Source organism: Drosophila pseudoobscura, chromosome X (assembly GCF_009870125.1).
Source record: "Drosophila pseudoobscura strain MV-25-SWS-2005 chromosome X, UCI_Dpse_MV25, whole genome shotgun sequence".
In the NCBI taxonomy this organism is placed as follows: Eukaryota; Metazoa; Arthropoda; class Insecta; order Diptera; family Drosophilidae; genus Drosophila; species Drosophila pseudoobscura.
Window position 1 is genome coordinate 1,334,846 of NC_046683.1, and position 122,939 is coordinate 1,457,784.

General features: G+C 47.0%; 16 protein-coding genes, 1 long non-coding RNA gene and 2 other non-coding genes across 42 annotated transcripts; 8 read left to right on the top strand and 11 right to left on the bottom strand.

Annotated features, from left to right (window-relative positions):
- The first annotated feature begins 810 nt into the window (after nucleotides 1-810).
- Cht6 (Chitinase 6) lies at nucleotides 811-34,856 on the top strand. Of its 7 annotated transcripts, none has more exons than XM_033384491.1 (14): nucleotides 811-910; nucleotides 1,498-1,675; nucleotides 14,913-14,976; nucleotides 15,065-15,250; nucleotides 15,334-15,848; nucleotides 15,916-16,101; nucleotides 16,167-16,432; nucleotides 16,501-16,980; nucleotides 17,041-18,030; nucleotides 18,087-19,284; nucleotides 24,975-27,980; nucleotides 32,683-33,199; nucleotides 33,467-33,778; nucleotides 33,853-34,856. In XM_033384491.1, exons 2-14 carry the CDS (start codon nucleotides 1,667-1,669, stop codon nucleotides 34,374-34,376), a joined length of 8,253 nt encoding a protein of 2,750 aa, XP_033240382.1. In that variant the 5' UTR covers nucleotides 811-910; nucleotides 1,498-1,666; the 3' UTR covers nucleotides 34,377-34,856. The 7 variants fall into 7 exon arrangements, with proteins under 7 accessions (XP_033240382.1, XP_033240383.1, XP_033240386.1 ...); XM_033384492.1 differs by having other exon boundaries at nucleotides 33,488-33,778; XM_033384495.1 differs by lacking the exon at nucleotides 24,975-27,980.
- On the bottom strand, nucleotides 32,292-32,683 carry LOC117185031 (uncharacterized). The gene is made up of 2 exons (XR_004470523.1): nucleotides 32,557-32,683; nucleotides 32,292-32,445 (listed from the first exon to the last, which is right to left on the bottom strand). It is a non-coding gene; the product is annotated as an uncharacterized lncRNA (long non-coding RNA).
- Nucleotides 34,857-35,191: 335 nt separating the features above from the next.
- Yp2 (Yolk protein 2) lies at nucleotides 35,192-36,819 on the bottom strand. The gene is made up of 2 exons (XM_002134517.3): nucleotides 36,518-36,819; nucleotides 35,192-36,441 (listed from the first exon to the last, which is right to left on the bottom strand). Exons 1-2 carry the CDS (start codon nucleotides 36,813-36,815, stop codon nucleotides 35,348-35,350), a joined length of 1,392 nt encoding a protein of 463 aa, XP_002134553.2. The 5' UTR covers nucleotides 36,816-36,819; the 3' UTR covers nucleotides 35,192-35,347.
- A 1,510-nt stretch (nucleotides 36,820-38,329) lies between these two features.
- Nucleotides 38,330-40,040, top strand: Yp1 (Yolk protein 1). The gene is made up of 3 exons (XM_001354380.4): nucleotides 38,330-38,652; nucleotides 38,724-39,106; nucleotides 39,175-40,040. The coding sequence occupies exons 1-3, from the start codon at nucleotides 38,430-38,432 to the stop codon at nucleotides 39,871-39,873; spliced, it is 1,305 nt and encodes a 434-aa protein (XP_001354416.3). The 5' UTR covers nucleotides 38,330-38,429; the 3' UTR covers nucleotides 39,874-40,040.
- A 795-nt stretch (nucleotides 40,041-40,835) lies between these two features.
- On the bottom strand, nucleotides 40,836-55,893 carry LOC4814245 (uncharacterized). 3 transcript variants are annotated; one of them, XM_015186769.2, is made up of 6 exons: nucleotides 54,627-55,893; nucleotides 47,101-47,237; nucleotides 46,522-47,040; nucleotides 46,329-46,458; nucleotides 45,624-45,773; nucleotides 40,836-43,004 (listed from the first exon to the last, which is right to left on the bottom strand). In XM_015186769.2, exons 1-6 carry the CDS (start codon nucleotides 54,688-54,690, stop codon nucleotides 42,640-42,642), a joined length of 1,365 nt encoding a protein of 454 aa, XP_015042255.2. In that variant the 5' UTR covers nucleotides 54,691-55,893; the 3' UTR covers nucleotides 40,836-42,639. The 3 variants fall into 3 exon arrangements, with proteins under 3 accessions (XP_015042255.2, XP_001354417.3, XP_015042254.2); XM_001354381.4 differs by lacking the exon at nucleotides 45,624-45,773; XM_015186768.2 differs by lacking the exon at nucleotides 45,624-45,773 and having other exon boundaries at nucleotides 40,836-42,940; nucleotides 54,627-55,892.
- Gr9a (Gustatory receptor 9a) lies at nucleotides 47,469-48,658 on the top strand. Its single transcript, XM_001354382.4, has 3 exons — nucleotides 47,469-48,299; nucleotides 48,362-48,514; nucleotides 48,596-48,658. The coding sequence occupies exons 1-3, from the start codon at nucleotides 47,490-47,492 to the stop codon at nucleotides 48,656-48,658; spliced, it is 1,026 nt and encodes a 341-aa protein (XP_001354418.3). The 5' UTR covers nucleotides 47,469-47,489.
- A 170-nt stretch (nucleotides 55,894-56,063) lies between the features above and the next one.
- Nucleotides 56,064-69,008, bottom strand: ZAP3. Of its 5 annotated transcripts, XM_033384499.1 has the most exons (13): nucleotides 68,862-69,008; nucleotides 68,360-68,766; nucleotides 67,621-68,285; nucleotides 64,309-64,911; nucleotides 60,018-60,657; nucleotides 59,854-59,927; nucleotides 59,245-59,776; nucleotides 58,957-59,145; nucleotides 58,711-58,899; nucleotides 57,839-58,030; nucleotides 57,631-57,682; nucleotides 57,442-57,557; nucleotides 56,064-56,727 (listed from the first exon to the last, which is right to left on the bottom strand). In XM_033384499.1, the coding sequence occupies exons 2-13, from the start codon at nucleotides 68,741-68,743 to the stop codon at nucleotides 56,566-56,568; spliced, it is 3,798 nt and encodes a 1,265-aa protein (XP_033240390.1). In that variant the 5' UTR covers nucleotides 68,744-68,766; nucleotides 68,862-69,008; the 3' UTR covers nucleotides 56,064-56,565. The 5 variants fall into 5 exon arrangements, with proteins under 5 accessions (XP_033240390.1, XP_001354419.3, XP_033240389.1 ...); XM_001354383.4 differs by having other exon boundaries at nucleotides 56,069-56,727; nucleotides 64,309-68,285; nucleotides 68,862-69,007; XM_033384498.1 differs by having other exon boundaries at nucleotides 56,069-56,727; nucleotides 64,309-68,285; nucleotides 68,360-69,000.
- Nucleotides 69,009-69,238: 230 nt separating this feature from the next.
- On the top strand, nucleotides 69,239-70,897 carry LOC4814394 (RNA-binding protein NOB1). The gene is made up of 2 exons (XM_001354384.4): nucleotides 69,239-69,403; nucleotides 69,467-70,897. The coding sequence occupies exons 1-2, from the start codon at nucleotides 69,329-69,331 to the stop codon at nucleotides 70,790-70,792; spliced, it is 1,401 nt and encodes a 466-aa protein (XP_001354420.3). The 5' UTR covers nucleotides 69,239-69,328; the 3' UTR covers nucleotides 70,793-70,897.
- On the bottom strand, nucleotides 70,845-71,884 carry Naxe (NAD(P)HX epimerase). Its single transcript, XM_001354385.4, has 2 exons — nucleotides 71,184-71,884; nucleotides 70,845-71,124 (listed from the first exon to the last, which is right to left on the bottom strand). The coding sequence occupies exons 1-2, from the start codon at nucleotides 71,828-71,830 to the stop codon at nucleotides 70,905-70,907; spliced, it is 867 nt and encodes a 288-aa protein (XP_001354421.4). The 5' UTR covers nucleotides 71,831-71,884; the 3' UTR covers nucleotides 70,845-70,904.
- Nucleotides 71,885-71,986: 102 nt separating this feature from the next.
- LOC6901075 (zinc finger protein 134) lies at nucleotides 71,987-73,640 on the bottom strand. Its single transcript, XM_002134518.3, has 2 exons — nucleotides 73,103-73,640; nucleotides 71,987-73,035 (listed from the first exon to the last, which is right to left on the bottom strand). The coding sequence occupies exons 1-2, from the start codon at nucleotides 73,442-73,444 to the stop codon at nucleotides 72,061-72,063; spliced, it is 1,317 nt and encodes a 438-aa protein (XP_002134554.1). The 5' UTR covers nucleotides 73,445-73,640; the 3' UTR covers nucleotides 71,987-72,060.
- Nucleotides 73,641-74,524: 884 nt separating this feature from the next.
- Nucleotides 74,525-78,029, top strand: Ntf-2 (nuclear transport factor-2). Of its 3 annotated transcripts, XR_001452996.2 has the most exons (5): nucleotides 74,525-74,769; nucleotides 75,212-75,283; nucleotides 75,357-75,455; nucleotides 75,723-75,906; nucleotides 76,662-78,029. XR_001452996.2 is itself a non-coding variant. In XM_001354386.4 (4 exons), the coding sequence occupies exons 1-4, from the start codon at nucleotides 74,662-74,664 to the stop codon at nucleotides 76,773-76,775; spliced, it is 393 nt and encodes a 130-aa protein (XP_001354422.3). In that variant the 5' UTR covers nucleotides 74,535-74,661; the 3' UTR covers nucleotides 76,776-77,787. The 3 variants fall into 3 exon arrangements, 2 of the variants coding, with proteins under 2 accessions (XP_015042260.1, XP_001354422.3); XM_001354386.4 differs by lacking the exon at nucleotides 75,723-75,906 and having other exon boundaries at nucleotides 74,535-74,769; nucleotides 76,662-77,787; XM_015186774.2 differs by lacking the exons at nucleotides 75,212-75,283; nucleotides 75,357-75,455; nucleotides 75,723-75,906 and having other exon boundaries at nucleotides 76,662-77,787.
- On the bottom strand, nucleotides 77,375-80,383 carry LOC4814357 (uncharacterized). Its single transcript, XM_001354387.4, has 3 exons — nucleotides 78,949-80,383; nucleotides 78,412-78,535; nucleotides 77,375-78,343 (listed from the first exon to the last, which is right to left on the bottom strand). The coding sequence occupies exons 1-3, from the start codon at nucleotides 79,000-79,002 to the stop codon at nucleotides 78,126-78,128; spliced, it is 396 nt and encodes a 131-aa protein (XP_001354423.1). The 5' UTR covers nucleotides 79,003-80,383; the 3' UTR covers nucleotides 77,375-78,125.
- Nucleotides 80,384-80,500: 117 nt separating this feature from the next.
- Mgstl (Microsomal glutathione S-transferase-like) lies at nucleotides 80,501-81,740 on the top strand. Of its 2 annotated transcripts, none has more exons than XM_015186775.2 (2): nucleotides 80,501-80,663; nucleotides 81,338-81,740. In XM_015186775.2, the coding sequence occupies exons 1-2, from the start codon at nucleotides 80,535-80,537 to the stop codon at nucleotides 81,662-81,664; spliced, it is 456 nt and encodes a 151-aa protein (XP_015042261.1). In that variant the 5' UTR covers nucleotides 80,501-80,534; the 3' UTR covers nucleotides 81,665-81,740. The 2 variants fall into 2 exon arrangements, with proteins under 2 accessions (XP_015042261.1, XP_001354424.3); XM_001354388.4 differs by lacking the exon at nucleotides 80,501-80,663 and adding an exon at nucleotides 80,995-81,238.
- Nucleotides 81,741-82,989: 1,249 nt separating this feature from the next.
- Nucleotides 82,990-86,566, top strand: Cbs (Cystathionine beta-synthase). 2 transcript variants are annotated; one of them, XM_001354389.4, is made up of 4 exons: nucleotides 82,990-83,289; nucleotides 84,664-84,890; nucleotides 84,980-86,021; nucleotides 86,089-86,566. In XM_001354389.4, exons 2-4 carry the CDS (start codon nucleotides 84,668-84,670, stop codon nucleotides 86,396-86,398), a joined length of 1,575 nt encoding a protein of 524 aa, XP_001354425.2. In that variant the 5' UTR covers nucleotides 82,990-83,289; nucleotides 84,664-84,667; the 3' UTR covers nucleotides 86,399-86,566. The 2 variants fall into 2 exon arrangements, with proteins under 2 accessions (XP_001354425.2, XP_033240391.1); XM_033384500.1 differs by lacking the exon at nucleotides 82,990-83,289 and adding an exon at nucleotides 83,903-83,974.
- Nucleotides 86,567-87,382: 816 nt separating this feature from the next.
- On the bottom strand, nucleotides 87,383-91,203 carry Stt3A (catalytic subunit 3A of the oligosaccharyltransferase complex). Its single transcript, XM_015186776.2, has 7 exons — nucleotides 91,087-91,203; nucleotides 90,826-91,013; nucleotides 90,302-90,630; nucleotides 89,844-90,233; nucleotides 89,341-89,628; nucleotides 88,653-89,129; nucleotides 87,383-88,431 (listed from the first exon to the last, which is right to left on the bottom strand). The coding sequence occupies exons 2-7, from the start codon at nucleotides 90,947-90,949 to the stop codon at nucleotides 87,877-87,879; spliced, it is 2,163 nt and encodes a 720-aa protein (XP_015042262.1). The 5' UTR covers nucleotides 90,950-91,013; nucleotides 91,087-91,203; the 3' UTR covers nucleotides 87,383-87,876.
- On the bottom strand, nucleotides 88,527-88,607 carry LOC6901077 (small nucleolar RNA Me28S-U3344). The gene has a single exon (XR_053202.2). It is a non-coding gene; the product is annotated as a small nucleolar RNA Me28S-U3344 (small nucleolar RNA).
- Nucleotides 89,710-89,792, bottom strand: LOC6901079 (small nucleolar RNA Me28S-U3344). The gene has a single exon (XR_053204.2). It is a non-coding gene; the product is annotated as a small nucleolar RNA Me28S-U3344 (small nucleolar RNA).
- A 491-nt stretch (nucleotides 91,204-91,694) lies between the features above and the next one.
- On the top strand, nucleotides 91,695-118,419 carry bves (popeye domain cAMP effector bves). Of its 8 annotated transcripts, XM_015186781.2 has the most exons (8): nucleotides 91,942-92,207; nucleotides 97,418-98,369; nucleotides 111,562-111,719; nucleotides 111,792-111,894; nucleotides 111,971-112,120; nucleotides 112,189-112,330; nucleotides 116,005-116,037; nucleotides 116,475-118,419. In XM_015186781.2, the coding sequence occupies exons 2-8, from the start codon at nucleotides 97,809-97,811 to the stop codon at nucleotides 116,537-116,539; spliced, it is 1,212 nt and encodes a 403-aa protein (XP_015042267.1). In that variant the 5' UTR covers nucleotides 91,942-92,207; nucleotides 97,418-97,808; the 3' UTR covers nucleotides 116,540-118,419. The 8 variants fall into 8 exon arrangements, with proteins under 8 accessions (XP_033240396.1, XP_033240398.1, XP_033240393.1 ...); XM_033384505.1 differs by lacking the exons at nucleotides 91,942-92,207; nucleotides 116,005-116,037; nucleotides 116,475-118,419 and adding exons at nucleotides 91,695-91,844; nucleotides 112,733-115,677; XM_033384507.1 differs by lacking the exons at nucleotides 91,942-92,207; nucleotides 116,005-116,037; nucleotides 116,475-118,419 and adding exons at nucleotides 91,695-91,844; nucleotides 112,733-115,677 and having other exon boundaries at nucleotides 97,421-98,369.
- On the bottom strand, nucleotides 99,749-104,399 carry LOC6901082 (uncharacterized). The gene is made up of 3 exons (XM_033384501.1): nucleotides 103,363-104,399; nucleotides 101,064-101,311; nucleotides 99,749-100,914 (listed from the first exon to the last, which is right to left on the bottom strand). Exons 1-3 carry the CDS (start codon nucleotides 104,112-104,114, stop codon nucleotides 100,466-100,468), a joined length of 1,449 nt encoding a protein of 482 aa, XP_033240392.1. The 5' UTR covers nucleotides 104,115-104,399; the 3' UTR covers nucleotides 99,749-100,465.
- Nucleotides 118,420-122,939: the final 4,520 nt, after the last annotated feature.

Below are 122,939 nucleotides of genomic sequence, written 5' to 3' on the forward strand. Positions count from 1 at the left end.
AACGCTGGCCATTAATCGCTCAAGCCGCAAAAGTGTGGCCATAATTGATCAGTTTTGGCTGCCGCGAAACTTCATTATAGCCATCATCTCTCTGAAGAACATGCCCCCCGAGGACCCTCAAAAGCAGCAGCAGCAGCAGCAGCAGCAGAAACAGCAGCAACAGCACCACAGACTTTCCCCGCATTCAAGCTCTCTGTTAACGGTTAACAGACGCTGTTGGGGATACGCGCTTCGCGGCTGCGCACTGCTCCGGTAGCAGCTCCAACAAGTTATGGCTACGGTGCGTGGTACCCCTTCTGGCAGAAGGTATTATGAACTTGGCCAGGAGTTTGGGCTGCAACGTCGAGAGGAGAGGAAAAAAATGAAAGATGTTGACAAATGAACTAAGATATCACATTAATTCCACTTTCGGACATGTACTATTTCTGGCAAGTGAAAGATGTTTGGCCTTTTACTTGTTTCAGGAACTGATTGAAATCGGAGGAATACCATATACGGAAAACTGTAATATCAAGAATTATAACTTAAGCCCTGAATATTATTGCTGCTTGCCTTGGCCACACAAATAGTGGATGGCTATATCATGTTGCGGCCACAGTAGCTGACAACCCGCTGTTGTGTCTAGTTATAAATAGTTTTATCATCAGAAAATGTACGTACTTATGTATTCAGGGCAATCCTCCCATCATGAGTTGTAGGGTGTCCATCGCTTCGTCGCTCCATGAGCAACTGTTTTTTCTGGTTACTGGTTTCTGGTTTCTGTCTGGTAACCGTTGTCTGCTGCTGCTGGGTGGCTGTCTGCCTGGTGTTTGGTGGCTTCTGTTAAGGCCTGGCCTGTTGGTGGTGGCCTGGCTGTTGGCCACGCTTTTTGGCCACAAAACGAATTCAGTGCAACGGCGACTCTTGAACGGTATTGTTGGCCATAGCGGTAACTCGCCTCTGGCATACCGTGCATACTAAAATATACAATTTCCTTCTATGTGCGAGAGACATAACATACAACTAAAAGTTTATTCGATTTACTTTTTTTTTTGGTTTATTTTTTGCGTGCTTCGTGCATCGTGCCATCGAGTGAATGTGGAAAAATGTGCAGATAGACGGATAGATTTCTATGGATATTAGTCAAATATATACATACAAATATACTATATGAGGGGATATATGTGGATATATGTGCTGGAAAAGAGACGCCGCCGCGCCTGGCCGAAAGTGAAAAACTGAATGCGCAGACGTGTGTAACAGTTTTTACTTTCGGCCTCGTTTCTGGCTTCATCTCTTGTTAGTGGCCAATGCTGCTGCTGTAGTTGTTGTTGTTGGCTTTGGTGGTCAGTGGAGCATATAGCCATCCGAGATCTGTGCATATTGCATAAAAAACATGCACTCAGCCTCCAGCCCCAGCAGCCCCAGCAGCCACTGCAGCGCCAGCATTTAGCCCACTTTTCGAGCAAATATTTTTGCAAATCTAACGACAACAAAAATCTCACACATAAATCCTAGCGTAATTTTTTTCCGTCGCCGCCGCCGCGTTGCGTTTTACTTGGACAACAACTAGAGCAGCGACTAAGTACAACAACAACAGCAACAGTCACTGAAATAATAGCAACAACCAGTGCAAAAGGAGCGCCACTGCAGCCTGCCACCTCGACCAGCAGCAAAAGCCGCCAAAATGCTTCCGGTAAGTTGTTGGGCTGCCCGAAACGGAGCCAAAAAAAAAAACAAACTGGAAAATATCTGTGCAAAAACCTGAGAAAACTGAGAAATCATTTTTGTAACGCTTATATATTGTTGTTGTTGCTGGCATTGCGACGACCGTATTTTGTACGCAATTAGCGCAAATCTGGCCAAGAGTCGCAAGCATTTAGTCCAGGGCAAGTAGCAGCAATTTCCTGACTCGACGGGGACCCATGCAGGAGGGTTTAACGAAAGGGATCGAAAAGGAAGTGCGACCACGACAGGCAGACAACCTTGAAGAGGATCACAGCCGAAAGTTGTTTCCCCGATCCAGGAAGAACAGCCACCAGGCACCAGGCGCCTCCTCATAGATATGTACATCTCATCGGAGATGCCACCTTTTTATGGCCCATAAAGATCGCTGCTTGATCTTGCGAGAAACGGGTTCTAGGTCTCATCTTCATTCTTGAATAATTGAATTATTCATTCGCGACGGAGACGGAGACCCGGACTCAAGTTGATTTCGTTTTCGTTTTGCCCGGTTTAGCTTGTGTGTCTATCCGTTGTTATTGAAATGACTCTTGGATGATTGCATAATTAATGCCAGGCCAGCACAAAGGCTGACAAAACTTCCGACTGTGGTCAGACTCAACCAGTAGAATAGGCATCCATAGAAAGTAAAAGTTACAAGTCTTTAGAGGACATGGTATCTGGGATATCTGGGATATCTGGCCAGAGGAATCGGTTCACTATAGCTTACGGTTTTATTGTTTTCTATGGAAAAAGGTTTGATTAGTTATCACCCAAGTGCGGAACACATAGAGGGATAAAAACCTTCGGTTTCTGGTTGTTTTTGGGGCTTATGTAATGCTGAAAACTTTTACCCGATTAACACCTCGGCCGAAGACGACTGTCGATTGCAATTCCCATGCTAATCGAACGCAAAGGAGTGCAAAACTTTCAAACACGATTCGAGAAATCGAATCGGAATGGCAGACGTCCATTGGCAGATACTCGTACATTGCATGCATACTAAAGATAATGCTGCAGATACAAGATATAATGCTCTCTCGTGGATCCTAAACCAAGAGGCATGCAATGCATAAGCAGATCAATCAAAGATACTTTTGATACTTTTACTCCCCGACAAATAGGGGCCCCGAGGAGACAAATGAAATTCAAATCGACATCGACATCGAATGAAATTTAATTTCGTTCCACTTTGGGCATTTGTTTTACATCCGCCTGGGTATTGGGCATTTGGGTATTACGAGTATGGGAGTATAGGGGTATGTATACTCTCAAGTATACATATATGCATGCCCCGAATCGGGGCAGAGCTACTTCGGAGGCTAAGGCTGATATTTGATGCCTGTGGCCTGGAGCTTGGGGCCTGGGGTCTCATGCAAATTTCGATGTGGCTGTGGGGCTGCGCATGCGCAGAAAACTTGTTTAGGAACTGTTTTGTATTTTTGACAGTTTTCGGCTTGAACTTATTTTTGGCTTTTCGGCTTTTGACGGGCGCGCGGGGGCGAAACACGTTTGGCAACAAGTGCTGCGCCGCTACGGTACTGCAAACTAGCCAACGGATTCCTCATCATCGTCATCGTGATCATCATTGTTGTGATGATCAGAGTGATCATCTTCGGGTGCCCATCATCATTCCGAGCGAGTGCTTGACGTCAGGCCACAAAAATGCGTGTGAAGAGGAAATCAGCTTGGGGCTTTTGTCTCTCTCCGCCAAGCGGAAATCGGAGCCCAGCCCGAAAATAAGGCAGACAAAATTTGCACATTCATGCAAGCAAGCCACCATCCCAGGGACAGGGGAGGCGGTGGAGTGCAACACTCCAGCAGTGCAGCAGTGCAGCAGTGCAACGCCAACGCTTTGTCGACTCTCCGCACCCAAAGACAAAGACAATGACAATGAACTGAACCCATCCCATGCCATGCCATGCCATGCCATATCCATGCAATGCGATGCCATCCAATCATCCATCCTTCCATCCATCCATCCATCTATCCATCTGCAGCTGCCGTGCCTCTTTCCGATAATTCAGAACAAGTTGCCTCTCAAATACCCTTACGATGGGGTGTAAAGTGATTATTGCCTTTCCTTGAAGATCTGTACCTTCGAACGGAAATGCTTAAATGGTATCCTCCCTCTATGACTAAAGCTGACACCAAAGACAGATCTCCAAGCATGCCACTCGTACTGGAACACGTAATAAATAACTGATTGCAATCACATCAACTTTGACCCCCCCCCCCACCACCGGTCATCGGCTCAGCGAAGGTTACCGCTCTCACCTTCTCCTCCGCATGGGACCCATATCCCATATCCGAGTGTATGGGCGACTATAGAAAGGTTTTCAGATTGGCAAATCGGAATTCGCATTCGCATTCGCGATTCGCATTCAACGGCGGAAAGTGAAACCAGTCGACACTCCACAAAAGAGGGACAGCAGCAGGCAGCAGGGAGCAGGGAGGGAAAAGTGAATGGCAGGCTGGAATGGGGGAATTGATGCGTTTGGTATCTGCTTTTTTTTTTTGTTATTTAAAAGATTATAGAAGAGTCTGCTGGCGGGGATCACATTAAGTTACCGGTTTTTTGTGCTATTAAACCGCATTTGCCTGAAATTCCAGCATTCCCAGTCGCATCCACTGCAATCGCTTTTGGTAATTGTATCTGACAGATACACAGATACACCGCCACAAATACACACGTGCAGTGCCTTCAACCTCATTGCAAAATTTGCTACATTTTTTTTTGTATTTTGTCTTCCTCTGCTGCTGCTGCCTGCTGCTGCTTTTGTTACGTTACTTACGAGCACACATCAGAGGAGGGAGCGCAGAGGGTACCCAGCTGTAGAGGTAGAGGCTGCATGGCATGGCTCACTTAGAGACAGAGACCGAGACCATGCTCCAGAGACCGCCGGGATGATTCAATTCCATGACAACGACAACGACAACGACAACGACAGCCCGGAGATGGCCAGGGGGGCTTCAGCTTTGATTTTGATTTGGGGACATGCAAATCATTAACACTCCTACGACAGATGGGGATGGATGGATTCATTCCCAATGGAAAGCGAGACTTCGCTTTGATATTCGAGTCCAGTTTGACAGACTGTGATTTAAGCTTTAACTGCTGGTATGTCCCCAGAGAAAGCCTTGGCTATGGTCAGTTTGTGTTCTGTACAGAAATGCCTAGCTAAGGATTCCGAGACTAGATAGAAAGCTTCATTGCCAAGCTTTCACATGGACAGAATTCGGACACACACACACCACCAAAACGTTCCCTTGCTTAGCTATTCCTGAAGCGAAAGCTCACCCATACATGCACGGGCATCAACTTTCAGTTTGGATTTTGAATTGGATTATGAGTACGACTACGAGTACTCGTACTTTCGCCCCCGAAAATACTCGTATCAGATTCCCACCCTTGAAACCAGCCTCTGGACATTGTCACTCCACACGTAACTGTAAATCCGCCATGGATATATGCATGAATAAAACAACATATATATGTGTATATTGATATATGTATATATATATTCATGTATCGGTTATGCGGCCGTGAAGGTCAACTTGTTTTGCAGGTCTCTCCGTGTTTGAGTGAAAAAAAGCAAAAGTTATAAATTAATTTATTAAGCCAGATCGGACGGAGCCCAGAGACAAGCCGCACAGCACACAGCGCCACAGCACCATAGCACAGTCAGTCACAGTCTCAAAGTCAGGCCAACCAAGTTCCACTCTCGATGTTTAAACTCGTTTGGGGGACAACAAAAGCACTTGCTGAAAATTCCAGAGTCTTGACCAGCAGACTAGCTGACTGACCCCCAATTGGTATTTAAAAGAATGTGACTGCACAAAGACCACAACGAAACAACGTAACGAACAAGAAATAAATCAGTATGATGTATGCCGACTGGTGACTGCTGAATGCTGAATGCTGCATTGGGGGTGAATGGGGGACAATTCACAAGGCACTTTAATTGCCACAAGGATGACGGTACCTCACACTCGAAAAGTAGACCACAGGCAGGGGAGAGCTTCTGGGAAATACCCATACATTTGATTCCTTCTTTTAAAAATCTATTTTAGTGTTTAACCTTATTTGCATATCACATATAAGATATAGTTTCTGTGCACAGTCGAAGATATTTCCATTTTGATGATACAAAAAAAACCCCAAATCATGCTTCGATCTAATTAAGTTTTGGGCCAACTCGAGAGCCATCTAATCGGCTTAAACAATGGGCATTATCTTTATGGCCATAACCCATAACCACTCTCGACCCCTGGCTGGAGCCACAGTTCAGCTTCAGCTGCTGCTTCATGGCCGCCGCATCCACAGCATCAAAATTAGCCATCGTCCATTTCCATCTCCATCTCCATCTCCATCTCCATTGCCCATCTCCCTGTTCCATCTTCGACTCAACTTGAACCTGAATGTGCATCACGATTAATTTTTCTTTCTGGCGTGTTTTTTTTTCTCTGTATCTTTTGTTTGTGCTTTGGGCTGGATTGTTGCCGGATGCGCAAGCAGCACAGCTTAATAATTTCCACCGAAAACTGAAAACCGAACAAAATTGAAAGTGAGCAAAACCACACAGCGGCAGCCAACGGACAACAAAAATTTACGAGTATCTATAAATAAATTGTATACTAAAGTTGTGCTTAAAAGGGCATAAAAGTTACATAAGAAATGCTCTGTCTGCGAGATGGAGAGCGGCTTCTTCCGTTGGTTGGTTGTGTGGTTGATGGTTGGTGGATGGTGGATTAGTGGATGGGGCATTTCTTTTATTGGTGCTTTATTGTGCGCATATGACATAATTGGCTGCCAATGAGCGAGCAACTATCTAATTTTTGGCAAGAAAGAAACGGAGGGGTAGCCATACGTTTAACACCAACCGTTAGCCGCTGCAGCCAGTGCCTTTGCAGCGTTTACTTTGCCAATTATCGCCTGGGACGTACGGCACGGGTGCCGGTGCCAGTGCCGGTGGCGGTGACGGTGACGGGGCAGGTGCCGCCGTTAATGTTAATTGCAGTGTAAACGCGTTGCGACTCTTTGGTGGATGCGTCGCCGCCACCGCCACCGCCACCGTCACCTCCCTAAGGGTGCCCTGGTGGGCCGTGGAATGTAGTGGAGTGGAGTTGAGTGGGTAGGGTGTCAATCAGCCTCGACTTTCGATTTCACTTTGAAGTATGCCACACGCACGAGCACTCACGCATTTTGACAGCAATGTTCACCTCACCTTTTCCAAATATACCTTTGGGAGGCAGCAGTAGCAGCAGCAGCAGAAGCTCTTCATAGCTCTGAGATATCCTCTGATATATCCCTGATCTTTTGTATTCTCCGCATTGACTCCATCTCCTGAGTCGCTTCATTAACTTTCTGCGTTGAAAGCTTTCACCTCGCTGTCTATTGACTAATTATTTGTATGCTTTTGACGTAACTGTACATTTTGACAACGCAAATGATAAATGTCAGCAGTAGAAGCCGTTAAAGGGGGAAGGATCGGATCGGAGATGACTATCCGGTTTCGCGACATGCAAATCCGCTCGTGAGTCCTCCGCTCGGACTCCTCATTTCACCTGGCTCGACAGCCTGCCAGCCTTGTCGTGTCAATTGCGATCAGACCATCCATTAAGGCGTTTAGCCATTAATTATGGCATTAACTCGACGGCCAGGGTGGTCACACTGGACATGTGTGGGGCACAGGGAAAGTTTTGCAACTTTTACGAATGAATGAATGGATTTCTCTCCTGATGATGAGTTACCCGGCAAGATTCTCTTCTGGAAACAAAGGCTTAAAGTGGCATCTGAAAACTTAAGTTTTAGTTTATTTCGTATCCTCCCAGTGCCCAGCACCACGTTTCTGCCATAGCAAGTGTCCACTGTATGGGTATTTTTCTGTGGTTTTGTTGATTTTTGGCTTGGACTTTCGCCAAACACCTGGCCACTGCCAGGCATCTCTCCTTGGGGGCGCCTCTAGCGATGACGATGGCCATTCGCGTTAATGGGGAAAATTGCACCATTAACAGCGACAAATGCAAATCGATAAGGTGAAAAAATAATGTTTTATTCATTAGCCATATATCAGTTATACGGCTTGTTTGTTTTGACCAGCTTGAGATGGAGCGCTTTTGGCCAGCACCAGAGATCTCTCACTTCAAAGCTGATGTCTGAGAGCGACAATTGAGATTTGAAACCCGAATTTGAATTTAAATGGAAATTAACTATGACTTTGACTTTGAATTGAAATTGAAACCCAGAAGAGAACGTCTTCTGACTTCACCTAACATTTCACGTTTTATCGACTCTGTGTCTGGATCTGTGTTTATGTCTGAGTCATGTCATCGGTTATGTGCGTCAATTGAATCTAAACGGATTAGTTATGCTAGCTATTGTATCTTCTATCTATATACATTGTATGAAAGCATATCACAATGGCTTCGCGGTGAGTCAGCAGCAGTGCGGAGCAGTGTGGAGCAGTGGGATTGACTGAAATCGATTCGATTGGCATGGCATTCGCATCCTGCTGCTGCTGCTGCTTAGATCATTCAGGCCTTAAATTGAATTTTTACGCTGCAGTGCTCGCAAAAAAGGAGAACATATTTTCAGCTTAAGCCCCGAAAAATTCAGCGGAACCGAAGGGTGCCTACACCCTATACCCTAACCCTTCCCATGCCAGCAATAGAAAACTATTCAATCAAAACAGGAATATGTTGCAAAATACAGCCATTGGATGGGGTATAGAGGCCACTCTTCTCGTGTGCTTAAGCTTCCATCAAATTCAGCGAAATTCTCATTAAAAGGCAGCCGACAAACCTTTTTGGCGTATAATTGGATTTAATGAACTGCCCGTCCGTCCGTCCGTCTGTCCGCCTGGCTGTCTGCCTGCCCATTGTTGTACCCCGCCGCATCGTGACGACGCGTCGATGGGGATTATGCTGATGATGGCCCCATGGCTCGTTTATGGCAACATCAAGGTAATGCAGACAATGGGGATTACGACTCGTACTCGTAACTGAATGAACTTGAATTCTTCAGTCAGACAAATGCGAAATGCATAATGCTGGATGCAAATTTTGACATCGATGCATTCCCTATGAATACGCGAATGAATGGTAGTGAATGATGGAGTGAATGAGCATTGACATTGATCGGGCTGAAGATGATCTTCTCGGGGGCTGCCTTGGCAATAGCCTGGCGGCATTTTGATGGAAATGAAATCAAATGAAATGAAAGAGGAGATTTCTATTTTGCCCGGCCTTGACAGGCACTGGTCGTCGGCTCAGCTTTCAGTGGGCTTCAGCTTTACAGCTTTACAGGTTTACAACCGGAGTGAAGATGTAAAAAATCATTCAATTTCACAATCTATTGATAGGCTTTTTATGGCTCAATTGTGTGCGTGCGTTTCGTCGATGGTCGATCGTCGGTCGTCGGTCGTCGATGCGTTTGAGAGAGCTGGAAAACCGCTTCGGAGACTGAAGTTGGCTTTTCTTTTTTTGGGTGCGTCGTCGTCACCGCCGCCGTTTGCTGACCCATAATACATTGATCCATTGAACAGACAGAAAGAGAAAAATACTCGAACACGAAATAAAGATGGACATAATCTCACCCCAACACCCCAGCAGCAGCAGCAGCAGCATCCGGCGACATCAACTTTCGCTTTTCCTTTCGGTTTCAGTATCGGTTTCGGTTTTTGGTTTTGGTTTTGGTTTCGGCTTTTTTGGGTGCACTCGCATCTCTCGTCGCCTGTCACGCCAAATGGCGATTAAGAAAGCCAGGCCAAGACCAGCAGCCAAGTCAAGGAGTCAAAGGAAAGCCAATCCAAGCCGAGACTCGAGTCCGGGCCAACTGGTTTCCCCCGTAGCCACTCCGGAGTCAATGACTGGATGACTTCTGCTCCATAATTGGCTACTTTACGTATTTTAATTTTTGCGTGTGTGTGTGTTTTGGCCTGGTCAATCCGCTTTTCACTCATGCGAACGGTCCGGTCAACCATTCATACGAGTCGTGACATCGCTGGACATGCACTGCCAGAAATAATTAGTCGTAGGAGAACTACATATCCTTTTGAAAGGCTATTGGTCTCGAAAAGTGGCGAGAGAACTTTGGGAATTCCTTTCCTTAAGAATTGATGAGTTTTTCCTTACCTGTCCTTACTACTGTCTTTATTCTGGGGATCATCAACTTGTCTGAAGAAATATTTTGCAAGAATTCCTGACACTATCTTCTCATTCTCTCTTAAGGTATTTCCCATCCGATCCTCACTTTGAAGGGGGCTTCTTGCTTGGATCCTTGCATCGCATTCAAAGCCTTCCGCATTTCATTCACAGTTTGATCGAGCACCGCTTTTCGCCCTGTGCATGGTGCATGGGTCTTTGTTTGCTTGTTTGGTTGTTTGTTCTTTTGGGCCAACTAAGCCGCTGGCCATGATTCAGATTTTGGGTCGAGTCGTGGCTTTCGATTGCTTAATTGAAAATGCCTTGGCGCTTGGCGCTTGGCGCTTGGCGCTGACAAAAAACCCTAGCAAATGGGGTAAAAGCGGGGGACAAGATTGAAAGACCGCAAAGCAAAATCTTTCGCACGGTAATCTTGATGTTGGCCAACAATGCTCAGAGCTTGGCTTTCGCACGGCATAAATCCCGGCTAAATGCAAAAGTTAAATGCATCAAGTTATCGCCCGATCTGTGGCTGGGCCATTGTTGGAGGCACACAGGCACAGCCACAGCCACACAGGGGCACACCCTCGGGATTGGAGATGGAGTGCCGGACAGATGCATGGTGCTCCAGATCCCGCGAAATTGTTTCAAATGCCAAAAGTTTTCGTTTGCAAGACTCTTCAGCCTTTGGGGCCGCACCCTCTCCTTCTCCCTCTCCCTCACCCCCCCAATGGCACACCCACTCCCTATTCCACACAGGGCGTATACGCAACTCTTGGCAGACATTGATCTTTTGCCACTCTTTTTTGTGTACGTTTTGTTTGTTTTTTGTTTTTTTTTTGTGGGGCGTTGACATTGTGACGCGCGGCGGTACGTGAAACGTGACATGACGTGAGGCACATTCTACGTGCCGCAGCGGAAATTTCCAGTCAATGCCAGCCCGGCGGTACAGGAGCCAGGGAGGAGCCGAAGAGCAGGGAGAACGAGAGATGGAGCGGAACCGTCTTTGAATTTTAAGTTGCAGCTAAAGCCAACTGAACTTTACAGAATACATACTATACTCGTATATAGCCGGTCATGGAATGTGAATGAGTGCGAGTGTGAGTGCGTACTATGAGTGCACGTGAGATGCAGCTGCAGGCTGCACTGAGGTAGGGATTTCTGAATAGCCCGTGCCTTGTCTGTGGAATGTTTGGACCAAGATTGATTGAACCAAAATTTCACATTTCATTCATGATTCATTCACATACTGACGCAGATTCATGGCTATTCATTGGAGTACAGTGCCTACAGTAATTTACGAGTACTTGGAATGAGTGCAATTGGCATTCATATGTATTCAAAGCACTCAAGCGATGCAAATCCATCCCTCCCTGAATGAGCATTCATGAGTGCATTAAGGGCGCATATTATCGGAGGGAGGCAGCATCTACTATATATGTATGCATGTATATATCTATCTACCATTGATATCGGGTTTCGCTATTCATGGACCCCGGCTCTCTCGAGGCCATTGTCTGGCGCGACCTGTTCCCAATTCGAGAGCAACTACTCGGACCGAATGGTTTTTCTGAAGCGGTTTCTCTTCTCTCGTGATTCAAGGTTACCAATAGATCCAGATTTTATGCAAAGCAAACAGCCAGCCAGCCAGCCAGCCAGTCCAGCCTCTGGGAAATTGCAAATATGTACGCAATATTTGTGGTGCTTTTGTTTTTGTATTTTTAGCAGCGTAATGCTGCGATGCCTTACGTAAGCAACGGGCTATCCAGCTGCAGTTGCAGTTGCAGGCGAGTACTCGTATATGTGCCACAGTTGATCTGTCTCTGCCTTTGTATCGTTTCATGTGTTGCAACTTGTCGTCGTCTGCGTCGTCGTCTGCGTCGTCGTCGTCGTCGCCGTCGTCGTCGGCAGCAACAACTTGTCCATAAATTGTGCCGCAGTCTTTTACAGCCGCTGGCTGTAAATCCGGCCAAAAACGATTCTCAATTTTGGCCCGCTGCCTCTGTTGCAGTTGCAGTTGTAGTTGCAGTGGTGTGCTGTGTGTGTTTTGGGGCGCCCTGCAGCAACACACATCACATCAAATCACACAACCTGCCTGGCTGCCTGGCTGCCGCCTGTCCATCCAGATCCAGATTTAATTGCCAGCCATTCGCAGCCATTAAAAGATGCAGAAACTAAGCCAAAAACCAGGCGGTAAATAGTGCTAGCAAAGCCGAAGATTCCGATACTCTAACGCTGGTCACTCGGCTTAGAAGATTCTAGTTGTTTTCCCCCTAAGAACTTTTTGGATTTAGTACTGGGTTTTTTCTATAATATCCATGGCTTGTGAAGTCTAGCAAGTCTGATTGTAGGATGCACTGATTCCTTACTTTTGTAATGCTCAATACGATACATATGTACATACTCGTATATGGTAAGTATGCTCCATGAAGAGTTATACCTTCTATGGACTAAAGTGGCCCCATTCAAAGACCAAAACTCGAGCAAAACTCTATCAAATGTGGCATTTGCCTTTAGGTACATGTGTTGCAGACGCCTGGTGGTTGTTGTTGTTGTTGTGGTTGGTGGTGGCACTTTTGTGTTCACTTTGCGTAAAATCGACAAATTTGTCAAGCCAACTCGCGGCGGCCAATCAATGCGAGTGCTCATGCGCATTGTACAATCCAAATTGTTGTCATTTCATTTTCATTCAAGTTGTTGTTGTTTTCTTGTGGATACTCGATCTTTTTTTGTGTGTGTTTTTTTTTTGGCATGCAATTTTATGTAAGCAGCTGCTGCAGTCGCTGCCATAAAGAAATGTTAAGCAATGCGTAAGAGGCAACAGCAAAAGCAACAGCAACAGCAAACAGCCCCAGCAACAGAGCACTGAAAGCCATGTAAATGATGGCTATATATAAATGTAAATGGCCAAAGAGTTCCATAAACATTTCTTGTTTAGCTTTATGCTGGGTTTTGGTCCAATGACCCAATCAATGTCTGAACGCTCAGTAGGTAAATGTGCCATTACCCTCTACAGACATACTCGCTCCACGTATCCCCCATATCCCCCATAACCATAGAATGCCTTGAGTACAGGCCAAGTAGCCACTTGCCGGATATGGATACGGCTGCGATTTACGGCATACGGCATACGGCATTCGGCATTCGGCTTAAGGGGGAAAGCTTCAAGTCCTCGCTAGAGAGTGTGTTGATGGGTTTTCTATACCGCATACGCATACGAGTATTGTATTGCAAAAATCATTGCTTTTTAGCTCCAATTGTGGTCCCAAAGAGTGCACAAAGAGTGATTCTGGTTCTCCTTCTTAATGGTTTTTTAGTCGACATTTAAGTATTGCCGTCCGTGTTTGAGTTCTTTTGGTCTCCCACATGAAGGTCTTTCAAGAGTTTTTTTTGTTTTGTACTATGCTTGGAGAATTTGTATGCCTTTTGTTTCCAGTATTTTGTTGATATTTATCAGATCCGAATGAATATCCTTCTTGGAATAAACTCTTACGCCCAACAAAATCGTATCTTGATAGGTCAGGTACATTTTATTTAATATAGATGAAACATGATGTACGAGTATTATATGATTTAGGTTTGTTTTTAAATCGATAATTGCTTCCAGCTGATTGAGCAGAGACCTTTGACAAATAGAAAGTTTCGCCCTCGGGCCCGACAGACTTTTTTATTAGCAAAAATTCACTTTTTATTCATCGGTAGAGTCCCCCCCCCCCATGTACACAAATATCACAATATAAGTACGAGTGTGTATGTATTCATCTGCGACTGTGCATTGGGGGCTTTGCTAATTAGTTATGAGAGCCCACACGGCAAGCGATGCCGTGGATGATGGTTCAACCTGTTCGGCGATGTCTTCATGGCAGATGTTTTCGCTGCCCGATGATGTTTTACATGGGGACTTGATCAATTTTGTTTCATGTACAATTCACTTCGATGAATGAACGCACACACACATACACCACACACACACACGCACGCACGCACGCACGCACTCACGCACGCACGTGTGTGTTTTGGGGCAAAAAAAAACCGGCATGGCTAACACGCACACACACTCGCTATCGAAGTCGTCTAGGGGCAACAAGTTTTTGTTTTTGTTGGCTGCTTATGTAATTCAAGCTGTTTCTCTTTCTGCTGTGTGTTGCTGACCAAAATCCCAAAACAGATTTTGGGCCCATTGTGGCTGTTGTAACACTTTGGCATTTTAATATGAAAATCCGTTTAAAATATCCGTATATTTACGAGCCATGAGTCACAGAGTCTGGAGACTGGAGGCTGGAGACTGCAGATACTGGAGACTGTAACCCTATGGATGATCTAATTTCTGTGTTATGCCGAAGCAGAAAACATAAGGAAGTTTTCTTCCACACACACTCGTAACACAAACTGGGCGTGTCCGTCCCAATGGCATTTGCATTTGCATTTGCATTTCCATTTGAATTTGCATTTCATCAATTCCGTCCAATTTGCATATGGAATTCATCTCCTCAGATCATCTCTTCTCTTGTACGAGCATGGGGTTATGTAAGCCGCATGCTGTTGATAGACGCCGACCTTCATGGGAACCTTTTCGAGCTTCGAGCTTCGAGCTCGAGTCTTTCGAGTGATGATCTTTTGTCTTTTGTGTATCGCCCAGATTTATGCGGATCTGTCCATCGATGTCACTGTGTCAATGCTGCTGCCGCCTGCCAACCTGCCTGCCAGTATGATAATTGCTTCCGCCTTGAGATCCAAATTAAAGCGAAAATAACTACGTACACCCAGATTACACTTATATTTTGACATTTCCATGCAGTTTTGTCCCGATATTTTAAGTTTATTGAAACTTAACTAATTTCCCCATTTAAATAAGCACAAGTTCACTTTCTCTGCTTGTTTTTGGTGTTTTATAGACATATTTTCCTTTACTGTTTTCTCCCATATAAAAGATGATTCTTGATAAAAGTTTCTGCCACATATTTTCGGACTTTGTGGGGGCGGGGCGGAGTTTTAACATTGATGGGTTGGTTTCCTTCTACTGCCTTTCTGCCTCTGATTTTTCTCTCTTTTGATTTTCATTGCAGTTCCGGCGTGGAGCGGCCTGGCAAACGCTCTTCCTGCTCTGCGCACTCGCATATTGCATAAATGGTAAGTGCTCCACTACGAAAGGGTTTCCGAATGATACTCGTACACGATATGTAATTTCAATCCGACCTGATTCGATATCCGAAAACAGAGGCCAGCAGCGAGGGTCGTGTCGTTTGCTATTACACGAACTGGAGCGTCTACCGTCCGGGTACGGCCAAATTCAACCCGCAGAACATTAATCCATATTTGTGTACACATTTGGTCTACGCATTCGGTGGATTCACCAAGGACAATCAGATGAAGCCCTTCGACAAGTACCAGGACATTGAGCAGGGTAAGCCCCATCCAGCATCCAATGTTAATTCAACTCGATTTTAATTTCCTGTCTGTCTACATCCATCCCCTGACCCCTGCCAGGTGGATATGCAAAGTTCACCGGCCTCAAGACCTACAACAAGCAGCTGAAAACGATGATTGCCATCGGTGGGTGGAACGAGGCCAGCTCCCGGTTCTCTCCACTGGTGGCCAGCGGCGAGCGTCGCCAGCAGTTCATCAAGAATATCCTCAAGTTTCTGCGACAGAATCACTTTGATGGCATCGACCTGGACTGGGAGTATCCGGCCCATCGGGAGGGCGGCAAGTCCCGTGACCGCGACAATTACGCCCAGTTTGTCCAGGAGCTGCGGGCGGAGTTCGAGCGCGAGGCCCAGAAGACGGGACGCACTCGATTGCTCTTGACCATGGCCGTGCCAGCGGGCATTGAGTACATCGACAAGGGCTACGATGTGCCCAAGCTGAACAAGTATCTGGATTGGTTCAATGTCCTCACCTACGACTTCCACTCGTCGCACGAGCCCTCTGTGAACCACCACGCCCCGCTCTACTCTCTGGAGGAGGACTCCGAGTACAACTACGATGCAGAGCTGAATATTGTACGAGCACCAGACAGTGCCGCTTAACTTGAGAGGCACTATTTTAATGATGATCTGCTCTTTCCAGGATTACTCCATCAAGTACTACCTAAAGGCGGGCGCCGATCGGGATAAGCTCGTGCTGGGCATTCCCACCTATGGCCGGTCCTACACGCTGATCAACGAGGAGAGTACGGAGCTGGGAGCCCCCTCGGAGGGTCCCGGTGAACAGGGCGATGCCACCCGGGAGAAGGGCTACCTGGCGTACTACGAGGTGGGTTGGCTATTAAACCCTCCCAAACAAGTGAATCATTTTCATCTTCCTCCACCCACTTACAGATCTGTCAGACGCTCAAGGACGACCCCGAGTGGACGGTGGTGCAGCCGAATGCCAATGTAATGGGTCCATATGCCTACAGACGCAACCAGTGGGTTGGCTACGACGACGAGGCCATGGTACGGAAGAAGGCCGAGTATGTGGTTGCTCACGGCCTGGGCGGCATCATGTTCTGGGCCATAGACAACGACGACTTCCGCGGCACGTGCAACGGCAAGCCATATCCCCTGATCGAGGCTGCCAAAGAGGCCATGGTGGATGCTCTTGGGTATGTGTGGGTTGTCGGTTGCCTCTGGGCACTAAGCGAACTCTCTTACCAATCCTCCCTCCTTGCAGTTTGGGCATCAACGAGGTGGCCAAGTCGAACGGACCACAGAAACCGTCGCGTTCCCGCAGTCGCGACAATGCCGTACAGAATCGGAACCGCCTGAATGCCAAGACAGAGGCCCCAACGCCGGCCAGCTCGAGGAGAGGTCCCAGCGGTGGACGTCGCACCAGCAGCACAGCAGCACCACCGCCTCCCAGCACCACCTTTAGGCTGACGGAGGCCGATGGCTCCTCGCTGTACATTGGAGGCCGGGGCTCGACAACACCAGCGCCGCCAACCACCCCCGATCCGGGCTCGGACTTCAAGTGCGAGGAGGAGGGCTTCTTCCAGCATCCGCGGGACTGCAAAAAGTACTACTGGTGCCTGGACAGCGGCCCCTCGGGCCTGGGCATCGTGGCCCACCAGTTCACATGCCCCTCGGGACTGTACTTCAATCCGGCTGCGGATTCCTGTGACTTTGCCCGCAATGTGCCATGCAAGACCAAGAAGTGAGTGTCTGGGCAGTCTCTTTCATGAACACGCTCTTACCCCCTCAATCTACCTCGTAGATCCACCACAGCGTCTCCACCAGTGACCTCCACGACAACGACGACTACAGTGCGACCCAATCGGTTGACAGCGGCCCCGCCAGCAAGACCCATCTATGCACCGCGCACCACCAGCAGCACCAGCACCACCTCGACCACAACCACTGCAGCGCCACCCGCTGAAGATGAGCTGGAGTATGAGGAGGAGGGCAGCGTCAGCGACGATGAGCCGTCGCCAGGGGAAGAGGATCCGCAGGTGATCAAAGAGCTGATCGATCTCATCCGGAAGGTGGGCGGCGTGGAGCAGCTGGAGAAGCATCTGCTGCGAAACAAGGACGGCTCCATTACGCTCAAGGAGAACTCCGCCAGCGGTGCCCCGACCACACCCTCGACCATTAGCAAATCTCTTTACGATCGCGTGCTCAGTAGGCCCGGTACTCTCAATTCCTTCACGCGCAATCGACTGAAGATCAACGAATCTCCAGCTTCAGCTTCAGCCCCAGAGACCAGGACCGAGAGCAACAGCTCCTCCAACTCCAACGCCAACTACTCCAAGTACTCCTCGGTGTTGAGGGGCAACAGTCGTCAAGGACCGCAGAACGAGGGCATCGAGAAGCTCACGGAGTTCGATGGCTTCCTGAAGGAGCGAAAGCAGTATGTGACCATCAATCGTCATCGTTCGTCGAGCCAGGGTGAGTCCGAGGCCCAGTCAGAGTCCGAGGAAGCAGTCGAGGAGCAGTCCGAGCCGGAAACCACCACCCGACGACCCATCAGTGCCGCCACGCCATCGTATACCAGCTTGCGACGATCCCGACCCTCAACCACAGCGGCATCAGCCGCAGAATCCTCCCAGGAGGAGGAGGAGGAGGAGCAGGTGGTGCAGTCGCTCAGCCAAGTGAAGTCCTATGCCACCTTGAGCCGGACGCGTGGACGCGGCACCACCGAGAGGCCGGAGGCTACCACCAGCAGCAGCACGGAAACGGAGTCCATCTTGAGTTCGACAACCAATCGGTAAGAATCTTCCTTTAAAACATTCGAAATGTCCGACTCTCACGTTTTACTTTCAGCTACAAATACTTTGAACGCACAAGGCCCACGAAGAGCGGCAATGTAGAGGATGCTGCAGCAGATCCCGAGGAGGATGAGGAGGAGTACGAGGAGGATGAACCGCAGCAAAATGTCACGGTACAGAGCAAACAAAGTCTCACAAGCCACAACCAAAACACACGTAAATATGCGAGCATTGGTCGCAGTAGAACAACAACCACTACAGAAACACCACCAGAAACCACAACAGCAACCAACAACGGCACAGAGACTGCCAAGGCCAGCACCACCACCACCACCAACAACAACAACAGCAGCTACAATGTGAAACAGAATAACAACAAGAACCCAACAATACCAACAACAGCAGAAAGCACCACAACACCTCAACCTCAACCACCGAGCACCACCCAACCAGAAACCACAACTAACGAAACCCCTGAACCAATTGAAAGCACCACTTCAACCACTAACACCCAGCATACCTCACCCACAACCCCAGCCACACCCACACCCACAACCACAACCACACCTATTTTAGGATCCACCAGCATTGACTCAGACTCATTGGCAACCGATGAACCACTGGGCGATGCCTCCCCCACTATCCCACTAGTCCTAGACGTAGCCACCAGTACTACAACAACGACAACAGAGACGGAACTGGGAACAACAACACCCACAACAACAACTACAATCACTGGAAACACCGAACGAAATGACGTGGACGTGGACGACAGTGACGACAGCGAGGTAACAAAAACCAAGACACAATACACAAAGTATGCAACCACCAATCGCAGGCGTGTGACAACAACAACCACAGCTAAAACGCCGACAACAACAACCACAAACAACAACAACAATCCAGAAGCTGCGATCGATGCTAGTCGAAACGGTTTGAATAGCATTAGCAATCCTAACGTAAATAGCATTAGAACCACCTACTCTGGTAGAAGGCAACCACAAAGAACCACACAGACACAGACAACAACAACCACAGAACCACCCACCACCACTAACCCGAATACGCTGGGTAGCGTATCTAGTCCAAGACCCTTTGGTTATCCCAGACGGCGCACACGACCCACAGTCCAAAGCACAACCACTAGCACCACTACGATAAACGATAACGATAACGCAGACGATAAACAGATAACAGATGCAGTTGTGAATGTAGTGAAGAAAACACGACTATCCCAAGTGGATAGGCCCAAGGTGAGTGCCAGTCTTACCGCCGAAACAACCACCACCAATACAATCAATACAACCACCGCAACCAGTGCACCAGAGCACCACCAAAATGTAGAAGTAGACGTAGATGGTAATGGTGGCAATAGCTTAAGGCATGACGTAGTTAGAACTATTATAAGTAAACCCCATAATGACGCAGATGCCGACGAGATCTACACCAAGACCAAGTACACTTGGCGCTCGGTGCGACTACCCACGGGAGCACGACGTCCGGCTGGTGCTGGGGCTGGGACGGGGCCCAATGCCCTGGCCGGCGAGGACAAGGACACACGTAGGTACGCCGGCAAGCAGCTGTCCGCTGATAACGATGACGAGGAGCAGCAGCTGCCCTCCAAATACCGCAGCCGCCGACTGAATTCTGCGGAAGAAGAGTCCGAAGCAGCCTTTGAGTCATCAGCTTCCGTTTCCTCTTCGGGCTCGCGCAACTATAAAAACATTCAACGCACTGCCAGCCGAGAAGGAGGAGCTTCATCAAATGACCAGCAGATCCGGTACCAGGCCATTAGCCGCGACACCGAAGGGACCGCACACCTCACCGCCGGGCGCAGCTCGAGCTTCGTGAGGGATTTGGAGGGGGCCACGAGGCCACCACGCAACTACCAGCCCATTTCCCGAGGCGGACAGATTGTGGTGGAGACCACCACCGAGGACGAGAATGTGGCCGCCGAAGTGATCGACGATGAGCTGCCAGCGGCGGCACGTGGCAGGACCAAGGCACCCGCCGCCAGCTCCATCAATGCGGATGACAGCAACACGGCGACCGAGCAAGAGTCACCGGAGATTGTCACGGCAGCTGCTCCTGAGCCACAGATTCTGGACCTGGCTGAGGTAACCACTCTCCCAACGATGGAAGACAGCGACAGCAGCCCCAGCAGCACCACTGAAGCATCCTCCAACAGCACCACTACTGATGCATCCGCCAGCAGCACCACAACTGAAGCATCCTTCAGCAGCACCAGCACTGAAGCCATCTCCAGCAGCACCACAACTGAACCACTTGCTGTCAGCTCCACAGACGATACTATTGTGGAAGAAACCACCTTGTTCTTTTTTGAAGAAACTGCAACCGATATCATCGAAAGCACTAGCAGCACTGAACTACCAACTACTAGCACAAGCAACACTGAACCAACTCCAAGTAGCACAAGCACCACTGAACCACCAGCTAGTAGCACAAGCAGCACAGAGTCTCAGCTGCACGAGACAACAGTGAAACCTGGTCGTCGTTCTTTCAGTCACGGCAGCACCACCACAACCACAACGGAAAACAGTGAAACAACTACCACCGAACCCGCAAAACGTCGATCTTTCCTTCGAGGAGGTAAAACAACTACTGAGGCGCCCTCGGACAGCAGCACCACCAGAGCACAGAAAAAGGATTTGAATACACCAGAAGAAGAGCCCACAACACGACGCTCATTCTTCCGTGCCAGCAGAACAAGCACCACAGAAGCAACATCGACACCAACCACCACTGAAGTGGACAACAACAGCAGCAGCTCCTCAAGCGAAGAAACGCAGGGGGAAACAATCACGGAGGCCACCACAAAACGCTCTTTCTTCCGCAACAAGACGCCCAGTACCACAGAAGCCACAACGCCAACAACAACCACCGCAGAGGAGCAGATCCAACCAGAGACAACCACAGGCTTGCCAAGACGTCGCGTCATAGTGCGGGGCAGCTTCAGGCCCCAGGGTAAGGAAGGGGATCTTTCGTCCCTGCTAGCTGCCGATGCCAACAAGAGATCGAAGTACAACCACCAAGAGTCCCGAAGAGTGGAACCCACAGCAACAGCAGCACCACCACCACCACCAAAAGCAGCAGCATCACCACCAGCATCAGAGGAGGAGCAGCAGGAAGCTAAGGCAGACCAGGAGGAAGCAGAGGTAGAGGTAGAAGCCAAAGAAGCTGGCAAACTCCATAGTCGCGCACCACTGAATGGTGGCACGGTCCGCAATCGCACCTCGACGAAGACCGAGTCCCTGGGCAATGGCATTACGCGCACACGCACCACCTATGTACGCACCCTGGACGCCGGCCAGAAGGTGGTCAAGCGCATTCACACCAAGACTGTGGAGGAGAAGCCAGCGGAGTACGAGTACATATACGACGAGGTGAGCCATGCACCACCTCCGAGCACCACACAGAGGGCGATTACCCGCAATCGCGGAACAGTACGATTCCAGAGCAACGATCTGTCATCACTGCTGGCCCTTGACTTTTCATCACGTGGACAGCGCAAGAAGACCCCACCACCAGAGGCAACGGTGACAAAAACGCGACGCCGTCTGTTGAAGAAACCCAAGGAGACCATCGAGCATGAGGAGGTCGAGGAGTTTGAGTACGAGGCTGGCAACGAGATAGAGGCAGAGGCAGGGGTAGAGAAGCAACCACAACCCAGCGCCACCACAGCTAGGGCCATTCAACGCAGAACAAGACCCACGAGAACCACCACAGTAAGACCAGCAACAACCACAGCAGGCACACGAGCAACAACCCCTCGCAGCGAAGATTCGCCTGTAGTTGAGGCCAGTACTCGTCGCAGCGGCTTTGCTGGTTTCAAGCGTCCCACAACAACCACCACAGAGGCACCATCGCCCGCGACATCGTCCACAGAGGCGCCACCAACAGCGGCAACTGCCACCACTAGACGTGTGCTCACCCGGAGACCAATAGGAACGACAACCACCGAAGCAACCATTGATGCATCTTCCACGGAAGACCAACTTTCAGCAGCCAAGCAGCGGTTTGTGAATCGACTGAGAAACAGCAGCACCACCAGCACCACAACTACTAGTACCACTACAGAAGACCCACCGGCAGCCACCACAGAGGATCTGAGTCTTCTGAAGCAGCAATTGAATAGCGCCCTGAACCGCCTGCAGTCGGGAAACGAAGTGGGTGCCACAGGAGGAGAAAATGCAGTCACGGGGGGGGACAAGGACACCAGCGAGGAGGAGCAGGAGCTATCGCTGCCCATCTACCACCGCCGGAAGTACTATCAGTACGTGAAGGATTCCCCTATAACGTATATAGACAAGTCCCCGGCACCACCGGACATTGAGAGTGGGACTGTGAACATCCGTCAGCAGATCCATGATGTCTTCAATGTTAGCGCCAGGGATACGCTAAATAATTCCGTAGAAGTGGAGGATGAGGATGTAGAAAAAGAGGAGAAGGAGAAGGCTGAAAAGGAGCCACTGGAGCACCGACTAGCCATGGAGCAGGCCAAGGAGATCAATGCCGAACTCGGTCATTTTTTATTGAAAACCCCCGGGTCACAGTAGGACACCCGGGGGCAAAACTAGTCGGATCAGGTGAGGAGACATTGGATGACAACGATGACGAAGAGCTAACCGCACAAATCGATGACGACGATGAGGATGATGATGAGAATGGGGTTGGAAAGTCGCAACGCAGGGGCAAGACCTTTAAGACCATACCACTGACGACGGCCTCGTCGAACGAGACCTCAAAGATCGTCAGCATCTCGCTGCTGGACGATGTCACCAGCGATGCCGCTGCGGATTCTCAGCGAAGCGAGGAGGATGCTCGGGGCCTGCGCACCTACACGAAGCTGAATCGAACGCGCCTCACGCTGTCCACCAGGCTTCAGGTATCCGAAGAGCAGCCAGCAGAAGCAACCACTAGGAGAGCCTACAGCGTTCCCCAACGCTTCCGCAGTCGGTCAACAACAATCAGACCAACCACCAAAGCAGAAGCGGAAGCGGAAACGGGGCAAGAAGAGGCGGAAGTGGAGGTTGGAGTGGACGAGGAAGCGGATACAACCACAAGACGCAGCTTTGCAGCATTAAACAGACTGAGGAATCGCGGTACAACCACGACAACCACAACTACAGAGCCAACAACAGCAACAACAACAACAACAACTAGTAGAAGCACACGACAACCCTACAAGGCTCTCAATCGCAGGGTGACAACAACAACCACAGAGATACCATCTGGCAATGAAATCGAACCGACAACAAAGGGGGAAAACAACGAAATGGCAACCATCACTGAAGACTCCACAGAAAAATCTAACCCACAGCTGGATACCACCACTGAGGAGAAGGAGGCGGAGGAGGAGGATGAGGATGAGGAGCTGGTGGCCGAACAACCCGATGACAATGAGATCTCCGATGAAGAAGTCAGTTCAACAATAACAACAACGACAACCACTGAAGCCAATAGCGAGCGGCCAACACCAATACCACGTCGCCAGCTGGTTATAAGACGTCGCTTTAATGGAACAACAACCACCGCAGCAACCACCACCGATGACAGTCTTGACAACGAAATAGAGCCAAGCAGCACAAAAACACCAGCTGGACCCACGGCACGTCGACCACTTTTGATACGCCGTCGCTTTAATGGAACAACAACCACAGTGGAACCGCCATTAAGCAGCCAAAGCGATGACAATGAAGTTGATCAAGGCGACAGTGGATCAACAACAACAACCGCCGCCAGTGTGTCGGCTTCTCCACGGCGACAACTTCTGATACGCCGGCGCTTCAATGGGACGACAACAACACAAGCAACCACCGCCAGAACTGTTCAACGAGGGGGTTCAACGAACGATGCCGATGATAAAGAGATAACCACACGTCGACCGTATGCAGCCTTGAACCGCTCACGTACTCGCTATAGTACAACAAGCAGAACAACAACCACCGCCGGCGCTGATGGCGATGAAGATAACGCGAACGATTACGAGGAGAGCGATGAGCGTGTGGAGAGCTCCACAGCACGTGCTGGCTTCCTTCAAACGAATCGCCACAGGGCCTTAAAGCCGGTCAGCTTTGCGACCCGTCGCAGCAGTACAGCTGCACCGCCGAGGATTAGCTCCAGTACGCGGCGCAATCTGGTTGCCCTCAATAGGAATCTCTACCATCGAGCGGAGGAAGAGCCAGAGCCTGAAGAGGAGGAGCAGGAGGAAGAGGAATACGATGAGGAGGAGCAGCTCGAGCCCGAACATACACCTAGAACATCAACGAGATTGAGTCAATTGCTTGCCAGCAGACAGAAAACCCCCCAACCACCCCAACCGGCAACTGACAGGACAAAGACACAAATCCGAACCCAAACTCAGACTAGAACAGAAATAGAAACAGAAACAGAACCAGAACAAGACGAGGACGACAATGAAGAGGACGAGATTGAAGCGGATGTGGATGAAGAGGAGGATGAAGATGATAGTTCCGTAGAGGTATCCACAACTAACAGCAACAGCAAAAGGGTAAATGGTAGCACCACTAACACTAACCAAAGCACAAGCACCACCACAGCAACAACACCAGCACCAGCACTGAATGTCGTGGCTAGTCGTAGTCGTAGCAACAGCACCGTAGCCAATTATTTGTTTAATCGTTTCAAGCTTAACCAAAACCAAAACCAAAACAAAAACCAGTCAAACATTTATGCCAACAACAACCACACGAAACAACAAGAGCAACAGGTCACTGTTAAGGTTAATCCTAAGGATAGAGATAGTGATGATGATGTGAATGAGAATGAGAATGAAAACGATGCTAGTCCAGGTCCAGGGGATGAAAATGATAATGATAATGAGAATAATATTGGGAATAATGTGAATGCAAATTCGAGTGTTGTACTAGGTAATGAAGTTAATTCTAAACGACGTTTTCAGAATCGTTATCAATTGAGCCGCAGCAGAGCTACCAGCGGCAGCAGCACCACCACCACAGCCAGCAGTATCAGCCTCAGCACCAATCCAGTAGTGCCACCAACAACGACATCACGTCGCTTGGCCTTTGGCGTGCGCCAGCGATCGCAGCAGGTAACTAAATTAACCCAAGTCGATGAAGAGCACACTGAGGAGAATGCACAGACTAAGGATAGCCAAGAGTCCAACGAAGAGGCAGAAGACACAGACACCACAACGGCAGCAACAACAACCACCAGCAGCAGGCCGACGCCAAAGCGCATACGCGTACTGAAATTCCGACGACCCATCAACACCACAGACAGCACAGCCACTAATAGCGCCACTGAAACAGAAAACCACACAACAAACACAGTAAACACCACCAGCACAACAGCAACAACACCCACCGACACCACAGTGCACACCAACAACACAAATACCAATACCAAGCGTTTCCGTAAGATTGTGCGTAAACTAAGACCCGTAGAAACCTCCAGCTCCCCCAGTGTTGCAGCTGGTGCTGAAGAGGGCTCCGAAGATGGGGCCACCCGTAAACCCTTTGTGCCCAGCCACACGCGATTTACAGGAACCACCGATAACCAGGACCAGAACCAAAACCAAAACGATCTTCTCAATCTGCGACAACGCCTCAAGGAGCAGCAGGCCAAGGGCGAACCCCTCGATGGGGTATTGAGCACACGCCTGCGAGCGGGACTCGCACAGAAGACAGGAGGATCAGAGGATCAAGACATCTCGGAGCTGCAGCGATTGAGGGACAAGGTGAAAGCAGAACAGGCTCGGGGCAATGGCGACCAAGGAGTAATCAACGATCGCCTGAAGAAGCTGCTGGCCGAGAAGTCAGACAAGTCACAGAAATCGGAGAAATCCGATTCCAATCAGGGCAATGAGGCGCCAACCACTGAGGTCTCGGCACGGCCATTCTTTAAGCGGAAGCTGGTGGCCAGAAGACCCTATACACCTGCCGCAGCAGGAGCAGGAGCAGGTGGCACCACCAAGGCGCCACTCAGCTTCAATAGCTCCCGACCCACACCGAAGTTTGTGCGGCGCAAGAACGGACGTTTCGATCCCTTCAATTCGAGTGTCCGCAATAGGGGAGAGGGATTCGTGCGCAGCGATCCTCGAGGATCCCGTCTGCCCGGAGCCGACCGCTTCAAGACCCAGAAGGCAGGAGGGGACAACGAGGAGGACGAGGGGGATGATGATGATGAGGAGGAGGAGGAGGAGGAACAGAGCGAGGAGGCTGTGGAGGCGCAGCAGGAGCAGCCGCTGAATAATCGCCCGCTGGGTGCCGCCGGTGGAGCCCTGAGGAGGCCTTTTGTGCCCAAAGCCAGGACCCAGCTACAACCACAGAAGCCACAGAAGAGCCAGGACGAGGAGAGCGAGGAGGAGGACGAAGAGGAGGAGGAAGACGACGAAGAGGATGAGGACGAAGAGGAGGAGGCAAAGCCACAAACGATCGAAGAAGGCACGCCCAAGCCAAAGTTCAATAATCCCTACCGCCCCAAGGACAATCGCGCACTGCCCGGCAGTCGTCCGAGCTTTGCCCCCACCGCAGGTGCTGCCACTGGTCCCGGCGGCAATGTGCCCTTCAATCCCCGCGTTCGTCAGCCCAACTTCAGTGCGGGAGGATCCACGACGGCTACTGGCTCTGGCAATCGTTTTGGCGGTGCCACCAAACGACCCCGCGTGGTCAATCGGCCACCGGGCGTGGCCACGCCCAACCTGACCCTGCGACCAGTGGCCAGCGATTATGAGCGTACCACACCGCTGACACCACTGAAGCCGGCACCGTTCATTTCCAATAACACGAGGAGCTACGAGAGAAAGTACACCGGGCCCTCCACAGAGGCCACGGAAACGGCCAGCGAGAACTCCCTGATCGAGGACCTGAACATCGATGCATTGAATGCCAGGAACAAGAAGATCTTCGATATCAACAGCAAGAAGCACACGACACTCAAGCCGAAGGTGGTAAAGGTGGAGACGGAAACGGGAGCAGTGACGGAGGTGGAGACTGGTACTGAGATGGAGACGACAGAGCAGGTGGCACAGGAACAGGATCAGGATCAGGGCTATGTGACAACCACACCAAGCACACCACCACCCACCACACAGCCAGACACCACCAGCAACACCAACACCACAGACACTGCAACAACCGAAACATCCATAGAAATAGATACCGCACCACCACCTCCACCACAGATACCACCCACCATCACCAACGAGACCCAAAATGCTAATGAAGCCCCCTCTTCACCCCCACAGGAAGCACAGCTCTCCACCAGCACCACCCAATCGCCGCCGCCGGCCACCACCCTCCTGCATGTCTTCACCCTGCTCGAGGGCGAGGGCGACGTTGAGGAACAGACGGCCTCCACCTCCACAATTAGGCCGCCAAAGGCCCCGTTGCACAGAAGCACCGTTGCCGAGCCCAAGCACAAGCTGATCGAGATCAATCGCATTGTGGAGATCAACTCAAAGCAGGCCAAGGCCGCCCAGCGGAAGTCCAAGGCCAATCAGCAGGACTTCGGCATGCTGCGGGTGGAGTCGCTGCCCCACGTGGAGCAGCTGGGCGAGATCAGTGTGGTGAAATATGTACATCTGGTCGATGGCAGCGCCATTCAGATCAACGATGGTCACAGCACCGTAGCCGACTACACGCCCACCGAGCCCACAGCCTACCGCAGCCCCTCGGCACCCGTGAGGAACACCCTGCCCCTTAACGAAGCGGACACAGAGACAGAGGCGGAGCGCAGTGGCAAGTCCCTGCTGCCGGAGGTCATCAGTGGTGCATTGGAGACATCCACCATATCGCTGGAGGGACTCTTCGATTCGCCCCGCAAGGGCAAGCAGTTGAGCAGCAACAGCATACTTCAGGATGATACAGGGGAGACAACGACCATCGAAAGCGAAAGCGAAACCACGGTGGTGCCACCCACCTTTGCTGCCGTCCAGGCCACATACGTAAGACCCATTGTACCCCTACTGCGTCCCGAATCCAACGAATCCTCTCCCCTAGTCATCTCGATAGCCAATCTTGATAAAGTCATACTGAGCAAGGTGCAGAAATCGCTGGCCGAGTCGAAAGGCGCTGGTGCCATAACGAGCACCACCGATGCCACTGATGCCGCTGATGCCACCGATGCCACCGATACCACCAGCAACGATTCGAACTCAGCATTCTCTGTGCGTCATGCCTCAGTGCTGCAGGCACCAATACCCGACACCAACACTCACAAAACACAACAAAAACAACAAGAACAAGAACAGAAACTAGAAACCACAACCCCAATTGACAACAATCAACAGCTGCCGCCGAGCAGTGGCGCTATTAGTGGACAAGACACAAGAACAGCAATTAACACTCAACAACAGCTGTCGAACAACAACAGTGATGGCAGCAGCAACGGCAACAGCAACACCACACAAACAACAGCAACAACAACCACCAACAACAACATTGGCAGAAGCGTGAGCGAGATAGTCAGCTATAGCACAGAGACCCATGTGGTGCACCGCAAGAAGAAGGCGGGTCGCAAGGGGCGTGGCCGAAGACTGCGCAAAAAAACAACAACAGCCCCGGCCACAGGCTCAACCACATCGATAGACGACACCACAGTGGTGCCGCCTCAGTAGGGCCACCAAAACACCCCCTCCCCCAACACGTAGTTAGTTATTTCTAGTCTTATCCCCTGAGAACGCACCCGCCCCCTCCACGAAGAGAGCTTTTTTCGGGCGTTTAACCCATTGCAAGCTTAACCCCTTGCTGCCTGCCACTGTCCCTTGTAAATAATTGGCTGCGTTGCTTTGTCTTTGAATTAACAGCAAAAACAAAAACAAACACAATTTTTAGGCGCTGATTTTTCCAAATTTCTTCAGAAAACATAAACCAAAATTGCCCATTTTCAAGTGCTGCCTGCTTTTCGGAATATTCTACTTCTACTTTCATTTCTATACTCGTAAATATATTTTTTTAATATATTATTTAAACAATTCGTATTCTTCAAGCTGCCATACCTAAACAAAAACAAACACACACAAACATACATACACATATACTTACAAACACACACACACACACAAACGCACATATTTACATTCCACGATGCAGATACGAAAAGTCTTTCCTTGGTTCAATCAATCAGTCAATCAATCAATTCGACCCCCAGTGGATGATATACATATGTACCTTAAAGTACCTTAACGATCTTTAAAATTTTGCTTTTGTTTGCGCAGTTCTTCCTCTTATTTTTTCCTCTCCACTATCTTTCCACACTCTTCTTTTCCCCTATCCGAAAAAATATCTTAAGTATAGCTCTAGTTGTAAAATATTTATGCACAACAAATAAAATAATGAACAAAAAGAAACCAATTATACCACATATCTTTTTTGAACAACAACAGCCACAACAGAACACAAAGACCTGACCCCCAATACCAATAATCCCTATATACATACATAATGGTAAAAAATCTCCCAAATTTTGTATATTTGTATATATTTTATTACATTTTAATACATTTTTTTTATTGAACACATTATTTTAACACATAATATTTTCTACATTTACAGATAGCTTTTTAGGGACTTCTAAGAGTTTTATTTAGATCATTAAAGTTGAAAGAGAAATCTTTAGATGCCGTGAGGCAATCCCCCAGCGTCGACTGCCAGCAAATGTCACCTGTAGAATCACATTATCTTAGTCTCTTCTGTGGATTCCAGTGCATGCTATGAAATGTCATCGTTTCATGAAGTGGCCTCATGCCTCATGATTATGCAAAAAAAACACTCATTAAAAGCCAGTGCACAGGGAGAAATCAGGATAGTATTACATATTATTGTCGTATAGTCAAAAAGACTAGTTGAAATATTCTTCGTTTTGCTTTATCACACTCAACCTTTTGAATCGAAAACGCCATAAATATTTTGGTATTTTGTATACCTTTTTGTTGCATCTTCGAAGTCACTCGAAATGCTGAACATTTTTCGCTGTGTGCATATGGGTACATACATATGTACATATGTATACCCCTGGCCTGTCCGGATGATCGGTTTCAACTTTCGTTGGATCCACCGCACAAGATGTGCAAAGTCAGCAAAGAGTCAGTCAGGCGCAAAAGAGCAAACAAAACATAAAATAAAACGAGTTCACATTAAAACAATTTGCAAAAGACTTGAGCAGACAGGGTAGACATGTTTCATAATCGTAATTGTCGTCGGTTTGGTTGGAACTACTCCACGTAGTCCCCTCCACCGTGCTCCCCCCTCAAATGATAATTGCCAAAAGTCAAATCACGCGCCGCATAACAACACCAAAAAACGGAAAACTGACAAAAATACAAAAAAGTCTCAGAAATCAGGTTGACAAAAAGAGTCGTTAACGTGAGAAACATTAAAACGGTTCAACGGTTTGTCAAGTGTCTTGAAGAGACGGTGCCGGCGGCTTCGTGAGATTTTGTCTTTGAAATCGTCGCGTGGATGTCAAGAGTGCATGAAAATCCAATTTGAAAGACACAGTAAAATAATAAATAATAAAAAGAAGCCCAAACAATGCCCTTAACCAGTCTTCTCATTGTCTTGTCCGCGAGTTTAATGCCAATGCGTTCCTTCCCAGTGGGAGATTCCAGGAAAGATTACCGCATCTTTCGACTATTTTCCTTATTCCCGTCAGTGTTTTGAATGTCAAGCAGGAGAAGTACAGATCAAAGTGTAGCGACTCCATCTAAGAATCCAAAGATATGCAAACCTTCTTTCGAATCTATTCCAAAGCTTTCCAAAGAAAAGCTTATTCAAAGAGAAGCTTCCAACCACTCTCCAACTACTCTCGTTTGTACATTCTTGTTTCTCTTCGCTCTCCCCCGATCAGACAAATGAAAAGCCGTGCTCTTTGCTTCCCTCTCCATCTCTCTCTCTCTCGTTGCAGCTGCATCTTAACCTTGAGGAAGCTCTCACTCCCATTCCACAGAGAGCCCTTCCCATTCCAGGGGCCGCTTTCACTCTTGTTTCTTGAGTCTTTTGATTTGCACATGTCCGCCCCAGAGGCAACTTTCACAAAAAAAAAAAAACAAGATACGCAGATGACGACGCCCATCATGATGGGGGGGGGCTTGCACAATATTTAATTAAGGTTCCCAACCAGTTTGACAGCGCGCATCTGCCTGCAAAGCAGCTGCTACAGCAGTAGCAGCAGCAGCAGCAGCTTTGGCGCTCCGGGATTATGCAATCACATTGGAATGCAGTCGACAGCAGAGTTGCCAAATACCAGATCTGCCCGCAGGCTGCTGCTGCGTTCCAATCTTCCAATCCGATGATTGGGATTGGAAGCGATGAGCACTGTTATGCAAGCTCTCTGCACCTCCCCTCCCCACCAATCCTCCACAACGATGAAAGTGTGTCATCCATCTGCCCAGCCCTAAAAGCCCCAAAAGCCCCGGCACCCACTCAAAAGATAATCATATGCGTGTGCCACACTTTGGAGATAAACTTGCGTCGTCTGTTTCCGTTATGCAAGCCTTTGTCTCGAGGCGTGTCTGTCTATTGCTATGTCTTTCCATCATCGCCCTTCGAGCGACATTGACACTAGCGTCGAGGGCCATTGATCAAAGCTCTTGAAGAGAAACTCTCTCTCTCACTCGTTTTCTATTTCTTTTTGTGTCTCCTTCTTGGAGCTGTTTTCAATGTCAACAACATTGTCGGACAAAAAAACAACAACAGAAGGCTAAAGAAAAAAACTAGCACAAATTACTCGCAGCGCAACTGGCATTTTGCTTGGGTATTTTTCCACATCTATTATCGAATGGTATTTATTTTGCACTCCAACGTCCTTCAATTAAAATGTCTGACTGCATTTTTTGCTATTGCTGTTGCTCCCAATAATCAAGTGCTCTCGTTTGTGGTTGACATTCGCATTCAATCAAATCGACTGGAAGAGGGGGGGCGGGCGTTATAGCACTTGACTGGCATTGGAATGGAAAATATAGCGTTTAGTACAGGGGTACTTTAAAGGTTTTCTTTTCATCTGGCTCTACTGAAACACTGAAAGGCTAAAACGTTTAAGATCTGAACAGGAATAGGAATGGAAAGTACAGCTTTGGGGGTACTTTGAAGGGGTTCTCTGAGGGCTGCTGATATGTACTTCCAAAGATATCTTTCTCTCTACGTCTTTCGCTTATGGATCTCCTGAAAAACTCTCTCTAAACAAAACAAAACACAACAAACACAAAGCCAAACCAAACGCCAAAGTGCCTAACAATTTATTGTACAAACAAATGTTAGTAATTGCTTAGATTTTCTTTTCTTTTTAGTTGAAACATTTACTAATACTAATGCTAAAAGTATACTTTGATTAAAATTAATTAATTATTTTATTGTTTTACTATTATTTATCAGCATGTAGCGCGCTTTTGAATTGTTGTTGAGCTGTGAAAACTGCACCGCCAGGAAAAATGCACAATCAAACAGAAAAAGAATTTCACAAAAAATATCACAAATATTACACAAAAAGTATCACAAAAAAGTCTGAAAAAGTAGAATACACACGCGATAAAAAGTGAATACCCTGTAAATACCCTTTCCAATAGAAAACTAACTGGAACTCTGCTTGCTGTCATCTCCCTCTCTTTCCATGTACCGCTAATCACCGCTAATCGCACCTCCGACCGGCAGCTGCGCCAGCCGACAACTGCCAACGTCTCGAGGCGCCCCGTGCTGAGTGTGCGCCGGCGCATTATCAATACGCCAACGTCGGCGGCAGCGGCAGCGGCAGCAACGACCACGCAAATTGCAGAATTAACAACGACCTCTAAATACAATCGACTGCGCAGCAGGCCAACAGTGGCAGCAGCAACCACAATTCCAGCAGCAGCAACAGCAACAGCCGCCACAATTCCGCCAGCAGCTGCTGTTGGGGCAACGTCTGCAGCAATCGCAGCCGCGGCCAGTGCCAACAGAGGCAGCAGCAATAGCAACGGTTATCTGAGTAAGCTTAAAGCCAAAAGCTCATCATCTGCAGAGACAACAGCAGCGATCGTCAGCGGCAGCAGCAGCAGCAGCAGCGCTAGCAGCAATGACATCACACAAAAGCAACACAAATTCCAGCCAGCGAGCTTTGCGCTGCGACGCCAGTTCCAGACGCGTCGACTGACGACCTTTGCGCCCGGTGCGAGCAGCGGAGATGAGAGTGGTGAGTAGAGCAGCGATGCCAGCAGCAGCAGCAGTAGCAGCTACAGTAACAGTGGCAGCGGCAGCCTCAGCCTGAAGGTATATTAAAGAGAAGGTACGGCGGTGAGCATCGCTCCTACCTTCCATTTAATATACGGATAGGCTCTGGTGTGGCCACCCGATAACAGAGTGGCAGAGGTGAAATGTGTACAACCAATGTCTCTCTCTCTCTCTCTCTCTTTTACTCCCACGACGATCTCACTCTCACGCTCTGTCTTGGAAATGATAGATGTTTTTTTGTATACCGCAGCCACTGAGGTGCCGCGCACCCAGAACCCCCTCTTCAAGCGCCGCCTCACCCTGATATCCACCACACCACCCTCGGCCACGCGCACCACCATTGTGCCAGCGCTGACGGAGACCACCACGAATCTGTATGCCAACGAGGACGACGAGGATCAGGTGGCCAAATCCAGCATCCACACGAGCCGCTTCAATCAGATACCCTTTGAGAGTGTCGCCAGCAGTGGCAGCACCACTACCAGCAGCAGCACCACTAGCACCACCGCTGCCACACCACTGGCCCTCGGCCCGGGGATACGTGAGTCCCCAACACCTCCCCCGTACTTGAAAAGGCCTCTCCTCTCTGACGATCCAATTTCCGTTTTATTACAGGTCGCCAGCTAGTGCCACGCCCACGTCGGCCACAGTCCACCACAGTGGCCACGCCCTACTACTCAACTGGAAACCCTGGGGCCGGACACTCAGCTCCGCCCCTGTCGCGCCGCCAGCAGAGTCGTCGCCGGCCTCACAAGTACATCGAAGTGTACAGCCGACCACCCAGTAAGCCCGCCCTGGTGACGGCTACCGCCAGCAGTCGGCGAAACGACTACCCAGCGGCCCTGGACTACGAGGAGGGTGGCCAGAGGCGTCGCAGCAGCAAGTCCCAGTCCGCATTGCAATCCCAATCCCAGTCAGAGCCGAAGGTAATCGTACATGGCAGGGGCATCATCGAGTGCCGAGCCCAAGGTAATTTTCCGCATCCTCTCAACTGCCGGAAGTTCATTTCCTGCGCCCGGTTCGAGGAGACCGGTGGCATCGTCGGATGGGAATACACATGCCCCAAGGGTCTCACCTACGATAGCAACGATGGCATGTGCACCTGGTCACCCTCGGATCACGTTGCCTGCCGGGATTAGGTGGCAATGACTAAAAATATAGAGACACACCCGTACATGCACCACCATTTACCATTCACCATTCTCCCATCTCTAATCGAATTTCACACCACTCCCATCTCTAATCCAAGACCTACATCGGAACTTCCGGTTCCTGCACCCGTCCCAAATTGATTTCCTTTCCATTCCCATGCCACATGCCCCATGTTGTAAATGTTTTTATTCTAATTTGTGATTAGTTCTGCTGAAGATGATGAAATCGATGATGAAGAAGTCTACGACGATGATGAGGATGAAATTTTATGTTAATTATTTAAGCTTAGTGATATCTCGAGAACCTATTTTTTGCGCCCTGCCAACTCAGTGAGTAAGCAAAAAATGTTGTCCATAGCTCCATCGATCGCCCAATTCTATGCATACCGATGTCTGCTATATTCTATATATTATAAAGGATAATATGCTTTCTGTATCAAATAAACATAAACATATCTTGTAATCCAACATCAATGGTGTTTTCTCAGTTTTGGAATAGATCTAATAGACTAGACTAGGTTACCTCTACGACCTTCATATTTCAAAATGATAAAGATAATTATATAAAGGAGAGTGAGACAATAATCAAGATGTGATTCGACTTGCTTTGGTACGCGTGGGCTCATTTCTTGCAGACAGCGAAAGGGATACAGTCCCATAGACTCCGAAATGTGTTAGTTATTATCCGAAATTATATTTAGTTCCGTTTTCAAAATTGATTTCTTCCTATGTATATTTACATACGAATTGTAATCCAATATTTCAAGGCTTGATCCAAGGAATTCCATTTTAAACAGATCTCATATAATAGTGCAATGATTTTTTATTGTGAATTAAAAAAACGAAGCGTAATCTTAAGATTCGATGAGGAAGGAAATTGCATGCTCTGATGGATGGTGTGGGGGTTCATTCGCATGAGGGTTGTGCGATCCGGATTGGATGTATTGGAAGTAGATGGTCTATTGGCGGAGTCCCTGGCGCTGACCCTGGGCGGATGGCCTCCAGGCCTCATGGACGGCGTGGTAGCCGGTCTGGGTCTGGGCGGGAGTGCTGCGGCCGAAGGGGCTCTTGGAGTTCACCTGGAGCATGTAGTCGCCCTGGACATCGTAATCGGTGGCGATGCCCATGTAGGTGCGCTTGCCATAGCCGTTATTCTGCTTGTACTCCTTGTACGAGCAGGCGGCGACGGCGGGGAAGTTGCGCTCGTTTCCAGGGCGGACGGACTCGGCGAAGTAGCGGGTGGCGCGCATGGAGGCCTCAACAACGTTGTCGGCGCCGGGAACTCCAGTCGATGGTCCGTTGGGGTAGAAGTCGACATTGGCCAGGCGCTCAGGGGTTCCCATGCCGTAGGCGGAGGTGTGGATGGCGTCGACAAAGTCGGCATCGCCGCGGGCCAGGCCGCTCAGCTTCTCCTCGGGCTTGCCGTAGATCTTGGAGGGATCCAGGCCGGTGATGCGGCGCAGCTTGTGTCCGGTCTGGCGGGTGAACTGGCGTCCGGCAACTCCAGCAACATGGGCGGCGGGTCCCTGTCCAATCAGATGGATAATCTCCTGGGGCACGTTCACGGCGTTGGTCAGCTCCACGAGGCAGTTGCCGATCTGCTGGCCGAGGCGCTCCACATTGAGAGTGGCGTACTGCTCAAAGTCTTCGATGGCATCGCCGAGATTGATCACGATCAGGTCTCCGGTCTTGGTGTCATCCTGCTCCTGGTTCTGCTTGCGGCCCTGCTGCTGCTGCTCCTCGCTGCTGGACTTCTGCTGCTCCTCGCTGGTCGACTGCTGGCTGGGATAGGGCTGGAGGTTGTACCGCTGCTGGTAGGCCCTCACCAGCTTGCTGGTGGCCTTGCGCACCTGCGACGAGCTCTGGGGCAGGCCCTGGATGAAGATGGTCACCTCATCGTCGCCAAAGTTGGGCTGACGCTTCACCGTCTGGACCAGGTTGTTCAGGTTGAACTCGACCTTCTGGCCGCGCTCGCCCACAATGAAGCCCTTGATCTGGCTGGGCGTAGGGGTGTACTCGGGCTTGAACACGTTATTGAACTGGGACAGATGATCTACAGAAAACAGGGATAATGTATTATGTTACATTGGGAAAGAGTTGAACAGTACTAGAGTAAGGGGACTACTTACAGAGCTTGTCCAAGAGAGTGGCACCCTCCTCGAGGCTCATCTCCTGCAGCTGGCGCAGATTCACCTGCTTCAGGGAGGGCAGCTCCTCAATCTCACGAGGATTCACCCAGTTGCTGGGCTGATCGATGTTGCTCAGAGAGTTGGAGCGGTGGCGGCTCGAGGATCCCGTGTTGGAGTTGGCCATCGATGCTGCCACCAGGCAGGCCATCAGGCAGAGAGTGCGCAGAGGATTCATCGTAATCGGTGATCGGTGATCGGTAGAGACTCGGACTGGATGATGTGCCAAGCTGTACTGCATAATTCTGACACGGTTTCTGTGCCTTTTATAGCTCCGTCTAAAAAGAAGCAGCTTACCGATCCCGCACGTGCCATAGATCGACAGAACGGAAGCAACGATCGATCGATCGATTGGCTGATCAGCAGAAATTCTAGAACCGAATTGCACTTTTCTTTTTTTCGAGTATTTCTCGTTTCATTTCGTACATATTTTCCGCTTTATCAGTTTGTGCCGATTGTGGCGTCAGCAGTCAGCAGTCGATTCTTGATGATGATGCGGCTTCTGTCTCTCTACCACATTTTCTCTACTGGAAATTGGGCAACTTCATGGGAAACTTACGTAACAGCCAGATCCGAGGCAGCGATCGATATCGATCGGGTTTCATTTCGGAAAAGTGCATGAGATAATCTCATGATCGATCGATCGGGTTGAAAGACCTCTCAGATTGATAGATTCTAATATATTTTATTCGAACGATATTATAGACAGATTTTATACTTTTGGGACATAATTTCAAGACCTGTTTTATAGTTTTTTTTCACACAAACTATTGATGGACTTTGTGGTTCCCAAATGAATTCTTATAGGGCATAAAAACACACCTCCTGAATTCTTTCAGCATTTCAGTGCTTCCTATGAAGATCTCCCATGAAACTCTTCTAAAATAGTTACCCTAAGATACCAAATGACCGAAGCCATTAGGAAACGAAGTTCTCCATTTGATATGAAGTTCTGGCCCATATCATCGTTTGCCTGTCAGCAAAAATCTTGAAAGCGCGGAAATTGACACACATTTCCATTTAGAGACTTTGGAATTAAAGGGTGTACGATACTAGGAGGAAGGCAGTTCAAAGTTGGAACAGTTTTACTTAGCTTAACCTTGAGCATCTCTCTTGTAAGAGAAAGAGAGAGAGAGGGACTTTTCTCTCATTTTAACCTTTGAAGTCCATCTATCTATTCCATTTCTATCTGCCATAGAAACGCAAGCCCCTTAGTGATTCGATTGGATGGGTCATCAGTGAACCTGCATTTTATTTGCTCTTTGAAATTCGAAGTTCGAATGGAGATGGAAATTCAAAGGCAGAGGGAGAATTACTCCACTAAAAGAGATATACATATGTATGTAAATGCATATGGATTATACTCCCAAATAATGGACTTGAAAGTGGAAAATATAAATGCCCTTAGATTCATAATCAGTTGAGGGTTTTACAATGTAATTACAAATTAATATTTGGATTATCATTATCATCATCATCTGCTATAGCGACTGCATTATACATATGTACATATAATCGTACTCGCACTCGAACTAATCATCAGTTTGTTCCCATGAGTGACAATCCCTTACGCTGCAGAAACCCCAATCGGAGGAGAGCTCAACTGCACTGCACTGCACTGCACTCCCAAAATGCCTGACGAGGCAGAAAAGGCTGCAAAGTGGAAAATTGCAATATGAATATATGGAAAATATCAATTGGATTGATAAGCAAAACAGATCGATCGCTATATAAACAGATGACCGGCCAACGGTAAGACAGTTCCACTCATCGACTTGCAGCTTAAGTGTTGAAGTCGTAGTCGAAGTCGAAAAGCCGCCCTATACCCCGGACCACCCCCCCAAAGGACACCATCATGAATCCCATGAGAGTGCTCAGCATGCTGGCCCTCCTGGCCGTCGCCGTTATGGCCAAGCCAGGCAGCAGCCATATGGACAACTCCGTCAGCCAGGCCCTCAAGCCATCCCAGTGGCTCTCAGCCTCTGCGCTGGAGGCCATTCCCGCCGCCGATGAGCTGACCGTGGAGCGTCTGGAGAACATGTCCCTGGAGAAGGGAGCCGAGCTCCTGCAGCAGATCTGTGAGTATTAAAGCACACACCCCACATTTCACCCGTGCCAGACATACTTATAGAAAATGTCTTTCTCTCAGACCATCTCTCGCAGATCAACCACAATGTGGAGCCGAACTTTGTGCCCAGCGGCATCCAGGTGTACGTGCCCAAGCGCAACGGCGAGAAGATCGTGGCGCCCCTGAACGAGATGATCCAGCGTCTGAAGCAGAAGGAGAACTTTGGCGACGATGAGGTGACCATCATCGTTACTGGCCTGCCCTCCACCACGGAGACGGTGAAGAAGGCCAACCGCAAGCTGGTCCAGGCCTACATGCAACGCTACAACCTGCAGCAGCAGCGCCAGCACGGTAACGGACGCGACTACGACGACAGCAACGAGAAGAAGGGACAGCGCACTTCCAGCGAGGAGAACTCCAGCGAGGAGTCCAAGAATGCCAAGACCCAGAGCGGCGACATCATTGTACGTTCCCCCTAGGGATCTCTAGATGTCCAATCCACTAATCTCTTCAATCTCACTCATCCCTCTAGGTGATTGACTTGGGTGCCACTCTGACCAACTACAAGCGCTATGCCATGCTCGACATTGAGAAGACCGGCGCCAAGATCGGCAAGTGGATCGTCCAGATGGTCAGCGAATTGGACATGCCCTTCGACACCATCCATCTGATCGGCCAGGGTGTGGGAGCCCACGTTGCTGGTGCCAGTGCCCAGGAATTCACCCGCCTCACCGGACACAAGCTGCGCCGCGTCACCGGTCTGGACCCCTCCAAGATTGTGGCCAAGACCCGCCACACCCTCACCGGCCTGGCCCGCGGCGATGCCGAGTTCGTCGATGCCATCCACACCTCGGTCTACGGCATGGGCACACCCGTGCGCAGCGCCGATGCCGACTTCTATCCCAATGGACCCGCCGCCGGAGTGCCCGGAGCCGAGAACGTCATCGAGGCCACCATGCGTGCCACCCGCTACTTCGCCGAGTCCGTCCGCCCAGGAAATGAGCGCAGCTTCCCCGCTGTCCCTGCCAACTCCCTGCAGCAGTACAAGCAGAACGATGGATTCGGCAAGCGCGCCTACATGGGCATCGATGCTGCCCACGACATCGAGGGCGACTACATCCTCCAGGTGAATGCCAAGAGCCCCTTCGGCCGCAATGCCCCTGCCCAGAAGCAGAGCAGCTACCATGGCGTCCACCAGGCGTGGAAGAACGACAACAAGGACTACGACTAGACAGTGCCCCCCACCACCCAATGAATGGACAGCACAACTGATGGATTTCCCATTTAGCATTCTCTAGACTCTAAGCTAAACCCATAAATTGGCATTTTCTCTACCCATTTAACGAGCCACTCGCAAAAATTCAAATCGCAAATAAACGCTAAAGACTCTTTTGAAAAGGTGTCAAAACGTATCCCGGAATTTTGTGCTGAGATACACCCTTAACATTATCTTTGGAATAGCTTTCGACCAGATCTTGATGCGGGGTCCCACTCTAAAAGGATTGCTTTTCCGCAGCATTAATAGCCGAGAAAACTAAAACCGCAAGATCATACAAAGTTACCATATAATCGCTAAAAAGCCGAATCTGGATCAGATCGGATTACTATTAAAGTCGGAAGATACGCTCTTGCCATGCACCGTTGGCTGCTGTGGGACTGCCCCGACAATCCGATGGCAATGGCACTCCAGAGCCTGACCGTCGTGCGAAACACTCTCCCCACCGGCCGAAGTCGCCACGGCTTCCAAAACACCTTGGACAACTCTGGGCGACTGGCCGACTGGCCGAGCGGGACCAAGTTTCCCCTTATCAGGGCTTCTCAGGGTCCAGAGTGTATCAATCGCGACGATAGCCATGGAGCTAGGCCATCAACTGGTAGAAAAATATTATGTGCAATTGAAATTAAAAGTTGTGCACTTTCAGTTTCGCGGTCGAGGACAACTTTTGTAGGAGCACTAGGACTAGGACTGGTAAAGGACTCCGACAACTGGAGGACTGCTACCCTCAAACACGAGGTCTACAAACCCCAGAGTAGAGCTTTTCAATAGACAACTACCAAAGAAAGACTCGCATGAAAAAATTAGCTAGAGCTTGAAAATAATGTTCCGAAAATTTGATTCAAAGCAAAAACACTGATGTAGTATTATATTCACAGACCTGCTTTTTCCTAAAGACTATAAAATAAACTCAGAAATGTATCCCCCCATCGATTGGGTTTTTGTAAACTTAGATTTATTTCATTGTTGTCTGTGTGTCTGCGTGTCGGGTATTTGGGTATTTGGGGCTCCTTGGAGTGGTTTATGGATACTGTGGATTAAGGATTCTGTGGGGTAACAATATGCTGGGGTAATATGATGCTCAACCGTGAAGCAATAATAACAACTAGAAATACAGCCAAGAGTAAGGATCAGGGCCTAGCCATGAACTTAAACTATTTTTATTTCTTTTTTTTGGTTTAGCTTTGGTTTTAGTTAGTTCTTTAGTTAAGTGCACATTCCGAATTGTTAGAAATAGTATATTTCTAACAATAGTTTTTTATTTGTTTTTTTTTTAGTTTTTTGTTTTGTTTTTTTTTTGGTAGCTCTAGCAGATCAATGCAAAACGAAAATATGTTCGGGCCAAGACAGCGGCCCGCCTAGAAACATTGGTAAAAGCGCAGGCCAAAGTGTCTTAAAAGTTAGCTACAGTCTTTCTTAAGATTTACCCACCCCAAAAACCTCTCTATGTGTATATATGTATATGCTTATGTACATGTCCCCCATTATATGTGTATATATTTTCTATATATGTATGCAGTATATTTTCATATCGGTATATACACTATTTAATCGCTCGTTTAACAATTAATTTTGATTTTATTTGGTAGGTATTTTATAACAATTTCATTGTTTTTCTCCATTTTTTTGGTTAGAGTTTACGTGAGTGGAAGCAGCTTTTCTTTTTATGGGTTTTCCCCTGGGAAAACGAATATATTTTATGTATTTTCCCAGCTACTATAGCATATTAAATATATCTATATATTTTGTTTCGCTTATTTTCATTGGATTTATCATACTAGTTTTATTCAATTGTGAGGCCGATAACTAAAGCACGTGGCATTCTGCCATTTATTTAAAATGTTTATCAAACGTGTATATCGATATACATATCATTTATCGATTATCGATTATATATATATAGATCATTTGGTGCGCTCTACAGTGCAAAATATTTGCTCAATTATAAAATTGTTTCACAGTTTGTTGAATTCGAACAAAAAAAAAACAAACAACAAACCAAAAAAAAAACAATAAGGAGTCTGAGTGGAAAAGCTATATAGTCGAGTACTTAAGTCTGGTACGACTATGCGAGAACCGTTCCTCGATTCGGAATCTGTTTGCAATATCTAATGATATCGTGGATTTTTAGAACAACGGACAAACGTCTAGAACGTAAGATCGGAGTAGGAACGGATCTCAGAAGGGGATTCGTCAGAGTCAGGAGCTTAAAGCAAACATTGGCTTGTTTTTCTCTATATATAAATTGATTGGATCCATCCGAAAGATACTCGTACGATGGCATGGGCATTAACTAGGCAAAAATTGAAAACTGTTTTGTTGTTGTAGCTTCAGCAAATTCATGAATAATTATACGTTCGTTATTGGTAAATCCTTACAATTTCCGTTCAATTGAATTTGTATCACAGCAATATATTTGTTTTTAGTTTTTAGTTTAGTTATTATTTATAAGTTAGTGTATATATATATTCCAGATATTTGTGGTGTGGTATTGTGGTGTTGTGGCGTGGTGTGGCGTGTCGAGTGGTGATTCGGAAAAGCAAACCAAATCAGATCTTGGAAAGCGCCTAACTCTTCTCTGAAGCACAAAGGAAACCGAAATCAAATCAAACTCGTTTCTATTATTACTCTGTAGTACTCGTATCTGTAACTAGTGTAAGCTCTAATAACAATCCGAGATCAAACCGCAATCAACAACCTATGTGGTAAGTGTTTGTACTCTCAAATACGTTTGATGGTGGGACCTGTAAAAAATACCGAAACTTTGCGCTTAAATCTCTCCATCGTGGGCTCGTGCTCCTCCTCATAGTCCTCGTCATCATCATCAAACACCACCACAGGTGGCGGCGGGCGATATTGTGGATGTCCAGGTGGATGCAGGCGACTGGGCCGCGGCTTCTGGCCAAAGATAATGGTGCGTGTAAATCGCACTCGTGCCTCCTCCTCCGCTTCGGCAGCCGCTTCCGCTTCTGCATCGTTCTCAGCATCGCCACCAGCAGCACCACCGCCTCCATCCGATTCGCTGAAACCGGGATTAAGTATTATATTCGGTATAAGCTCAATGCTGTCCCAACCATCTTGCAGTTCTTCAAGCCACCATAGAAGAAGGATATATACATATATAATATATATATAGAAAGAGATAGAGAGGTATATAGAAAGAGAGAGAGAGAGAGAAAGACAAATACATTTATTAGACAAATTTATGATAATTGTTCAGTACTTTACCTCTTCTTTGGTATATTGGTTTTTAGAGGGGGAATAGTTTTGTTTTATCGTGTATATGTTCAGGGTTTTATTTTTATGTGTGGATGTGTTTATATAAGTCTATGTGTGTGTGTGGGTGTGTGTGCAACAGTTAAACAACATTTAAAGCACGACCATAGAGACACTCAAGGGCAAAACTTTGAGCTCAAGTTACACCATCGGCAAACAGTGGTAGAGCCCGTGGGAATGGTTAAAATATAGACATTCGCGTGTACACGTACACGAGCCAAAGAATATTCAATGTGAATGGCAATTTCCATGTGCATGCCCATCGTGTAACAGCTAGTACTGCCCTCGTTATGTAGTATATTTTTTGTGTCTGCATAGTGTATGAGTGTGTGTGTTGTGTGTGCACATTCTATAGCGTGTGTCTTCTGTGGGAGTGTGTGTGTGTGTGTGTGTGTGTGTGTGTGGGTAACGAACATAAATCAAACACTCAACAAAACATTTATACATTCTTTCGGGTTTGTTTTTGTTTTCCATTAAAACGTTTAATGTTCTCGTGCTTGGTTTTTAAATGCAAATAACATAATAATATTCGGTAAATTACATAAACGGTTACAACATTGATAAAGCAGTTTTTGTTTTTCTTTTGGTTTTTTCTAGGCATTTTACAATATTAATTATGCAATATTTTTCTAGTTTATTTCTGCCGAGTATATCTTTGGTTTTCCCTTTCTAGCCGTTTTTGATTGCTTCAAAATTGTTTAAAACTTCAAAAGGGTTTAGAGTTTTTTCGGTATTTTTGTTTTGTTTATTTTTTTTAATTGCTTGCTACAAGTGCGCTGGCTATCACAGTTAAAGTGCTTAAAGCTTTGATTTCTTTGGTCTACGATTGCAATTCTTAGATTTTTTTGGTTAATTTTTTTGTATTTAAGGGAAAAAGCGCACTTTCGTTGGCTTAAGGCTACAGCAGGGTAAGATTCTAGGCTTCTAGTTTCTACATATATAAAGATTTGTTCAATGGCATAATTGTGGATGAATAGGTATGAAATATTGAGCTACTTGTATCCTTGTACTGCCTGGAATATTTGCAGAAATAAATCACAGTAAATTTTCCTAGTTATGAGCTCAACGGAAGAATGGTGTTAATGTACTACCGAATATTTTAAATGAAACAATTTTTTTTTTAAATAGAAACATTTAATGGTATAAGAAAAAGGCTATTCGGAAATTAATTTCAACTATCTTGAATGGAAGACCTAAGCGTACAATCTTCACAAATAAATTCCCCTCAAAAGGGAACAACATTCCAATTAGAGCCACAACAGCATGAATGAGTCACGAAGCCGAATCAGGCAGGATTCACTTCTCTTTACCCCACTAATTTATTCGAGTGTTGGCATCTGGACGAAGTAAGTATACTCCAAGGCATACCTCTAACCCATGATAAAATCATTTCGTAGGTGGTGTCTTCACCACATCTGCTCTCTTTCGAGGACCATCCGTTTATCGAAAGACGTACAGCCTATTTATTAGCGAAAATATTTTCTGTTCTCTCAGCTGAAACAACAACCAACGAAAAGAGGAGAATGTGAAACGTTTGCTATCACTTTCTAGCGCCTGTCTCTCTGAGAACTGAGAGAGCGAGTCGGAAAAGTGGATGGTCCTCACCACAGCGGACGAGACGACCTTTAAGTAATTTCATCATGCTTTAACCGAAATGAATGGAGTTTAACTGATGAAAAAATCTTTATATACGAACATATGCGAACTATATATGTGGACTGCATATGGTATATGGTATTTGTATTTACAAATTATATATAGGGCCATTGGTACTAAAGCTATATACATACATATCATGACTTATAATTATAAACAACATTGACAATAAAGCAAACAATTGTTTCGGGGGCCGTTGCCAGACATGAATATAGATATAGATAGCCACTCATACAACACGCAAATTATAACTGAATGGAACATTGAACAACAATTGCAACAATATTAACAATAACAATAGCAACAACAATAACAGCAAATAGCAATAGCCATAGCAATGAGAACAACAATGCGTGAGAGTAAACAAAAAGGAGAAACATAACTCAAAAGTCAGCTAAGAAACCAAAGATTATAGAACACTTAGATTACGCATCGGTACCAGTTGTAGAACCCTCTCAACCTCTTTTCGTTGCAAAGATTTCGTTGCCGTTGCGTCATCTATGTGGTTCTAAAATCTTTGTTAAAACTCATCCAAATGAAACACAACAAAAAATGGTTCTAGTCCATTGCATTGCCCAACACTGGCACACACAAAACACAGGAACAGTAACAGGCATTTGCTGCACAGCACTGGCAAGCCACACACAAAACGTGAAATCTTTTGATTTTGATTAATTGATTGTTGGTTTGGTTGGAGTTTGGAGTTCTTTGGATTTGGTTTTTCTTTTCTTTTTTTTTTGAGTTTTTGTGAGTTAATGCGACTTAGTCTGTACCCATTTGCGATGCTTGGTAGCACTCCTTGGAGAGCACAATGCAGAGTCCAATGGCTAATATCACAAGTGTTCCGAGCACTATACTGACGGCCACTATCCAAATGCGTGGATCGAAATTGTCTAAGTCGGGTTTAATAAGGCGTATGAGATCTGAACGCGCAACAAGAGAGATATATATAGGAGAGAAACAGAGATTTATATAGAGATATAGAGAGAGAGAGAGAGAGAGAGAGATACATCACACACATCGAAAGCACTCCCGAAAGGGAGACAGAGAGTAGGAAAGTGATTGGGGGGAGAGAGAGAGAAAAAAGAGATATAGATGGACAACAAAAATAATTACAAAATATACTAATAACAATGATCTATACGATAACGATTTACGATTACGATTACAATTTAAGGTTACGTCAATCGATAATACACGATAACACTAGAGTTGCGGGGCGATGGCAACCAGAGCTGCAACTAGTTTGGTGGCAGCCCTGGCCGCATCCAACTACCGACAACAACAAAAAGAAAAATACAGTTTACACATTGAAAATAGTAAATACGGATAAGTACGGTTATCCACAGAAAACAAAAAAAGAATACAGTCAGACCCTAGAACCTAACCTATGATAAATGATAAATGCCTATCCTAAGATACAGATCGCCCTACTATCGTATGAGTTGTGTGTGTGGATCTCCACTGAAAGTACTCACCCTCTTCTTTGGTCTCCGGCAAGGTGGTGACATTGGTGGTGACCACCACGCCGCTGCCCAGCTCATTGTTGGCCCATATCCGGAACTCATAGGTGGTGTTGGGCGCCAAACGATACACCTCCATTTGACGCTGAATCATTGCAATTTGTTGGTATTATTTGGGGCTTAAAAATACATAGCTGCAAATACTGACCACATTGGGTGCTATATTGATGGGATCCATGCGGGTCCAGGCGTGCTCGAAGCTGGCATTTGCCGGCGGCTGGCTGTACGAGACATTCCGGAATTCGGCCGTGAAGCTGCGCACCGGATAGCCGCCCGACTGGGTCTTGTTGAAGCGCCAAATGAGAAAACCCAGTATGGTTGATGCCTTGAAGTACAGCTGCGTCACGGGGCCGGGTACAGTGCGCACCGTGAGCTTTGTGCGCTGGTATGCCTGATACGCCAGCTCCTCCTCCCCCTCCTCCTCCTGGCCCTGATCTTGATCTTGATCTGGCTTCTGCCCCAGCTCTTGCCTTTTGGGTTGGGCTGTGGTTGTTGCGGTGTCCTCCTCTGGCAGCAGCTGCTGCTCCTCCTCCTTCTCCCGTCGCGGTGAGGTAGTTGTCGCTGGGCTAGCGGTTGTTGTTGCTCGTGTAGTTGTCGTTGTGGCGAAGCACACATAAATGCCAGCATCCGATATGCTCACATTACGCAGCACTAAGACACGACCCGTCTGGGGAAAAGAAGAAGAAGTACATTCTGCAAGTAGATCCTCCATTTGGGCACCACTCACCTGAACTATCGTGCTGTTGCTGCCGTGCTCTTTCACCCACATTATGTTGCCCTGGGCGATGCAGGGTATGCTGACATTTCCGCCCTTATCCGTTGCGTATTCGTTGTACTTAATCGTGGAGCTGAGCACCGTGAGCACTGCAAAAGAAACCAGAAAGCATAAAAGGATGAAGGACAGTTAGCAGTGAACCATTTCCCCAGCTCGTCATGCAGCAGTGCATCTCGGTCGATTCAAATGAGCGGAAACCAGCTTCGAGCAGCCATATCTTCGATCTGCCCCACACAATGTGCGCCTGCCACTTGGATTAATTGATTTTGATAGACAGAGGCGACCCCTCAGCTCCACCGAACAGAGAAGGCTTCCCTTCAGTGCCTCCAGTGCCTGTTGCGATGTCCGCCGACTGGCTAGACCGCTGTCTGGGCGGATACTTTCAGTTGCTGGCCCTGCGTTGCAGCTACTCCAAGCGTCGCGCGGGTCGCCTGCTGAGCAACCTCTACCTGATGCTGGTGATCCTTGACTTGGTGGTACAGATGAGAAGCTATGCCCATGGTGAAGAGCCCATGGTCGATCGAATGCTCTTCTTTCCCAAGGCCATTCAGGCCGTGAATGTGTTCTACAAGCTCGTCCATGCCCTGATTGCCCTCTTTGCGTTGGTCGGATGCCAGCGGGAGCGTCGTCTGTTGCAACAGCTGCCACCCACGCATGCCACACCGGGGATCTATCGACAAGTGGCCCTGGAGTTCCTGATGGTTGTGTACGCACTGTGGATTTCCTTTTTCGACTCCCTGAACGCCGGCCAGATCCTTGAGAACCTGCGCTATGTCTTCAGCTCTCAAGCGGTGCGCGCCCGCTACCTGCAGATGCTCCTCCTGGTCGGACGCCTCCAGGCACAGCTGGAGCAACTGCAGCGCCAGTTGATCGATTGCTCTCTGGACGACTACCAGCAGCTGCGCTCCTCGTATGCCCACCTGGCCCGGCTGTGCCGCTCTCTGTCACAGCTCTATGGCCCGTCGCTGCTCCTGCTAAATGTCCTCGTTCTGGGCGACTGCCTCATCGTCTGCAACGTGTACTTCATGGTGGAGCATCTGGAGGCAGTGCCTGCCACATGGCTAGTCCTCTGGCAGGCCGTCTACATTGTGGTGCCCACCCTCGTGAAGATCTGGACGGTGTGCGCCGCCTGTGATCGCTTTGTGATGGGGGTAAGTGTCCTCCCGCCGTTGAATGAATCGTTCGAGGTAATTCGAGGGAATCTTGTTTGCAGTCGAAAATTCTGCGACAACAATTAAGCGACAGACGCGGCAGGACGTCCGAGGAACGCAGCCAAATCGAGGAGTTCGTCCTGCAAATCATGCAGGATACCCTGCAGTTCAATGTCTGTGGCATCTACCATCTGAATCTGCAAACTCTGGCTTCGGTAAGACACGCCCCGGACATAGACAAACAGAACTCAAAAAGCCTAAAAAAGCTCCTCTGCTCTGCTCTCCTTTTCTTGCAGATGTTCTTCTTCATATTGGAAGTTCTGGTCATATTTCTGCAATTTGTGTCGGTCATTCGTTGAGTGAATAAATCATGAAATGTAGCAGGAAAGGCCAAAGCACGAACATGATTTTCTTACGGGTGGGCTGGGGGAGGCATCAATTTCTGGCTGTTGCAGAAAATGTTGCCACGACATGCGATGCGCGAAGGTCAGGAGGCGGCATACAAAAACACGCATACAACACAGGACGAAGCAGCGAGGCACCGAAGCCCACTTTCCATGCCCCACATCCTGGCAGAAGGGGGCTGTAGCTTTACTTTTCATCAAAAGCAACCAACTGTTAAAGTATTTTCCATAGGCTTTGAACAGTTTTTGTTCTTTTTTAGGGCTCTCTTAAGCGATGGTTTTTTCTGGCAGTGAAATAACGATTCATTCAATGCCATTCATTTTTGCAGCAAATGAAAGCATTTACATAGTTCACTTTAAAAGTCAGTCCGATTACGATACTCGGACCACATCCGATTACGATATTCGTGCTGTGACTACAGCAATCGACCACAAGAGGCGATGAGCTGCAGAGCAAGCGCCGCTGATCCCTGTCTATCGATATCTATCGAATAATACTCGATATCATAGGATGAACTCTTTTCTTGGGAATCTCTCGAGTCAATCGTTTACTCGTATCGCTACTTATCGATAAATGCTCGATTTTGCGAGCAATACATGTAAGTGGTATTCTTCAATCAATACTCCAATCCCAATATTTATTTTCTTGAGCTTCCCTACAGTCCATTGAGTTATATCGATATTTATCGGTAATTTATCGATTTACGCCTTGCGCTGGAATATTGATACTCTTTAAGTATACAATAATACAAGATTTTATTTGTTTTTCATTGACATTCGCTCAATTTCTATTATATGAACCTTATATCATATATCCTCCATATAGAAATGTCCCTCCAATTTGGCAAAATCAATGCGTCAGCAGAAAGGAATATGGCCAAAAATGCGTCACCAGCAGACAATGACGACCCAATTGATGGACAGCCAGGCATCGAATGAGCCAAGTGATTGAACAACCCATGTGATTGAATGAGCGAGTGGCTGACTCACTGAATGAACGAGTGAGTGACCCTTCCATCCACGGACTTCATTCGATTGTGGGTGGGTTCCGTGTTTCAAATCAATTAAGTGACGTCAGCACATGGACATGGATGGACGAGCGGATGGGTGGAGGGGCTCAGAGGCACATCAACCACGTCCCGCCCCCAAAAAGTGGTGTGCCCTGGCCCCCACTTCCGGGCCCAGCAGCACAAACTTTTTGCCAATGGCTTATCAAAGTTATGGATGAATGAATGGACAGCAGGTACTCTACTCACATACAGGTTGAAAGTTACTCACATATGTGTTTTCATTCCAAAATGATTAAATCATTTCGTGCTGATGTTTATTTGAAAGTGCAGAAGCAAATATTTTGCAGCGAAACCGGCAGAAACTTCCATCGGAAAAGCAGCTTCAAGCAAAACAGACTTCCATTTAATTTCAATGCCCCAAAAGATGGAAACCACAGCCATAGACCAGCTCCTTCTCTATACATTTCCTTCATGGGGCTTCATGGGGCGCTGCGTTTTTCTTCACAAGTTGAATAATTAATGCCCTGCGAGCCTGGCATCCTCCAGAGGAGCATAAGGAGCATCATTTGCGCGTAGATGTATCCACCTTTCAGGGAAGCAAGCAACAAGCAACTCAACATAGAGGCATCCTGAAACAGGACCCTGCTGAGAGATCGAATCCAAGAGGTTTTCAAGGCAAAAACTTTGCCCCCTGCCGAGCAAACGTTTCGAGGGCTTTCTCGCATAGTCTCCCAGCATAGTGGCCCGTATGTGGGTATCCTTCTCGAAAACTGTACATACAACTTTCGAGTGGGGAAAGGACTGAGTTTTCACTGTTGTTTACAGCACACATGCATGCGAGTCAAACTCAATTCAGTCAGAACTTTAATCAGTTTTTGCGGCTTAATCAATGTTCATTCAAAATAAAATTTTAAAATCAACTCACGCTCCGATTCAATCTGGTCAACTCAAGTCCTTTTGAAGGCCACGAATGCAATTTAAAGGAGTATCGCACAGATATAGCAGCGAAATAAAGTTGTAATTTGAAAGGCCAGCATTGCCAGGTTCAAACACTAATCTTTCGAGCAGTGTTGCCGTCATATGGACCCCGCCAAGGTATCGCTGCCAGAAAAATGCACTCATCACTCTATTCGGCATGTACTCGTATACCCGGAGTGCTACCCCATGACATGGTTCTGTCATTTTTGGGTTGAAACTGTTTGCAATATTTATGAGTCCCCCTAGAGCGTCCCTCGTTGGTTCGTTGTCGCATTCGTCGTGTGTCAGCGACCGAGGCAACCGAAAAAACCCTCCCGCCGAGGCGCCACACTTGTTTTTGCGATATGTATATCAAATATACTATAAACAGAGAGGGCCCTGACATTTCCATGGCGTTTAATAATGCATTTGTCTTAGAACCATTGAATCCATTAAAATCGTCGTCCAACGGATCATTGCATTAATGGATGTGGTGGCGGCGGCTGCGGCGACTGCGGCGGATGTGGAACAACAAATGGCATTTGGGAAATGCAATTTTCATCCATTCCAATTCCAATTCCAATTCATAAAGCATTCAGCCCCAAAGATGGCAGGGGAAGACCATGAAAAACAATCAAATAAATGCACCAAGAATGTGCAAGAAATGCAATGCAAATTGAAATACCAATGAAAATGTGCAATGCATACAGCATCAAACACTTCCCCTTTGGATGGACAAAAGAGCTCAAGCTCTTTCTAAAAACTCCTTCAATCAGCCATCAAGGAATGCATTTAACATTGGGATTTTTGGGGAAAAGGAAACATTCCATAGAGGAAACATTCCTTCGATGCTTCTCCAAGGTTGCGCTTCACCATTTCCCCCACATTGGGAAGCAGAAGAGCACTCGAGTGGAAGGAAGCGAAACTCAAGCGACAACAAAAGAGTCACTCAATTTTAATACTTTTCCTCACTTTTGTTAATGTTTTTGTCTTTCTTATTGTTTTTATTCTGTTTCGCGTCCAGTGAAAGAAGTGGCTCCACTGTCAAGTCTCACAGGCAACAAAAGAGAAAAGCTGTCTGAAGAATTTTCGCGTGCAATTTCCCAGAACTCACTTTATTATTATTGCCCCAATGGGCTCTTGGGGCAACAAAATAAAATGCCAGAATTAATTAAAATTCATAATTAGTTGCATTTTTGCCCCACGACTCGACTGCGGTGCGGTGCGGTGCGAGGGGAGGACAATGAGGTCACGAAAAGAGCTAATCCTTACAGCCTCCGGGCGGTGGATCATAGTGCGCGCACAGTGGGAACAAAAGCATCGAAAGAGCGTGTCCTTTCGCTTATGGGAAACTTTGAACAGCGATTGCTTTCGCCACTCGCATCATTCGACGATCGACATCGATGTACTGCTCTGGCATCACACGTGGCACCCTTTCACCTATGGGAAATTGGTGGGGTGACAGCAACGTCAGTCCGAAAGTGCTCCGTGGAAAAGGATATTTCATTTAAGCAAATCCCGCAGCCATTTCTGCATCAAGCAGTTCCATTCCATGCCATTGGGAGAAATTCTTTGGATTTTCATTGCATTTCTCTCGTCTCAGGCCACTGTGCTCTTTTCACGTCAATTCTCATTTCGCAGTTTATTTGTTTTGCAAAAACTTGCTTCCTGGGCTGCGTTCTGGTGGGTCCTGGTGGCAAGTACTAAGCCTGCTAGGCCTGTAATGAGTTGGCTCCATCGTGTCGCCATTTTACCGCAGCTGCTCCTTCTCCCCCCGTCTGCGGGCACACACTTGTTGAACTTTGTGCTGTCTGAGCTCCGAGGATGGGGGATAGGGGATGGGGGATGGCAGCCACTCTCGATCCTTATCCTTATCCCCAGCATCCAAGTGGAAAATCAATCCAAAACTCACTTGATACGTGGACACGTGGGTGCTTCCTCGGTGGATGCTTGGGTATCGAGGGTTTTCGGTGCTAGGAGCGTGGAATGACACTTAACCTTTCTCTTTTCGGCATTGACATTGAGAGTTTCCGTCGCCGATGCCGACGCCTTCTCTTTGTCAACAGTGCTCGACATCTGGCCCCAGCAGGCGTCCGCACATGCTTCTGCATACACCGGGCAGCATTCGATGTGTGCTTTCCGAGTATACACTGCCCCAAATGGGGAAGGAACAGGGCCATATTTTTTTTTTATCTCAAGATCTCTCCTGATCGTTAGGTCACGCTTGTAAATTTCCCATAAGCGATAGGAAACATTCGATTTAACTCTTTCGATTTGTCAATCTTGAGTTTAGGGAACTTACTTCCTAAAATATCTTTACGGTAAAGTTCCTCAAGTTTGAATCCATTCGATTGCAATCGAAATTGTCGCCATTCTTAGCCAAAAATGCTCTCTACTCCAGTAGTTATTCCAGCTCCAAGGAAATCTATGCACAAGAGTGTTCCAGGCCTCGACCTTGCCCTTGCTTTCTGGCCTTCTGCCACACCCACACACACATTCTGTTGGTGCCACGCTGCCACACTCTGGCGCTCTGAGGTGTGTCTGTGTGGGGCAGAGTGTGGCAGAATGACTAAAAATAGTTGCATTTGTTATCCTTTGTTTGGGGACTTGGGCTTTCAGAGTGCAGAGTGCAGAGTGCAGGGCGTCGAAACCGCAGATTGGGTCAACAAAAAGGTGCAACGAAATTTGATTAGTCCCTGCGGCCTTGGTGGGGGGGAGGGGTTTGTCTTGGGCTTGTCTCCAATTAAAAAACCCCACGCCTGAAGTCACTGATTGTTGATTCCAGCCAAGACTTGGCCAAGAAAATCAATTTCCCGAATTTCCCGCTTCTTTTCTTTTAATTAAAGGCAAACATTTTGTCGCAAGGGAACGAGAAAGAGAGAGCCACAAGATAATACGAGTGTGGCCAAAATAACTAACCAAAAAGCCTTCTCTTCCACGTCTACTACTCCTCCACGCCGTGGCCCCTCCGTACCCCTTGCAACAATACCAAGAAACGGCGGAACGTGGCTTGAACAATTCAAGGATTTATACGCAATTTGCATGCAAATCAAGTTGGTTACGACCCCAAAGTGGGGGCCAGGATTAAGGCACTTTGACTGGGATTTATTGTCCAGCAAGAACGGAGGCTACACACACGGGGCGTAGACTCCAGTTGTAGTCGGACTCTTGGTAAATCAACGGCAAATTAAAGGACAAATGCAGCAGACCAATCCGAATGGGAAACACCCTCAAACGGCAAGCAGAATTATTTGGTTAAGAAGCGCCCATTAGCAGGAACCGGAGGTCCTTACGCGCGGATCTCAGGGAAAAACGAAGCACCGACGGATGGGTGCTGCCGCATAACGCTCATAAATACTAAAAATAATAATGGAGCTCCAATAAACATTAATTCGATTTGAATAATATAGTCTTAATTTTCTAAAATTTACAAATGTTTTTATTATTAAAATTATTGGGAAATATGCCATCTATAATATGCTGTTATATTATAAGTTCTCTCAGAGTTCTCTCGGCTATCGTTGGGACTTGAAACCAAACTTATGGTTTAAGGCGGTGCTGTCTTTATTTTTCACATTTTTAATAACATTTTTCGTTAGTCTCTGGCAAACTCTTGCCCCATTAATACCAACAAATCTTCATCAATTTATTATCATTCCCCGGGAGGATACCCGGATGCCCCCCAGGCACTCAGGCCACCCACCCGACTGAAGGATGGAAACGAAAGGCGACTCAAGCCGGAACGGAACCCAGACCCAAAATATGGCAGCCAAATGGACATTAATTATGAGCAAGGAAATGAAAAGATAAATGAATGACCAACCGAGCCCAGGAGCACAGTCGCTCTTGGTCCTCCGCAACGCTCGGCTACCCAATTCATTCAGTAATCAGCTGGTACATGGGCCGTCCCGGGGGATTATGTAAAAATATACATGCATATGCGAACATGTCCTTACCTTGGGTGAAAAATAATATATTGAACGATGACAACGTTAGCACGGAGCTGGACGTGGACGACATGCTTCCATATTACGCTTTACATAAGCGTTGGTGTTCCCGTTACCGTGCCGTTCCCTTTGCTGTTGCCGTTGCCGTTGCCGTTGCCGTTACCGTTGTTACGTTGTCCGCTCTTCGTTTGCCTTTACTTTACCGTTGCACGCACCAGTCTGCCGTCTGCCTTCTGCCGTCTGATGCCGCCGCTCCCCCACTCTGCAGGACTCTCCACTCCTCCGCTCTCTCCGACAAAGCCGGCTTACCAACAACAACAGTAATAAACAAAAAAAAGAGAGAAACGACAAAACAGAGCTCAACAAAAACAAAAGAACGTAACGGAAAAGACAACAACTGAAAATGAACGGCGACGCCGCCGCCAAAGGCAGTTTGTGCTCTCCTTCTCCTCCAACACCTCCTTCGCTCCTTGGTCTTCTTCTTTTACAGTTGCTCGTCCTGGGTACCCAGGCGGTCGGTTTGTTGTTGCCGCTTCGACTCCTTTTGACGTAACTCCTCCGCAATGCTGCTCCTCACCAACTCTCCTTCTCTCTCTCTCCGACACTCTTTTGGATGATTTCTGCACTGAAACTATTGTTCTCCGTCTCTCTTTTTATAGCAAAAAAAAACACGCACACGTTTGATTATTACTCTGCTAAACTACATTTTATTTGTTGCAAATTGAAGTGGTAGTGCGGTTCGGGCTGCGGGGGAGTGACACTCGCTGCGCGACGGGCGGCTCGGCTCTATTTGTTGCAGTTTAAAGGTCACAAATTAGTGACAAAAAAATAATAAACTTGACCACAGATACGAAAATACAGTAACTGCTTCTGTCTATTGGTGAATAAGTACGGTTAACACGCTAGAACACGACCGTCAGCGCCGAAGTTTGTTTGGATTTTGAGTGAACTATTGAAGGAATGACTGCTTGACTGCTCGCAGATGGAACGCAAAACTGAGCATCGCGCTCGCGTTTGCCTGCAAGAGGATGGAGCTTGGGTCTCTCCGCGCTCTCCTATCGATGCTCCATGCCTGAATTTCGGCTTCCTCTTGTTTTTTTTTCGGCGAACTGAAGGCTTCCTGGTGGGTGGTTGGGTGGTTGGTTGGTGGGTGGGTTGGTAGAGCATAGAGCCTGCTCGTACCACCTCCCACACTCCCATGCGAATTCTGCTGGTTGTGCAACTCTGCGGCCACCACTGGAACTGTGCTGTGTCCAACAGCAAATTCACCTTGGCAGGCGTATGAGAGGAGATGCACTCCACTCTCCTTAATCCCATGCACACACACACACACACACACACACCCATTGAACAGCTGTCTGCCGCAACCCACGTGTGCGGAACAGACGACAGACGACAGACGCCAGAAAACGAAAAGTTCACTGAACCCGCGGCAAATAACGGGAATAGGATTATGTGGCCATTGATGTGTTTATGCATGGCATTTATTATACATATTGTTGGTTTTTCTTTCCAAATGCATTTGCTTTAACTTAATATTAGATTATAATTTACAATTAAAATACATGCTGTGTACACTGTTGGAGTGCGGTAGGAGGGGCCACCTAATCGAATGGGGGTTATCCATTCGAACACGGAAACGCATCGCAAAGAAAGATCATTTCTACGTTTTGCTAAAAACTGAAACAAATTATATACCGAATGGGTAGTGGAAGATACTCGTCATTTAAGTAAATTTACAATAGAATTATACTAGAACTTTGGGGTTTTCACTTTTAAATGATTCCATTCGGAAATGCAATCGTGTTTGGCAGTCGCGTGCCAGGTAAGGTAATGAAAACTTTCGACAAAAAAAAAAAAATTAAAAAAAGAGTGACCCCCCCTCATGCCACTCATCATCATCATTTTCGTCTCTCTCTTTCTCCCTCTCTCTCGCTGTCTCGCTGTGCTAGCGTCGCTTTTTGACGCGTTCAATGTATTTCGTTTTGTTAAGGGCACGATTGCCGGCATTGGGATCCATCATGCGCTTCCAATCGGTCTGCCCCACCACAAAGCCAATGGCACGCATCTTGTCCTGGGCGCGCTTCTCCTCGATGTCCGCCCAGCGCACCTGGAAGGGAGACGAAAGTGAGTAAAGTGTCCTTGTAACAGATGGTTTGGTGTGCATTTAGGGAAACGTTTCAGAATTTCCAGCTAATACTCTATAGGATATATTCCCATTCTACATTCCTTTAAGCGACGATTTCGTAGACATATTTAATATCGAACTTTCTATAACTTTTCCAATATAATCGTATAATATTTAAAGTCAAATATCTCTCTGCTTTAGGATCGAATTTTCTTTTCATCTTTTAAGTTTCAGTGCAATCGTATGACAAATGCCATATTTTAAAAGTCTTCTTGTCTAGTAATTTCCATTAAAATCGGATAATACATACAGCTCGAAGAGTCCCATATAATGGAATGTACAGCGTGTCACAGACATCAAGGAATCACTTCTTATAAACAACAACAACTTCATATAACAAAGCCACAGCTAGATAAGAGTTACCTCAAAATGGAATATCTCCACCTACTGCTGTCCTCGAATATCAAATATCTTTGTTCCTACAAAACCAAGTGATATTAAACTTTAGGCACGACTTCCTATAACCATTATCTAACTATCCTTTAGGTTTGATAGTAATCGCTTAAGTAAAACATGGCAAGAAGAGACAACAGTACTGTGCATCTACTATTTCTATCTCTTTTCTTCTAATGCTTTTTTTCTTCTTCTTCTAGAGATCTACGTGTATCCTTCGTTTATCCTTTATCCAAAACTCACTCGCTTCTTGCCATCGACTGATGTTTTTGGTGGCTCCCAATCGTCCAGCTGCAGATATTCGGCCATGCTGGCTGTCTTGCTTTTCTTCAGGATTCGCATGGTGCCGTCCAGACGGGCTACAAGGATAATCAGGATAATTCAGTGAGGAGAACCTATGAGGGGCCAGGGGTGCAGGCAGGCAAGACTTACCTAGATTATCCTCGGTGTTGTCGCTTTCCCACTTGCTTTTCAAATTGCCAAACTGCACGGAACCACACGGAACAGAACCACCGATTGAATAGAGGGAGTAGAGGAAGGGGAGAACGTGGAAAAGTTGTTGTTGTTGGTTTGGAAAAGGATCCCCCCCACACTGTATGTTTTTGGTTTTTGGTTTTTTTTATTATTGTTTAAGACTTACATCGTAGCAGATATCATCGCCGTTGCTGTCATCTGTCGTTCCGTCGACAGCGGCAGTGGCGGCGACGGCGACGGCAACGGCACTGGCAGCGTTTGCGGCGGCGGTGGGCACAAGATCCCCAACAAGCCCAGTGGCTGATGCCTGGGCATTGGTGGCATTCGAAGCAGTGTCCTCGCTATAGGCATTATCATCCTGAAATAAATGAAGCCGCCATAAATCAACAAAACGTTCGCTTCGTTCGTGTTTCAGCCTTTTTGCAGCACATTTGCAGCCTTTACTAAAGAGCTTAATAATAGGATCGATCATTCATTAATAAGTTTTCGATTCACAGATCTAAAGTGAATTATAGATGGTGTCATGTCATGTCGCTTTCGCATTCGCTTAAGAACTTATGTGCTAGAATCTTGGCGATACAGAGCGCATATCCATATCGCAATATCGGTATATTCATAAGAATCAAACAATCAATTATATTCATTGCATTCCACATATGCCACAGAACAAAACTTACGTCTAAGAGCTTCTATCTCTAAATTATAATCCCTTCTGTTCTACCGTTCTACGACAGAGGGGCAGAGTAAAGGTTAAAAATGTGTTTGTTTTTTTTTTCGAGTATTCATAAGTGACTAGATTGAGCGTCGACGGTGGCGGTGGCGAGAGCATCGGGGGCACTGGCCTGCAGCGCCTGTAGCCTGCCGCCACGTGTGGGAAATCCTTAACAGATTGTGGTTACAGGCTACAGCCGGCACAGGCCAGGGACCCACGGTCCTCCCGCCCCGTCTCAGTTTGCAGGACGAGGATCATTCTCATTCCCGCTCAACGCGAGAGAACACGATGAGCACGAGCCTCGGATGATTCTAGGGCATAGTTACCGTTGCCATATTCTCAACATCTTCCATCTCGACCACATTCTCCAGCAGCGTGGCCACGTCCAGCTTGATGTACTGCAGCGGCGTCTCGTTCCAATTATCCAGCGCCAACTGGATCTCCTCTGTGGTGCGCTTGTGCGCATTGCGTCCCAGACAAGTCTCCACATCGCACAGAAGGTCCACAATGTACGGCTACAAAAAGGGGATATATACAGATATACAGATAGATGGCTATTTCCCAGGACTCACCACAAAATTCGAGTCCTTTGCATGGCAGTAGAACTCGTTGAGTGTGCGCAGCGAATTGTTATTGCAATCCACAATTATAAAGTCGTACAGATTATCGCTAAGCGTCTTCTTGAACGATTTGATCAGGTATTGCATGTAGGTCTCCTCCATGGTATCATCGTACTCGTACAGCAGCTCCTTTTTGGGTATCTGTGGCGGCGGCACAAGGGAAGGAAATTAATAAAAAATTCCAGGCACCAGCCACCAGGCACCTTTAAATTCAATATCTCGAGCTCGATTCCCACTCACCTTCTTCCCCGTTTTGGGGCACTTCTCCTCGTAGTCATTCTCAATGATGAAGTAATCATCGATGCTGAGTATACGCGGTGTGGCCCCGCCCATTTCCAGCTCCTTTTCCTTGATAAGGCGTGCCACATAGGACTTGCCGCTGCCCGGTGGTCCGCGTAGGATAACACAAATGCGCTTGGGACGCGTCAATCGGCCGGGCGACAACAGAATCTCATCGATCGATATGGTATTGTGATTCTCGTTCGTGGGCACACTCATCTCCAAATGTGGGGCAGGGACATGGCCGGCGGGTACATCCTCATTGGCCTTTGCCTCCGACGGAAACAGAGATTGCGGCGCAGAAGGAGCATCCACCGATGACGACGGCATGGGTTCTGTTTTCGGTATCAGTGGGGCCTCGCCCAGCATGCGACGCTGCGGATTGGCGGGGAAGGCCTTCTTGAAGGATTCTCCGCCGTAAGAGATGCTATTATTAATGTGCATCGATGGCGGCGATGGCAGGGACTCATCATCGCGCATTTCCACGAGATTACTGTAAAGATTTCAAGCACGGATTCACGTTAGATAGTGGCTCCCGTGGCTCCTGTGGGTCTGTGAAACGGGACTTACTCTTCCCCATCGGAGATATCCTCGAGATCATCGGACTGCTTCAAACTGTTCTGTCCCTGCGGTGGGACAGGTGTCTAGGAGGAAGGGGGAAGAATAAACGGCGGATTAGGTATCAAATCAATAGATCAGAGATGTGGGAGGGGGGCTTACCCCCTTGGGTTTACCTGCTGATCGCTCTCTTCGGACGGAATCGTTTGAAGCTGACGACTCTGATGCATTTGCAGGCGCTCCTGCTGGCGCAACTGTTTCTTTCTTTTTTTGTTACGCTTGTTTAAGGCTTTTTCATTAGGTCCAGGTCCGGGTCCGGGTCCGAGTCCGGTTCCAGCTGAGGGTCCGGCTGCTCCGACTCCTATTCCTAATCCTGGTCCCATCCCCATTCCTTGCGGTGCTCCGCCGCGTCCACCTCCGCGTCCGCCTCCGCGTCCAGATCCCATCATTCTTGGTGCTAGTCCTGGCATCATTCTGCCGCCCACTGGGCCATAGCCATTGCTCGAGGCGTGTCCATAGTCAAAGGTCTTCAGGGGCCGAAATTCGGGCAGCCCATCGCCAGATGATATCGAGGAGGCAGCGCCTCCCCCGCCCATTGTGGCCGACTTGTGGCCATAGTCGATGACCTTGGGGGCGGGCGTCTTGTTCTGGTAGTCGAACACCTTCATGGGACGGTACACGGGTTCGTCATCGTCCTGGTCCTGGTCCTGATCCTCGTTTGGCTCCACCCGTGAATGTGAATGAGAATGAGAGCGGAATGGCGGCGGCCCCTGTGGCCCCAGTGCTAGTGGATGCTGCGGCGGCGGCTGCTCCGGTCTGCAACGTGGGGGCAACGTGGTGTGTTGGAAGAGGTGGGGCGTGGGGCGTGGTGGGTGAGTGGAAGGGACGCAGTGGCGTGGTCGTGGTATTGTCGGTATCAAATATCGGTATTTTTTGTTGGTATTTGTTGCAGTATTTTTAACGGTATTTTACGGTGTTTCGGTTGGCATTTATTGTTGTTGTTGTTGATATTTCGATTTTTTCATGGATTTCGATTATCGATTATTATCGTTTTTTTTAAATTCGATTTTTTGTTCGTTTTTGAGGTTTTTTGTTTTCAATGTTTCAAAAACCAAAAGAAAAACACTTGAACTTTTACTTTTCTTTGAAATTTACCAAAACAAAAAAAAACGTATTGAAGATGTGCGGGGCTGGGTCATGGGGTGGCCGGGTCATAGGTCAGAGGTCCTAAGCTTTGCAGAGAGAATTTCACACAGAAAAAAGCACGGACAAAGAGGAGAGACCAATGCCTCTCTCTATAAAAGATATTCGAATTTGGACCCTCAGTGGATGTTTCCCTCCCCGCCCCTCCACACCAAGGACCCCTTACAGAGAATATGTGTATCGATAATTAATCGGAAAACTTTAAGACTCTTGGATAACCCTATGAGAGGAGGAAGGAGGCAATACACCTCATATTCCATCAATCAGCGGACAGGACAAGGAATACATATTGTACATATCGGCATACTCTTTATTTATTTCCTTATTTATTGATTTCCTTAAAACTTTCGAATTTCGAGGCATACAGTGCGTTTCAATGGTGTATGTATATACGGGAGGGACATCATATGGCTTATACATTATAGAGTTTTACAGTAGTTTACAGCTTATCGACGTTTTTGTTGGTCGGTCAGTCATCGAATATTGAGCTAACTATCGATAGCTACCGATAAAACAATTTTTGCATTTTAGATATAGAGAGACAGATAGACTGAGATTGGGAGAGACGAGTTATCGACAATAAAATCCATATCAATTATCGAATTTATTAAATTTATCGAACGGTTACCGAAACGTTCTGTGTGTGTTCTGTTTTGTATCGCATCCAATAAAAAACGCATAAATACCGTATATATTGTGAATATTGTAAATCTTTAAGCTATCGATCGAACACATTGTTCGAATATCTTAATTATTAATCATCCATCTATCGTTCATCGTTCATATATCGTCTATCGTTAATCAAAAAAAATTAATATCGGTCTGGCAATAATAGTATATGGCGTGGGGTTCTAGGGCTATCTATATTTATGGTTTCTTATTTGCAGTTCATCTGATCTTTCATTTAGAAGAGTTCTATTTTGCCCTAGCGACTATCAAACGCACTGTACACCCCACTGTACACCTCTCTGTTTTGTAATTTTAATTTGTAAACAGCAGACCGACCCCAGACGACACTGGACACTGGTACTTTTGCTATTGATGTAAACGATACCAAAGAATAGAAAAGACTGGGGTTTCAGCATTATATGATATATACATTGAAAGATAGATAGATAGATAGATAGATAGATAGATAGAATAAACGGACTGACAGACTGAATCGACATCGGACAGTTTTCTCTGGTGTTATTCTGGGTTTAATTCCAACCTTAATCTCCAACATTGATTTAGTTTGATGTTCTTTTATTGGTATATATATTAAATATATCATTTTCGACTTGCACAACTTTTAACTTTCAAAAACTTCGAGTCAGATACAGAGATAGAGTGAAGAGAGAGTGAGAGAGAGTCAGAGTTTGAAGAGAAGGCAAAACGTTTCGAGGAAACGAAACAAAAATACGAAAAAAGGTAGGTTAGGTATTTAACAAGGCGGAATTGTTACAAAGAAAATACAATTGTTTTATAAACCAATTCATTTTGGATGTTAATTGTTTTTGTTGTTTTTTTTTCAAACTCTTTTTGGGACCAATTAAGGATATGCTAGAGGTCTAGATCTCTGTTTCTGTTCTGTTGTGTTTTTGTTTTCTTGGAGGATGTTTACTTGGTGTGTGTGTGTGCTTAATTGCTGAATTAATCTACTATATAGCTCTATATAGTGCTATGTGTGTGGTTTCGATTTTTCGATCTTCATAAGGTCTGCAGAAGTAGAAGAGGAAGCTCTGAGGCTGAGGCTGGGACTGAGAGGCTGGGGGTTCAGAGGGCCTGATCCTCCATCCCCACTGCCGCTTCTTCACTGCTTCCTTCTCTAATACTCTCTCTCCTACTCCTAGATCCTGCGCTGCTTCTGCTGCTGCTGGACGTTTCTATTGGTCCTGTTTTTGAATTTTGCTTGGACTTGACCGCTGCTCAGACCACGCGGACACCACAAGACACCATTCATTCATCGTTTGGGACCGCATGGGATCGTATGGAATCGCATGGATGTCAGGATGCATCGATCGATTCACCCACCAACCCAACAATCAATACCATATTTCATTATTTTTTCGTTTTTTTTTGTTTGTTTTTTTTTTTTTGGTATTTTTAACAAAAGTTTTGTGTGGTATATTTTTTTTTGTTTCGTTTCGTATTTCGGATTTTTTTTCAGTTGCATAGAAGTAGAAGAGAAGAAGAGAAAACGGGTATGGAATATAAATTCCAGCATTAACGATAACTAGAAAAAAACATATCGCCTGCACATAATCTACATTAAAGGATTTTTGGGGGGACAGAGAGAGAGAGCACAAACAGACAGAGAGAGAGAAAGACAGATAAAGAGAGCGACAGGGAGGGGAGTGGTGGTGTTGGAAGGGGAGGATTGAGGAAGGTCAAACGACGACAAAACGACGGGGACTCGATGGGAAGAAAGATCTTAAAAACGCCTGGTAACGCCCCGGTATTTATTCGGAAATAAAATGGTATTTAAGAGTGGTATTTATCTGGTGTTTTTCCGGAATAAGCTAGTATTTAAGTTTGTTATTTTTGTAATATTACTTCGTAAATAGTAGTCTGAGTGGTATTTAAGTGTGGTATTTATCTGGTATTTTTCAGGAATAAACTAATATTTAAGTCTAAAATTTTTCGAAATAAGCTAATAGTTATGTGTGGTATTGTCTGGTATTTTTTCGGAATAAACTAGTCTTTTATGATCGGACAAATTTGAGATTAGATCTTGTCTAAATTTCAGTATTAAGCTTAAAGAAAAAAAGACATTTCCGCAAAAAGGAGAATGCAGCAGCGCCCTTCGTTCGAGATTCGCGTCATAAGTAGCTTTTGCTGAAGTCAATCGTATCTTTATAAAGATTAAGTACATGAGAAAATCTCACTCTGTCTTTCATTTCACGTAATACCATAATTATTCCCAGCTATTCAATATTCCCAGCTATTTTATCCCTCAAGAGTCAAGTCCAAAAGTGGAAGAAAGTATTCCCAACACCTAATTGTAATTCAAAGGATTTCTTATAGATTAAAATGGCAGGTGGATGCAACAAGAGATCCCTTTAACGATTCATCAGAGAAAGACTCAGCGAACAGACAAGACGCTCGGTCTGTCGGGGAAGCAGAGGGATATGATAGCCCTTCTTGAAGGGTATTTTTTAGCATTAGCATTTTGATTTTTTACGCACAAGAGATCAAAGTATTCTGATGTTTGATTTTGCGTTAAGAGAAGAGTTATTCATAAAATGTTAAGAGTTCTAGAGTGTTCTATTTTTGGACACATACCCGTCATCCCATGGTTTCCGGTTTCCAAAGTTCATCATGTTTCCGCCTAGGCCTCCACTGCCTGGTCCTGGTCCTGGTCCAAAGTTTCGACGATTGCGCGGAGGACCTCCGCCCAGGTCCTCGTCAAAATTGGGCATCGGTGGACCGGAGTTGCGCCGGAATGGATTATCACTATTGTTGGGATTATTCGGGGGTCCTCCAGGTCCTCCACCGAAGTTGGGTCCTCCTCCAAAGTTGGGTCCAGGACCTCCAGGACCACCAGGGCCTCCACCAAAGCCAAATGGATTAAACGGTCCCGAGTCATGGCCGAGTCCAGGGCCAGGTCCACGGAACTTCGGACCAAAATTGGGTCCAGGTCCGGGTCCGGGTCCAGGCCCACCGCCACCGCCTCCGCGATTGTGGGGCCCGAAATTGGGTCCGAAATTAGGACCAAAGTTCGGACCATTTGGTCCATTATTGGGGCCAAAATTCGGTCTAAAGTTGGGGCCATTGGGACCAAAGTTGGGTCCTCCAGGACCAAAGGGCGGATGTGGGCCACCGTTTGGACCGAAATTGCGGCCGCCATTAGGGCCAAAGTTGGGTCCAAGTCCAGGTCCAGGTCCAGGTCCAGGTCCTGGTCCAGGTCCAGGTCCATGTCCAGTTCCGTGTCCAGGTCCGAAATTCCTGCCATTCGGCCCGAAGCCGGGGGGACCATTTCCATCGAAGTTCTTGCTAAAGTCCGTGAAATTATCGCCCGGAACCTGCCCGGGTCCCATTTGATTCATTTGATTGGGACCAAAGGGCCCGGGGCCATCTCGAAAGCCAGTACCAGGACCGGAATGAGGACCGGTACCATCGCCACCAAATCCACGATGCAGCCGAGAATGCTGATCATCCATGTCCAAGGGTCCACGGCTACGGCTGCGTGCGTCCCCGGCATCGCCACCGCTATCGCGACTCATCATCGACTCCCTGGAGTCCTGCGAGAGCTTGTCCACATTCCCCGGCGATTGAGACTGCGAATGGGAATGGACTTTCTTCTTGCGCTGCCATTCGGCAAAGGACAAGGGCCGTCCCTTATTGCCGGCGCTTCCTGCCTCCGATGAATCGTTGGCTCCTGCTCCTGCTCCTGCACCGCCCTTCTCGCTCATCCGCTCCTGGGCCTTGGCCACTGCCTGTGTGAGATTGTTGATGAAATTGGGATCCTTGAGGGCAATGGACACATTCGCCGGCAGAGATTCGTCCGCCGTCTGCTTGGCGTCGGCCTCAGCAGCGGAGGGGACTCCTTCGTTCACGGCTGCCGAAGCAGCGCCGACGACGGCTGCTGCCTGATCACCAGGGTTCTTGATGACCACATCGAACAGCGACGGGATCTTCTTGTTGTCATCTGCGGCACCTCCGCCGACGCCCGGCTTGGCGCCGTCCTCGACCAGATCGAGCCCGGGGATGCCATCGCTCTTCTTGAATATGCTTGTCATGGGCGTGTCCACCAGCTCCGAGTCTGGCTCTGGCTCATCATCGTCGTCGTCATCGTCCAGTGAAATGGTGAGAATATTCTCCTCCTCTTTGGTTTGCTTCGCCGGTGTGGAGGTGGCAGCGGCACCCTCGAACCGCCGCTTGCCAAGATTAGACATTGGTACAGGTCCAGGAGTAGGCGCAGACGAAGGCTTGCTCTTCTGCTGATGCTGATGCTGCTGCTGTTGCTGCTGCTGCTGCTGATGCTCTAGGGGCTTCTTGGGCGACAACTGCTTCTGTGGAGATCCAATCTTCAGCGCCATGGGAGGCTCCACGACATGTTCCCGGCGCATGGGCGGCGGCTGCTGCTGGGTCTCCTGCTCACGACGCTGCTCGTGATTCCCGCCTGGGAATGGACCAGGTCTGCCGCCGAAGCCAGGTCTACCGCCAGCTCCAGGTCCAGGACCACCGCGATTGGGACCATCAAAGGCAGGTCCAGGTCCTCGAGCTCCAAAGGGTTCTCTCTCAAAAGCAGGACCTGGTCCGTGTCCCTGTCCGTCCATTCCAGGATCACCTCTGTTTGGACCCTCAAAGGATCCACCACGGAAGCGTCCGCCACCGTCTTCCATGTCTTCGATGGGATCTTTGCTGCCCATTGGTCCGACTGGTGGACCATCTGGGCCACCTCCTCCTCCTCCTGGACCTCCACTCTCTTGAGCCTGACGGCGACGACGCATCTGCTCGCGTCGCTCGGCAATGCGACGGCGCTGCTTCTCAAACTCCTCCTCGTAGCGACGGTACTCGTCGCGATCCGGATGATTGGCATTGGCCCGTTTCCAGTCCTCGAACTGCTGCTCCCACTGATCGAACAAACGATCGAAGCTCGCCTCATCCAGATCTGGCCCAGCAGGAGCTCCTCCTCCTGGTCCGCCTCCGCCTCCTCCACCTCCACGTGGATGCTGCTGCTGCTGTGGATTGTTGTTGTTGTTGCTGTTCCTTTGACCAAAGTTTCCACGATTCTGGCCACCGCCATCGCTGTTGGCACCTCTCTCTTCGATGTATCCCTGATTCTCCCAGCGTCCCGCATTGTTGTTGTTGTTGGGCGGAGGACCACGGCGGTTGTTTGCCCCATAATTGTTGCCAAAGCTCCCAGAATTATCGGGAACTCCTCCGCCAGCGCCACCGCCATAGCTGTTGTTGTTATTAAAGTTCGATCCTCCTCCTCCTCCGGGGCTATTGCCAAAGTTTCCCGAGTTTCCGCCAACGCCGCCGGAATTTCCAGCAATCGATCGTCCAGGTCCAGGTCCAGGTGGGCCTCCGCCGCGACCACCGCTAAATCCTTCTTGATTTGAGAGAAACTCCTGTCCAGAATTCTGTGTAAAAGGATTCTGGCCGCGCTGCGCGGCAGGGCCATCTCCTCCTCCTCCCGCCTGCTGCCCAGGTCCATCGCTCCAGCCCTTGCGCTGGAAATTCGGGTTCGATTTATTTCCATGACGCTGCTCCATATCGGGATTACTCGTAGACCAACGATTCATCCGCTGATTGTTGCTGCTGCCCCCCGGCGGCTGTTGCTGCTGCTGCTCCTGCTGTTTGTCCTGCATAGATGGGGGTGGTCCATCCCAGCGTCCCCGATTAGCCTCAGCCGAGGACGACGGCGGCGGTCCGCTCCAGCGATTGTTGCCATCCCCACCCTGCGGAGGCGGGGGTCCGTCCCAGCGTCTGTTTGTATCGGCGGCAGGTGGAGGCGCTCCGGAATTCCAGCGATTGTTTGCATTCCCTCCAGATGGGGGAGGTCCCTCCCATCTGGCGGGTCCTACGGGACCGGGACCTGGACCTGGACCGAGACCTGGACCTTGACCTGGGCCTGGTCCAGGTCCATCTGTGGGCCCCTCCCACCGTGGTGCATTACGTTGCGGAGGCTGATGCTGCTGCTGGTTCCATTGGTTCTCCATGGCATTGGGCGGCGGCTGGCGCATCTTGGGATCAGCGCCCATAAATGCAGGCGGCGGCTGCTGCAGATTGGGAAAGGGATTCATGTTGCCCTGCATCTCGTTGGGTGGCTGACTGTAGCCTCTTATCTGTGGCTGTGGCTGTGCCATTTGGTTGTAATGAGACGCCGGCGGTGGTTGCTGGAGATGCTGCTGCTGCTGTGCCGCCGGTGGGACGTTGGGCCACATATTGGGATTTGCCTGATGCTGCTGCTGGTGCTGCGGCTGCTGCATGTAGCCTCCGGGATGGGCATTCTTCTGCGGTGGCGGCGGCGGTGGTTGGCTGTACATCTGCGGCTGGGCCATAATCTTGCCCGGCATTCCAGCTACCGCTGGATTGGGGGGCACTTGAACGGGCACTGGAGCCACCGCCGGCGGAGCCTGGTAGTATGTCTGTTGTGCCGGGGGATAGCCCTGCACTCCCGGCTGTACTGCCACAGCGGTGGGCATCACGACAGCTGCTGCTGCTGCTACGGGCGCTGGTGCGACAGCGACGGCAGTTACGGCCGTGGGATTTGCACCACCAGCTGCTGCGGCAGCCATCTCCCGTTTGTACTGGAAGAACACAAGCAAACGAAACGAATTAAAAGGGGAATCCTCCACAAGGGGGGCAGTAGTAGGTCACACACCTGCTCGCCGTATTGGGCATGCCACTTGGCATACTCCTGCTGGTAGGTCTGCCACTGATGCCAGTGGTGCTGCAGCGCATACTGCTGCTCGGGGGTCATGGCCGCGTACTGTGCAGCCGTGTACTGTTCATAGGGGTTGGTGGCCGTTTGGCCAGCTGTGCTGTAGGGGTTGCCTCCAAGTGCCGCAGGCATGGTGACTGGTTCAGCGGCGGCGGCAACAGCGACGCCGCCGGGCACCACCGAGGTGACTGTGGATGGCTGCTCGGCGGGCGGCGGCGGTGGCGGTGCGTCGGGCAGAGGTGGCGGTACCGAGGGCTGGGGTGGTGCAGCCATTGGCACGGCGCCTGGCACCAAAGCCGCTACTGCAGGCCATTGGTTCCACATTCTCACTCCTCTTTTTTTTCACTCTTTAGGTCGCAAGGAAATGGGTTTTTTCGCATTATGTTATTGTCTACTGATTGTACATGTGCTCCAAATACATTTTAGTCATCACTTAACTTACCCCAATGTTTTTTTTATGTAATTTGCAACAAAACTAATTTCCGAACTGAAGAAAAAGTAAAAATTCCACACACTTCGCCATTTTTGGCTTGAAAATTAGAGATGTGGTTCGGAAAGTTCGATTACCGCAATACGCATACGATATCAATAAGAGATATCGATAATGATATTGGCTATCGGGTTAGAACATAAAAAAATATTTATTGTCTTATATCGATAGCAGCTCGACCATCCGACTAGCCGCTAAACCATCGAGTCCTATACGTGTTGATATAATTAAATACTTAACATTTAATATGTTATTACTTTCCATATTATCGTTAAATTGTATAATTTGTAATATTCAATGCACAAAGAAATCTATCGCATGGCAGCGATACTTATGGCCATCACTATCGATAGCAGAGCGCGACACGTGCTGTTTTCTTTTTATTTATATTTCATATGTGAAGACAAATCGCAATTAAAATGAGCGAAACAAATGGAAAGATCAAATATATGGTAGCGGATACCACAGCATTCATCAATGCAGTTCCCCTGAATGTAAGTCGACTGCGAGATCAAACAATAACGCTGTAACCAATCATTAAATCCGTTCGTTACCAGGAATACGCCGAGTGTGTTCTCACTGTGCCCGATGTGGTGGCCGAGGTGCGCAATAAACGCCAGATACGGCGCCTCTGTGTGCTGCCCTTTGGCCTGGAGGTGCGTGAACCGCGACCCGAAAGCGTCAAGCACTGTGTGGAGTTCGCCAAGAAGACGGGCGACTATGCCAGCCTCTCTGGCATCGATCTGAAGGTGATCGCCCTCTCGTACGAGCTGGAGAGCGACAATGTGGGCACAGAGCATCTGCGCAAAGAGCCAGTGATGGCCCAGACCATTGCCTCCAAGGAGGAGCCCAAAGAAATGCAGGAGGCCAACAATAAGCGTCTTGTGGGTTGGTACATGCCCGAAGGCGAAGAAGGGGAAGGCGATGAGGACGACGATGATGAAGATGTTGAGGATGTGGATGAGGATGAGGATAATGAGGATGTAGATAAGGAAAAGTCTGTAGATAACGTAAAAGCTGCCATTGAGGCTCAGATCAACGGATTGGCGCTGCCCACCGAAAATCCCCCCGAGACAAAGGAGGATGACATCTCCGAGGAGGAGCTGAAGAAGCTGCTGGAGCAATTGAGCTGTGATTCCGACGCCCCGGAGTACGATCTCCTTGTGGCCCAGGCCCAGACAGAAGAGGATGAATCGGAGCAAGAACCGGAACAGCAATCCTCCAACAGCAATCAGGACGATGACGTCGGCGACGACGGCTGGATCACCCACTCGAACATCAGGAGCGCCAAGAAGGCACTCGAGGGCAAGGTGGAGTCCGATGCGGTGCCCCTGGTGGCCTGCATGACAACAGATTATGCCATTCAGAATGTGCTCAAGCAAATGAATCTGAACTTGGCCGCCCTCAATGGGCGCATCATCAAGCAGCTGCGCACGTATATCCTCCGCTGCTACGCCTGCTTCAAGACCACCAGCATCATGACCAAAGTCTTCTGTCCGAACTGCGGCAACAAGACGCTCAAGCGCGTCGCCGTCAGCCTGGATGAGAACGGGAAGCAGGTGATCCACATCAATACGCGTCGCCCCCTGACGTCCAAGTACAAGAACCAGAGCCTGCCCAAATTCCAAGGCGGCAAGCATTCGCGGAATCCCATTCTATTCGAGGACCAGCCCATGCCGCGCCAAATGCCGTCGCGCGTGGCCAAAACGAAGACCAATGCCATGGACGAGGACTACATAGCCGGCTACTCGCCATTCGTCCTCCGCGACGTCGACTCCAAGTCGGCCATGCTCCGCTCCAAGGGCAATCTCAAGGAGTGGGCGCGAAACAACAACTTTGAGGAAGATCGTCGTCGCAAGCACTACAATCGTCTCTACAAGTAGCGGGGGATCAGGGTCGGGGTGTCAGGGAGGGGTCCATAGCATAAGCTTTCCATTAATCCGTGTAATCTGTGTTTATTTCGAGATTAAACGCGTTCTACAAACACACACACACTTACAGCCTGACAACCAGCTTGGAGCCGTAGTCTGGCAGATTGAGCTGGTATTTACGCTGAAGGGCGGGCGGCACAAAGCGTCCGCCCAAGTAGTGATGCTCTCCTTTGAAGTGCTCTGCACAGAGCTTGGGGGCCGTCAAGGAGATGAGCAGCTTCGGTTCAAAGTCGCACTCGCTCTGCTTGCCCTTCTCCACATCCCAGCCGCTGGGTATGTCCACACTGCGACAAACAAAGAGACCCATTACAGATCTCTAAAGAAGCTGCTGCTGCATTCTCACCTGGCTATTGGCACCTTTGTTTCCTGCATCATCTTTACCAGGGGCACAAAATCTTCGCGTACCGGCGGCTTGAAGCCGAAGCCAAACAGGGCATCCAAGATCAGGTCATAGTCCTCCTCGGCATCTGACACAGAGGGGCACTTTTTAACGCTGGGTATCTCCATGTGGTGGCACTGATTGGTCAGATTCTCGTACAGCGACATCAGTGTGGGTTTTGGATAGTAAACGGTCGGCTGGTAGCCCATCAACGACAGATGCCGGGCACAGACCAGACCATCGCCCCCATTGTTTCCTGGCCCACAGACGACCAACACTCGCGGATGGGTCTGGGCGGGAAAGCACTCGGCCACGGCATCGGCACAGCTTAATCCGGCCAGTTCCATTAGCTGACCCACATGGAACATCTCGAACAGATCGAGATCCAGTTCGATGGCCTCGCTTTGACTCAGATACTTGACCATATTTTTGCAAGATTGCAAGCTGAAATGACGTTTTAATTGTTGGTTTTGTCGTTGCTGTTGCTTTTCGATAATTGCAAAAGGCGAGAATGGCAACCGGCTTTGCGTGTTTTTTCTACGCCAAAGCAGTTGACAAGTCCTTGGGATGCATCCATTCCACCGGAGACATTGCCAGCTAGGCAAGCGCATATTTCCTCAGTTAATTTAGTACTTAAATAATTGAAAAATTACAAACAAAATATTAACTATTATTAAAATTACATCGCTATGCAGCTGGAACAAAGACAAGTCTATCGATAGCCTCAAGCGATAGTTGAACGCACAACCGATGACCCGCTATTTGAATCAAATTTCAAACGTTAAACACTTTATTTGTTCTTATATCAGGTACACGCTAAAATACAACAAAATATGTTCTTTCAGATGGCTTCGCGGGCCCGACCATCACTACCACGACCCCCGCAGGTCAGCTCCTGCTCCCTGTGGCCGCTGTGACGTTGCTGGTGGATTTCCAGGGTCTGTCGCGTGATGCACGGCTTGTTGCATTGCGCACAGGCGTAGGGCCAAAGAGTTTTGTCATGGCTGCGCATGTGGGAGGCGAGCCGCTCCCCGTCGGAAAAGCACTTGGAACACACATCGCAACGGGAGGGTCGTTGCTGCTGATCGCTGGCGTGCAGGCGCTCGTGTCTTACCTGGGAGGCATGCGTCCCAAAACGCTTCTCGCAATATACGCACTGGAAGCGCCGCTGGCCCTCATGCACCACCCGCACATGACGACTGATGGCGCTCTTGTGGCGGAACAGCTGCGGACACTGCTGGCACTTGAATTTCTCCCAACTGGGGTTGTGTATGCGCAGATGGGTGAGCAGCTCCGTCCGCGTCACCTTGGCCACGCCACAGTGCTCGCAGACGTGCTCCTTGCGCTGGGCGTGCCGCTTCAAGTGCTCGCCCAGTGCATTCTTGGTGCTATACTGGCGGTTGCAATGCTCGCAGATCAGATGCTGTGCCTCCTCCAGCTGCTGCTGGGCAGACCCGCTGCCGCTGCCCCCGCCGCTCCCCTGGGACGACGGATGGGAGTTGCGCATGTGCGAACGGAGCTGCTCATAGCGCGTGAAGGACTTGTCACAGTTGCGGCAGAGGAATGGCTTGGCATGACCTTGGTGCACGCTGCGGATGTGGGCCTCCAGGTAGGGCAGCTTGTAGACCTGCTTTCCGCACTGGTCGCAGGCCAGGGACCCCCCTCCTCTCTTGCTGGACGATACTGAAATCGAGGCGGTGTCGGTTGCCTGTTCGGCTGCATCTGCCGACTCTTGCTGAGTCAGCTCAAGCTCCTCCTCCTCCTCCTCCTCGCTGTCTCGGGGCTCGTCTTTTATCGAAACATCGCTGGGCAGCAGCTGAGGAAAGACGCTAAGAGAGCATTAGGCAAACGAATGTTGGCATAAACAAGTGTCGTATATCAACCAGCTGTGTTTCTAGGTGCGGCGGCTGTGCCTCCCCCCCGGCTTCTCCTGCGACGGAATTTTTGGCCTGCGCTTCGAAGAGTGGAGTCAGCTTTTCATTCGACTCTTGGGCAACCTTGCACAGTTCTTCGAAATACTCAATGGCGTTGTAGCAGAGGGCGCATATCTGCTTAGGAAAACCTTGGGGCTGCTCCAGCACATCGATGCCGAAAAACTTCTTTAGCATGTGCACCGAACGCGAGTGGAGGTTGTCCAAACTGTGGTCAGAGCGGTGCTCCTTGAGCTCGCGCAGTTGCCGCAGGCAGATGCGACATTGTCGGGCTATATTGGCGATGGTAAACATTACTCAGACGCGACCAGTTTTAAACCGAAAAACCCGAAAGATGAATAAAAACCGTTCGCGTCGTGCTGCAGCGATCTATAGATTAGCGGGCGGAACGCCCGAAAGGAGTTATCAGCAGACAAATTTTAGTTATTCGTTCTTCTTTTCCTCCGCGGAACAGTGTTGCCATTTTAGCCTATTAACGACTAGATCTAGCTTATTTGAAAACGGATATGCTTGAAAAATTATGAAAATGCTTATAGCTCTAAATCTAGCCTTTTTCAGATTTCACTTTGCTTATGTTTTCCCTTTTATAATCTACATTTATTTTTAGATCTTTTTTAAGGAAAATCTAACGAAAAGTAACTTGTACATATTTTGGTGTATCATGGTATTTTATACTTCATTTACGACCAACTTGGACGAATTTAAGGAGCTGCGCAAGGTACCTGCGGATCAGTAATGGGCTGACTTCTGCTTTTGCAAATGCACATTAATTCAAAACTTTTTTACAAACGTCAACCTTTAGGAACAAAGAATTGAAGGCATTGAATATAATAAGATTTATAAAAAATCTATAAAACGGAAGCACATGAGTCGCTTATGTGTGTGCAACAGATCATAATCGTTCCAGCGAAAAGAATACCGATTTGAATAATAGCGAATTGTATGAAATAATAACACAATTATATATGTATGTAAATATTTATGTGTTGTTTTATTTTTAGCATATTTTCTACAATTTTTAGCTTGCTCAAAATCTGGCAGCACTGTCGCGGAATCAAACAATAAGTATTGTTCGCGAACGACGTCCAGCGCTGGCGAAACATCGATAGTAAAATATCGATACAACTCTTAGCGATGAGCGGTGACTTATGTGACATGATCCCTGGGCAACAGTTTGTCATTAGAAAAAAAAAGTATATTCCAATTGAACTGGAAATGCACTTTTTATTCAGATATATTATAGAAGTATTGATATATGTGGCAGTAGGAAGCATTTCTGACTCCATAAGTATTGTTGTTCTGCTAAATTTATACTGTGACTGTGACTTTTCTCTGTGAAGTGAGGCATCAATAATCGATATTTCGTACCCTTCACATCGGTTTTCCTGACATCACTCATTTCTCTATCGGAATCGGAGCTGAGAACTGTGATTTTTTGTGTGATCGTTTGAAGAATTTCCTGAATAGTTTTTGGTTAATTTGTTAATAGCTTCTAAAGTAAATTGAGCACGATGTCGCTAAATCCCCAGTACGAAGATATTGGCAAGGGCTTCGTCCAGCAGTACTATGCCCTGTTCGACGACCCGGCAAACCGTGCAAGCGTGGTCAATTTCTACAGCGTAAGTTTTTCTGTGTCTTTCCTGGCCTGAAATGAACGCTTTAGTTTGTGAAACTTTGCGGGGGTGTCGCTGCAGCAGCGGTAGCAACAATTGTATAGGTGTTCTCGGCTGCAGCTGCGCCTCCTCTTGGCGCACAGGTGACGTGCGTTGCGCCCTTGAAAAAGTCCACCTTCTCTCATGCAGCCTCATCCGATGCGAATATAAAAAAGGGCGCGCAAATGAAGAAAATCATATATGAGAAGCCTGGGTTGATTCTTCTGATTCTGAGCGTCTTCTCGAATCTTCCCATCGGTCCGGGTACACACATACACCCAATACACGCGCGCCTGTACTTATATACAAAAATCTTCATATATATATGCTGCGAGGCCTGTGTGTGTGTGTGTGTGTGTGAGTACATATGTACGATGTGCGATTTTTCAAGAAACAATTCTCTTTCAAGGCAACAGAATCCTTTATGACCTTCGAGGGCCATCAGATACAGGGAGCTCCTAAAATATTAGAAAAGATTCAGGTAAGTGTCCATATATGTTCTGTATACATATCTTTAAGAAATTATTCAAACATTGCCTCCCATTGATCCGCAGAGCCTGAGTTTTCAAAAGATTACAAGAGTAATAACCGCTGTCGACTCGCAGCCCACCTTCGATGGAGGAGTGCTCATCAATGTCCTGGGACGTCTGCAGGTAAGCTCTAAGGGTTCACAACACACCGCAAAAAGGGGAAGCCAATCGAAAGAAGTCTCGGTGCAATTTCGAAAATATGCGAAAATGTACCGCTACGGCTTCGTCCGACTTTGCACGCGCTGCTCGATCAGGGACGCGTTTAGATTGCTTCGATCGCAATGCCTCCCGACATACACAAAATATATATACATACATATGTACATATATATATCGTATATTTCAAATAAAAAAAACTCATCTAATGGAACAACAACAACAAAACAACAGACCGACGAGGACCAGCCGCATGCCTACATACAGACCTTTGTGCTGAAGCCCGTCGGCGGTAGTTTCTTTGTGCAGCACGATATCTTTCGGCTATCGCTGCACGATGTGTAGCCCCCCGGGCAGTCGTCCTCCTCTTCCCTCCACCACTACCAACAAGAGAGCAATCGGGCACGAGGCAGGCCAAGTAAAAAGAGAAGCGACACTTTTGTTGAGTTTACTGCTAAGAAATCCAAGAATACCTCAACTTCAACTTCAACCTCAACCCAGAAACCCAACTAAGACACAAAGCCCGTCTGTGTATCCGTCTCCGTATCTCCGTCTTTTGGTATCCGAATCTAACTCGAACGTAAATCCGTAACGTAACGAAAGTACATTCTAAGCGTTAACTCTGCTGTTTGTCATATTGCTGTTGCTGTTGCTGTTACTATTTTCGCGTTATCATCTCCTTCCTTCTCCCTCTTTCTGGCCTTCTAATTTTCAAAAACCAAAATACCATCTCGTGATTCTTTAATCCCCATAATTTACAGGTTTCACATTTTATTTTGAGCATGTTTTTCTTTTTTGTGTTGGATCTTAACATTGAAAAGATACTCCCGGTACTCGACGAGTGAGTGCGCAAAAAGGGTTTACTGTCTCTCTCTCTCTCTTTCTATGGCCGTGTGAATGTCGAACATTTTAGAAGTTTTAACAAGAGAATATATATGTATCTATACATAATATAAATGCAAAAAAAAACTTTTTAACCATGTAAAAAATCTCGTGAGTAGCGGGTATATCTGATGTCCGGAATATCACTCCGGCCGTATCGTTTTTCCTCACTTTTCCGCTAGAACTTTGTTTTTTTTTTGCTTTTCAATTTATTTTTGCACGCCTTTTAATCGAAATTCGGTAAAACAATTTAAGGAAGATTAAGAATTATTGGATTTCTACCTTTTGCAGTGCGACGACGATCCCCCGCATGCCTTCTCGCAGGTCTTTATGCTGAAGGCCAATGCAAACTCGTTCTTTGTGGCCCACGACATTTTCCGTCTAAATATACACAATACTGCATAAGTAATATCCATAAAAACACATAACCACACCCAAAGATGCGGCACAGAACAGAGAACAAAACGGAAAAGCTCAATAAAAAAATCAGACAACTCGTCAAAAAAAATTATTGGAACAGCTCAGCAACACTACAACATAGAAAGCCAGCCACAGCTTTGAAACATCAACAAAAAATCAACAACAGAAATATAATGTAAAAAGAAAATCAACCGCAGCTTCATCAAAAGCATCGCATGGCTGTGTTTTCTTTGTTGTGTTGTTGTTATGCTCTCTAGAAACAACAATGTCCACAACACATCAATGTCCACAATTCAACAACAACCACAACAACAGCAGCTGCAGCAGCTCAACAACAACAACAACAACGACTAGCTCAATCAATGGATAGGGTGGAGGTCCATGCCTATGGCCAGACGCATACGCAGTGCCGCAGCAAGTTCTCACGTTTATCAGGAATGAACAAAACAGAGTAAAAAAAAGAAATTAAATTCTAATTACTATTACTATTACTATGTAAACGAAATGAGCGATCGCCGCGCTCCGATCCCCTATACATATTTTTTTCGGACCATTTTCCATGTCAATGACTAATTTAAAAAGCGGACGATTTACTTTTTATTGAGACTAAATCTCACACAATAACAGACAAATTATAACACTTACATTTAAGCGAGTTTAGGGGACAAGGACGATCATATTGACGAGAGTAAGAGAGTGACTGACGTGTATGCAAATTGTACGAGCAATCTTAGAATGTGTGTAAAGCAAAAGCAATTGTTAAAATCGTCTGATGCGTTCGATCACAGAGAGAATCGATGCATGCGAGCTGCTAGAGTAGCTAGCAGCGTCTCCCATCACTCTCTGGGAATCAAGGGCATCTAACAGACGCATGGAATCGCTGAAGACTAGATCTGAACGTATGCAAATGTAATCTAAGATGCGTTTCTGTGGCGAAGGCAAAGCAATCGAAAATTATTGTAACTATCATAGATGCATCCAATCGTTTCCAATTGTGTTTTAAAATCTAAGAATGCACCCAAAGGGGCAGCGCTAAAGTGACTAAAACCTCTGCAGTTGTATTAATCTAAGACATCACCACCATCACACACAGCACAGCACGTTGGGTAGGTTCGGTAGGGGAGAACTTGGGGGAGCTCGCTAGTAAGTTGTAAGCTATTCAGTTGTATGTGTGGTTAGTGTTATTCTAAAGAGCGAATGTTTGAGTAAAAAATATATAAATAAATGAAATTAAATGAACGCTAAATCTGAATCTGAATCTGCGACTTATGGACTATTAAATGCGTATGAAAGAAGCAATAAAAAAACACAAAATAAAGGTTGTGTGAGGCCCGTTCACTTGTCCCGAAAGGTGAAGATGGCATCGAATCCAAAGAGCACGCCATTGACGATAGACAGTGAGGCCTTGATCAGCGCCAGGTCGCGTGTCCGTGTCCTGAAAGAGAACTCCCAAGCCTCGATGATGAACACACCGCTAGCCACGAATAGGGCGCAGCCCATGACGCTGAAGAATATGTCGATGCGCTTGTGAATGGGTGCCCGCATCAGAACGCCTAAAATGATGGGAGGATGATGGATTGGAGTGATATGTATCAGCGCCAGGTATTATTTGAGCACTTACCAGCAAATACACCAATCACCACGATAATGTAGCCCGTGAAGGTGCCGGTGGCCAGAAATGATGTCATAATATCGCGATCGTTGAAGCTGTAAAAGTGCAGCACCAAACAGGCCACGGCAAACCCCTAAGGAGAGAAGCGAGATGGCATATTGAGCTTTGCTTTTGAGCGGATATGCGCTATCCAACACTCATTGGGTTCAGTGTTCGTTAAGGCTAAGCGCGAAATTGTTCAAGCATGGCGGATATACGAAATGATGAATACTCATTGATTCAGGTTTTTTTCAGACCGAAACTTCTCAGGACTAAAAACGAGCTATTGTTGGTTAAGGATAAGCAACTTTTAAACAAAAAAAAAACAAACATTAAAAGGATGTCCTTTTCCCAGGATTCAAAGCCAGCTATATCCGGGTCCAAGCCAGTTGAAATGGCATTCTTTGAAGAATAAGAGTACACTTTAATATCCTTATGAGCACTTTTCCTCTACCACTTTTCACTCGTAACATTCCCACAAAAGATCACTTGAAAAAAATTATTTACCAATTCCAGAAATTTGACCACATTGAGGCGACCTTTACGTTCACCGTGCGACATTTTATGAAACTGTTGCCGATGGTAGTCCTCGAAGATGTGATCCAGTTTGAAGACGCTCCCTATTTCGATCCGTTCAGCGTGTACACGACCAAAGCGGAACGTAAACTGATTGCTGCTTGCCCCCGTGGATGCTGTGTGTGGCAAGCGAGAGGCTATGCAAATCTCTGATGTTCTGCAGCAGATCGGATTGGATTGGATGACCAGCGAACGAGCGCGAAATTAATTAATTACACTTTTGGGCGGCGGCTCGAGAGGACCCGAGAGGAAATAGGCTTTTCATTTTGTGGCTCTGTTTATCTGCTGTTTATCGTGAAGTGGACACCGCCTGGCGTGCTTTTCTGCTGTAAGACGGAACCGCAACCAGACATCCCACAGTTTTACAGAGCGCACTTAAGGAAGGCCCCCTTGACTGGCTGAAGAGTGGGAATAGGAATGGGCATGGGCATGGGGCGGGGATGTTGTGTGCCTCATAATTATTGTTATGTTTGGGGCAGAGCACACATTATTTCTCGGATTATGAAATGATTATGATTCTATTATGATGCGGCCCCATATTGCTACTGATTTGCTACTAGAAGGTTATGTCAAGACTTATGCCCCGACTCTCTGGACTGAGAATGGGGGAATGGGGCCATTAGGTTAAGTTGCTAATTTTGGAGGGGCAGTCCCCATTTTTAAAGCATTCTTATAGATTTCTATTCACATGATTGGAAAAAAGAGATTGGTTGTAGTTTTATGGCAGCATTAACATTTTTGTAATCCATTATGTACCAGTTTTGGATCAGGTTTGCATCAGAAACCCGTTTCTATCTATTTTTAGAGGAGAAGTGCATCTGAATGCTATAGATTCATAGAAATATCTGATTGTGGAGCGCTCTTCAGAGGATTCGCAATTTAAAAAATGTAGATGAATAGTTAAAAGGGCCCAACTTTTAAAAGTTTCTTTTTTATAATTTCAAATGATCTCCCAACCTTAATGAGGAGAACGAAATGCTCTTATCAAAAAAAACACAAAGCTTTGAAGCACCTGCTGATATGATACACCGCTCATATGAAAATCTATGTATGTACCTTTCGACCTATTTTTGAACCTTTCTTATCGCTCCACTCCCTCGATTAATCCCCTTTCCCTACCTTATGCACGGAACGGGAGGGAGCTTCGTTTACGATTCTCGCAATTTTCCAGAACGAAAGCTAATTGAGCTTTGGAGCTTTTTGTCTTTGCAATTTTACGCTAATTACCGGCAATTTGTATGCTTTTGTTGTTTCATTTAATTTTAATCATAGCAAAACGGGTATTTAGTAGATAAATACCCTGTTAATTACATGCCAACCCCTTGGGGGAAGTGCTGGATCTGATCATATTCGAGCCAACATGTTCACACAGACAACTAACCCAACCCAGTATATACCCCTTTGGGGGCGAGCTCTACAGGGCATGCAATCGCGATATTACTAGTTTTCCCTCACTTGTCGTGCATCGAACGATTCAGTCTGTGAGTGCACGCGAAAGGTCTGTCTGAGGTCTCAAAATGCTGCATCCCGAGTTGATTTCTATGGAGAACGAGGTGTTCCGCGTCTACCTCGGCTGGACGGCGGTTCTGGTGCTCAAAATCTTTGCCATGGGCATCCTTACGGGCCTCACCCGCTTCGTAACGGCAGTAAGTGCAATTTTTTCCCCTCTGGTGCATCGTTCACACTACTTTGGCTTAAGTTCGGATTTACTTGAATATTTTATGACATGACCAATTCGACACATTTGAAGACACATTAGCCCCTAAGGGCTAAAGTGATCCCATTGATTTGGCAGGTCAATGGCTGGGGCTTGCCTTCAGCTTAGTGTAAACAGACGTATTCCATAGCAGCTGCTCTCAAACTGTCTTCAATTCGACATAATTTCTGGCTTGCTCAGAATGACGCGACACTTTTGCTTTGAGCTTTGAGAGAGCTTTTCCAACAAGTGAGCGAGAGCCATATAAAGAAAACACACAAGCACGAATGCTCTCAAAACTTGAACTTTCACGGCGCGCTACAGACCTGACAAACGAACCGACCGGCAGAAAATAATCTAATAATCTAAAATAAAACTAGAATCAAGTGAAAGATGGCCGGCGTTGTGGAGCTACTCAGCCTTAATAATCCCGTGTTCAAGAGCTATGTGTTCTGGGCCGGCGTTCTGGTCATCAAAATGCTGCTCATGAGCCTCCTCACGGCCGTGCAGCGCTTCAAGACGAAGGTGTGTGTGTGTGTGGCTAGGGCTGCGGCTTAGGTCAAAGTCTCATTTAAGTGAAAGTCACTAACGGTGCCGCTATCTCTCTATCACCCGACATTCTAGACCTTTGCCAATCCCGAGGATCTGATGTCGCCCAAGCTGAAGGTCAAATTCGACGATCCCAATGTGGAACGTGTGCGCCGCGCCCATCGCAACGATCTGGAGAACATTGTGCCCTTTTTCATCATCGGCCTGCTCTATACGCTGACGAATCCCAGCGTCTTCCTGGCCGTCAATCTCTTCCGCGCCGTGGGCATTGCCCGCATTGTCCACACCATCGTCTATGCTGTGGTCGTGGTGCCACAGCCATCCCGCGCGCTCGCCTTCTTTGTGGCCCTCGGTGCCACCGTGTACATGGCTCTACAGGTCATCCTGGCGGCTGCTTTTTAATTATTAGATTTAAACACAGCAAATTGTTAATGTTATATTTTTTATACATAAATTCACATGCAAAATGCTACATATAGTCGCAAGTTTGAGTTTATTTTGTTATCTGTGGCATTCACGAAGAGCTTTTACAGTTTGAAAAGCTTTTGTGTGGGGTAAGCTCGTTCACACTAAAATCAAGCATTGGTGAACTTCCTGCAAGTGGTTTGCATTTGATGTCGGTTCATTTTAATGTTAAACTGCAGACGATTGTTATCATGATTGGTTACAAGATAATATAATAAAGAAGTGCAATTGATATGAAAGAAGAAGATAAAATAGCTATGAGTGATTAGAGAGATCGTAATCTGTGTGGGACGAGAGCTGGAAAGAGAGCGTCCAAATAAGTTTGGAAAACTGAATTTTTATGATAATTAAATGCAATAGAGTATACAAATATAGCTATAAAGATAGAGCAAATACCTCCTGATCAGCAACAATGATTTCAGACTTATGCTTTCAATTTATTTTTTTTACAAAAGATGCAATAAAAGAGAGTACTTCAAATTAGCATATCCACCAACCGGATAGAACTAGCTAGCTAGTAATATGAAAATCTAGGAATATGTATAATAGAACTTGTTATATATTATAGAACTGAGAAATTGTTTGTCATCCCAGGCTCCAATGAAGGCGAAAACAACTTAGTCCCTTTTTTAAATATCACAACGATATTTTCAATTCGTCAGTATATTTGCGGTGTATTTTAAAAATTATACGGTATATTTTGGTATATTTCTTATGGTCAGACCGTATATCTTATCGGATTTACTGATTTTCTTGCACCATGTCTAGCTCACATACCTCACAAATTTTATATTTTTCATAATATTTTCTAGTAATTTCCAGTATTTTTTAAGACGCGTTATGGGCTCACCCTCTTGTGCAATGCACCAATGTAGAAATCGTGTAGAAACGCCACTTAGAGCCATGTCCCAGACCACTTCAAATACTAATTCTTGATCAGCATCTAATTCCTGGTCGTTTGCCATCAAAATCTAAATTTTTTCCAATATGTCGGAAAAAAAGGCATGTCAAAAAGGGGATAGAGGAGATTTTTCACACTGGCGCTTCCATGGAGCTTATATGAAAAAAAAACGGGCACAAATTTTTCAAAAATACATATTTCCCCTTAAGGTGTCGCCTTTGGTAATTACATAAAATATAGTTAATATGTATCAAATGTGTAGTTATTATGTAGTTACCATGTAAAGAACTCAATTTAGCGGAATTTGTTTTTGATCAGTTTGCTTAAACCTTATTTTAAAAGCAATGCAATAAATGGCAACTTCAATTCAACCAGTCTTGTAAGAAATTGGTTTAATAATCGGATAAAACTATGAGTTCAGAACTGAGGGTCTTAGCTAGCTGGTAATACTCAACCGAATATCAAAAAGGATGGAGTATGATGGAACAAATAATTCGTCGGTATATTTTGAAAATTGTGACGTAGCTTAGGTATATTGTGGAGGTTCACTGCTGACCAGGTGGCAGTCGGCAGTTCTCGCGCGCTCCGCCTTCGCTTCTCGCTCCTCGCTCCTCGTTGTGCCTTGCTTCACACGTTTTCTTCGCACTAAGTATTGGTATTGGTAAGTACTGACTTTAACCGTAAACTGTGAAACTAAGCGAGGCTTACTGCTCTAGCTGCAGTGGCAGACATCTCACATCTCACTCGCTCCCATTGCGTATACGCATTTGAAATGTTAATGTACGACCCGCCGACCCCCGTCACTTCTCTGCGCCGAGAATACCGGCTTTTTGGCAACGAAAATACATAGAAGAGTGGGAGGAGGAGGTGGGAGAGAAACATGTGCTTGTCTATTTTTTGTGTGCCGTTTTATTTTGTGCTTGTTGGAGTGAAACAAGAATCCATACATATGCACTAATGTACATAGGTGAGAGTGTGTTAGTCCAGCTAGAGTTGGCGCTCTGTTTGTCTCCTTTCTTCCTTCGGGAATGGGCAATCGTCAATAGGGGGTTCAGTCCGCAGGGGAGGAAAGTGGAAAAAACCGTTGAGAGTTAGAAGATTTTACCTACATATGTATGTATGTATATTACACGAATATCATACAGGAACCCCAGCTGTGCAAGCAGTCTTCTCTGACCTGCCCTAGGAGAGCTCCCGTTAGAACTCTTCTTTAGAAGAAATATATCAATGTGGCACCCGTTTCTTATTTATTCAGTTTCGAGTAGCGTAGCTTATCTGAATAGTTTTCTATCAATCAGTGCCGCCCCTGACGGAGAACCTTATCTTTAAAGCATGCTCGTAAAAAAGTACTTATGGTTGTGTGGTATATGGCACCCCACCTGAAGAACAGCAGCGTGCGACCACACATTTTAGGACTTTGTCAAATATGTGCATAGCAAACAACATGGAGGGTACTCCTAAATAATCGTTTTTAAGGCAAACCATGCCAAGAAAGATGCCAAGAGATACTACAGTCGAACTTCCATGTAGCGAGAAAATACAGAAAATTCGATTGCAGTGTTCTGCAAATAGATTCGTTAAATAGAAACTTCGTTGTGCATCAGTTTCGTAATAGATAAGTTCGACTGTACTTATTAGAGATCAAAATTCACAAAATAGAAAAACTACAGAAATGTTCCCCGTTCGATCCTGTTCGATAAGGGAGACCTTGGCGACTCCTCCGCTTGATTGGCTATTCTTTTGGGGCGTCATCGTATTATTATACGTTTTTCGGGACCTGACCTTTTGCTTTCGATTGAATAATAATCTCCCTACCATGAGACGACAAGAAATTCTGGAATCTGTAGCGTGTTTTTGTTATTTGGCTGATTAGACGGCGGATCGTAGGGGTCGCCAGGGGCCAAATCTATGCGGTAGGAACCATCTGGCATGTGGTGTGTGTAATCAACAATCAGTAATCAGTATTCACAGCATTCAGCAGTTCTTCCAATTATTATTCCACTTCCGCTTTTTGCCGTATTCCCATTCCGCGTAGAGAGATGCCAGCCAACAAGACGTACCAGAGGCCCGCGGATTATATTGATCCCGGGAAGCCGTCCAAGTGCAAATGGCATCTGGGTACCCAGGAGAAGACGCCGCACACGCAGCGGGGGATTGCCCACAGGCAAAAGATCACCCCGGACATCCTCGAGGTGATTGGCTGCACACCGCTGGTCCGGCTCAACCACATCCCAGCGAAGGAGGGCATCGAGTGTGAGATGTGTAAGTGCCTGCTGACTGAACTACTTTCTAGCTTTCCTTTCTGACATATCCTCTGATACTGACGCTCTGGTTTTTCGCTGCTCTGACAGATGCCAAATGCGAGTTCCTGAATCCCGGTGGCTCTGTGAAGGACCGGATCGGCTACCGCATGGTGCAGGATGCCGAGGAGCAGGGCCTGCTCAAGCCGGGCTTCACCATCATCGAGCCCACGTCCGGGAACACGGGCATCGGCCTGGCCATGGCCTGCGCCGTCAAGGGCTACAAGTGCATCATCGTGATGCCCGAGAAGATGTCCAACGAGAAGGTATCGGCCCTGCGCACCCTCGGCGCCAAGATCATCCGCACGCCCACCGAGGCGGCCTACGATTCGCCCGAGGGCCTTATCTACGTGGCCCAGGAGCTGCAGCGCCAGACGCCGAACTCGATTGTGCTGGATCAGTACCGGAACGCCGGTAATCCGTTGTCCCACTACGACGGCACGGCCGCGGAGATCCTCTGGCAGCTAGACAACCAGGTGGACATGATTGTTGTATCCGCCGGCACGGCCGGCACCATCAGCGGCATTGGCCGGAAGATCAAGGAGCAGGCCCCCGCCTGCAAGATCGTCGGCGTGGATCCCTACGGCTCAGTTCTGGCCTGTCCTAAGGAGCTGAACAAAACGAATGTGCAGTTTTACGAGGTGGAGGGCATCGGCTACGACTTCCAGCCCACCGTTTTCGACGATGGCGTGGTGGATGTGTGGTCTAAGATCGGGGACGCCGACTGTTTCCCTATGAGCCGCCGCCTTAATGCCGAGGAGGGTCTGCTCTGCGGCGGTTCCAGTGGCGGGGCCATGCACGCCGCCCTCGCGCACGCCCGCACCCTGAAGAAGGGCCAGCGCTGCGTTGTGATCCTGCCCGACGGCATTCGCAACTACATGACCAAGTTCGTCTCCGACAACTGGATGGAGGCGCGCGGATTCAAGCAGCCCGTGAACGAGCACAGCCACTGGTGGTGGAACCTGCCCATCTCCAAGCTGGAGCTGCCCTCGCCCGTCGCCCTGCTCCAGTCCAGCGCCACAGTGGGCGAGGCCATTGCCCTGATGAAACAGCATCGTGTGGACCAGCTCCCGATGATCGACAATGAGGACGGGTACGCATGGATTTGGGCATATACACTTTTAAGGGGGATCCTTACTTCCGTTCTCAATTCTTTGCAGCTCCATTCTGGGCGTTGTCGGCCAGGAGACGCTGATTAATCAGATCGTTAGCATGAACCGACAGCAGACGGACCCCGCTCTCAAGGCCCTCAACAAGCGCGTGATTCGCCTGAATGCCAACGAAGTGCTGGGCAAGCTGGCTCGCATTCTCGAAGTGGATCCCAGTGTCCTCATTGTGGGCAAGAGTGAAGAGGGCAAGGAAGAGATCAAGTCGCTGGCCACCAAGCTGGATGTGACCTCATTCATTGTGGCTGAGAAAAAGGTCAATGCCAATGGCAATGGCACCGCCACCAACGGCAACAGCCACTAAAGGACTTCTCCTATACATAAGAAAGGAATAACAAAAAACATCCCCGAATCCCAGTTCGTGTCCCATATATACTGACTTGACTGTAGCTACCAGCTGATAACTTATTCGTCTACCCACTCGCATGCATTTGTCTATTTTTGTAATAAAGGGTTTTTTATTATACACAAATTTAAATTTAAATTTGAATTCAAATTCAAAAAGCTGCTGCTGGTGCTGCCATCTGGATGTGATTGTCATTTGCAGTGGATGGCGCTTTAAGACAGTAGTTTGGCATATGTATATTCGCTGGACGTGCTTCCAAGACCAACTGAACCTCATTGAATGGAAGAAGTAGAACATCATGATCCATTTCTAAACGATGCGCCATAAAAAGGCTTTGAAGGGATGCTCTGGACTTTTTATAAGTTTCAGCTTTTGTCGAATGACAAGCCGATCACTTACATGTGGCAGAAAGCTTTTGTCAGATATCGACTCGTCCGCAGTGGCGGAAAGGAGCGAATTTGGATTGAGGAATCGCTTTTTCACGGATGTGAAACCGCTGGTCCTCACGTGCTTTTTGCAGACGAATCTGTTCAACAGATCGCGCGGCCAGCACTGGATACTATCTGTATCTCTGGACAACGACAATGCCCTGATTATTCGCAGGGCCTATGCAGAGGCCGCAGGTCTCCCCGGCTGACGGCCCATGTGCACCAGTGTCTGTACTGCGATAGCCAAAGAGAGTCCCTGAAGCTCAAGACCATCGCTGTACGGCAAGGCCGCTACTTGGAAGATACGATCGATGCAATGCCCTCCCTTGAAGAGCTCTTCTGCGCCTGCTCCGCCTCTCTGTGGAGCTGCGCTCCTCGATTTTGATCACTCTGGTGATGCTTTCTCCTTTGGGGAGATGGCAAAAACGAGGGCACTGAAGAATTGAAAGGTCTAAAGATACACACAAGTCCTGTTCGTGCCATTTAGCTGCCCAAAATGCCAATAAGACGCGGGTTTTTTGTTATCAGATTTGTCATCAGAGAATATATAATATATATTTCGATCTGTTCGCTTACACAATGTAGGATAGGACTCGCCTTCGAGGGCAGGGCCCTTTAATGAGTACACACAGTATATTCGACACTCACCACTCAAAAGGCAAAGAGAACAAACAAAGAGAGTAATAGCAGTGCCAAAGTGAGAGAGAGAAGCTGTGTGTGTGTGTGCTCATGCAGGGCTCTTCTATTCCGAACCATCATTTACAGATAGACACAAATACTAGAGGCAAAAAAATACATGATTTTAAAACTAAGTGCCGTGCCCCCGACAGGAGATAAATGAGAGGGAGAGCGAGATAGAGAGCAGCGAGAGCGCGAGATTACTAAATGCGGTTTCCGTGAGATGGAGAGGGATGGGGAGAGCTAATATACAAGTGCAAGTGCACCCCACACAAAAGAGACAGAGAGAGGGAGAACGAGATGGAATGCTTTGGGGTTTGACGTATCGTCCTAGACCCCGCGATTGGGTAGATCCTTGACCTTGTAGATGCGCACCAGCCAGTGCTCCGTGGTGTACGCCTCCTCGAGGACGTCCAGCTCAAAGTCCTTGTTGCCGATCTCGGCAGCGCGCACTCGATCGTAGCCCTGCGCCTTGCCACCTTCGGTGTACATCTGGCCGAAGCGATAGTAGCACATCTTGTACATGAGGCAATTGAGGAGCGTGGGGGAGCCCTCCTTGTCGACACGGAACTCCCCATTGGCCGCATAGTAGTCCTTCTCCTTGATGTGCGCCCCACGATCTGTGCTGCCGCCGATGCGCACCATCCACAGGAACTTATTGATGTCGTCCGAGGAGTAGCCGGTGAGGCCGCCAAAGATCACCAGGACATAGTCGACGTCCAGTTCGCGCATTATCTCGTAGGCCTTCTCCTCGGACGATGCCATGGCCTGGCCGACGCGCGATATATGCGTATTGTTCCAGGTGTTGTTGTCCACCAAAATGGTGCGATTGGCCATGGCCGTGATCTGATAGCCATAGTCCCACCAGGACATAATACGGGCATCCTACAAAATAGACAGAAGGAGAAAAAGAGAGCGATGAATAATTGGATGGAAAGGGTTCCTAAAGAGTGGAATCGTAGGAGCAAGGAGTATTATTGGATTTCGTCAGATATTGTTTTAGTACTCATTATGTTTCATACTCTTCCTATCAAGAATTTACAAATAGTCATCATTGAAGGGGGGAACGGGTATTAGAATGAGGATATGCATGCATGCCCACCCACCTCTGGTGTGTTCATCTGCAGCCAGTAGTAGGCCTCTCGAAAGTCGTCAAAGATGATCCGACCACCGTCGTGGGAGCGAGCACTCAGGACGATGCTGGGCGAGGAGTAGGCCTCCGAGGTGACCCACGTGCAGTGGAGAGTGTAGACAATCAGCATCATTGTGATGATGCCCACAAAACCGATGGCCACCTCGCTCTTGACCCCGCCCGTCTGCTGCTCGAGCTTCTTGTGGTGTCGCTTGCTGTCCGTGGGCTTCGGGGTGCCGCCACCGTCCACGCTCTTGATGTACTTGGCCAGCAGATGGGAGATCGCGATGCCCGACAGCACACACATCACGGGGGCCAGCACCAGCATGAGGCGCACCATGACACCCGCAAAATAGATGCTCGTCACGCCATACAAAATGATGAAGATGTTCGAGTCGGTGAGTTTCGAGAAACAAAAGTAGAGGCCGGCGGGAAACAAAAACACCAGAATCTGGGGAGGGGAGAAACATTCATTAGTCGGATCAGGAGGAGGAGGGTGGCCGTATAGGATCGGGGGACGCCTTCAGCGATCAAAGTGCTAGGTAATCATTAAATGCATTAAGTCGCAGCTCATTCGCATCGTTGTTAGGTTTTCATCACTGGCGGGGGGAGAGCCCAACAAAAGCCTGTTGGCTCCATGCCAAAAACCAAAGAAGACTCACCTGAAGATCAAAGTAAAATGATGACCAGGACGTGGGCTGGTGCTCCGACACGGAGGCAATGATGGGAATATGATTCTTGGCGTAGGACGGATCCAGCAGCGAGTAAAAGCGGCCCGTCCAGGGCGACACTTTGCCGGTAATAGTTAGCAGAGTGCCCACGACCAGGACCAGAGTGAGCACGCTCGAGACCAGCGTCTTGAAGAGCAGCTCAAAGTGATCCTTGGGTATGCGAGAGCGCAGGTAGTCCACAAATGCATGGATCTGGCACAGACCAAAGACGCCAAGAGCCTGCAAAAAGGTCCAAAACGGAGAGCATTAGCACTGAACAACGCGGGAGAGTTGTTTGGGGGAACGGAATGGCATTTAAGGATCAAATCAGTTTGGTTTGTTCGTACTCATTATGTTTCATACTCTTCCTATCAAGAATTACAAAAGTAATCATCACATTTGATCCGAAAATTAGGCAAAAAGGAGGACAGTTCTCGTGGTCGGTTGGCACTTACCAGCATATGCTCGGAGCTCTGGATGGGCTGGAAGCCCACAAACGATATCTGCATGGACAGAATGGTGCCCACGCAGTAGAGCGTGCTGTAGGCAATGTAGATCCTGTGCGAGAATCGTCCGGTTATCATCAGGGCCAGCACATGCAGCGGTATCAGATTGATGAGGAACACATAGCCGCCCCAAGACGACACCATGTAAAAGTAGGCCAGTGCGGACATGGCCGACCAGAAGATGGTGCCCGTCTTGACCGCCTTTATCCACAGATAATAGGTGAAGAGCATGCAGAAGATGGCGATGCCCTCGTTGTCGTAGGAACCGGCCACCGATCGCGATATATAGCCGGGAACAATGGAGATCAGAGCGGCAGCCACCAGGCCAGCACCAGTGCTCTGCGCGGGGAGATAAAAGTTACAGCCACGTGCGCGACATAACCTCCAACGGGGGCGGGGCGACTTACATGGATTTCCTTGGTCAGGGCGTAGGTGACCAGCACTGTCAGGGACGAGAAGAAGGGGGCCAGAAAGACGCACACATTGCGTATGTCAATGGTGATGTTCAGCAGCCACATGATCCGGTACAGGGCCGCGGAGGTGAGCATCAGCCCCGGGTAGATGGTGCCGCCGATGATGCGGCCCAGCGGATACCAGGCGCGCTCATCGAACCAATTGTGGAACTTGTAGAAGCCCTGCTCGGCCAGGAACCGCGTGGTGCGGTAATTGAAGTACGGATCGAATTCATGGATGACACTTTCGAACCTCAGCACAGAAAAAAGGCGCGTGGCGAAGGCTGGAACCCGGAGGCGGAAAGAAAATGAAAAAGGGGGAGAGCGTTCGATAAGCACAGTTGTTTGATTGTCGGTTCAGGGTTATCGATAGCGGCGCTCGCTTGAACCGGTTCGCACGAGCCGTTTTGGTTCACGCTCACACACACATTTTTGCATTTTAGCATCTTGAAATGCATTTCGTTGCGCATGGTACTTACACAGCACTGCAGCCAGTATGAGGATGATCAGCCTGAGCAGATGCTCTTGCTTTTCCCAGGTCAGGAGACCCTTGGCTCTGCTGGCGGCGCTACCGCCCACGCCTCCTCCAATGTCCACGGCCATAGTTTTGCCGGTCCGTGTGTTGCCGGTTGCTGGGATTGGGGGTGTTGCGGTATAGAACTACACACTACACGTAGGTAAGGTTATTAACCCGGTATTAAGGTTACAGCTCCAATGCACGCGCTTGCCCTGCACATTACCTTCACAGTTGATTTTGGGACGAAAAAATACTTTTAAACTGCGCGACGGAACTCGGAAATATATTCGTGGCGGAACCAGTTCGCAGTGGGTGGGGATATTGGGTCGTTCACAGTCGACTTATCGATAGGACATACGGTCTGACCCTCAGATTTATACCGAAACTACGTCATAAATTTCAAAATATACCGTATATATAATATTCGAAATTTGTTTAGGTCAAAATTGAATCTATGCGGGCATGGCTAAATGTCCTATCTAGCTAATAATATTCGACGGAACATCAAAATTTAGCAATATGGTTTTCAATCCTTAACGGAGAACGATTAACCGATTGTAAGCCAAGAGGGTATTTTAATATTCCACCGAAAATAATGAAAATTTAATAAGCGCAATTCAGGTGAAAGATATCGTTTTTTTTAAAGTTCACAGGAAAGATGACATGGATCTACAAGAAGAATTTACAATTGGATATATTTTCCGCCAATTAGCGCAAGTCGTTGAACTGTTAAAATTGAGGGGCCTTAGTGGGCTAAGTTCGGTTTCTTATCGGTCCTTTTACGCTATTTCTGAGGTTCAGACGGTCACACTGCTGCTCTCTCCTGCAACGAAAACACGAGCGTATTTTTGAATGGGTTATAAGAAAGGGGTATGGTATGGACAACAAGCAAAACCATATCGCAAAGCTCGTACGAACCTCACCTCGGCGTGTGTTGAGGGAGAACAAACCTTGCAGAAAAAAAGTCGATTTCGTCCCAAGGTATATTAGGCAAAAGGGAGACTCCACCTTGCATGTGTGGCATTTTCTGTGCTGCTTTGCCTGTTGTCCATACCCCCTTTTTCCTCCCATTATGTAGAAAATTTTGAGTTACCGTGTAGTTGACATGTAATGAATCGAGCAAGTGTAAACACAAAAAACAAACACAAAACTAACTGTGATTTTGGCTTTGGGGAATACCAAAGAGTATTTGTACGGAACAACGAAATCGAACTGTTTTCCAAGCTCTGAGTGAGAGATATCTCCACAAATATATTATCAAATAATACATCTCCTGTCGGGTCGTCGGATTGTCGGTTTCTCGTTGGGTCGTCGCGAAGCATATAGTAAAAACAGATTCTGCTGGTAAATAAATGAGTAAATTATTTATTCACTCTCGCTCTCTCACGTGTAAAATATAAATCTGCCCGAGTGCGTCCCTCCCCTCTTCTGACTGAGCGTGTGTTTTATTTTTTTTTGTGTGAGTTAGTGTAAGTGTTATTTTGTTCTTTTGCCAAATGTTCATTCAAACTGGAGTGTGTGTGTGAGTGGGAGAGTTATATGGCTATATACATAACCTAAGCATCGGCAGAGGGCTTTTTGTTGTTGTTGTTGTTTTTGCTGCTACTACTGCTGGTGTCGCGCCAAAAGTAATTAAATAAAAGCTATAATTACAGTTAATAAACACACTATAGTGTAAGTCGTTGTGTTTTTCCTGTGTATTTATTTGAATGAAAAATGCACACAAGAAAGGCTCAAGAATGATGAAAAATCGAACATCAACACGAGTTACGCTCTCAAAAAATGCATGTATATATGCGTGTGTGTGTGTGTGTGTGGTGTGGTGTCCCAAGGCGGGTGGTGGCAGCACAGCGGCAAGAACAACAACGGGCAGGCAGCGACGTAAGCAGCAGCAATTGCAGTTGCAAGCACGCACAAGGCAAAGTTGAACAGGAAAGTGGAAAGAGACGGGCAAGAGGAGGAGGAGGAGGACAAAGAGTTGAAAAAAGGAAAAGAAAAAGAGTAAGAGCTGGCGGGAGAAGGAGTAACAGCAAAGGAAGGTGACGGGTGGTAACAGAAAAATAAAGAGTGCAAGGCAGCGGCGGCGAAAAACTCTCAAGCTCCTGCCTAATGCTTCCGCCCCCCGATCCCACGCCGCCCCTGCTCCCATCAACTGCTCTCCCTCGCTCCCTCTTGCACTGTGCGTTTCTTTGTAAGATGTGTGTGCTGTGTGTGTGTGTGCGTGTGGGTGATTGCATTTGCATGCACATGCACGCTCCCATGCGTATGCGTGTGTGTGTGCATGGATTTATGAATGTGTTAGGGACAAAAATACAAAAATGTGTATATATTACAGCTACATTAGCCCACACTTTCCTCGTCGCCGAAGCGGGTGGTTCCAATTGCCGGCTCCAATTTCAGATTTCCATCCAATCGCATATGTATACTACGGAACGGTACAATATTTGGATTTCCATTTGCGTTTTCGGGTGGAAAGTGCCCATTTTCCAGGGCCCTCCCTCCCTTTGGTGGGGAGAATCATCTGGTGGTGGGGTTTTCATCTATTAAAGTACTTAATCATTATGATATATGGCCTTTTACTATATTTACTGATCACAATCGATCTCCGATCGTGGGATAAGCCTTGCACCGATCCATAGATTCCATTTCACAATCTTTCCTTCGACTTTCTTTTACCAAAAGCAGTTTTTATTATTACATATTTCAGTTTTTAGTATGGTGGTGGGACTCGTCTCTTTATTATTATTATTATAATTCTTATTGTTGTCTGTTTTTTGCCGTCCTCACTCCGTGGGAAACGGAAATTGCCACACACCGAAAAAAAAAACCTGTCCGTCGTTTCACTTTCTGTTTTGCCTCGAAGGCATCCTCTCCTCCTCACGTCACGTCCCTCCCCTCCACGCCACGCCACGCCACTCCAACATTATCCATTTCCACTCTCCGCTCCCAAAAGGTTGTTAACAAATTATAAATAACAAACGAAATGAAAGAAACACAGTCCAACGTTTCTTTACATAAATAATTTCATGTAATTAAACTTTTATGGCGCTTCCAACTTTGATGGGTGCCCCCCCTCTCCTCCCCGAGCAGTGTCCCATTTCCCAATTGTTGCCATAAACGGAACAAACGAATGGAATGGACTTCCAATTGGATTGTGCGGTTCGAAAGTCTGTGGCCAAATACCAATTAGAATCGCGGGTAAAAAGATATCGCGTATCGGAGAGAACGATAGGGGTAAAACCCCTGAAGGCAGTCCACTAATTGTTGTTTCTGTAGCCCCAAATAGGGGAAATATATTTCTGAAATTATCTACCACAATATGGCGCGGGTATATATGTATAAATTCGAAACAAAATGGGGGGTATGTAGGTTTGCCCCAAGGCGGATGTCAATTGGGTTCCATAAATGCAGCGACACTCAAAGGGAAAGCGATTACACATGTCCAGTAGATTCGCTTCCCCGCGTTTCCCCCACTGATGATTACTCGAATGAATTACCATCAATTGCAGTCGAAGAAATTGATGACTTGGATACCCCCAATGATGTGACTTCCTAAGGCAAGTGGAAAGAAATGGAGAAACCTCTCTCTGCCCCCTCTTCACCCCCCACCATCCACCATCCACCATCCACCCGGTGGTCAATATTGTCATTGGCCATTGACATGCCATCCCACCCTATCTTCCCAATTGCTTCAACATCCCACTCTTCGATGAGAGGCGCTACCGCTACCGGTACCGCTACCCACTCCAATCCAATCCAATCCGGTCCAAATCGCAGCACTCCTCCACAGCGCTGGCATCCACCCCGATGTGGCTGGCAATTATCGGGCGACTGCGACTGCAGCGGCGGCGACCAAGTCAAGTGCCCCACAAACTCATTGGCATTTTAGCATCCAAGAGGCTTTCAAGTTTTCCATGTGCATATCGTTTAAAAAAAAAAATAGGCAAAACCAGCAAATGAACTGAACGTGCGTGGTCGTTTGAATTGTCTTTGGTGCCCATGTGTTGGTCGTGTTGGTCGAGGCTAAAAATACCCTCACTTTCGGGGTGGGCTGTGGACCTTTGGAGGGGGCTCCATCTCGGAGGAAGAGTTCTCCACTAAAATGAGTTGTATCTCTGGCAATAGCTGAGCCAAGAATGATTGGGTAGAGGATGTATCCCTGGAAGAGTGATGCCTCTTTAAAGTATACGAAATCGCCATCAAATCCATCTGATGGTATGGTCCTACCACCTAGTTCCCTCCTCTTTCGCCTTCTACTGTAGGGTATTAAAGTTTCGTCATGCCTTGAACAGCAATTTCTTATTTATGGTTTTCTTGTATTACACATTTTATTATTATATTTCTCTTCCCCTCTGCTTGGCAAGCTTCGTTCCCATTTGGTGCTTTTTTTTGTGTGTTTTTGGGCTTTAGGCCAGGCCGAGACGCTGGCTTAGTCGTTGCTGTTGTTGCTTCTTTTTCAAGGCAACAACATGACGATGACTTCATCTTCAGTGCCCCCATACGTCGTTGTCGGCGTCTGCCGGGCTTTTGTTGTTTGGAGAGTGTTCTGTGGATGGTGTGTTGGTGTTGCATTGTGTTGGAGCCTTACGATGGTGTGTTGGTGTACAGCTGTTGTTCGACGAAGAATAATAGTGATATTGGAAATATTGTTGCGGGTGTAGATTGGTGATTTTGAAAATATTGTTCAGGGTATAGATTGGTACTGTTGATGCTGTTGTATGGTGTTGGTGTTGGTGTTGTTTTTGGTGCGGAAAGGTGCTGTTGTTGGATTTGATGGTGTTATTCCGTTTTATTGGTGTGCATTGGTTTTTTGGTACGTTGTTGAGGGATTTCAATAGTGTTGTTGTATGTTATTAAATGTGTGCCATGGTGTTGGTGTGCATACGTGTTGGTGAATGTTGTTGAGAGTGTGCGTAGGTGTTGTATAGCTGTTAAGGGCTTTCATTGTTCCTTGTGTATGTTGTCAGAGGTGCTGGAGTTTTGTTGAAAGCTTTCATATATTGTTGGTGTGTTGTTGTGACTGTCTATTGAAGTTGGTGTTGATAAAATGAATTGGTGTTGGTTTTTTTTGTTGGTGTATGGTTATTTCTATAGTTGTTGGTGTGATTTTATCGTTGGTGAGTGTTGTTGTTGGTGTAAATTTGTGTTTGTCTTTGCTTTTGCGGTTTGCTGCTGTTTTTATGCAGTTTCTGTCGTTCCCTTGCGTTCTTGCCACACTCCCCTTCCCCTGCATGGCAAAAAAACAACGACGATGGTGATAGTGGGTCTGATGATGGAAGCATTTTCCTTGTTTTCTGATTGTTGTTGCTTGTGTATTTCTTGTGTGATATGTGTGTCACATCATCATTATCCACGCCGAAGAAACATTGTCGGACGAGAAGGAGGAGAGTAAAAGTGTATGCAAAGTTGAGTCATTGTCATCGTCATGGTCATCATCCAACCATCATCATAATCATCAACCGCTGGTGGCGACATTAACCGCTTTCATATACAGCCGGGATCCAGGAGTGACGACTCGACCACGAACTGGTCTGATGGTGACATCAAATTGATTATTGTATGCCTTTACCCCATCACTCACTCTCTCTATCTCGTTCTCTCGTTCTTTCGTTCTCTCTTTCTCTTTCCACTCTTTTTTCTCTATCTTCTTTGTTGTTTTATTGTTCAAGTCCATGCCGGAAATGTCCCGACACCATCCCCTACAATAAACAGCGAAGCGAAGACCAACCCAAACCCAAACCCGAAACCCAAACCGTATACGCAAATGTACAGTGAAACGCAGCCTAGATGGAAGAGAAGGCTTCTCTGTAACATACGAGTACATATGTGTGCATGTATTTCTGAGGGAATCGTGGGGGGGACCGCTCACTGTGCATCGTACTTCCCCCCGTTTCCGCATTGTCTAGTGTATGTATGTTGGGGCCCCCGTTTTTCGGTAGTTTTTTGGGTCATGTTAAAAGCAGAAAACCATTATTTGCTGGCCGCTTGGGTCTCGACCAAGTTTCCGTAGACGATATTTGCTTTGTTGCACACGTATTCCCTGGAGGAGAGGAGAGGAGAGGCTTTTGGCCACAGCATTTCGCTCCGAAGAACAGGTTGTGTGCGGCTGAAAGATCTGTATCTCTTAAACTGCGGACTTTTTGCCTCTGCTTGGTACACGGAGTTTGGGGGGTGAAGTGTGGCAGAGGCGGAGCATGAGGTCAGAATGGAGATGGCGTCTTGAACTCTATAGATCGCTGCACTTTTGTGCGTCTGCTACAAGCGATGAAAGCCCTTCTGGAAAGGCTTCTGGAGAATAACACCAGATATCACTTATAGGATGTAACTGCAGGCCTCGATTAGTCTTTTTTGTATCCCATAACCATAAATAATAAATAGCATCCTCGGATGGGAACCCGAACACTTATGAAATGCCACTTTTCTGCACAAGGAAGTCGTCTAATGGCACGGCGTCATGTGGCGCGACTCCCACTGACTCCCACATCGCTGATGGACTGGCCGTTATTGATTAACGGTTTTGTAATTAATGGCCACTTTTAATTTTGCCGTTGCAGCAGCTGCGGAACAATGCAACAATGTGAGACGGGACAGCAGCGAGAGACGAAGCAGAAGCAGAAGCAGCAGCAGCAGCAGCGAACCCCATACACCAGCAGTAGCAGCAGCCCCACAAGTCCCCATCCTCAGCCGCCTAGCGAGGACTGCAACGCCAACGCCAACGCCAGCGCCAGCGACCACGCCTACGCCTACGCAAGCGTCTGCTGAGGCAGCAGCAGCATCAGCAGCAGCAGAGAGGAGCGGAAAGCGAGGAGGGCAAAGCAAGCTGACAAGAAGAGCGACAGACTGACACGCGGAAGAGTGAGAGTGAGAGTGAGGTTGAGAGCGAGAGTGAGAGTGAGAGAGTCACGGGAGAGAGACACGTCGGGTAGGTAGGCCAAGGCCGAGGCCATGCCCAGCACAGCCGGCAGCGCTGCTAGCGTCGGAGCTTTGATCAACAGCGCCGGCAGCAGCGCCAGCGTCATGGGCATCGGTGCGGGCGGCGGCAGTGGCGTGGGCACAGGTGTGGCTGCTGCTGCCGCTGCCGAGGTGGGAGCCGGCGCTGCAGCCGCCGCCTCAGCGGGCACCCTGATAGCGCAGAGCACGGCGGGCACGAGCGCCGCCAGCGGCACGATCACGTGGGACAACAACGGCACCCTGCGCTCCATCAATCCCGGTGACTGGTCCATCGAGCAGTGCCTCAACTGGCAGCAGCCGCACCACCTCTACTTTCAGCTCGGCTGGGCCTTCCTCTTTCTGGCCTTCCTGGCCCCCCACGGCCCCTTCGGCTCGCTGTGGATGCGGGCGATGCTGCTGATCGGCTGCATCATGATGGGGATGTACGGCTATCTGGTGGAGTGCACCCCGGATGTGGTCCTCTGGTCAGGCCTTGGCATCGGCGTCAATTTCATCTATCTCATTGTGGTGCTCTGTCGACTGCGACCCGTGCGCTTCGAGCAGGAGATTGAGGCGGTAAGTGCAATCATCCCACATGCCCCATGCAATATACATATGTACATACATACATACATACATACATACTTATATTTTCCAAAAAGTAGGCTAGAAGAGACTTACGGTAAAAGCTCTCACGAGAGAGAGAGACGGAGAGAGAGTACTGCTGATGCGGCTAACTCTACTCCGCTGCTGCTGTCTTTCTGAAGTACATTCCAAACGGGACAGCGGCAGCAGATCCAGAGGGAGAGAGAGAGAGAGAGCCCAAAAGTTTTTGCATTGCCTGCTGCCTCGTTTAGACGGCCTCCGTTTCAAGATTACTCCCACAGCATTGACTCTCTCTCTCTCTCTCTCTCGCTTACTTGTTCTTGTGATATTTCCTTGGCACCGCCTAAAAGCATGCAATACACTTTTATCGCTAGACACTTGAGAAGAAAGTCGAAGTTTCCCTTAGTATTTTATAGAAAATTTAAAATTATACTCACTAAGTATTTGTTTGCTTTTTATGTATGGGTGTGTCCTTGTTTATTGGCTAACGCGGCTATCGACAAAATGTCTAGTGGGTTCATCTTGTAACTGTGTGTGTGGGGGTGGGTGGTAGTCCTTTTCTTTCTCTTTGTGCGTTTTAAGTGCAATTGGAAATGATTAAAGGATTAATTTATAAATACTTGGATGCCAGAACAGATGATCTTCCGCTCTGCTCTGCTCCTCTCCTCTCTATATTCAGAGTTTCGTGTATATATTTCTCTGTTCGAGTTCGATGTCGAATTCGAGTGCTTTGATCTATCTAATCTGAATAAGTTATAGCCATGCCATGCAATCCGGAGTCCGGAGTGCAGGTCCAAGCTCCAAACCCTTGAAGCCATGCTGTTGTAACTCTTTTCCCAGACACGACACTTGCTTATGTCACAGACTGTACGTAAAGGCTGGAAAAATACCTCCTGGAAGAATATTCAGCGATTGTCTCTCTCTCTCTCTCGCTCTTTGGTTACTACGCATTTGTTGCGTGGACAGTCTGCTATGTTTGCCTGCCCTCTCCGCTCTCCCCTCCCCCCGTTTGCCTTCGGTGGGTGGACATTTTTGCATATATTCGCGCATTTATTTCTGCGTTTGCTGCACCTCTCTCGCTCTCTTGCTATTTTGTCCTGATATTTTCTTGGCGCCGCCTGAAAGACTGCAATACAGTTTTAAAGCTAAACCGACAGCAGACAAAAGAAAGCCGCAAGTCGGATTTTCCCCCATTCAATTTTAGGTCATATTCCGACCGTTCTACGAGTTTTCTCATCCCCCCTTCCCCTCCCAGAAACCCATCGAAGGAAAACAATTATATCTTTATTTTAAGCACACTTTCAAGTGGTTTGAATATGTTTATTTATTGATTTTGTATTATTTTTTTATTCGATTTTTGCCCTTCTTGGTGTTTTTTTTTTCTTTTTATTTTTTATTTTGGGTTTTTATTTTATGTATAATTAAAAAACTACATTCACTAAGTATTTGTTTGCTTTCTCAATTAAAGCAGCTAAATATTATACTTTCGATGGATTAATAAATAACCAAAAAAAAGGGTGGGGGGGAGGTGGAAATAATAAAAAATGGAAGTGTGGTGGGAAGAGACGTTGCTTTCGGTATAATTAATTATCAATAGGCTAATAATTAATAACTGTGTGTGTGTTTGTTTATTGGCTAACGCGGCTATCGACTAAATGTTTTGTGAGTTGTCTTGTGAATGTGTGTGTGTGTGCGTGTGTGTGTGGGGGGGTGGGGTAAGTTTTTATCACAGGAAAATCAGATTGGAAAATCGCAGAAAATACTCGTTTAGTTTTTGTTTGTGGGTTTTTTGTGCGTTTTAAGAAATTATTTTGTGTGATGGCGAATGACTTTTGAATGTGGAATTTAATCGTTGAACATTTAAATACAATCGAGAGAGTGCGTGGCGTGGCGTTGCGTGGCGTGGCGTGGCGTGTGTGGTCGTGCATTTTGAAATGACTTGAATGATTCTTTAGACTCTAGGATTAATTTGTAAATTCTTGGATGCCAGAACAGATGATCTTCCGGTGCTGAACACTCTGCTCTGCTCTGCTCATCTCCTCTCTTGTTGTGTGTGCAGCTGTGCCCTAGCTAAGATGTATTTTCGATGCCAGAAAATACAATTGCAGACACGTGGCCAGCATGACGGTCATGTTGCCAATGGCAATGGTCATGTGGATGCGGCGGAAGCCTTTGTGGACGCGCTGATAGTGCGGACAGTCGATCAGATCGCCCTGGACAAGGCTGCCCACCTCCTGGCCACTGCCGATGGCGTCTTCGATCTTGTACTTCTCGTGCATCAGCTTCAGCATCGGCGGCACCAGATACAGTCGCACCACCACCTCAATGCCCGCCGCCAGAGCCAGCGATCCGACCTGGATGCCCGACGCCGTCGTCCAGCCACTAAGGAAGTACTTTGCATAGGTCACCAGCATCGTGAGACTGAGCACGGCGTTGAAGGCAAAGTACCGGGGGAACAGGATCTGCTGGCACTGCCCGAAGATGTGGCGCGGCAGGGAGAAGTACAGCGAGAGGCCTGTGTGCGAGGAAAAAAGATTAGGGAATTATTACAACGAGCTCCACTCGGGGAGCGCTCGAAAGGGGACTAAGATTCGGCGTTGGATGGAGCCTATCAGCGGTTGATGGATTTGGATGGATCCCCTGAGCCTTGAGAGCAGAACTTACCCGAGACGAATGTCATCCAGATCTGCGAACCAAAGTGAGTGGCGAATGCCCCCAGATAGACGAGGTTCGGCAGGGTGCCGCTCCCTCCTCCGCCTCCGGTTGAGCTGCTGCTGCTCAGAGTTCTCGTCGTTGTTGTTGGTGTCGTTGCGGGGCTACCCTCGATCAGGTCGCGTCCGACAGTCATCAGCACAAAGACCAAGATGCAGACAGCTATCAGGTGTGCTGGCTGTGTGGTACGCGTCAGTATTCTGTGCGGATAAAAGAAGATCGAAACTAAAGTTAGTTCAACGCTAAAGCTGTTATCAATTGAATGATTAATCGATGAATGCGCCCTCCCACCTCTGTTCGAGTTCGATGTCGAATTCGAGTGCTTTGATCTATCTAATCTGAATAAGTTATAGCCATGCCATGCAATCCGGAGTCCGGAGTGCAGGTCCAAGCTCCAAACCCTTGAAGCCATGGTGTTGTAACTCTTTTCCCAGACACGACACTTGCTTATGTCACAGACTGTACGTAAAGGCTGGAAAAATACCTCTTGAAAGAATATTCAGCGTTTGTCTCTCTCCCGCTCTCCCGCTTTCTGGTTACGTTACGTATGCACACACGTGGCCCTCATGATTAGATTCGCTTGCAGCGAACTTTCGCACAAGAGAGCGGGGGAGAGAGAGCGCACGATCCGATCGCACGCTAATAAATTATCTCTGTCTCTTGCGTCGTCGTCGTCGTCGACGTCAAATGGTTGTGAGCTGCTGTCTGTGTGTGTGTGTGTCCGTCTACGCATTTGTTGCGTGGTCTGTCTGCTGCTATGTATGTATGCCTATCCTACCTCTCCTCTCCTCTCCGTCGTTACCCTTCGGTGGGTGCACATTTTTGCATATATTCGCGCTTTTATTTCTGCTTTGCTCTACTCTGCTTCTGCGGCGAATGTAGAGCTTTAACCATAGAATGGCGTACGTGCGAAAACGCATGCAACCAAATAATGAATTTTTTCCACTTCCCCTCAACTAAAGTTCCCCCCTGCCACCCCACAAGCCACACCACCCATACCACACCATCGGTCATGGCGGGAGGGGGACAGAGTTAAGCCATAACTCAGCCAACAAATTGCCAATCTACATAACTGTAGATAATCTTGCACTTGCACCTTTAAGGCGAATCCAGAGAACAGAGCGAATTCAGAGAATCAGCTGTGCGGCGTGCCGTTCAGCTGATAAAAATCCAGAAACAGTGGCAAAAGTAGAATATTGAGGGAGGGAGGCGGGGCAACGTAACGTAACTGACTCAGCAACAGAGCCAATGACAAGGAAAGAGAGTGAGCGCAGAGCCGACGACGAAGACGAAGACGAAGACGACGCCGATCCCACAGTACCGCACTACCTCTCTCTCTCGCTCTGCTGTGACGTCGTCACAGAAATCAGACTTTGATCGAGAGTGACGGATAGAGAGAGGAGGGAGGAATGGGGAAATCCACCCGTTCGAGTGGAATAGGGAACTCGGGAGCTCTGTTGACGTTGACGCCACAGCAGCGCACTTTGCCCACACGCAACAATTTCAGTGTCAAGGTGTGAGGGAGGGAACTCTATTGACTCTTCGTTTCGTCAGGGATCCCCGGCAGCAGATAAGCTCGGGCCCAACCAACCGCCGCCCGCCCCCCCCAAAAAAAGCTGACTCAACGGACAAGGCTATCTCCGATAGTATTTTATCGTATCTATAAATACTCTTACTCGTGCTCGATTCTCCAATTATATTTAGTAATACGTTTTTGATAAGTGAGACTCCAAATGAATCACCTGCAAGAACTGGTTTCTTTTTTGTGCGGGACAGAAATAGCAGGTTGCATTGGGTTAGGTTATGGCCCTGTTTTAGGCCTTCGAAGGGAAGTGACGTTCTAATGCGATTTAAATGGAATTTCATGTTTCTTTATGCTTTATGCTGTGAACATCGTCTGACGGAGGTCTAGCTTTCAGCTGTTTGCATAACCGTATAGTGTCCAGAAAGCAACAGCTGACAACAACAGGTAATACAGAGTATATGCACAGAAAAATTCCAAAAGCACTCGGGGAAAATAATGAATAGGCGTGATCGGGCGAGCGGCATGATCCATTACCGTGCAAACGAACGATAAGAGGGATGCCTGGCTGCCCTGTCGCCTGCCGCCTGCTGCCTGCCGCCCTCCGCCTGCTGATAATTCCCATTTTTCCATTGGAATTTGTATGTCACATGGTGAAATGATGATAGATGATGGGTGTGTGCTCGCTTGTGATATTTTGGGGGCTCGTTAACATGGTGGGGTACTCACGTGTACAGTCGACTGCCCTGCAGCTGGGCGACCAAGCAGGCGATCCGTTCCGATACCTTGCGCGTCATTTGGGTGCCAATGGCGAGGGCATCGTCCATCGAGGGTTCCATCGAGCTGAGCTTTCGCTGCTGCTGTGCTTTCAGCTGAGAAATATCCTCCACCTGTTGCTGTTGCTCTTGCTGCTGCTGCTGCTGCTGTTGCAGTTTGCGGAAGCGTCCGCACATTTTGGGAATTTTGAAGATCTCACTGTTGTTGTTGCTGCTGCTGTTATCGATGCTGCTGCCCTTTGTGTTGTGGGTCTCTGTTAATGTCAGGTTCTCTGCTACTGCTACTGCCACTGCCACTGCCGCTGTCACAGCCACTGCTGCAGCGCCGTATGTTACTATTTCTGCTTTTGTTTCTGCTGCCTCTGGCTCTGGGTCTGTGTCTGTGTCTGTGTCCACCATTTGTGCTGCCTCTGCTGAGGCCAGCTGCATGGAGGTGATATCGGTTCCGCTATCTTCGCTGTCGCTGTAGTTATTGCTGCCGCTGCCGCTGCCGCTGCCACTGCTGCTGCTCAGCTCCAGCTCTTCCAGGTATTGCTCCTGCTGCTGCTGCCTTTGTCGCAGCTTCTGCTGCTCCTTCTTCTGCTGCTGCTTCTCTCGCTTGCGCATCGTGTACTTCACGCTCTTGACGGCGCGCGAGGGCAAACCGAAGGCCATGTACCGTTCAATCTGCTGCTCGCCTTTTTCAATGCCCGAATTATGGCACATTTTTGCATTGATTTCTTTGTCTCAACGTAATTTAACCGTTAGTTTTTTGCACTCTCTCTCTGTCTCTGCCTCTGAATGTCTCTTTTTGTGTATTTCGGAAGCACTTTTTCGCACAATCAAAAAATAAAACTGTTTTTTAGTTCGAAATTTACGTGGTGGTTAGTCGAGGTACCGCGGGGGGTGGGAGGGTTTAGTGAGTGTGGCCGAAGGGGGAGTGTGAGTGGTTGGTTGGGTGACGGCAGGCGACGACGTCCACGCGCGTTGAGGTGTGAATGGGGCCGACAGCCATGGCATAAGGTTTTATATACGACGGGGGCCGCCTGACGTTGCCGTTGCCGTTGCCGTCGCCGTCGCTGTGGCTGTCTCTGTCGCTTCGGTTCTTTGCGACGTCGCTGCTTCCTTCTCTGTGGCGCGCTCTCTTGAAAATGCTCTCTCGCCCTCTCTTTGATTACAGTTTTTTGGCTGATCAAGCTCTGCGCTTAAACGGCACTAGCTACGAGAGTGGGAGAGAGTGGCCGCCTCAGAGAGGGAGGTGAAGCGCTCTCCTGTTCTCTCTGTCTTTTGCAGTTCCCTTATCACCTGCAGAATCTCAATTAGCGGTTTCTGTCACGCTGCTGTTGTGATCGTTTTGGCATTCGCGTTTTTGGCTCCCGATCCGAATCCGAATCCCGGCCCCCATATAAGCACCTGACAAATGGGACCCTGCGCTTTAATGAGCGCCACATGTGAATAGTTTTTGCGGCTTAACCTTCGTCCCCCACCTCACCCCACCCCACCCCACCCACTCCACTCCACTCCACCTGCTCCTCTTCCTCTTGCTCTCCATTTCCCCGTTCTCACTTCTGTGCTCTCCCCTCAAGTCTCTGACGTTTGTTGTAGCTTTCCGTTCGCCTGGGCTTTGGAATTTCTACTACAAAAACACATTAAAATCCACAAAAAATTCATTGATTCAGAATTCCACACTGACGTCACAGAGAGAGCGCAATCGAAGAGGGGGGATCTCTTTTGGGGACCCCGATCTGCAGTCCAAATCCCCGAATGAGTCGTCCATCGAATTCGTGGAATCGATTCTCACTTTGACGTCGACGGTGGTTTTTGTCGGCTGAATCTTTCACCCACCCAAAAAAAAAAACACAAAAACCTATCTCTGACGGATATATCCGTATTAGATAATTTCTAGAGATCTACCAGAAAGCCCTAAAGATCATTCATTAGCAATCGTATTTGCTTTTACTTACTTCTTAGATACAGTTACAGTTCACAGTTACTTTGAAGGGCTCTTACTTATCGTTTGAGGCTCGTTGCGAAAGGTTCTTATATGATCTCTCAGAATTGTCTTTGATCTTCCAGTGGGGAATATCAACCGATTGTTAGGGTTAAAAAAACCCAATGAACGCCTGGAAAGATCACTCTTAGAAGATCTCCATCTTCTATACGTTCATTGATCGGTAGTCTTTTATCTTCTAAGATTCTGATGATCGTTGATCTCTACATAAACTATAACCATTATTTTGAAGAATTTGTTTGACTGACTGACTGACTGACTGATTGCTTCGTCGGCCATTTTCTGTATACATATTTCAGACATCTTTTTTGGGGCCGCCGCTCGGGACGTGCCCCACATGTCAAGAGAGCTGCTGATCTCCGGCACCGAAATATTGATAGGGGAGGGAGGTAGGGAGCTTTCTATATAGTATCTTCTCATCCGCCACGATTGCGATGGCGTTGATCGAGGGCCCACAAACTGCTCATTATCTAATTGCGGCGACGGGGTTTCCACTCATCACTTCACTCTTTTCCGTTGCCCTCTGGAGCTCTGGCCGGACGTGGATCTTTGTACCAGACGATCAATCGATGTATCCGATCTGTTTATGGCGCTGGGGACTCCTTTTTGTGCATACAAATGCTTGAATTAGTTTCGTTATGGAAGCCCTGATATTCTTTCTCTTTCTCCAATCGATCGCACCGATCCGATCCGATCCGATCATCGTGACCATTATAATTGCATTTTAATAATTCAATGGGGGCTCTTCCCTCGATTTCGTGCCCACTCATCGTTGCTAAGGAAGAATCACATTCGGCGGGCTTCAGTTCTTCGAATTTTTGGAGACGCAATACCCTCGAAAGAGGCTCCCATCCATCCATCCATCCACCCATCCGTCCACTGATTGACCATGATTGTTGGACTGACCTTTAATCATTTAATCAGATTGTTTATTTGGCAACTTTCTGTTTTGTTTATTTTTATTTTATTTTTTTATCGCAAAGAACCGACCCATGGTGGCGACCCACCGATCCCCTATGGACTTTGATCTCTGACTTTGATGCAAAAGATTCTGGCAGTCGATTCTGGCAGGGTTGAAGTGATTCATTTGAATTCATTTGAAATTATTAGCTTACTCATTTGCTTCTTCGGAAGGTGGTAATGAACGGCAACAAACCTTCTTATCAAATAATTTCATTTAGATTATGCGATATTTCATTTGAATTTTCGGGGAGAAGCCATAGAAGGCATCAAAGGATCGTAAGAATATACATTTGTGTTGATAGTTTTGCTCTCATAGGAATAATCCTAGTTGAAGATCTATCCTTGATCTACTTTTTATGGTTTTCTTATCTCAGGAGACATACCAGATTGCATACGAAATATTATCAAAGTTGGTTATGTCATAGATTTATCATGACCCTATAAGGGTTTTCCTTTATCATTTTGCCAACCATTTCCAGTCCTTTTAGAGATATTCTTTGTACTCGTTCCTCGATCCTCGAACATTGGTATTTCTATGAGACTTTGGGGAACCACGGGGAATCGGCGAATATTATCAGATTTAGCTAATTTCGCGCTTATCTCTCGTTGATTTATTTTGTGTTTGGACAATGGGACGCGATGGTCTCTACGTGGGCCAAAAAACGTCTGGTTTTGCCGTCGCCTTTTGTTATTTTGATTTTTTTTTGCGTTCATTTTGGGGCTGTGGCAAATTCCACTTGATTGCCTCGAATGCGGACGTGCCGCTCGGCTTTCACGTCACATGCGTGTGCTGTGGTCGGCGGGAGAGAAGGCGGTCGGTACAGGGTACATGCGGGACGTGGAAATGGTTTTCTTTTAGCACCTGACGCACTGATCGTCAGGCGGTCCCCGAAACCTGATGAAAGATGTCGTTCTTTGCGTCAGCATCAGCATCTTTGGATCATCAGATCAGCTGTCTGTCCATCGTATGGCAGTGATCCAAATATAGATCTATCTCCATCTCAGAGGGCAGGCATGTCTTTGGTCACGATAGCCCCCCGGAGCCCGCATAATGCCTTCGCTCAATCATTGTCCACAAAAAAGAAAAACAAACAAAATTTAATCTCCGATGGAGGGCGGAAAAAGCCCACGTGAGGCGGTGTCTGCCTCAAAGAAAGTCATATGAATCGCACATAGGAATCGGAATCATCGTCGATTATTGACAATAGAACTCGATTAGCACAAACAGAAATGAAATATGAAATTTCGAGAGCGACAAACAACAGCCAAAGGCAGGAGTCCGGCTTCATATGGTATTTCACCATGAGGCGGTAAAAATTACGATCCAACTGGCTAGAGGATCGGCTGATAAAACAGAGGCGCAGTGATAAGGCGATGGTTCGCTGGAGAAAGCACAATGTCGGTCAGAGCGGAGTGTGGAGTGTGTGCAGAGTGAAGTGCATGGCTACAGGGGTGCAGCTCCTCTTATCAGCAGGACAAGATGGCTGTTGTTGATGGCGATCCATTTGTTTTTTTACAGCCTGCACTGGAAATTTCCCATAGATACTACCATTGCCATATTCTGACCATTCCGTAGCAGCCATAGAAAAGGCATTCAAGTGCCAAGCGGCGCAACGTGTGCACCTATCGATATGCCCACTCTCCTACTATTACTCTCTCTCTCTATCTATGGCTAAAACAGCGGCTCTCTTGGCCGCTCCATTTGCTCCAAGTTGTTTTCTATGAGGTATACCAGAGTGATATTTTCCTTCAATTCTCTCAAAAAAAGCGCAAGACTGGCGCTAGAGCCAGTATATATTGCACGACTTGTTCAAGTAACGACATACCCCATTTGAATACACCTTGGCGCTTGCTTATCACAACAACAGGTTCAATGGCTCTTGAATGCTTTCCTGCGCTCCCTGTGGATCTGCTGCTGCTGCAGCACTGCTTCTTATGTTGCTGCTGCTGCCGCGCTGCCTCTTCTGTTTCTTTTGCTGCTGCACCTCTTTTACTGCAGCACTGCTTCTTATGTGGCTGCTGCTGCGCTGTCACTGCTCTTTCTTCTGCAGCTCCTGCTGCTGCTGCAGCACTGCTTCTTATGTGGCTGCTGCTGCGCTGTCACTGCTCTGTAGCAGAAATCTATGGGAGGATCGGTCGGGGTCTCTCTTCTGCTCATTCGGGCTGGTCAGCTCTCCGTTCTCACAGCTTTTTAAGAGCATTTCATTAAGTGCGAGCAGTAAAAATGGCGATCATTCGGCAAGGAAATATGGTACCTACATACGTGAAACAAGTATGGCATTCCCTGGAAATTGCGCAGACTGGAAATGCAATTAATGTTTACAGAGGTACATATGATAAAGACCCATGTGATGGAATGGTGTTGCGATTCTGCGGTTTTATCTACTGCTTGTCAGTCTTGTCTACTGCTTGTCAGATGCATTTCAATGGAAGCTGCTGCTTATCCGACTCAATCACTACTTTGGGAGATCATCAGCTGAATAATGAATGAATATACTGCTTTGTACAGAGATTCTGTTGTACAATGTTGATATATAAAGAGTGTTTTCCACTATAATTTATATGATTTCTTCTTGGGAATCCTCTATATCTTTATACGATCTTTATGGGTCAGCCTGCGCACTCTTTTCGTTCTCAGTGCCATCGACTTATGGCGCCTGGAAGTGCGGATCGGTTCCGCAAAGTGCTCGAAATGGAGCGGAGAGAGCATTATCTGTCATAAAAATCATTCAGATCATGCAATCCATCATCCCCATCATACCCATCCCCCCTTCTGATGTCTCAAATTGGTCCAGTGGCCGCGCCGTAGTATTATCATTATGTGTGTACGCATTATTATTATTATTTTGTTCTGTTGTGTTTGGAATTCTCGCATTCATTGATTTCAATTCGCAAATTGCGGAGCGGCTCAACGGAATTGCGCTTTGTTTCCCACACAAAAAGGAACGACGACAATCGTATGGTCATCGCTCATCTGTATCTGTATCTGTATCTGTATCTGTATCTCTATCCCAGTGCAGCAGTTCATCTTCATCAAGAGACCCGCTAATCTGCCAGGGCCTCTGGTCAGTGCCTCTTCCCATTCTCAGTGTTTCGTTCCGTTTGTGCCTCCACCTACTCCTCGGATACTTTTTTCTTTACTCTTTCAGGCGGGGTATCCCAGTATTGGATCATCTGTTGGTGCTCCACCTATCCTCTATCTATCAGATATTCCCCAGGTTGAGGCACTTAGTACTCGGAGCCACTCAATACGTTTCCTAAGTTTCACAGCAATCGAATGATGAAAGAGCATTCTACTCCATACATTTCTGAGGGCAAATCTCTTCTATCCAAATTCCAATGGAACTTTTCAGCATCTAAGATAGACCTACTGGCTTTGAACAGATGATCTCTCGGTCTGCAAGGGTATCCCCGATCCGCGTGTAGCCTTTATGGATCTTTGTATTTGAAGCCGGCGCGCCGGCTGGCGACTCGGAGCTCCGCCTGGGCTTTTGGCGTACGTGACTTTGGCATCTGCGGCAATGTCCGCGACGACCGACGACTGCCGCCGGCTCTCGACTGCTGGGGCTGCGACTGTTGCAAATCGAAACGAATCGCTGGATTTGCCCCTGGAGTGGATGCCGCATGCGGCACAGGGAGGCGGAGAATGGAGAAGCAGAAGCCGCCAAACCTGCCCCGTTGTCGGATTTACAATTTGTCTGCCGCTCGGGCTAAACTTTTTGATTATTTTATTTATTTATTTTGCCCAGCTCGTTAATGTTTAATGTTATTGCCGCCACAAAACAGCAAAAAGTGGAAAGAAAATCCACATGAAACCCAACAACGAATTGGAAAGACTCTAAGATTAGGAAGGGGGAATGGCGAATGGCGAATGGGGAACATGTATTCCTGAATATTACCCTTTGAAATGGTACCATCTGCAACCATGCCTCTAATCCTCTACACTCCGCGTCATGCAGCAGCGCCTATCGGTCGGTCGACAAGGTTTGAGTCCATGAAAGTCCATGTACTCTGTATTTAGAGCAGAGCACTCGCGTGGCAAAAACTGCTGGCGTTTCATGCAATGTGATCTGCTGCTGCTGCTGTTGCTGTTGCTGTTGCCACTTGCTGGTGGCTGGTGCCTCCATCCGATGGCGACTGAGGGGCCCCCTGGGGCGTCTGTCTAACGGCTGCGTCAGCAGCAGCAAAACAGCAACATTTTCGCATGGCAACAGCCGATCGTTTTGGGCCATGTGATTGCTGATCGCGGATCGCGGATCGCGAGTCGCTGTTTGCTGTGCGCTGTGCGCTGGCTTGTGGCCCATTTCGCTGCGATTGCGTGGGGGTTAGAGGTAGTGGTAGGGGGGCAATCACAGACGACTGCCCCCGAAAAAACAACTAGTCGAAGCGTCATCTAGCAACCCCGCCGAGCGTCTGCTTCTATCTTGTTGTACTTGACGATTAGCAGGGCGCGAATCGGAGCCAAAACGAATGTCAACATTCGATTCATTTAGTGGAAAAATGTTGAATTATTTCCACAATTTGTTTGTCGCGACTCACGGGGAAACGGGGGAGCACCCTGGCAACAGATAAGGCTCAACACCCAACTAACCTTTGGGGGATGATCAGCACTTGGGGGTTCAATGATCTCTCTCTCTGTCTCTCTCTCTCTGGGGATACTCCTACCGTTTGGGGCTGGGCTGGGGGCTCGACCTGGAATGCATTTCATTTCGTAAGCACAGATGTGGGAACAGCCCCATTAAATACTATAAGGGAAATACGAGTACTTCCAATGTAATGCCCATCCGCTGATCGTGTGGAAAAGGTGTACTACATATGATGACTAATGCGAATGTCATCGTGAATAGTCATCTACTCTGAAGCCCAGAGAGATTTAGAGATCCCAGATCCATAGAGTAAGACTTAGTCAGGCATTCTGAAGACTTGGGCATTCAAGAGATCAAAAATCTATTCTCAAAAGCGAAAGAATAAACCAATCGATGAAAAGATCTTTCACTATTGAAGATGTGAGTTATGGTTATGGTTATGGGTACCAATAACCGCTTTCGTATACAAAACCCCAACGTTGATGAGTGTTTAATTATAGGGGGGAAAGATCTTTCCTTTGAAGCCGGAAATCCATATTTGCATAGTTCCCAACCAACGGTTATGCCTTGTGGTAATATCTCATTAATTGTTGGCATTATTCTTGTATTCCAGGTATACATGGCCCTGTTCCAGCCGCTGCATGTGACGCGCCATCAGTTCAAAAAGGTGCTTAACTGCATGAAGGTGATACGTGCCCTGAAGTACCAGGAGGTCTATGCCCAGGAGAAGGTCACCAAGGTCGATAGCCTGTCGCTGGTGCTGAGTGGCAAGTGAGTTACAGAATTAACGATTCCACCATCAACAGAACCCGCGATATACATTTCCATTTCCCCACTTTGAAGGTTGGTCGTGTCGCAGCATCAGAGGGCATTGCATATTGTGTTTCCCCATCAGTTCCTAGACTCGCCGGAATGGTTTGGCGTATCGACAGATGATTACTTTCAGGTATGTACCATTCTTTCAAATATACACACATTGTATATACATATATCTTTTATGCGTATCTATTGCTCTTTGGCAGGTCTCCATTATGGCCATGGAGGAGTCCCGTGTGCTCATCTGGCATCGCGACAAGCTCAAATTGTCAATTATGGCCGAGCCCTTCTTGCAGACCGTCTTTGATCATATATTGGGTCGGGATGTTGTGAAGAAACTTATGCAGGTCACACAGGTCTGTACCCCCCGTAGGTACAGTCTCGGCTCCGATAAGTGATTCGATTAACTCGATTTTATTTGCAGGTGAGCGAATCGATAGCCAGCAATGGCTTCCTGCCATCTGGGGGTTATGCGGAGGATGCCGAGGATAAGCCGATGCTCATACTGAAGAAGAGCGTGGATGTGGGCCATGGACTGACAGCGCTGATCAATCGACAGCTGCAGGGTGAGTCGCCAATCTCCCCTCACTCTCTCTCTCTCTCTCTCTCTCTTCCTCACCCTCTCTCTGTCACTCTGTCTGTATCTCTAGCTGTCCCTCTCTTTCATTCAGCCTTCATTTTCTCACCTCACAAACTCTCTCTCTCTCTCTGTCTCTGGCTCTCTGTTTGCACGCCTTCTGCTTGTGACGGGGCTTTTGCATGGCTTAACCTCACTTTTGGCTAGAACCTAACCTCACATTTGGAACCCAACCTCAGCCTAACTTCGAAGTACGATTACAAGTAGTTTGATTTATTCGTTAACTTTATTTATATTCATTTTGATTTGAACGTTTCTGTTTATTGTTCCGTTTTTCTTTTTACCTTTTTGCAAAAAAACAAAAAACGAACAAAAAAAACTCTAATTTTAGAAGAGCATGTTCCCTTACTTGGTCGCACGTACAAACAACAACTGCAACTGCAACTGCAACAAGAACAACTGCAACTGCAACACCAACTGCAAATGCAACTGCAACAAGGGCCACGAGTGCACGAGTCCTCCTCCACCTCAAACAACAACGATCAAAGTGCTCTGTAAAATGAAGGGGGAAATGAAGAAATGCTGCTACAACGATGCCACTCGCAACGCGCAACTTGCTACTCGCTCCACTTGCCATACCAACAAAACAGTTCACCTCTGACCCAAAACCAATACAAAAAAACAGACGACAATCAACCAATCACGACACGATACCTCCACCGCCTCCGCCACCGCAGAAGGTACACACACACACACGCAATCGCTGAGAACAGGAGCCCACCAACAGCAACAGCAGCAGCAGCAACAGCAGCATTATCCTCGTCATCATTCAGTCCATCATTCACTCATCAAGCCGATCCGATCGCAGAGAGAGCCAGCGCCAACTCCAGCGCCTATTTATCATCCAGAAGCAAACATCGCATCGCATCGCATCTCATAGAATCTAGCACACATACACACACACACACACACACTTCCCCGCCTCCTCCTCTAACCAGATCTAATCACTCTAATAGCATTACAATATGTACTCTATATGTTTTGTATAACCAAACGAGAAACCCCAAACCCAAAACGAAGATCCAAACAAACAAGCCAGGCACCATTCGAATTGCGCAGACCAAACAAATCTAACTTGTCACTCTACACTCTCCCGCACTGATACCCCAAGTACACGCCACAGAAAATCTTACGAAAGGAAAGCACACCCATTGAAGCCCATCAATCGACACCGCTAATGAAAGATCACAGAGAAGGCAGCGGAGCTTTAAATTGAATTGAATTGAATCTGAGGAATTTGTTGAAGTTAACTCAAATCCTTGAATACGACTACTCGTATGAGTTGTAGTCAAACCAGATCCACATCCAGATACGAACATGAGATACTCGACTGACTGATCATGATCAAACATCCATATACTTGATGTTTGATTTTGAGTATGTGTACTCTCGCGCGAGTATAGTATGTTGTAGTTAAGATGTTTGTTTGGCTCTGATCATGATCATAGGCTAGTTCTCTGACATATGATAGTGCAGCGAAGCGAGATCTGAAGTTGATAGACGTTTGTGACTGATCTTGAGCACAGATTCAAATTAGACTAAGATACTTGACTGTAGCTTAAGAGATTTCTCATCATATATTAGACTTTTGGTGTAGATTATGTTCTGTTTCATAGATTGTGTCAGTCGTGGCAATCGATAGATAATTGTAATCTGCAGCTGTATGAATTTCCAGCTTCTTCAAGATCCTTAAAAGATTGTGCCACCAGCAGAGACATCATTGATTCGGATACCCGAAAAAAAAGCAACTGCTTGGAGAACAGCTCTCGACTTCACCGATTGAAGATCGAGCGAAGATCAATGTGTGATGAGTGGTGTTGGGCCGGGGGCGGGGGAATCGAGTGACAAGTGATGATGATTAATGAATGATAAATGATCTTTTAACCCAAAACGAAATCTTCAAAAGATCTGTTCTCTGAATGAATTTTTGTTATCTAATATACTTTCTACCCATTTGTTTGTCATTAACACATTTATAATATTACTGCTATTATTTGTTGTTTGTGTTCTCCACATTTATGTTGATTTGCATACAAATTGAGCGCGAAAACTAATTAGATTTAATATTTAATACTGTGTAAGCAATACCTAGGCACCTAAGTCTTTGTACATACATAACCATTCTTGCAATATAGGACGTACACACCATGCTATATATATTTATATCTGATCTGCTGTGTATAATCGCCCCGCTCCAATCGCAGGCCCAAGTCCCATCCCCCCCACACGATACCCCAACAAATAATTATTTGTATAACGAAAGGAATAAATGTGAATGTGTAAACAAGCCAAAAACGAAAGCAAATAAAAAACTAAAAATCATATTATATATATCAAGAGAAGAACATCCACTCATCCACTCGTTTCGTATCAGATACATGTATACTATATCTTCCAATCGATGGGAAGGCACGCGCTCTGCCGCCGCCGACTGTCGACCATTTGGCATCATTAACAATATTTTGGCATTGATTTGTTTTTTATTTTAATAACAAAAATATTTTCTATTTAATTAAACAATTTTGCTATTGTCGCGATCTCCGCGCCGACTATTGATTGCGATCTGTCGCTGTCTGTCTGTCCGTCTGTCCGTCCATCTGTTGTGCCGAGCACCGATGATCGCGGGAGTGTGACGGCACGGCGGTTGGGTATTCTGTGAGGCATGTGGCAATCTCGCACACACTCTGTAAACACATCAAAAGCTGAGCTGACGATCACTTCCGCCCCTTTTGCAAGCCCGTGTATCAATAATTATTGTAGTGTAATTAGCAAAACATTCACTTGTCTTAGAGACTTATTAACGGTTCTACAGCAGGAGCAACACTTCTATAAAGGAATTAAGCGGAAAGAATAACTTGCTGGCCATCCAATGAAAGCCAGCTACTGGCTTCTGGCGCGTCTGATACGTCAGATAGTACTTTATAAGATAGTCTTATCTTGGGGAGCTAGAGTACGTACTATATATAAGATCTATCGAATCCATAGCTAAAGAATATAACTGTCTGGATGATTCATTGATTAATCGATCTACAACAAAGTTCAAACACAGAAATAGCATAGTCTCGAAATAGAATTCGATTAGAGGCTCTCGAAATATCACGTGCGATTAGGAGGCGCGTGACACACTGACCTATAGTTTAAATGTTCAAACCACAGTCGTATTTTGACTAGTCGTAATTTGTATCTGAATTTATGTATATCTCACTCTCTCTCACTGTTTACCTCTGCTTTCCTCCTCACTCAAATGACTTTCATAATTCCCACCCTTCCATATATCAAAACAAAAGCCCACCTACATACGTACATATATTGTACTATCTGTATGTTTGATTTGTGATGAAATTTATGTATTTGATTTTCTATTTTTTCGGTGAACTATAATTTTGTTGTACGATATGTCCAAAATAAAAAAAAAATAAAATAAAAAAAAAAATCGATCATAAACGTTAATCAACAAAACTACAACTCCAACTACAAAACTACAAACCAACCAACCAACACCTACAAAATCCTACAAAAAACCAACAAAAACCAACCACCAAACCACCGAAATCGACTATCGTTCGATTATCTGTTGTGTGTGTGGTGTTATCGGTGTATCAGCCCTGCCCAGGATATCGAAGTATTACGATTGCGGTAAGTCCAAACAAAAACTCCAACTTCAACACCAAAGAAATCAGTAATCAGAAATGAAATCAAATGAAAGATGTATGTATGCTCCTTAGTCTGTGTGTCTCTCTCTCTCTCATATTCTGTCTTTCTTCAGAAATCTGTGTTACCGTTACCGTTACCGTTTGTAGTGTGACCGTTTGTGTGTCTGTTTTTAATAGTTATCGTTTTTCGTAAGCTTTTTAGAGTTATATTCTATGCATGCCTGCCTTTGTTAAACCAAACAAATTAAGTGTTCCATTCGATAGCGCCCCCCAAAAAAAAGCCGAAACAACTCTCTTGCTAACCGCCGTCTCTTCAAAAAACTTGAATAGAACTTAATATCTGGAATACACATTGAGAAATAATGTATACCTTTCTCTTCTCTTTTACTTGCTTTGTTCTTTTAAAACTTTCCGTTTTAGCTGGTGATCCAAACTCCTGGCGACTGGGGCGGATCGATGAGACTGACCACGAGACGGCCGTGTGAGAGAGAGGATCAGTGCGCAGGAGGAGGAAGAGGAGCGAAATGTTTAGACTTGTGTTTTTGAGTATTATTAGATGTATATTTTAGGTAATACTAAAAAGAGACCCCCTTGCTAACCGCAGAAAACCGAAAACAAGAAACAAAAATTACAATACTTCTAAGGAAACCAAATGCCATGCGTCGTTATACAGATACAGAAACAGATATACATATATATATGTATATATATATATATATATATATATGTATGTATATTGTAAGAGATACTATCAATTTTGTTATGGGTATTTCTATGGAAATGCTGGCGTGCCATGCTGGTTTTTTTTCTCTTCAAATTTTCTTTTGTCAATGAGCTTTAATAAGTGATTAGTTGATTTTCTAAGAACATCGAATTTAAATAGATTTTTTATTGCTAGTAAAGGCTAAATAATATCGTTTTATCATTAGCTTCAATGATTTTAATGTATTTGTATTATTTTTAAGATACTTTACGTGGCATCCATCGAATTTTTTCTTAGAATACTTTCAGTTTCAGTGACAGGATAGGCATAGGCATACGCATACTACAAACACTGCATGCACTGCTTTCAGTGTTTCAGGAATACCCATACCCATACCCATACCCCTAAATGGAAATATATTTATAAATTAAATTTAGTCTAGTTGCAAATTGTATTACGCTACAACTATGGATTATAGGGATGAAGATGAAGATGGAGAGAAACAAGAGATGGAGACGACGGAACGAAATGATTATTAACTAAATAGAAGAAGAAATGTATTTTTTTATTACCCTAAAGTTAAGAGATTACTAAAACAACAAAACAACAAAACAATGGTTACAAAACAATTGAAAAATGCAAAAATACAAAATGTTAAGTGTACAATATACAAAATACAAAAAAACATACATACTAAATATAGAAAATACACACAGATGCAGATACAGATGCAGATACATTTATGAATGCGTATCTATAAGAATGATGTTTACCCTACCTACCCCATCCAGTATAGAATTCCATTCGAAGCACTTGTCATCCAGTTCCCGCCTAAATTGTCATACGAGGTGCTGCAGAAAGAGAGATCAATGGAGATCCCCCAGCCTTAGAACAGTTCTTGCTCGTGGTAGGTCATGTAGGTCAGAGTTCTGTTGGTGCTGCATGAAAATGCCTCAATCCCTAACATACATACACATATATTCCTCATATCACTAGTCGTCCCACCACCCTATAAATTAAAGAATAGAGAAAAACTGGCAGCAAAAAAAGCTAAGAGAAATACATATATAGTACTGTTTACGAGTATATCCGCTACTCAAAGACCGAAAGAATGTATACTTATTCCTGATAAGCTGGAATATATCAGAAACGTCTGTCCAAGTATCCAAGTATCTGTCGGGTATCTTGATGTCGAGCCACGTGTGCCTCGTTATATTTTTGTAGTGTAGCTGATGTGCCCCGCCCCCTTGTTGTTGTTGGTAACAAAATAATGATTTTGTTAGCTAGTTTAGGTATCACGATCAATATCGATAGAAAACTGAGTGCAGAAAAGAGTCGGGCCCCAAAAGTTCCCTTCGTTTTTGAGGTTTTTTTGAGGCATACAAAATGGAATTTGGTTTCATTTCCACAGTATTCGAGTATTCCTCCCATAGATTGCATTCTATTGTATTGTATTGTATTGTATTGCATTATATTGTATCGATCCCAACGTTTGTCTCTCATGTAAGATCCACATTTAGCAAAAAAAAACATACAAGAATAAAAGCATAAAAGCATAAGAGAACCGATGAACCGACAAACAAATAGTTCAATGTATTTCGTACCTTGGAGCATAATTAAAAGCGTGAATTAAAATGAAAATGAAATAAAATATAAACTAAGTTTACTGACAGCTAAACGCTCATAGCACAGATCCCCATATACGTAGTAGTATGTTCTGTTCTCGTATAATCTTAAGTTTTTTTTCGGGCTTGGTAGAAGGTAAGTTTTTAGGAGGGAGGAGATGGCCAGTTAATGGTTATCTAATCAGATATGGACAACAGTATTACGCAGTCATAATTGCATAATTAACTATAAGCTTCCCCCCAGCCTCCAAAAGGCTCCCAGAACGGCAGACATGACATTTAAGGTGGATGGACAGTCGCAGTCTCCTCTACACTCCTGGCAGGGTGGACTCAGCAGGCGGAAGGCAGAGAGCAGAAGGTTTGCAATTAATATGCATGCAAGTAGCCACAGATCCGGGGTCCAAAAACTTTGACAACGACTTTGGACATTGTCCTGGAGTTGGCCACAGGGGCCGCCACAGACTCTCTCGAAAAGTTGCACAAACGACGTTTTTAATATTTGATGCGGTTTTGCTGTATGTGCTGGTCGTGTTGGTGGTGGTGCCATCGCGCTACCTATGTGTGTGTACGCGGAATGGTGGTTTTTGAGCTGCAAGTTAAGGCAGCACTTTCCACCGCTATAAAGGTTTAATTTCACCTAGAACCGTCTTTAATTGATGCCTTATTTTATTTGGAGCTTAAATCTCAATCAGAATCTAATCAATGGGTCGTCCTATGTGTCTAATTTGGTTGGTTCCCCCCCTCTGGCTAGGGAAAAGTTTAATTGCATGCATCACTCAAGCAGTGTTCGCGCGTACCGTACACACGTGTGTATCGCCACGCAGTGTGTGTGTATCGGTTCGCTAAGCAGTGTATCAGCGTTGTCAAGCAGTCAATTACAGGTGGCGCGGGGCGGAAAAAATTGTTGCATACTTTCCGGCGGTCGTGGGCACTGGTCTGTAATCGCACACACACATATGTATATGCCCCTGTTATGCTTCTTTTTTGTTTTTTTAATTGCCACTCCCCTTAATCCTTGTGGGGATTCTACTTTTTTATTTTTAGTTTATCGAATGGTCGGTCACGTGCCCAAAGGAAAAGGGGCGACAGGCAGACAGGACATCAAATAAAAAAATAAAACTCCCTGTTAATAGAGTAGACCGTCAAAAGATTGACTGCCAGAGCTGGGAAAATATTTACACACATTTTTGGTTCCAGCTTAATTTTCGAGTTTTCGCCAATTTTACCTTCTGGATTTCCCCTTTTTTTATACGCTGCCATGCTACATACATTCATACATACATACATCTGTACTATTTACTATGTACTAGTGCCATCTCTTTATTGAATTTGCAAATCTTTTCCCTCTTTCTGTATTATTTTTTTGTGGAGGGCTGGGTCCGAGTGCGCGGTGGTGGGTGTTGCATGTGCAAAATTAATTGCAGTTTGCCTTGCTCATTTCGCTTGTTTGCAACACTCTGCTTCCGCTCCACTTACGCCTGGAGCTGCTGTGGCTCTGGCTCTGGCTCTGCCTCGGCTTCTGCTGCTGTTTCTGCTTCTACTTCTGTTTCTGAAGCTTTGGATTTAGGTTAGTCGTTCACCTTAAATCAGTTAATGTTAATCAGCATTCCGCCCGCCGCGTTGATGCAGCAGCAGCAGGGGCAGGGCCAGGGGCTGCGTCCGGGACCAGCCAGCAGCCTGTCACTCAGTCAATTGCTTCCGCTTCCGTTTGACGCCTCTCATCCGGCGGATTGGTTTGGATGGGCATCGATCGGACCAGGGAATGTCGTCGATGTAGTCTCCGCCCTGCCATGCCATCAAAGGGGGTGGAGGCCATGGGCAGGGGGCTTCATTGTTGTCGCTTGGCTGATTCCTCGACTACGACGAGTACATGCGATTGGGTCACCCGAGAAGGCAGCCAACCGTCAGTGTCCCTTCGCCACGGCGACTGGCACCCTTCGACGGGTTGTTGGTCAATAACCTTAATTGCTCAACAATTTTGCACACAGCCACACAAACAGGCAGCAAAGGCGCTAATCAGTCAGCAGCAACACCAACAACAGCAATCTGTCCCTGCGGTTTATGTGTGTCACTATGCTAGACATCCCATACCCAAAACCCGTCCCCAAGCGAGGGCAGTCCTGTCCGTTGGCTTTGGTTTTTGTGCATTTAATCAATATTTGGACACCAGCCACAGTCACAGCAGCCACAGCCCACAGCCACAGCCCACAGCACCACGAACTGACAAAGTGTCGAAAAGAGTTTAAGCCAGATAGAAAGGATATCTATCTCTATAGCATCGAGCACAGAGCACCCAGAGCCCTTTGTTACCCTCAAGGAACGTATGCGTATATCTATGAACCACAAAATTGTATTGATTCGGTTAAAACATCTTCAATAACAGAAATGACTGCTCTTTTGGCATGTGTTTCCAATGGCAGCTACATACTATGTGATATTAAGGATGATATATCCTTAGTTCAATTTCAAACCAATCTTAATGAAATATTAAAAAAAGCAGCCCAAACATGGAGCTATCTATCCTCCATTATTCTCCAAAATGACCCAAAAAGTGCCTTGGTTTTGGACACTAAATTATAGGTTCCACATTTCCAAAAATGTTCGATAATTTTCGCAAATAATTTCCTCTGGATGCACATCCATTGAAGGTCTCCTCTCCATCATCTCCGTCGTTGGGGGCTGGGGTCCTTTGGTAGAGAATTTTTTGATCGGATGCCCCCGAGAATCCGCGCCCAAAAACCCAAGGAAGGAACCTACAAATGATTCTTTAAGTTCTTGGCTGCTGGACGAACCGGACCGGCCTTCATTTAGCTTTGGACAAAATGAAAACCTCTTTTTGTTTGAGCAGCAAATATTGAAGTGCAACTGCAACAGCAGCAGCAGCGGGAGCCAAAGGCTGGGGCAGGCACCTCAACAGAAAAATTTCAAAAAGTGACCGCAAACAATGGACGAAGCCAAGAATTGGGGGGCGGACTGGGAGGACTGCGAGGACTGCGAAGGGGGGGACGCCACGGAAGTCACAGAAACAGAATGAAATTAGCTTGCAACACACCCACACACACACAAAAACACACACACCTAAGCACACATGTTGCAATATGCAATCCACTTGCACTTCCACTTCCACTTCAATAGATGTACTCACATACAGTGGCTCCAAATGGACGCTCTTCTAGGGGGGCATCCCCCTCCCGCCATAACTGCAGGGAATGATCCGGAAGGGCACTAACGACATGGTGGGCACTGTACTCGTATGTCAGGGACTGTGCATCAAGCAAACATTTGACATTTGTACTGAGAAAAAAGAAAGAAAGAAAGAAATGCAACAGTAAACTGCCAAAAGGCACAAAGCAAACATAGTCCCTCCACTCCCTCCACTCCCTCCTCTCCCTCCACTCTCTCTAATCTTTCTCTCTCCCTCTGCCTGTGTGTAAAACAAAACGCAACATCAAATATATATCCACTATAAGTACATATATACAGTAACTGTATATATAGTATATATGTATATACAGTAAAAGAAAACGAGCAAAAGTGTTGCCAACATTTTGCAACGAGGCGCATTTAGAATGAAAACTTTTGCAGAAGTTTGTAAACTCTGCCGCTGCTCTGCATTTCAAAAAAAGGCACAGGGACAGAGACTCGAAACGAGATTGAAGCCCGAAAAATGTATCAAAATTCAATAGAAACCGTATACTTATCTAATTAATTATTCAGTTTCCCATTATTCTCAGTGCGAAAAGGAGACACTTCCCATTGCAACAGTCGGCCTGGATTGTTCAGCTTCCCCCTGGTATCATCGACAAGCCTATATATTATTTTATATACAGCTTTCATTCCAATGCCTTCAGGTACAGCCGGCCTATCGACACTAATACAAATCATACCAAAGCCTCTACAATTCCAAGATGTACAACTGAGTGTCGGGTATAGACGTAGAGCCGCAGCCCTTGCCGCGCTTAAACAGATTTTGGGGATCTACTCGGCCCTATCGGTGCCACAATCCAATTTTTGGTTCGTGTAAAGTACAAAATAACTGTCGCCCAGTGTAATTAATTATTTATTTCTTAATATAATACAAATACAATAACAACAATATGTGCGCCCTGTTTGGATTCACCAGTAAAAATCACATACTCCATAAATGAATGTTGGCTGGGATCCTTGCGGAATTTAAATAAATAAAGCCATGAACGAATCGGAAATCGGACTCCCAACGGATGTGGTTTGGGAGTGTACGGGTTCAGCTGGAGCTGAAGCTGAAGCTGGACCACGACATGCTCACATATATTTGAAGTGACAATTGACAGCCGCCAAGTGCCATTCGATTCGGGCACAGCCCAAGCCCTTACGAAAAAATGAGTCTTATTTGCCCACCGCTATATGCAGTTCCGGCTGAGCCCCCTCGAGGTACCTGACTTCAGTTCCAAGCACTTCTGGAAGGAAATTTGGACATCACTAAGGGGAGGTTCCGGTTCTAAGGCCCAAAAATGGCCTACATTTCAGGAGCATTTTGCGACACAAAATTAACTATTCTGCAGAAACTTTTTGGTAGGT

Excerpts from the sequence above, each read along its gene's own strand:
- Cht6 (XM_033384497.1), top strand. Across the intron at positions 14,977-15,064 it reads ACTCGCATATTGCATAAATG|AGGCCAGCAGCGAGGGTCGT; the intron begins GTAAGTGCTCCA and ends ATCCGAAAACAG. Across the intron at positions 18,031-18,086 it reads TTGAGTTCGACAACCAATCG|CTACAAATACTTTGAACGCA; the intron begins GTAAGAATCTTC and ends TTTTACTTTCAG.
- Yp2 (XM_002134517.3), bottom strand. The coding sequence starts at position 36,815 with ATGCAGTACAGCTTGGCACATCATCCAGTCCGAGTCTCTACCGATCAC. Across the intron at positions 36,442-36,517 it reads CACTCTCTTGGACAAGCTCT|ATCATCTGTCCCAGTTCAAT; the intron begins GTAAGTAGTCCC and ends TGTTTTCTGTAG.
- Yp1 (XM_001354380.4), top strand. The coding sequence starts at position 38,430 with ATGAATCCCATGAGAGTGCTCAGCATGCTGGCCCTCCTGGCCGTCGCC. Across the intron at positions 38,653-38,723 it reads CGAGCTCCTGCAGCAGATCT|ACCATCTCTCGCAGATCAAC; the intron begins GTGAGTATTAAA and ends TCTTTCTCTCAG. Across the intron at positions 39,107-39,174 it reads CCCAGAGCGGCGACATCATT|GTGATTGACTTGGGTGCCAC; the intron begins GTACGTTCCCCC and ends TCATCCCTCTAG.
- Gr9a (XM_001354382.4), top strand. The coding sequence starts at position 47,490 with ATGTCCGCCGACTGGCTAGACCGCTGTCTGGGCGGATACTTTCAGTTG. Across the intron at positions 48,300-48,361 it reads GTGATCGCTTTGTGATGGGG|TCGAAAATTCTGCGACAACA; the intron begins GTAAGTGTCCTC and ends TCTTGTTTGCAG. Across the intron at positions 48,515-48,595 it reads ATCTGCAAACTCTGGCTTCG|ATGTTCTTCTTCATATTGGA; the intron begins GTAAGACACGCC and ends CTTTTCTTGCAG.
- LOC4814245 (XM_015186769.2), bottom strand. The coding sequence starts at position 54,690 with ATGTCGTCCACGTCCAGCTCCGTGCTAACGTTGTCATCGTTCAATATA. Across the intron at positions 47,238-54,626 it reads TATATTATTTTTCACCCAAG|TGCTCACGGTGCTCAGCTCC; the intron begins GTAAGGACATGT and ends TTTCTTTTGCAG. Across the intron at positions 47,041-47,100 it reads GCAACAGCACGATAGTTCAG|ACGGGTCGTGTCTTAGTGCT; the intron begins GTGAGTGGTGCC and ends TCTTTTCCCCAG.
- ZAP3 (XM_001354383.4), bottom strand. The coding sequence starts at position 68,743 with ATGTGGAACCAATGGCCTGCAGTAGCGGCTTTGGTGCCAGGCGCCGTG. Across the intron at positions 60,658-64,308 it reads CGGAAACCATGGGATGACGG|ACCGGAGCAGCCGCCGCCGC; the intron begins GTATGTGTCCAA and ends CCCACGTTGCAG. Across the intron at positions 56,728-57,441 it reads CAGTCGATGGCAAGAAGCGA|GTGCGCTGGGCGGACATCGA; the intron begins GTGAGTTTTGGA and ends TCTCCCTTCCAG.
- LOC4814394 (XM_001354384.4), top strand. The coding sequence starts at position 69,329 with ATGAGCGAAACAAATGGAAAGATCAAATATATGGTAGCGGATACCACA. Across the intron at positions 69,404-69,466 it reads TCAATGCAGTTCCCCTGAAT|GAATACGCCGAGTGTGTTCT; the intron begins GTAAGTCGACTG and ends GTTCGTTACCAG.
- Naxe (XM_001354385.4), bottom strand. The coding sequence starts at position 71,830 with ATGCGCTTGCCTAGCTGGCAATGTCTCCGGTGGAATGGATGCATCCCA. Across the intron at positions 71,125-71,183 it reads ACAAAGGTGCCAATAGCCAG|TGTGGACATACCCAGCGGCT; the intron begins GTGAGAATGCAG and ends TGTTTGTCGCAG.
- LOC6901075 (XM_002134518.3), bottom strand. The coding sequence starts at position 73,444 with ATGTTTACCATCGCCAATATAGCCCGACAATGTCGCATCTGCCTGCGG. Across the intron at positions 73,036-73,102 it reads CGCACCTAGAAACACAGCTG|CTGCTGCCCAGCGATGTTTC; the intron begins GTTGATATACGA and ends GTCTTTCCTCAG.
- Ntf-2 (XM_001354386.4), top strand. The coding sequence starts at position 74,662 with ATGTCGCTAAATCCCCAGTACGAAGATATTGGCAAGGGCTTCGTCCAG. Across the intron at positions 74,770-75,211 it reads GCGTGGTCAATTTCTACAGC|GCAACAGAATCCTTTATGAC; the intron begins GTAAGTTTTTCT and ends TTCTCTTTCAAG. Across the intron at positions 75,456-76,661 it reads ATGTCCTGGGACGTCTGCAG|TGCGACGACGATCCCCCGCA; the intron begins GTAAGCTCTAAG and ends TACCTTTTGCAG.
- LOC4814357 (XM_001354387.4), bottom strand. The coding sequence starts at position 79,002 with ATGTCGCACGGTGAACGTAAAGGTCGCCTCAATGTGGTCAAATTTCTG. Across the intron at positions 78,536-78,948 it reads TGGTCAAATTTCTGGAATTG|GGGTTTGCCGTGGCCTGTTT; the intron begins GTAAATAATTTT and ends TTCTCTCCTTAG. Across the intron at positions 78,344-78,411 it reads GGTGATTGGTGTATTTGCTG|GCGTTCTGATGCGGGCACCC; the intron begins GTAAGTGCTCAA and ends CCATCATTTTAG.
- Mgstl (XM_001354388.4), top strand. The coding sequence starts at position 81,107 with ATGGCCGGCGTTGTGGAGCTACTCAGCCTTAATAATCCCGTGTTCAAG. Across the intron at positions 81,239-81,337 it reads TGCAGCGCTTCAAGACGAAG|ACCTTTGCCAATCCCGAGGA; the intron begins GTGTGTGTGTGT and ends CCGACATTCTAG.
- Cbs (XM_033384500.1), top strand. Across the intron at positions 84,891-84,979 it reads GGGCATCGAGTGTGAGATGT|ATGCCAAATGCGAGTTCCTG; the intron begins GTAAGTGCCTGC and ends CTGCTCTGACAG. Across the intron at positions 86,022-86,088 it reads ATGATCGACAATGAGGACGG|CTCCATTCTGGGCGTTGTCG; the intron begins GTACGCATGGAT and ends AATTCTTTGCAG.
- Stt3A (XM_015186776.2), bottom strand. The coding sequence starts at position 90,949 with ATGGCCGTGGACATTGGAGGAGGCGTGGGCGGTAGCGCCGCCAGCAGA. Across the intron at positions 90,234-90,301 it reads CCCTGACCAAGGAAATCCAT|AGCACTGGTGCTGGCCTGGT; the intron begins GTAAGTCGCCCC and ends CTCCCCGCGCAG. Across the intron at positions 88,432-88,652 it reads TGCAGATGAACACACCAGAG|GATGCCCGTATTATGTCCTG; the intron begins GTGGGTGGGCAT and ends TCTATTTTGTAG.
- bves (XM_033384505.1), top strand. The coding sequence starts at position 97,809 with ATGCCCAGCACAGCCGGCAGCGCTGCTAGCGTCGGAGCTTTGATCAAC. Across the intron at positions 111,720-111,791 it reads TCGCTGGTGCTGAGTGGCAA|GTTGGTCGTGTCGCAGCATC; the intron begins GTGAGTTACAGA and ends CCCACTTTGAAG. Across the intron at positions 111,895-111,970 it reads CGACAGATGATTACTTTCAG|GTCTCCATTATGGCCATGGA; the intron begins GTATGTACCATT and ends GCTCTTTGGCAG.
- LOC6901082 (XM_033384501.1), bottom strand. The coding sequence starts at position 104,114 with ATGTGCCATAATTCGGGCATTGAAAAAGGCGAGCAGCAGATTGAACGG. Across the intron at positions 101,312-103,362 it reads CAGGGCAGTCGACTGTACAC|AATACTGACGCGTACCACAC; the intron begins GTGAGTACCCCA and ends TTATCCGCACAG. Across the intron at positions 100,915-101,063 it reads CTGGATGACATTCGTCTCGG|GCCTCTCGCTGTACTTCTCC; the intron begins GTAAGTTCTGCT and ends CCTCGCACACAG.